The sequence below is a fragment of the Mytilus galloprovincialis genome, chromosome 7, assembly GCF_965363235.1.
Source record: "Mytilus galloprovincialis chromosome 7, xbMytGall1.hap1.1, whole genome shotgun sequence".
NCBI lineage: Eukaryota > Metazoa > Mollusca > Bivalvia > Mytilida > Mytilidae > Mytilus > Mytilus galloprovincialis.
Window position 1 is genome coordinate 12,199,702 of NC_134844.1, and position 144,179 is coordinate 12,343,880.

Here is a 144,179-nt window from a genome sequence, read left to right on the forward strand (position 1 = left end):
GTCGTTTGTTTATGTGTTACATATTTTTTGTTGTTGTTTTTTGTTCACAAGTATACAAATAAGGCCGTTTTCTCGTTTGAATTTTTTTACATTGTCATTTAGGGGCCTTTCATAGCTGACAACGCGATATGAGCTTGATCATTTTTGAAGACCATACGGTGACCTGAAGTAATTTTTGTGTCATTTTGGTCTTGTGGAGAATTGTCTCATTGGCAATCATACCGCGTCCTTTTTTATGTACATGTATTTGCTTACTACATTTACATGTATTTGTATAGTTCTATTATATAACTTTGTGGTGGATCATCAGTATCAATAATAAACATTTTGCTAAAATGTCGAATTGTTTCTCAGATCAGAACAAATTTATTGTTTTTTTTTTAGTAACGACTATGCCTGGCATGATGATAGGGGCTAGATGAATAGTGTTCTCTTTACCTGTATAGTAATTCTACTAGTATGAGTGCTCTGAATAATGTTCTCTTTACCGGTATAGTGTATTTTACTAGTATGAGTGCTCTGAATAATGTTCTCTTATCCATTGTTTACCTATATAGTGCATCAACTAGTAGGAATGCTCTAATTAATGTTCTCTTTAACGGTAGAATACACCTACTAGTATTAGTGCTCATAATAATTTTCACTTTACCATTGTTTACCGGTAGTGAATCTACTAGTATGAGTGCTCTGAATAATATTTTTGTATCCATTGTTTACCGGTGAAGTGCATCTAGTAGTATGCATGCTTTGAATATTGTTTTCTTTACCTGTATAGTAATTCTACTAGTATGAGTGCTCTGAATATTGTTCACTTTACCATTGTTTACCAATATAGTGGATATACTAGTACGTGTGCTCTGAATAATGTTCTCCTTACCGTTATAGTGTATTTTACTAGTATGAGTGCTCTGAATAATGTTCTCTTTACCGGTATACTGTATTTTACTAGTATTGGTGCTCTGAATATTGTTCACTTTACCATTGTTTACCAATATAGTGGATATACTAGTATGAGTGCTCTGAATAATATTTTCATATCCATTGTTTACCGGTGAAGTGCATCTAGTAGTATGAGTGCTCTGAATATTGTTTTCTTTGTAATTATAGTACACCTACTAGTATGAGTGTTCTGAATGATGTTCTCTTTACCGGTATAGTACATCTGCTAGTATGAGTTCTCTGAAAAATGATTTCTTTGCAGGTTAAATGAGAGCTTTGATAAATGTACTCTGCAGATATAGTACATCTACTAATATGAATGCTCCGAATAACGTTCCCTTTACCGGTATAGTGTATCTTCTAGTATGAGTGCTCTGAATAATATTCTCTTTACCGGTATAGTACATCTACAAGTATGAGTGAAATTATGTTCTCTTTACTGGTATTGTACGTCTACTAGTATGAGTGCTCTGAATAATGTTCTCTTTACCTGTATAGAATATCTACTAGTAAGAGTAAGATTGATTTTGTTTTGGTTTTTTTTCCCAGAATGAAACTTGTATGGAAAGAGATCTAGAGACAAATATGACAAATATTGAAATATTCTTCTAAAAGGGGTGCAATGTAGATATATTTCGAACTATTGTGAGGTAAAATGAGCGAGAAATTAAAGTTTCAAGCAGAAACCGCATAAATCCACCCTGACAACAATCTACAATATCAGGTAATAAATATCTCAACCAATCCTTGCAAGACATGGTGCTGGTAGTTGTGACAAAAATACAGAAACATCACAAAAATATATAACCCTTGTTTGCAGATATTCAATGTGTCTAAGCCAGTTGTACATGGTTTCGATAATGTGAAATGAAACCGGTTCACTTAAGAATTACTTTAACACTCCATAACACCAGCCCCGACAAACTTGGTTAAGACGATGGAAAAGTGAAGAGTTGACAGATAGACGGGCGGACCGATGGAAGCAAAGTGAGAAGAGACAGATCACAACAGCTCACCTGACCAATACTAGTATTAGATTTTGCAAACGAAAATTTCTACTTTTCGCCGTGATTTTTAATTGTTCTTTCATAATATCTGTTTTTACTGGTCGTGCCAGACTTTATATATACTGTGTTCGCCACAAACCACCAAAATTAGAATGAGATGCATTTACGAAGTTGTGTTTGTTTTCTGGGGATCCCATGTATGTAATGTGGTACATAATTCTGCAAAATTTTCAGGTTGCAAGTAAGAAATATATAAAGACACAGAGATACGAATTATAAACTAACCTTTCGCTTGAAACAGTATTTCTATCTTTCATTAAGGACATTAAGAAAATATCAGTCACCTGGTCTGAGCCTGGACTCTTTTTTGGCCGTGCCATGATGAAATTGTGAAAGTGAGTAAGGGTTAGTGATGTATTGGAACTTCGATTATCAAAGAAATTGATTATAAAAACCGCAAATACAATGCAACAATTGTTTGTACTTTAACTGCTTAAAACCTATTTTATTTTTCACCAAACGCAGCTCCGCGTTTGACACCTTCCTTTGAAGTATATAATATATATAGAATTAAATAAATCGTAGCCAGTCAGTTGATTAGTAATCATAATGATTCTGTTGAACTGACTGTTTTATATACTTTGAATGTTAAAAAAGATGGAATGGTCTCTTCTAATACTAAAATTAGTTAAGACAACCCATGCTTTGCAAATTTTAGGGGGGCGCACGCCCGCCACGCCCCCGCCTAAATCCGCCCCTGAGTCAAGTGCCCTGCATAATGTTCTGATTGTTGGTAAAGTACATCTATGGGAATGACAAGTGCCCTGTATTATGTTGTGACGGCTGGTAAAGTACATATATGAGTATGACAGTGTGCTGTATAATGTCGTGTTTAACTGTTTTAGTGTTTTCCCTGGGGCCTTAAAGCACTGTGGTACCCTATTACTATATTTGATACCATGGTGCTATCTTGGCTGATTTTATGATGAAATGTACAGAGGCCATGGTGCTATAATTTTTGGCAGACCAGTGCTATGTTAATTTCCATTGTGCTATTTGAAATTCTAGGGAAAACTCTGGGTAATATACATCTATAAGAATGACAGTGCTATGTATAATATTCTGATTACCCGTATAGTACATGTACAAGTAAGGCTGTGTAGATCTACAAGTTTGACTATACAATTTAGATCTTCGACTAGCAATTTCACAAATCAGTTTACAATTTGTAAGCACATTCATTTCTAGTGTGTTAAACAGAGAAATACAAGACAAGCAAAGAGACCTCAATATCCCACACAATTTTAATAAATAATGATAAACAAAAAATCATACACATACATTTACATTTACATAATCTAATAAATACCGCTACATTGACAACAACACTTAAGTAAACTGCATCTTTTATTGTCGACATGTTTCGCCGATTAGATCGGCTTCATCAGGACAAAGTATACAAAATTAGAACCCCTGAAGTACAAAAAAACGGTATCATGTATGTGACGTCATAATTGTCCATTGTTGACGTTGCTATGGGATACTCTATATCATTATGTAATGTTGAACAGAAAATGAATCCAACATAGTACAATGCAAATGAAGTTACTAAATTTAGAGTTAATCTATAATTTTTCGAATTGTCTTTAACTTTAAAATGGTTGTAAACTATTATAATGGTAAGTGTATAAATAAAATGTGTTTTTAAATAGAAATTAAATTTGTGTAACATGTATGTAAGTACAATGTAAGTGTACAGTTTTATAAAGTTTCTTCCTAATTTGGACAACACTAATAGGGCACACCCCTACCACTTCGACTGGGTTCCCTTTGGCCGGAGGTACTACTTCCAATCGCGTCGGGAATGCCGTAAAGTGGTTTACTGTCGCAGAATTTCTTGGCAATGTTGGTTGAACTGGAAATGGTGGTGGGAAGGATTTATGTTCTTTGTATCTTACTTCTTTTAACTTTAATTTGCTGCAGGTTTAAAATAGTACTGGAAATCTATCTTGGCTGTTTTGTGTCATCTCCATTGACTTTTGAAAGATCCTTTTTAAGGTTTCACACTAAAATAATTTTACATTTAATTTTCTGATGGCACAGAATGATGGTACATATAAATCTTGATATATTGGCCGTCCTGTTGTAGGAATGTAGTCCTCTGTTTGTTCTTCATATAGTTTCCTTTTGTTTGGTGGTTTCTTGGCAGTAATTGATGGTATCAGTTGTTTGTTGGCTTCTTGGAATTCTTCGTTCTTGCTCGGTATAGAGATGGCCGTGGGGTCGGCGCTGTGTGGTATAGGCGGATCCGGGGATGCAGGGGTTCAGATGGAATATCAAAAGATAAATAAAGAGCTGCTGAACCAACGCCTCTTATGTTTTGTGCTGGTAGAGTTCCCTTAAGTGGATACCAGATGGTATGCAGGGTTGTCAAATAAAAAAATCAAATACCGCTACATTGACAACAACACTTAAGTAAACTGCATCTTTTATTGTCGACATGTTTCGCCGATTAGATCGGCTTCATCAGGACAAAGTATACAAAATTAGAACCCCTGAAGTACAAAAAAACGGTATCATGTATGTGACGTCATAATTGTCCATTGTTGACGTTGCTATGGGATACTCTATATCATTATGTAATGTTGAACAGAAAATGAATCCAACATAGTACAATGCAAATGAAGTTACTAAATTTAGAGTTAATCTATAATTTTTCGAATTGTCTTTAACTTTAAAATGGTTGTAAACTATTATAATGGTAAGTGTATAAATAAAATGTGTTTTTAAATAGAAATTAAATTTGTGTAACATGTATGTAAGTACAATGTAAGTGTACAGTTTTATAAAGTTTCTTCCTAATTTGGACAACACTAATAGGGCACACCCCTACCACTTCGACTGGGTTCCCTTTGGCCGGAGGTACTACTTCCAATCGCGTCGGGAATGCCGTAAAGTGGTTTACTGTCGCAGAATTTCTTGGCAATGTTGGTTGAACTGGAAATGGTGGTGGGAAGGATTTATGTTCTTTGTATCTTACTTCTTTTAACTTTAATTTGCTGCAGGTTTAAAATAGTACTGGAAATCTATCTTGGCTGTTTTGTGTCATCTCCATTGACTTTTGAAAGATCCTTTTTAAGGTTTCACACTAAAATAATTTTACATTTAATTTTCTGATGGCACAGAATGATGGTACATATAAATCTTGATATATTGGCCGTCCTGTTGTAGGAATGTAGTCCTCTGTTTGTTCTTCATATAGTTTCCTTTTGTTTGGTGGTTTCTTGGCAGTAATTGATGGTATCAGTTGTTTGTTGGCTTCTTGGAATTCTTCGTTCTTGCTCGGTATAGAGATGGCCGTGGGGTCGGCGCTGTGTGGTATAGGCGGATCCGGGGATGCAGGGGTTCAGATGGAATATCAAAAGATAAATAAAGAGCTGCTGAACCAACGCCTCTTATGTTTTGTGCTGGTAGAGTTCCCTTAAGTGGATACCAGATGGTATGCAGGGTTGTCAAATAAAAAAATCAAATACCGCTACATTGACAACAACACTTAAGTAAACTGCATCTTTTATTGTCGACATGTTTCGCCGATTAGATCGGCTTCATCAGGACAAAGTATACAAAATTAGAACCCCTGAAGTACAAAAAAACGGTATCATGTATGTGACGTCATAATTGTCCATTGTTGACGTTGCTATGGGATACTCTATATCATTATGTAATGTTGAACAGAAAATGAATCCAACATAGTACAATGCAAATGAAGTTACTAAATTTAGAGTTAATCTATAATTTTTCGAATTGTCTTTAACTTTAAAATGGTTGTAAACTATTATAATGGTAAGTGTATAAATAAAATGTGTTTTTAAATAGAAATTAAATTTGTGTAACATGTATGTAAGTACAATGTAAGTGTACAGTTTTATAAAGTTTCTTCCTAATTTGGACAACACTAATAGGGCACACCCCTACCACTTCGACTGGGTTCCCTTTGGCCGGAGGTACTACTTCCAATCGCGTCGGGAATGCCGTAAAGTGGTTTACTGTCGCAGAATTTCTTGGCAATGTTGGTTGAACTGGAAATGGTGGTGGGAAGGATTTATGTTCTTTGTATCTTACTTCTTTTAACTTTAATTTGCTGCAGGTTTAAAATAGTACTGGAAATCTATCTTGGCTGTTTTGTGTCATCTCCATTGACTTTTGAAAGATCCTTTTTAAGGTTTCACACTAAAATAATTTTACATTTAATTTCCTGATGGCACAGAATGATGGTACATATAAATCTTGATATATTGGCCGTCCTGTTGTAGGAATGTAGTCCTCTGTTTGTTCTTCATATAGTTTCCTTTTGTTTGGTGGTTTCTTGGCAGTAATTGATGGTATCAGTTGTTTGTTGGCTTCTTGGAATTCTTCGTTCTTGCTCGGTATAGAGATGGCCGTGGGGTCGGCGCTGTGTGGTATAGGCGGATCCGGGGATGCAGGGGTTCAGATGGAATATCAAAAGATAAATAAAGAGCTGCTGAACCAACGCCTCTTATGTTTTGTGCAGGGTTGTCAAATAAAAAAATCAAATACCGCTACATTGACAACAACACTTAAGTAAACTGCATCTTTTTTGTATACTTTGTCCTGATGAAGCCGATCTAATCGGCGAAACATGTCGACAATAAAAGATGCAGTTTACTTAAGTGTTGTTGTCAATGTAGCGGTATTTGATTTTTTTATTTGACAACCCTGCATACCATCTGGTATCCACTTAAGGGAACTCTACCAGCACAAAACATAAGAGGCGTTGGTTCAGCAGCTCTTTATTTATCTTTTGATATTCCATCTGAACCCCTGCATCCCCGGATCCGCCTATACCACACAGCGCCGACCCCACGGCCATCTCTATACCGAGCAAGAACGAAGAATTCCAAGAAGCCAACAAACAACTGATACCATCAATTACTGCCAAGAAACCACCAAACAAAAGGAAACTATATGAAGAACAAACAGAGGACTACATTCCTACAACAGGACGGCCAATATATCAAGATTTATATGTACCATCATTCTGTGCCATCAGAAAATTAAATGTAAAATTATTTTAGTGTGAAACCTTAAAAAGGATCTTTCAAAAGTCAATGGAGATGACACAAAACAGCCAAGATAGATTTCCAGTACTATTTTAAACCTGCAGCAAATTAAAGTTAAAAGAAGTAAGATACAAAGAACATAAATCCTTCCCACCACCATTTCCAGTTCAACCAACATTGCCAAGAAATTCTGCGACAGTAAACCACTTTACGGCATTCCCGACGCGATTGGAAGTAGTACCTCCGGCCAAAGGGAACCCAGTCGAAGTGGTAGGGGTGTGCCCTATTAGTGTTGTCCAAATTAGGAAGAAACTTTATAAAACTGTACACTTACATTGTACTTACATACATGTTACACAAATTTAATTTCTATTTAAAAACACATTTTATTTATACACTTACCATTATAATAGTTTACAACCATTTTAAAGTTAAAGACAATTCGAAAAATTATAGATTAACTCTAAATTTAGTAACTTCATTTGCATTGTACTATGTTGGATTCATTTTCTGTTCAACATTACATAATGATATAGAGTATCCCATAGCAACGTCAACAATGGACAATTATGACGTCACATACATGATACCGTTTTTTTGTACTTCAGGGGTTCTAATTTTGTATACTTTGTCCTGATGAAGCCGATCTAATCGGCGAAACATGTCGACAATAAAAGATGCAGTTTACTTAAGTGTTATTGTCAATGTAGCGGTATTTGATTTTTTTATTTGACAACCCTGCATACCATCTGGTATCCACTTAAGGGAACTCTACCAGCACAAAACATAAGAGGCGTTGGTTCAGCAGCTCTTTAATAATCTAATAAAGTGATTGAATAGTCAATAACAAATGATTAAAATAGAATAGAAATATTGTTAGGTGATGAGATGTACATACATGTAAATAAATAAACATTAAAAGAAGTAACCTTTGAAAATTCATAATTTATAATTAATATAAAAAATTGAATAAAATTTAAATATAAATTCATTATGATTCATTAGTAAAATGAGGAAGTATAAACATGTATAAATGTAACAACAGTCAACAAACTATAATGTCTGCATTACTGGTCAAATGATCCACCTCCCTAATCGTTTAGAAATTTGAGAGAGATCCATACACTTGCACACAAGTTAATGTCTGGAAACTACAAAAATGCTTTTTTTGGCCCCCAATTAATAAACTGTTGGTACCATAGCCCCCAAATTCAATCCCAACCTTCCCTATGTGGTATTTAACCTTCTTTTAAAATTTTATAAAGACTCATTCACTTTAACTTAAGTTGTTGTCTGGAAACCAAATGTGTCTTCGGACGCTGACGAAAACATCATAGCATTATACAAAATCCTAAAAAATTCTGTGCGGTCTTATAAAAATTTGGAAGTACCTTTTGGGGTAAACATGTTTAATTTTGTTAGTTTGTAGATCATATAGATGTTATGAATCAATTATATCAAAGAACTCAGGCTTCAATCACAGTAAAAGTATACATTTCAAAGTATCTTATTTTCAATTTCATATATATATATTCAAAGTGAAGCAAGCTTAAAATAGAACTTAGGAGGGTACTGTTCTCAACCAATATCAGGTTTCTATCCTTGTTTCCCTATGCATTGTAAATAAGTACATGAATTAAACAACAACAACAAATAAATGTACAAATTGTTAAATAAGAAAAATTATAAAAAAATAATTAAATTATATGTATATAAATAATGGTAGTCATATATAGTGCCCTAAATGTTTGATTCAAGATTAAGTAAATAGTAATGATAACATTTAAAAAGTGGCTTCTACAGGTTCTAAGGAGCCTATATAGTTCACCTGGTATTTTTGTTTTTCAATATGTATTAATCAGTGCTTTGCTTTTGCGTCAATTGGCATTTCATTTGCGCCAAAAAAATCTTTCATTTGCGCCACAAACCATATTTCATTTGCGCCATTTTACTGGTAAACACAGGTATATAGTTAATTAATGTTGTTTTCTTCCATTCGCCCCAAAAAATGATGATTACAGGGTATTTACAAAGAGGATAAATGAAGAATTGTACCTGTTTGCTCTAAAAAAAAAAAAAAAAAACTAAATTTATTAAAATTGATTTAAAAATATGTAATATGATTGCCAAAAAAAATGAAACAACTCTCTACAAGAAACAAAATGACATAGAAATTAACAACTATAGATCATCGTATGGCCTTTGACAATGAAAGCCCTTACCGTATAGTCGATATTAAAGGCCCCAAACTGACAAATGTAAAACAATAAGAATGAGAAAACTAACATACTATGGTAATATAAATATTTAAAGTCATAAGAAACCTCAAAATTAAAAAAAATATGCATATGTCTTTTATGACTATATGGAAAGTTTCATTATCACATATTTGTTATGAATACCTTAGGTTTTTACCATGGCATTTAATGAGAAGCCATATTTGTTAAATCATAACAGGCAGAGAGAAAAAATTGACGATTATACAATATATTTGCATAAAAAATGATAAAATCGTGCACAAAGGACTAAGTTTATGATATATACATACATTGGATCAAGAATAGGATAAACATTATTTTTCACCACTCACTCATTTCATATGACTAATTTATTCTCTGTTTGATTTGAAAATAATATTTCGACAAGCATGTTCATTCTAAGTTTTAATAATTGTTTTTTTTTTTGTCTTCTGGCTTTCCAAATTTTTCAGAACATATGATAACATATATGTGTGTCCATCCTAAAATACAGACTATTTTGTTTGTTTGTCTCTAAATTGACAATATTAATGTCCATCTTGACACCTCAAACTATATAATTCCAAACCTTAGTGACTCTCAGTTTTGTATTAGAAATGTGTATGAACTCCTTCAGTTCTCCAGGGGGAATATTGTAAACACAAATGTTATTCACGGATATTGAACTTTTCCTCTATACAATACATGTAAAATGGCGTAAATGAAGTTTTTATTTTTGGCGCAAATGAAATATAACCTTGTGGCGCAAATGAAAGATTGGATTTTTGAAAAAATTGGTGCAAATGCAATGCGCCCATATTAATGAGTTGCTTAAAAATGCCATTTAAATGATCATTGTATCGGTCATATTTTCTTCAAAAGCATATAAATGCATTTTACCCATATGTTCCATTTTAGCCAGTGTCTATGTTTCTTGACATACAACATGTACAAAGAAATAAAATACAAAATTTATACTAGATTCATTTGAGAAGATTTTAAAAGTTAGAAACTTAAAAATTGTCCTTAAAGGCCATTAACTCCTTAAGGGGTCAATTGATAGTTTTGGTCGTTAAACTTTTTTGTAGATCTTACTTTGCTGAACATTTTTGCTGTTTACATTTACCTGGGACCTGTGTTATATAAGGTGCACTACACCCTCCTATTACATTCAACAGGGACCTGTGTTATATAAGGTGCACTACACCCTCCTGTTACATTCAACAGGGACCTGTGTTATACAAGGTGCACTACAGCCTCCTATGTTATGTACACCAGGGACCTGTGTTATATAAGGTCAATCACTATGACCTTATTTTCTACAATGTTCTACAGATCTTGTTTTGCTGATTATTAATTCCTATGGCAGTTTCTTACGATATAATATAAGTTTTAAGTATACAGGTAAAAACATGGAAACTAGCAAACAATCTTCATTTTAATGGGGTTACACTTTAATAAGTCATCTGATATTTTTGGTACAAACACTAAATGTACATATACCTCAACATAGCATTTCTGTGCACCCCAAGTGAGTTAAAAATGAGAAAGTTCAACATCCTTTCATTTGTGGAAAATATAAGGAACATGCAAATCCTGATAATGTGCACACCTTTAGAATATGTACTAACACCCTACATAATATAAATGTTCTAGCTAGAACACTGTAAGAGTTAGCTAGACAAACCAACTACCCTATGTGGACAGTGGGATATGTTAGACAGTGGTCAAACAAAATTCCACACGAAGTAACATAATTATGTAAGTATTCAGGAATTGAAATAAAACCCATAGATCTTTAGCCAAAAAACCTTCAACATTTAACTTAATTTGCAAAGTAGAAGAAAAAACTAATTTTCATTGACGATTGTGCTTTGTCACATCTCTTTTTGAGTCCAAAATTTAAAGAACTAAAATGAAGACTGGTGTACCTGTATCTAGATTTCAACATCAAAACGAGTATTTTTTGTAGTAAATCAAAAACACTCCTCATATAACCACCACTTACAAATTTATTTTCTCATATAACCACCACTTACAAATTTATTTTAAGATAATGATTAACTACAAATTATACACATATATTCATTTAATATATACAAATAGTGAATGAACATTTAACAATAAATGATTCAAATATGATAGTGATGTTGCAAGGTGAGACATACATATATGTAGATGAATAAATGCAAAATGTAGCAACATCAGATAGTTCACATAATTATGATCGTTAAATAATGTATACAAAAATGAAATGAAATTTTATATTGATTAAAATTAATTTTGCAATAATGTTATGAATGTTATAAGTGTATATACATATATATATTTATAAATGTAAATGATTCAAAGTAAAGAGTAATAACTTTAAAATTTCACACCAATTTACAAATTCAGATAAGTTATATATAAATAAAGTATTTGTACTTGATTTCAACTAATCATTCAAATTGATTACATGTTTAGCAAGTACAATTTTTGCAATTGAAAACTCTCTTTAAAAATTTAGTTAATATATAGAATATTTCACCCGTAATATACTGATTAAAATAAAAAAAACACTATTTATTAAATAAATTATTTGAATGTGTAGTTACTCATAAATATAGCATTTTATAGGCGAGTCTGAAGTTTTGTTGTGGCTCAGGTAAAAATAAAATCTGGTCAAGAAAGTTCAATGCATTATATTGTTACTATTTATATATATGTTCCTGCACAATTCATCATCTTAAACAGAAACAAAGTAAGAATTGATTTTATTGTCCATAATAATAGTAAGCAAACTTATATTCAAAGTAAAACACAATCAAGTAGATTATTTTTTGTTTTAATATCACATATTTCTTTTACAAGTTATCTATTAATGTGTATAAATAACTGCCATCATTTTTGCATATGCACAAATAAGAATAACAATATAGATATAAGAACAAAGTCGAATACATTCAGTTAAAATTTAACACCTGTCTTTTAATGCTTTTGTCAATAAACAAAACTCTTAAAGAGCCTGTGTTGCTCACCTGCATCTTTCAGAATGGCCACTTTTAAGTAAAAATCATCATAAAAGGAGAATAACTTTATTAGTTAACTTGCAATTTAAGTCATTTTAACGCATTTGTAGATTCTATTCAGCTGAATATTTTTTTGTTTTTAAAGTTTCTATATATCTATTATAGTTTTCAAGATAAAAGGCAAGAAGGAAAAAAAATAGTAATAATTATCATTAAATGGTAAATAACTCAAAAAATTTAAACAAATCAACTAAAGATTTCAGCCATTATGGCTTATTTGTAGATGTTGTCTTAGTGATCATTTTTCTATTACAATTTTTTATCTATCTATATAGTTTTCAAGGAAATAGACAAAACTGCAAAATATTGACTTATTTGTTGATCTTGTCTTGCCAATAATTTTTGCATTTTAAAGTTTTATTTATCTATCATAGTTTTCAAGAAATTGGCAATCCTGGAAAAAATAGGGAAACATCGTCATTAAAGGGCAACAACTTCAATAAGGGGTTGACTGGCGATTTCAATAATGTTGACTTATTTATTAATTTTCTTGTCTTGTTGATCATTTTTGCTATTTAAAGTTTCTGTCTATCTATCATAATTCGAAATAATAGGCAAACATAACTTTTTACTAAACTCAATTAAGGGCAATAACTCGTATAAGAAGTGATCTGACAGTTTTGATGTCAAATGATATTATGTAGATCTCATCATTCTGAAATATTTGTTCCTGCCCAATTTTCTTTATCTATAGCGCTTTCAAGTTAATAGACAAAAATTGCTCTTATGTTTTTAGCCATGTGAACCATGTTTGTCGGCAGGCAGGTTGAGATGACACACTTTTTAAAATAGATATCCCGTTGATAATTTTTGCCATGTTTGGTTAAATTTGGTTCAGTAGTTGCAGAGGAGATGATCTATGTATAATTTAACAGAAGACGACAGTTGACAATAAGTGATGTCAAAAGCTCACAATGGACCTCGTGCCAGGTGAACTAAAAAGGCAAATAGTAATAAAATCTGTATGTATGGTTAAGAGAAAACAGGTTTACAAATAAATAAGATGTTTACTGTAAATATACTTTTATATGTCAGGGCTGGGCTGATAGATGTTACATGATGGTAATTTTTATACAAGAACGGTAAAAGTGACGCCACAAAAATTGAAACATGATCTGTGTTTTGTGGTAATTGGCATTGTGCATATAAGAGGGGCGAAAGATACCAGAGGGACATTCAAACTCCTAGACCAAAAATAAACTGACAACGCCATGGCTACAAAAGGGAAAGACAAACAGACAACAAATAGTACACAAAACACAACATAAGATTCATAACATTTGGTTGAGGCAAACTAAAGTAAGAGAAGGGATACCAAAAAGTCAACAATTTTTCCATTTGTAGAAGGGCATAACTTTAGAACAGTAAAAGTGACGCCACCAAAATTCAAACTTGATCTGTGTTTTGTGGTAATAAGCATTGTGTATAAATTTCATAACATTTGGTTGAGGCAAACTAAAGTTAGAGAAGGGAAACCAATTTTGGGACGGACGTACAGACGGACAAGGGTAAATCGTAATACCCCCTCCGCTATGGTGGGGGCATAAAAATTGATCTGCACTGATTTTTCAAACTTGTTCTAGACATTGCTGACCTTCGATATAAATTCTATAAATATCTTGCAAGAATAGTACACAGGAGAGCACTTACAAGACTGGATGGATGCAGAGTATTTCTATGTCCCTTGCAATGTGTCAAACAGGGGATGATAAGTAATGGATAATAGATGAATTTCACCATTCTTGCATTTTCTAGTACATTTCCTATGTCACAATAATGTTAATATATATACATATCTATATATCTAGCTCTGAAAATAACTCTGATGCTGTATAAATAAACTTTTTGTTGCTTTGTTCTTGAATTACAAAATGTTGTGACAACAATTTCACTAAGATTTTGTACTAAAAAATAAATGTATTTTAAGAGATTCCACCTCCAGGTGTAATACCACCATTGATTTTCCCCTATTAGTCTTTGTTAAATTTGCACTTTTCAAAAAATTGTGCAGAATTTATCTTTGTTTCAAATAAAGAAATACTTGGCATGAGTAAAGTTTTATCCTGTCCAGTTCTATAGAAAAAGTTTCACATAACATTTCATTGCATATAAGAAAATAACAATCATTGGAAGTTAACCAATCAAATTTCTCCCCTTATTCTATCTGTGTACAAGGTTTAGTAACCATGTAACCTCAAGATTACAAAATTTTCTATAGAAATCACAAATAAAAAATAATGGTGTTTTGAAATACCCAAGACATATATTTATGACACAGAAATAGTTTTACTGCAATAAAATGTAGAATTAATTACCTACAACGGTCAAATTCAAGGGAATATTTTTTAAGACCTACTTTCGTATGCAACCGGATGTGACGTACCATGATTTGGTGGTATTACACCTCTATATTCATTACTATGAATCAACTTTGGTATTCACTTTAGCTTTGATAGGGTGAGCAGATTCTAGTAACACAAAAGGCAGATTATACTTTTGGTATTCCTAATCTTTGTCCTAATCTTTGTCGGTTTCCTAAACGTAGAAAAGCTTTTATCAGCTGGCTCCTCTCCCTTGCCTTTAATATATCATAAGGTCCAATGAAATGCAGAGTAGCTTTGTCTTCTGGACCTAATTTATCTTTGATATGAGTACAATACCTGGGTGATGTAGACAGGCATGTTATCAGTATCTGAAAAGAAAAATCAGTTATACTTAATTAGTATACCACTAGAAAGTTACTTGTTACCTGCCCAAGAGATGGTATAAAAGACACTTTAAAGTTCTGATATTTGTGAATATAGCACACTGGAAAAAAAGTAGAAGTACCCAGTGATCTTGCTCCACAAAATGATACCCCTCCCCCTTGCAAAGTCCATGATTTGCTAAGGGGAAACCCTAAAAATAATTTTAATAAAAAAATTAAAGAACCTCACATACCCCACACCCCCACATTGTCACTTGACAAACAAAATCTCACCAGATTCCTAAGTTCAAAGACTCATAACTCTACAAAAGTCAACTGAAAAAAATTTTCTTGTGGATATGCACAATTAACATATTATGTCCTCATAAACTACAAAGTTTCAACTGTTGCAGTAGTATAATTGGGCCAAAATTCTAAGTTCTAAGGGGCATAACTCCTAGAAAAAAAATTGAATCGTAATTTCCTGCAATAAGCTCATCTACATATTAGTATGTCCTTATTATCTACAAAGTGTCATGAAGTTTTGTTGTGTGGTTTCAGAGAAGTTGCGATGACAAACTGTTGCAGTAGTATATTTTGGCCAAAATTCTAGGTAAAAGGGGCATAACTTCTAGAAAAAAATTGAATCGTAATTTCTTGTCGATATGCACATCTACATAGTATGTCCTTATTATCTACAAAGTTTCATGAAATTCTGTTGTGTGGTTTCAGAGTAGTTGCGATGACAAACTGTTGCAGTAGTATATTTTGGCCAAAATTCTAAGTTAAAGGGGCATAACTCCTACAATAAAAATTGAATCATAATTTCCTGCCGATATGCACATCTACATAGTAAGTCCTTATTATCTACAAAGTTTCATGAAATTCTGTTGTGTGGTTTCAGAGAAGTTGGGATGACAAACTGTTGCAGTAGTATATTTTGGCCAAAATTCTAAGTTAAAGGGGCATAACTCCTACAAAAAAAATAAATCGTAATTTCCTGTCGATATGCACATCTACATAGTAAGTCCTTATTATCTACAAAGTTTCATGAAATTCTGTTGTGTGGTTTCAGAGAAGTTGGGATGACAAACTGTTGCAGTAGTATATTTTGGCCAAAATTCTAAATTAAAGGGGCATAACTCCTACAAAAAAAAAATAATTGTAATTTCCTGTCGATATGCACATCTACATAGTAAGTCCTTATTATCTACAAAGTTTCATGAAATTCTGTTGTGTGGTTTCAGAGTAGTTGCGATGACAAACTGTTGCAGTAGTATATTTTGGCCAAAATTCTAAGTTAAAGGGGCATAACTCCTACAATAAAAATTGAATCATAATTTCCTGCCGATATGCACATCTACATAGTAAGTCCTTATTATCTACAAAGTTTCATGAAATTCTGTTGTGTGGTTTCAGAGAAGTTGGGATGACAAACTGTTGCAGTAGTATATTTTGGCCAAAATTCTAAGTAAAAGGGGCATAACTCCTACAAAAAAAAAATCGTAATTTCCTGTCGATATGCACATGTACATAGTAAGTCCTTATTATCTACAAAGTTTCATGAAATTCTGTTGTGTGGTTTCAGAGAAGTGGGGATGACAAACTGTTGCAGTAGTATATTTTGGCCAAAATTCTAAGTTAAAGGGGCATAACTCCTACAAAAAAAAAAATCGTAATTTGCTGTCGATATGCACATCTACATAGTAAGTCCTTATTTGTTGTGTGGGGTATAATAAACTGCTGACACAGAGAAATGTCTTGCTGTCAGCAGAAAATTCTGAAAAAGACAATTTGAGGGACAGCAGCATTGACAATTAATACAAAGTCGCTAGACCATGACATCGGGGCAGGGCATCCAAATAACTAAACTGATTTGTACTGATAGTAATGCAATTTTATAGAAAATATCATTTATCTATCAAAAGGGATCATTAATTTTACTGGACTGCAAGTATTGATCATTTAAGAGTTGATTGAAACATTTTAATCAATTAGCTATATATTAACATTACCTTTGTCTCATGGAGCAAAAGGCCAAGACATTCTTTTTTGAAGCAAGAATTGCCTAGTCCAATGATCAGCTGTCCAACATGTTGGCTAAATCCTCTTATCTTTGATGGATCCATAGTTTGAAGTGTCTCCTTATCAATAGCCTCTGGTTTTTGTCTAGTAACATGAATCTTTTGATCAATTGGTTGAAACTTTAACCTAAGAACAAGGAAAACCATATAGGACCCACTAATTCATAATTAATAACTACTGTACATTCAGAAATTATTGCAAGGTTTCTTTATACAAATAATTTGACTGGTTTAATATTGCAATAATAACTAGAGGCTCTTAAGAGCCGGTGTTGCTCACCTTGGTCTATGTGTTGCAGTGCATATTAAACAAAGGACACTCTACATTATTTAAGACAAGAATAGAATTCATGACAAAACTCTCTGTTTTTGTGTCAGTGACTTGTTTGTAGAACTTACTTTACTAAACATTCTTGCTTACAGTTATCTCTATCTATAATGAGCTTGGCCCAGTAGTTTCAGAGCAGAAAATTTTTGTAGAAGATTAACTCCTGAAGTGGTCAATTGACAATTTTGATCATGGTGACTTATTTATAGAGCTTACTTTGCTGTTTACAGTTTATCTCTTTCTATTATAATATTCAAGGTTATAACCAATAAACTGCTTCGCTGAGCGCAGCTGGATACGCCCCCAGAGGTCCAACCCTGAACAGTTTGGGCAAAAATGGACACAATATTCAAGCTTGATACAGGTCTGAATTTGGATTGTAATTAAATATTTGACATATTATAGGTTTCTGAATAAATGTAGCCAAAGAACTTGGAATTGGTTATATGAATAAAACCCCAAAACTCGGAAACGGTAATTCTGAAATTTATAAAAAATGAAAGGGAGCTCACGTCAATAGATATAAACAATTCACCAAAGTTTAATGCATATTGATTAAAGCTTTTTTGAGTTAATGTCCGACATGTTGACGAAGGACAGACGGACAGACGGTCAACAGTATACCATAATACGACCCGTAAACGGGCATATAAAAACTGCAAAATTTCCTTAAAATTAACAATTCAGGGACAGCAACCCAACAACAGGTTGTCTGATGCATTTGAAAATTTCAGGGCAGAAAGATTTGTACCTGATGAACAATTTTACTCCTTCTCAGATTTGCTCTAAATGCTTTAGTTTCAGATATATAAGCCAAAAACTGCATTTTACCACCAGGTTCTATTTTTAGCCATGGCAGCCATCTTGGTCAATGGGTGTGGTCATCAGATACATTTTTTAAAGAAGATACCCTAAGCATAATTTAGGCCAAGTTTGGTTTAATTTGGCACAGTAGTTTCAGAGGAGATTTTTGTAAAAGACTACAATAAAATGCTCCGCTGGGCGCAGCTTGATACGACCGCAGAGGTCGAACCCTGAACAGTTGGGGCAAGTATGGACACAACATTCAAGCTTGATACAGCACTGAATTTGGATTGTGATTAAATATTTGACATAGCATAGGTTTCTGACACAGAATGAATGTGCTCTAAGAACTAAACAAGAGGCTCTCAAGAGCCTGAATCGCTCACCTGAATTTTTTTGGTTTAATCTCATATCAATGATTATTTTGGCTTTTCAATTTATTTAAATGTTCTTTGAATCGTCCTATTTTCTTCAAAAGCAAAAAAAAAATCATTTTCTCCTATGTTCTATTTTAGCCATAGGAGCTATGTTTCTTGACATACAAGGAAATGAAATATAAAATTTATACTAGATACTCTGAAACTCTAAAACTCATTTAGCCTAAGTTTGGCTGAAATTGATACAGCAGTTTCAAAGGAGAAGATTTTTTAAAGTAAGTCAACATGATGAACAAATTGTGAAAAAAAGTCTTTAAAGGGCAATAACTCCTTAAGAGGTCAATTGACAATATTGGTCAAATTGACTTATTTGTAGATCTTACTTTGCCTAACATTTTTGCTCTTAACAGTTTATCTGTATCTATAATAATATTCAAGATAATGACCAAAAACTGCAAAATTTCCTTAAAATTACCAATTAAGTGGCAGCAACCCAACAATGGTTTGTTTGATTCATCTGAAAATTTCAGGGCTGATAGATCTTGACCTAATGAACATTTTTATCTCATGTCAGATTTGCTCTAAATGCTTTCGTTTTTGAGATATAAGCCAAAAACTGCATTTGACCCCTATGTTCTATTTTAAGTAACGGCGTCCATGTTTTTTGACGGATCAAAAATCGAAGCACACACTTTGTGCAGGATAATCTAAGGAACAATCATGCTAAGTTTCATCCAAATCCATTCAACAGTTTCAGAGGAGAAGATTTTTTAAAGTTAGCAAATATGATGAACAAATTGTGAAAAATTGTCATTAAAGGACAATAACCCCTTAAGGGGTCAATTGACAATTTTGGTCATATTAACTTATTTGTAGATCTTACTTTGCTGATCATTTTTGCTGTTTACAGTTTATCTTTATCTATAATAATATTCAAGATAATGACCAAAAACTGCAAAATTTCCTTAAAATTACCAATTAAGTGGCAGCAACCCAACAATGGTTTGTTTGATTCGTCTGAAAATTTCAGGGCTGATAGATCTTGACCTAATGAACATTTTTACCCCATGTCAGATTTGCTCTAAATGCTTTCGTTTTTGAGATATAAGCCAAAAACTGCATTTGACCCCTATGTTCTATTTTAAGTAACGGCGGCCATGTTTTTTGACGGATCAAAAATCGAAGCACACACTTTGTGCAGGATACTCTAAGAAACAATCATGCTAAGTTTCATTCAAATCCATTCAGTGGTTTCAGAGGAGAAGATGTTTGAAAAATTGTTAACGACGACGACGACGGACGCCAAGTGATGAGAAAAGCTCACATGGCCTTTTAGGCCAGGTGAGCTAAAAAAAATTTAATTTACCTATTCAAACCATATCATTATCATTTGCTTTTATATATAAATCAGAAATAACCAATTTAAAATGGAAAATTTTAAAGTAAAAAAAAGGAAAAAAAAATCCCCCCCCCTTATTTTGTGAACCCCATTATGATTCATCACCCCCAAACTCAATCCCAGCCTTCCCTTTGTGGTATGGTACCTTGCAGTACAATTTCATAGAGATCTATACACCTGAACACAAGTTATTGTCTGGAAACTAGAAAAATGCTTGTTTTTTTGGCCCCTTTTTGGCCCCATATTCCTAAACATTTAAAGCAATTACCCCCAAACTCAAACCCAGCTTTCCCTTTGTGATATGAAACCTTGTAGTACTATTTCATAAAGATCCATACACTTACACACAAGTTATTGTCCTGACTCTAGAAAAATGCTTGTTTTTTTACCCTTTTTGGCCCCTAATTTCTAAAATTTTGAAGCAATTACCCCCAAAATCAATCCCAGCCTTCTCTTTGTGGTATGGTACCTTGCAGTATTATTTCAGAGAGATCCATAACTTGAACACAAGTTATTGTCTGGAAACTAGGAAAATGCTTATTTTTGGCCCCCTTTTCGCCCCTTATTCTTAAACATTTGGGCAATTACCCCCAAACTCAATTCCAGCTTTCCCTTTGTGATATGGAACCTTGTAGTACAATTTCAGAAAGATCCAAAGACTTACACACAAGTTATTGTCATGAAACTAGAAAAATGCTTGTTTTTTGCCCCTTTTTTGGCCCCTAATTCCTAAAATTTTGAGGCAATTACCCCCAAAATCAATCCAAACATTCCCTTTGTGATATGGAACCTTGCAGTACAATTTCAGAGAGATACATACACTTGCACAAGTTATTGTCTGGAAACTAGAAAAATGCTTATTTTTGGCCCATTTTTGGCCCCTTATTCCTAAACGTTTTGGGCAATTACCCCCAAACTCAATTCCAGCTTTCCCTTTGTATTATGGACCCTTGTAGTACAATTTCAGAAAGATCCATACACTTACACACAAGTTATTGTCATGAAACTAGAAAAATGCTTGTTTTTTGCCCCTTTTTTAGCCCCTAATTCCTAAAATTTTAAGGCAATTACCCCCAAAATCAATCCAAACATTCCCTTTGTGATATGGAACCTTTTGGTACAATTTCAAGAGAGATCCATACACTAACACACAAGTTATGTCAGGGAGTTACAAAAATGCTTATTTTTGGCCCCTAATTCCTTAACTGTTGGTACCATAATCCCCAAAATCAATCCCAACCTTCCTTTTGTGGTATTGAACCTTATGGTAAAATTTCATAGAGATCCATTCACTTAAACTAAAGTTAGAGTGCGAAAACCAATCGGTCTTCGGACGACGACGACGTCATACCAATATATATATATATATATATATACGACCACAAAATTTTTTTGCTGTCGTATAAAAATTTACGAAAAATTGTGAAAAAATGACTTTAAAGGGCAATAACTCTTTTTGGGGTGAATTGACAATTTTTGTCATGTTTGACTTATTTGTAGAGCTTACTTTCATGACTTTGCTGAACAATTTTGCTGTTTACAGTTTATCTCTATCTATCAGTCAGGGGCGTTACTTAAACAAGTTATTTTTTTTAATTACTTAATATATAAGTAATTTTTTATTTTAAAAATAATAAAATTACTTAATAGAGTTATTTTAATTTTCAATAGAAACATAGACTAAATGTAGTTTTCATGATTTCAAACACCATTTTATATGATAAAATAAAGAATTTATCAGATCTGAGAGGAGTATAGAGATAAAGGGTTACTTTGAAAATAATGACAAAAATATTATTTGAATAAGTTATTTTTAACATTTTTGAAAAAAAATAGCAATTACACTTACCTATTAAAGGCACATAATTGAATTAGGTTACAAATTATAAATAACTTCAGGTCTTAATTAATTCACAAGTATCAATCTATTTATATCAGTCTACCTTCAAGATTTTAGAGGAAAATGATAATTTAATAGTCCCAAGAGACCAATCTTTGACCCAGAAGCGTCGTTATGAAAGATAAGTGCGTTGGAAAGTTAATTAGTGTTTTTGAAGAATTAGTTTTTATATATCAATGGAAAAATAACCAGATAACTGTGAAAATTATTTAAAGCTAGTAAAATCTGTATTCTTAAACACCTATAAAAATAATATTTAGAAAAATAACTTATATAAGTTATATTTAAATTAGCCTCGTTTTCAACATTACTTGTATAGGTAATTTTAATTGTTACTTGTTTAAGTAATGCCCCTGACTGATCTATTATAATATTCAAGATAATAACCAAAAACTGCAAAATTTCCTTAAAATTACAAATTCAGAGGCAGCAACCCAACAACGGATTGTCTGATGCATCTGAAAATTTCAGGGCAGATAGATCTTGGCCTGATGAACATATTCACCCCATGTCAGATTTGCTCTAAATGCTTTAGTTTCAGAGATATAAGCCAAAAACTGCATTTTACACCCATGTTCTATTTTTAGCTATGGTGGCCATCTTGGTTGATGAGCGGGGTCATCGGATAGTTTTTTTATAACTAGATACCCTAAGGATGATTTAGGCAAAGTTTGTTTTAATTTGGACCAGTAGTTTCAGAGGAGATGATTTTTGTAAAAGTTAAGGGACGACGATGACGATGGACGCCAAGTGATGAGAAAAGCTCACTTGGCCCTTTGGGCCAGTTGAGCTAAAAATTGCATTCTGATATCTGATACATAGTTCTGTATGCAGATTTCTTAAGTCTAGTCTTGTAAGTGCTCTCCTGTGTACTATTCTTGCCAAATATTTAAAGAATTTATATCGAAGGTTTATATCAGATGGCTTAAAATTTCTCCACTGATTTTTTTCAAAAAACTAAAATCCATGAACATGTATTGTAGCTTTTGCTCATACCACATGTACCATGAAAATATAAGTACTTTCACAGTTTTTGAGTTATATGTTTTACAATTGGAAATGAAAATTAATTGTTGACACACAAGCCTGAAATTTTTTTACTTTATTTATATATGAAGAAGTACCTCTGCAACTGTCATTATCTGTATTACATCAGGCATTTCATTTGATGAAATTCTGAAAGTTAAGTCTGGAACTGCCACAACACGTACATCCTTGATCATGGTTTCCTCGACCAATCCTATACTACAAAAAGAACCATTTTCAAAATTAACCTTTCATCATTTTCATATACAGGGTACCAGGATTTGATAATTTAGGTCGAGTCAATCGATTGCGATCTTGTTTTAATCAGTTATTTAAGGTGGTTACAATATTTCATGGATTTTAAATATGTCAAGGGCTAAATATTTTTGTGAGGTTTTTTGTTCATGCTTTTCTTGTCACTGATTTTGATCTTCCTTAATGTTTATAGGACAAGGTACAATTTGGGGTAAAATTTTCCTTAACATAAACTGTAATCCAATGAAATATTTGGCTTCTATTCTTGTATGAAATATTTGCCTTTCATTGGTTACACAACCATAAATAGAGGCTCTAAAGAGCCTGTGTCCCTCACCATGGTCTATGTGCATATTAAACACAGGACACAGATGGATTCATGACAAAATTGTGTTTTGGTGATGGTGATGTGTTTGTAGATCTTACTTTACTGAACATTCTTGCTGCTTACAATTATCTCTATCTATAATGAACTTGGCCCAGTAGTTACAGTGGAAAATATTTTGTAAAAAATTACAAAAATTTACAAAATTTATGAAAATTGTAAAAAAATGACTATAAAGGGCAATAACTCCTTTAGGGGTCAATTGACAATTTTGGTCATGTTGACTTATTTGTAGATCTTACTTTGCAGTACATTATTGCTGTAATAATATTCACGATAATAACCAAAAGCTGCAAAATTTTCTTAAAATTACCAATTCAGGGGCAGCAACCCAACAACGTGTTGCCTGATTGGTCTGAAAATTTCAGGGCAGATAGATCTTGACCTAATGAACAATTTTATCCTGCAAGATTTGCTCTAAATGCTTTGGTTTCAGAGATATGAGCCAAAAACTGCATTTTACCCTATGTACTATTTTTTAGCCATGTCAGCCATCTTGGTTCGCGGGTGGGGTCATCAAACACATTTTTGAAACGAGATACCCTTATGATGATTGTGGACAAGTTTGGTTAAATTTGTCTAAGTAGTTTCAGAGGAGAAGATTTTTGTAAAAGATTACAAAAATTTACGAAAAATGGTTAAAAATTGACTATAAAGGGCAATAACTCCTTAAGGGGTCAACTGACCATTTTGGTCAAGTTGACTTATTTGTAGATCTGTCTTTGTTGAACATTATTGCTGTTTACAGTTTATCTCTATCTATAATAATATTCAAGATAATAACCAAAAACAGCAAAATTTCCTTAAAATTACCAATTCAGGGGCAGCAACCCAACAACGGATTGTCCGATTCATCTGAAAATTTCAGGGCAGATAGATCTTGACCTGATAAACAATTTTACCCCTGTCAGATTTGCTCTAAATGCTTTGGTTTCAGAGATATAAGCCAAAATCTACATTTTACCCCTATGTTCTATTTTTAGCCATGGTGGCCATCTTGGATGGTTGGCCAGGTCACCGGACACATTTTCTAAACTAGATACCCCAATGATGATTGTGGCCAAGTTTGGTTAAACTTGGCCAAGTAGTTTCAGAGGAGAAGATTTTTGTAAAAGACGACAGATGCCAAGTGATGGGCCAGGTGAGCTAAAAAGACAGTGTCTTAATACAATCATACAATTGATAAGACCTAGGTACGACCTATAAAATGGTGAACTGCAAGATATTGTGTTTTGTGGTAATAAGCATTGTGTATAAGCTTCAACACATTTGGTTGAAACTAACTAAAGTAAGAGAACGGAAACCAACTTTGGCAGACGTACAGACGGACAAGGGTAAAACTTAATGCCCCCTCTGCTACAGCAAGGGCATAAAAACTTGTTAAGAGTATTCCAAATGGGTCCATATGGGGACACTGAACTGCAACAGATTTTAAATTTGTTACTAAAGAGCCCTTTTGTGAATGCCCAATTTTGTCCACTTAAAAAACACACCAAAATGTGTCTATATGAAGTGAAAACATCCATTGTTTATGAATGCTTATCGTGTCAATATTTTTAAATCACTTAAACCTGTCGAGCATTATCAAATATTGATTCGTATTCACATATATGTTGTTTACAAATCCAATCAATATTAATAAAGGAACGGTAGTTTTGTTTTGTTGTTGTTAAAATGGGACAGTAACTATATAATCATGATAATAGCCCAGATACCATTTATGTAGGAAGCAGGCCATGCGATATCCTCCTATATTATTAAGATATTTAACATTTGGCATCACTGGGGTATATTTGTGCAAAAAAAGTTCACTTATAATTAATAAACGATAAATTTAACTGTACAAAACTAATCAATTACAATTTTTATGTTCATTCTAAGTATGCATGACATATTTGCCACTGGACATTAAGCAACCAAGAGTTAAATTATGCGTTGCAAATTAACAAACCGCGTTGCACAAACTTATGCTAATCAAAGCATTGTCAATGTTGTGATCCAGCCATATTCATAGCTAGTCTGATATTCTTCTAACCATACTTTTTTTAATATTTTTTCTCTTTTCATTTCCAATCTTACTATAAAATTTCTGTGTTATTGTCCAAATGTAGGGAATTTCACAATATTGATGCAAATATTGATATATTTATATATTGATATTTCAATTTTAGACTCTGTCAGATTTTTTTTTAATAAATGGTGGTACAACAGGTCATGAGATATTAACTGTGGTGAATTAAGACTGGGGTTGTTTCCAATTAATACTTACACCTTTGAGTGTAATTATTTGAAAATCATGACATTTGATAATCATACTGACTCTTACTTGCCAATTGAAAGAATTGGAGTTATACCATTTCAAAAAAGTGTGGGAATCAACTTAGATCTATTAATACACATGTTGACCCAAATTTCGTTGAATAACAACTTACACAAGCATATGATACTTATATAAAACAAAATTCTTATCAACTGATTCAATTGATGTACAAATACTTTTTCAAAATAATTCATAAATAGTAAATCATTACAAATTTTGATTTACAAAGGAACTATATGCAAGTGTATATCTAAAATAAAAGGGTTGTTCGTCCAATCTTTTCTAAATTCAAGGGCAAATAAAATGTCAAAAGTTGGCAGTTGATGATTAACATGATTAAAATGGTGTAGAAAGATTCCACAAATCATAAAAACACATTATAAGTTTCATGATATGTCTTCAACTTAGCATGGCTGAATCAATAAAACCACTGCAAGCAAAACGCATTTTTATTGTGCCATTCTTATTCTTATCTGGTGTCTATTTGAAAGCAGAAGTCATTGATATCATCTTTCACTGTGGATAGACAGGATAATGTTCCATGTCTTGGGCATTCGTCTTTACCAAACAGAATACCTTTATTTCCTCCAGATGTCGTTTGATCTGTTTTAGAATCCTGCAACCAAAACCAGACGTCTTTAATCATGTTTTCAAAAATTAAATTGCCATAAAAGTTATTGCCTTTACTGAGGACATATTATTGCTAAAAGTTTTGAGATGTTCTGGTGTTTTAAAGCGGACACGCTTTGCAAATAATAATAATTGAACACGTTTGGATCATTTAGGATTTTGAGGACACGTTTGGGCATTGTTGGGGAGATTGACACTTTTGGAAGTGTTACATATACATTGTATCATGTCTGTCTGAATTTCAAAATTATAAAGAAATAACATTTTCATTCCACTAATTAAGCTTGCTCATGTTGTTTCATTTCTTGTTGTAGCAAGATGTTGGTAAGGAATCTTACTGCTATTCTCAATTTAAAAAAAACAATATCTTACTGGTTTTACATGTATGTACATGTATTGTAACACAATAGTCCAGCAATGTGAAAAAAAAACCCTGAAAAGTCAGTCCTCATTCTGCAGTATGTTAAGGTTAAGCACAAAGTGGTTAAAGAAACAGTCTTGTCAATAGTCATGATAGTAATGGTCAAAATTTATTTTCACCATATTTTTTAAAGAATTTACCTTCCCTTTAGGTTACACATTCTGCAAAACTTCTCCAGCATTGTTGTGAACCTCATTTCTTCCACTGTTCTACAAGTCAACAACAAATCATAAAGTATTTCTTTTAGGTCATTTTGAAAGTCATGTCTTCCAGCTTCAATATGATATATCAAAACTCTGAAAAAAAAATCCTAATTATTTATATAAGAACTGGACACTGATTAGAGGTGCATAGAATCTGCTGTCGATTTGGAAACTTGTTCTATAATCTATTATTAAGTCAGACTTGGTGTCTATTTGAGTCGTACCTGTACATATATATATGCAAAATCAAATAAATGGGGAATATGTCTATGGGACACAGATGATGCCCCCGCTAGCATATCATATAAAGTTATAAAGGGCAGGGTTTCCCCGAGTCAATTATTTTTTTCGCCAACTTACATAAATATATTTTTCGTTTAAAATGTTCCTTCTTTCTAACCCCCCCCCATTTACTTTTTAAAAGATACTATAAAAATAGCAATATAGACATCATAATTTTGACTTCTGGGACACAAGATTCATCTTCAAAAGTTTATCGGATATACATTTCCCTTCCAGTTGAAGGATAAAGACTAAAGGCAGAGACTTTTCTTACTTTTCAACAGGTTTGGAACAACCCTCCAAATGTGGGATATCCCTTAAATAAGGGACTGTCCCTCAGACAAGGGATCATTTTGCTGTTGTAGAAAAGTAAAAAGAAAAATTTAGCTTTTTTTTAACTTAAGCGGGGAAAAATTCATTATATTTGGAACAACTTTTCTTAAAGAGGGGTCCACTTATTTTTTAAAATAAAGAAGATACATGTACATGATGTATAAGTCCAGGAATATTACAAAATTCTTGGACATGTTTTGACCATATAATACCAGATAGTTGTATAGTTCTTTGGGAAAAGTTTCTTCAAATGATATGAATATGTGCCCTTTTGTACTAAAAAGTGGTTTTTACAACAAAACATTTTTTTTTTTATCACTTGAAATTGATCCCTGATTTAAGGGATAGTCATTACATTGAAGGGTTACTTATTTGAGGAGTTGTTTCCAACCTGTTGAATATATTTCTTCATAACGACAGTTTTCTTTTCCGGACCATCGTAAATGAAAAAGTTGAGACGTAAAAATATGCTTGAAACATGTGCGTCGCCAAAACGAAAAATAAATAAAATGGATGAAATCAAATCATTATATATATTTCTTTCGCCAAATTCTTTCGCAAATGATGAATTTTAATCGCCACAATTTTTATTTTTTTGCAAAATGCGAAAATGGTGAACGCCAGCGGTAACCTTGAAAGGGACATAACTGAAGAACAGTAAAAGTGACGCTACTCAAATTTGTACTTGATCTGAGTTTTGTGGTTATATGTATTGTTTATAAGTTTTATAACATTTCGTTGAGGCAAACTGAAGGTAGAGAACGGAAACAAAAAATTCAGCAATTATTCCATTTGTAAAGGGGCATAACTTTAGAACAGTAAAAGTGACACCACCAAAATTCAAACTTGATCTGTATTTTGTGGTATTAAGCATTGTGTATAAGTTTCATAACATTTGGTTGAGGCTAACTTTAGTTAGGGAATGGAAATGAAAACTAGTATTTTTTCCATTTGTAAAGGGGCATAACTCTAGAACAGTAAAAGTGACACTACCAAAACTCAAACTTGATCTGTGTTTTGTGGTAATAAGCATTGTGAATAAGTTTCATAACATTTGGTTGAGGCAACCTAAACTAGATTTGATTTGATTTTTGGTGTTTTAACGCCACTTTTAAGCACTGCTTTTGGGCCAATTTTTATTGGTGGAGGGAGCCGGAGTGCCAGGAGAAAACCACCGACCTGTGATAGGAAAACTGACAATGCTAGTCAATTTAGATTGGAGTCGAGTGCACCCGCACAAGCGGGGTTCGAACTCACAACCTCAGTGTTGACTGGCTAGTGATTACAGTAGTAACTACTTAGACCACTCGGCCACTGAGGCCCCTCCTAAACTAGAGAACGGGAATGAAAAATTCAGCAATTTTTCCATTTGAAAACAGGACCAAAAATAAAGAATCTGAATATACGGTTAGATTTAGCATATCAGAGAACCCCAAATAATTCATTTTTTGATGAAATCAAACAACGTTTAATTTTGGACCCTTTTGGCCCCGAATTGATAAGGACCAAAACTCCCAAAATCAATTCAAATCTTCCTTTTGTGGTCATAAACCTTGTGTTAAAATTTCATAGATTTCCATTTAATTATACTAAAGTTATTGAGCAAAAAACAAGAAAAATGCTTATTTTGGCCTCTAATTCCTAAACTGTAGGGACTAAAACTCTCAAAATCAATCTCGACCTTCCTTTTGTGGTCAAAAACGCTGAGGCCAACATGATACCTATATACAACCAAAAAATTCACAATTTTTGCAGTTGTATGAAAACTGCAAAAATTCCGTGGCAGCAGCCCAACAATGGGTTATTAAAAATTGTCTGAAAATTTCAGGGCTGATAAATCTTGACGAATTGAACAATTTTACGCCATGTCAGATTTGCTAAGTAAAAGCTTTAGTTTTTGAGAAATATGCCAGAATAGGCATTTGACACCTTTTATAAACTAGATACCTTAAGAAACATTTATATAAAGATTGAAGATATATTGGCCTAGTAGTTTCAGAGGATAAGATTTTTGAAATATGAATCTAGACAGAAGACCACAGACGCCAAGTGATGGCATAAGCTCACATGGGGCCAAAAGCTGGTGAGCTATAAAAATGGCAGCAACTAAATTTTCCAAAAGCAGTACTTATAATGTGGCATTTAAACACCAAAAAACAAATTTTTTGTTCTTTGTTAATGTTTTTAAAACAATCAACTTTACATTGGAGGATCCAGAGGGGGGTTTCGGGGGTTGAAACCCCCCTTTTTTTGGCAGATCAATGCATTTGAATGGGGACAAATAGTTGGAACACCCCCTTTGTCCTGGGTTGGGAACCCCCATTTTTAAATTGGCTGGATCCGCCCCTGACTTTATATCTTTCTGAAGATAACATTTAACATGTAGAAGTGAAAACAACAACTTGAATAATTAACTTACACATCACTCTTGGAAGTATATTTTCTGTCAAATAATGCCTCTGGAGCCATCCATTTCACAGGTAGTCGACCCTGCAATATAAACATTATCCATTAATACTTATTGCATGATGGCTGCTTAAAATCCAATGGCCAAAGTATATATGCATGTTTAGGTTTTATATACCTATATGGAGTTATTTTCTTTCAGAACGACAGGTCATTCTTTTTCAGAATCAACCCTGACGATACCATGTTTCAATGAAATATGCTCAAAGGCATAAAATAATAACCTGTGTGAGGTCATTATTTTCCTCGATAAAAATGCAATCTATAATTTACTTCAAAATTATATTTTACTTCAAAATTATATTCGTCTGATAGTTTTTTGTTGCTGATTTGGAAATTTATATTTTAAAGTTCAATTGATGATAGATGAAAAAGAAACCTTCATTGCCCGCATTTTAATTTTAGAAACAAATAACGTGAAGCTTTGTTAATTTATCCCTACAATAAAGAAACATTATCATATACATGAGATGAATTTTAATACAGACTTTCATAAATAAAAAGAGGCTCTCAAGAGCTTGAATCGCTCACCTTAATTTTTTTGGTTAAATCTCTCATCAATGATTATTTTGGCTTTTCAATTTATTTAAATGTTCTTTGAATCGTCCTATTTTCTTCAAAAGCAAAAAAAAACAGGTGCTCCGCAGGGCGCAGCTTTATACGACCGCAGAGGTCGAACCCTGAACAGTTGGGGCAAGTATGGACAAAACATTCAAGCGTGATACAGCTCTGAATTTGGATTGTGATCAAAGTTTTGACATTACATGGTTTTTTTCACACAAAACAAATGTCAAGATTTTACAAATCAATTAAAGATTTCTTCTTCAAACTTTTTAAATCTAAAATTAAATAGTTGACACAGCATAGGTTTCTGACACAGAATGAATGTGGTCTAATGAACTTTTTTTTTTTTGCCTTTGAGCAATTCACTATGCTGTTGAATATTAATCCTCTCAAAAAAATGTTTGAAGAAATTTTCTTTTTATTTATGAAATCTGAAATGAGAAAAATTTACCCCCTCCTTTTTTTTCCCCATCCCTGTTTCCCTTTTTCCAAAACTGATATCAATTCATATTTCTAATGGAGTTTGCAACAATAACTACTCTTTTAAATACATCATAAAATATTAAAATGTAAAATAAAGTGCTTGTTATCACTGAATGGTAAAGATTGGTTGGTAGTAAAAGTGAATATACATTGTTTATTGTATAAAACAATAAAAAAAACTTCATCAGCAACATTTTATATTGGCAAATTTCCAATGAAGTTATTTACATAAAGTTATTGGCAAATAAAAATAGAAAATGACATCATAGTTATGTCTGGCAAATGTCCAACATACATTATCTAAAAACATTTTAGATAAGATAAGGAAAAAAAGCTTCATCAGCAACATTTTATATTGGCAAATTTCCAATTAAGTTATTTACATAAAGTTATTGGCAAATAAAAATAGAAAATGACATCATAGTCATGTCTGGCAAATTTCCAACATATATTATCAACTACTATTCTATACAAAGAAAGATAACTCCAATTGAAAATTAATTGCTATTGCACAATATTGTGCAATTAGATATTTCTTGCTATTGTGCAATACTGTGCAATTGAAAATTTCTTGCTATTGCACAATACTTGATATGGAATACTGATTTGGACCAACTTGAAAACTGGGCCCATAATCAAAAATCAAAGTACATATTTAGATAAAGCATATCAAATAAGCCCAAGAATTTAGTTTTTGTTAAAATCAAACTTAGTTTAATTTTGGACGCTTTGGACCTTAATGTAGACCAAATTGAAAACTGGACCAAAAATTAAGAATCTACATATACAGTTAGATTTGGCATATCAAAGAACCCATTTATTCAATTTTTGATGAAATCAAACAAAGTTTAATTTTGGACCCCCATTTGGACCAACTTGAAAACTAGGCCAATAATTAAAAATCTAAGTACATTTTTAAATTCAGCATATCAAAGAACCCCAAGGATTCAATTTTTGTTAAAATCAAACTAAGTTTAATTTTGGACCCTTTGGACCTTAATGTAGACCAATTTGAAAACGGGACCAAAAATTAAGAATCTACATACATAGTTAGATTCGGCATATCAAAGAACCCCAATTATTCAATTTTTGAAGAAATCACACAAAAAAAAAAGTTCAATTTTGGACCCTTTGGGCCCCTTATTCCTAAACTGTTAGGACCAAAACTCCCAAAATCAAACCCAACCTTCCTTTTATGGTCATAAACCTTGTGTTTAAATTTCATAGATTTCTATTTACTTATACCATGGAAGTATTATATTGACAGGAACTACTACGACCCGACTTCAAACGTTTCATCTGCGATGCCGCGCCGAATTTAATGACATGTTAATTAGCTTGAAACATGGCACGTTATTTACATAGCAGCATGTGGTGCCCTACAATATTGTCATTCTCGGTTGATTTCGGGATTACGGAAATAAACGAAGAAATCGAAAGTTGTGATAAATTCTTAGGAAACAGCAAAAGTTGTGATTGAAAGTTGTTTGTCTTACGTCCAGTGGCATGTATTTCATTCATATTCGGGACTGTACATATTGAAAATTGAGCCGATTTAATAAAGATTTAAAAAAAGACAATTTGATTATAGAGCAATTATAAGACTTACTCCAAATCCAGGGTTGGTATAACACCATGTTAAATAAGGCTTTACGTATATAATTATGAAATATCCTGACTGCCAAATATACATCACTGAATTCTGATTTCATGGACATGTATATGTTAAGTGCACTGTAAACCAGTTTCAGTTTACGTTTTTGATATAGACATTAAACCTTGTTTTTTAAGTGCATACATAAAGTATTAGATTTACAGTAGAAGTTGATAACTTTAAGATTTGTCCTTGTGAGAAAACAATACTCGGGTCATAAGACTTTTTTTAAATCTTGGCTAGTATATATATTGGCATAGTCATACATGTTCAAATGATAAAATACTGACCATGGCTTTATATGATCGGAAAAGTCTTTCAATTGCGGGTAGACATGAAGTTTTTATATTCACAATTAAAAAGATATTAACCAACATTATATAAATAGCTACACAACGAAGTGAGATCTCTGTTTTCTTCTGCTGTATTTTGTTGATGTTGGTACTTGTTCGATTATTTTCGTATTTTAAACTGGAAATTTCGACTTTCCAGGATTATCCAGTACCTTAACTATATAGATTACTCGAAACTTCACTGTTTTTTTTATTATCAAATATATTTATTTTTAACCGGCGGTAACCGGAACACACCTTAATTACGATTTAAACTTAACCCACAAACTAATGAAATATTGTCACTCACCACTTCAAAACGATGTAGTATTCAAAGTTCTCGTCCGATTTTCTTGTTTTGTACATCAGTCGATTTGTTTTGAAAAATTGAATAATTCTGAAAGACCACAGACGAGATTGAAATAAACAAAGGGGTTTTCCACCAGGTATTAGAGATAACCTTTCGCAATAAAAACCACGTGATGATAAGAAGTATGTCTGGTCAGTTTAGGACGGCGGCATCGCACATGGTCACAAAGGGCTATTAACGATAACATACTAATTAGTCAGTTTCCATATCTTTTCTACAGACCTCCCCGGGTTATAAATAAGTGCTAATAAATCGTTGTAGTTCCTGTCAATATAATACTTCCATGCTTATACTAAAGTTATGGTGCAAAAACCAAAAATAATGGCCACAGACCACAATTAATTCCTCTATCAGTTCTTTATAACCTTTTGCATCATTAAAAAAATTGCACCATGCACTTTTGTCCAATTTTTTGTGTGTGTAATGTATAGTCCTAGTCCAAATATATATCCAAAATTCAGAAAGATTGTAGCAATCACTTTTACAAATTTAGCCAATACACATCCATACCCCTATTGACAAGTCAAGAGATGTTCCGAAAACTGTAAATATTACCTTTTTGCACTTGGCCTAATCACTCATTCCAAATCAAAATAAGTTAAAATACAACATCCAAAAATTTATTTCATCTCTCTTCTTTCATTTCCACCAAAAAAAATCGAAGAAATGAGTGAGGAAGGGAAAGAAAAAAAATTAAAGAAAAATACACTCTAATTAAAAGGAACTATATTCGTGGACAACGAAAAGCGGGGTCATTAATTGTGGTCTTGGGCCTAATGCTTATTTGGGCCCCTTTTTGGCCCTTAATTCCTAAACTGTTGTGACCTCAACTCCAAAAATCAATCCCAACCTTCCTTTTGTGGTCATAAACCTTGTGTTAAAATTTCATTGATTTCTATTTACTTATACTTAAGTTATTGTGCGAAAACCAAGAATAATGCTTATTTGGGCCCTTTTTTGGCCCTTAATTCCTAAACTGTTGGAACCAAAACTCCCAAAATCAATCCCAACCTTCCTTTTGTGGTCATAAACCTTGTGTCAAAATTTCATAGATTTCTATTCACTTAAACTAAAGTTATAGTGTGAAAACCAAGAAAATGCTTATTTGGGCCCTTTTTGGCCCCTAATTCCTAAAATGTTGGGACCAAAACTCCCAAAATCAATCCCAACCTTCCTTTTGTGGTCATAAACCTTGTGTTAAAATTTCACTGATTTCTATTCACTGTTACTAAAGTTAGAGTGCGAAAACTAGAAGTATTCGGACGACGACGACGACGACGACGACGCAGACGACGACGCCAACGTGATAGCAATATACGACCAAAAAATTAAAATTTTTGCGGTCGTATAAAAATCATTTTCTCCTATGTTCTATTTTAGCCATAGGAGCTATGTTTCTTGACATACAAGGAAATAAAATATAAAATTTATACTAGATACTCTGAAACTCATTTAGCCTAAGTTTGGCTGAAATTGATACAGCAGTTTCAAAGGAGAAGATTTTTTAAAGTAAGTCAACATGATGAACAAATTGTGAAAAAAGTCTTTAAAGGGCAATAACTCCTTAAGGGGTCAATTGACAATTTTGGTCAAATTGACTTATTTGTAGATCTTACTTTGCTTAACATTTTTGCTATTAACAGTTTATCTGTATCTATAATAATATTCAAGATAATAACCAAAAACTGCAAAATTTCTTTAAAATCATCAATTCAGGGGCATTATACCTGAAAAACCAGTTACCCAATTCGGCTAGAAATTTCAGGACAGGTAGACCTTGACCTAATAAATACTTTAACTTCTTGTCTTATTTGCTCTAAATGCTGGAGTTTTTGAGATACGAGCCAAAAACTGCATTTTACCCTGTGTTCTATTTTTAGCCATGACGGCCATGTTTTTTGACGAAATAGAAAATAAAACACAAACTTAATTTTATACACCCTACTGATTATTCAGTTGAAGTTTGGTTGAATTTGGTGGAGTAGTTTTAGAGGAGAAGATTTTTTAAAGTTAGCAAATATGATGAACAAATTATGAAAATTTGTCATTAAAGGAGTCAATTGACAATTTTGGTCATATTAACTTATTTGTAGATCTTACTTTGCTGATCATTTTTGCTGTTTACAGTTTGTCTTTATCTATAATAATATTCAAGATAATGACCAAAAATTGCAAAATTTCCTTAAAATTACCAATTACAGACCTTCTAAAATTCAAACTGACCATTATTCCGTGCGTTCATCGTGTATCGTGCGTGTTGCGTGCGTGCATCGTGCGTGTATCGTGCGTGTACCAATCGTGCATTCATCATTCATCATTCCGTGTATTTTCCGTGTAACGTGCGTGCATCGTGTATTCTTAATCGTGTATCGTGCGTGTATCGTGCGTGTATCGTGCGCTCATCAATCATTCATTCTTAACCGTGTATCGTGCGTGTATCGTGCGTGTATCAATCATTCATTCTTAACCGTGTATCGTGCGTTCGTCAATCGTGTATAATTGTGTATATCAGATAACGTGCATTTGTCAAACGTTCATCTCTAATTGTGTAACGTTCATACATTGCGGTTTTTATATGATAGTCGGTTATGGTACCAGTCTTGTATTACAATTTTTTTCTGTTTGATTATAGGTTTATGCTGAATTGAAACATATATATAGATTTTAAAAAAAATCTTGCGTCTTATTGGGGATATCAATCCAGGAAAGTGGAAGGATATCATGTTTACTGGAAGTGGTGCGGCCCAGTAAAAACAGCAAACAGAAAGTGAAAAAAAAATGTTTTGACTTCAGGGTTACGTAACTTTTTATTCTTCGTGGCAAGACCCACTTTTTTTTCGATTAAATCACAATTTCACATAAGTACATACAAGATATGAACATGAAAAAAAATTTCTATGTAGCATTTTAAATTTTTTTTATTTTCAAAGATCAGCTGTTTAGCATGTAAGCCTATGGAGCAGTCAATTACAAGACTACAACCTTATAGAGCTCACCAAAGCTTATATTTTTTCTCACGGTTAAAGTATATGTATATATATATATATATATATATGTATGTTCCGACTTTAGATAAAATTTACAGTCATACTTACTTTCTTGTGAACACTTAATTAACTTCACCGTACATAACATTCATACAGATTCATGACTTTTTGTGTAAATATTTTATCATCTGTAAATATTTCGTGGTTATTCAGTGAATCTTGACTGGGACTGACACATTTTGATATAATGATACATGTTGTACGTACAAACAATAACATGATATTGACATTTCTACGACAGAAGAGTTAAAATTGGAACTTCTATTCAGCTGAGTAAAAGTGGACTAAAAAATATACTGTTGGCCAACTGTTATTTACGGAAGCGTTTAAGCGCCACACATTTTTTTTTTTTATTTTCTTCCTATGTTTGCGTTAAACGCAAACCTTTGCGTTTAACGCAAACCTTTTGCGTTTAACGCAAACCTTTGCGATATAACGCAAACCTTTGCGTTATAACGCAAATATCTTTATTTCAATTATTCATTAAGTTTTGTATATATGTCCGTCTGTCATTCATTTCGGATGTGATTTACTAGTAGATAAAAAAAAAGAAACATACATACAAGGCCAAATCATTATAATAAATATGCATAGGAATAATGGAATAATTGAAGTGCAATTATACATTAATTAAGACTGATTTGTGCATCAGAAGTATATAATTTAACAAGAAAATAGATAAAGTTTAGGGTATAGTCATATTAAAATTGAAAGATCAAAAATAATGTCATACAATTGTGAAACCTCCAAGTCAAATAGACATGTTTAATGATCTTTCTGTTTTAAAATGAATTATTAATAAGGAAACAATTTTTTTAAATCTCAGAATTTGATCAAGATTCTTTGATAGAAAGTCATTGAATTTTCATTTCAATATAATGAAGTATTTTTAAGATGCTTGGGTAGCAATTTGAATAGAGAGAACATAATTTTATTAATAAAACAGCTTCATTCTATACATTTATTGCCAAAGGGTTGCTTGTTTGAATGTAACTTACTTTACACAGTTCTCAAACGAGAGCTTACTTTGGAAGTATATTTATATTTGGTTATAGCTATATTAGCAGGGTTGATTTTTTTCTTAGGTATAACCTCAATTTACTCAATTTTCTTTGTAATATATATACTAGTAGTAACTTGGATATCGTTTTTGGGGTCCTTTATAGTTTGTTGTTTAGCGTGAGCCAATGCTCCGTGTTGAAGACCGTAATTCGGCCTATGATGGTTTACTTTTACGAATAGTGACTTAGATGGAGAGTTTTCTTATTGTCACACATACCACATCTTCTTATATTATTCTGCTCATTATTAGTCATTGATATGATCTAATTATTCAAGCAGTTTACTTTGCAATTACTACAAAGGTGATAAATTTTATTATATACAGCCTCCTCCATTAATAACTACTGTTTCCTTTGAATCTTGAATAAGAAATAAGATAAAACAAATGTTTGCGTTAAACGCAAAGGTTTGCGTTTAACGCAAACATAGGAAGAAAAAGAAAAAAAAATGTGTGGCGCTAATACGCTTCCGTAGTTATTTGTTAAAAATATTATGTCAATTAAAAACAAATGTGCTTTTGCAAAATTTAAATGTGGGGTAGCTCCACTAAAAAAAATAGAAACTGGAAAGTATGAAAGAAAAGAAGTCCACGAGATGACATGTGTTGTAGCTCTACTATTGAAGATGAACTTCATGTCATTCTATGTAGTTTTAAGACAAATATTATACATTTTAATGAGCATTTTAACCTATAATTATCAGATAGCGAAAATTTTATATTTTTATTTAATAACGGCAATGTTGCTGCTATAGTCGCCAAAAACACCAACAATATTTTATCGAAAAGAAACTATACAAATCCTTGGTTTTAAATCCTAGGTTAGATGATAATTCTTCGCTTATTTGGCAAATTCATATGCTACTAAGATATTTTCAAATATTTAAGTTTTGATAAATACCATTATAAATATCATTTTTGTCTTAGTTTCTGATGGTCACATGCACGTTATGTTATTCCGTTGAGAAAATACAATATACAAGATTGTCGGGTAAATGTGGATTGCGGATTAAAATGTTAAATGTCAAACTTGAATTAACAAATTAAACTGAGGCGAATTAACATGAATATGTATATTCTCTTCAACAGTGTTTGAATTCTCTGTTCTGAATTTCATTTAAACAAAGCTAAAATGTTTTGTGGAAAATTGAATAAAAATAAACATTATATGTATTTGAAGGCATTATTTTAATAAAACAAATATAAGATCACGCAAATATATCATGTATTATTTTAAATTAAGGACTTTTAAAACTTGACATTGGATTTACAAGTTTAAGATATAATCTTGTTTTTTTTTGTTTTTTTTTGTTTTTTTTTTTTTTTATAAAATCGTTAAATATATGGTATTATCATAACAAGTCTTTATTTGAATGGAATAAACATGGAACACTTTCACGGATTAATTTTTCATTGTGTTCATGGTTGCCTATCAATGACACCGTTTTTAATGTATGCCTAAAAGATTATCATCCGGAAAAATAATTCACAATAGTACGTTGTTACTGACTAGGTTGGTCCCCTCCGTAAAACATTCAGTATGCCTTCGGAATATACAAATATTAAGGTATGGTCAAGAATTTCAATAACGGCCGGGAAACAGACTATAGTTGTTAACCTTCTATGATTATCAAAGAATGACGGATGTTTTTTTTTCGGTACGTCTAAACACTGCTAAGGAGTCCTTAGTGCACGAAGGCTTTGACTATACAATGCCACTAAGGACTAGAAGGTTTGCTGTTTATGTATTATTTTTATATATCATGTTAGAGATTGATATTTAATGCATAAATTTCAAATTTTACAGAAAAATAATCATAAATAAACGAGATATTCAACATTATTTAGACACGTGCCGGTTTTTCTTTGATATGCCGAAAATCAATGTTCAAACCGTTTGACACGTGCCAAATAACATATATATATATAGCAACTGATTAAACAATGACGATCTTTTTTATTTTAAGTGATTTAAAACAATTGTATCGAAAAGATTTATGCTTCAAATATTTAATTAATGTGTTGTTCTTATTTAAAATGATGAAAAGGACAAATAATTTTGCTGTTGTTTCATTTCGTTTGCAACAAAATTGTTTGCCATAGGAGCACGACTTTGATGTGCGCCAACTTATAAATAAGAGTGTGGTCAGCTTGTTAAAATGTTTATGTAAGATATACAGAGACAAAAGGAATCTATATATTTATAAGTGTTTTGTTTTTATTTTAATTCCGACAAAGATGCGTGTAAATACAAATGGTTTCACTAAAAATATGAGTAAATTCCGAAAACCATCATAAGAAACAACAAAGAAGTTTCATGAAATGGATAAGCGGTTCTCAAGTTACAGTGCGACATGCGGACGGACGGACGCCGGACATTTGTATACCATAAAACGTCCCGTCAAAATGTTGACGGGCGTATAAAAAAGCGTAGTGCGCCCGTATGTCAGAAAGAAATCTGATTTGTATGTTTTTTGTCGAGTCTTCGACTTTAGTCGAAAAATCGAGACTTAGCGATCCTACATTCCGTCGGCGTCTCTGAAATTTAATGACTGTTTCTTAAACTATCCTGGATTTCTATTAAACTTGGACAGAAGCTTGTTAATAATCATAAGATAGTATCAAGAAGTTTTAAAACACTTATTAGATTGATAAACTGTCCTGGGTTTTTATCAAACTTGGACAGAAGCTTTTTTCAATCAAAAGATAGTATCAACAGGAATATTTTATTGATTTATTTCCTCATTTTTTTTTAACAAATTGTCTGTTTAACATATTGTATGAGATAATTTATGAAATAATTACTGTGGTGTGTTCATTACTCACTGTTGAAGGCCGTGGGGTGACTTATGGTGAAAACTTCTGTGTCATTTTATTTCTTGCGATGAGTTGTCTCATCCCCAATCATACCACATCTTTTTCTTGTTATCAAAACTTCAACACGTATTTTCAAAAACTTTAAGAACGATTGTACGAATATGTATTGAAACCTCGTAACCAGCTTCAACATGTTCATGTGTGGACAAGTATCATTTAAATATATAAATATTTAAAACACGTATTCAAAATGGCGATTAACTGGAAACAACAAAGTATTAATACCAGAATTTGTGAAAACGCTCCACGAACAACTCAAACGACGACTTTGACGCAATGGAGTGTGATGGTTTATAAAACGCGGGATATCTTAATTAAAGTCTACATATGTGCAATTATTATGAGCAGTATATTTGTTTCAATGTCAGTATATAAAGCATTTGTTTTTTAGGAATGCACCTTTTCATTTAAGATATATTTCCGTGAAGTAACCTCGAAAGATTAGTCACATCACTAAAAACAATAAGGGAAATGAAACTTCTTCTCGCATGTTGCACTTTGGGTAATAGTTCTCTTCGACAAAATACTGCCTTGAACTCAATTTTGGTATAAATATAAAGAAGCCAAAATTTGGTTCTGAAATGTATATTTTTGTAAACTCTAAAAGCTAGGTAGCATATCCCTTCATTGATATAGCCTCTTAAATTCGACAATGTTTAGAGACAGTGCTAGGGCTGTTAGCAAGTCAAGGTCGCTAAACTTTCATTACCCGTTTAGAGATTTTCTGAAAATACAATGGCTTTTGCCTTATTCGAAACAAAAACATTAGCAAATATAACTGCTGGCCTTCGGCTGTCAATTGTTCTTTTCGGGTTGTTGTCTCTTTGACACATTCCCGATTTTCATTCTTAGTTTTAAAATAACTAAAAATACTATTTACAATTGTCAGTTCAAAATACATATAAGAAGTCAGTGCGTTGATACATGTTATATTCTACTGAATTTACTATATCCGTTATTATTACGTAATATATATAATATATAAGTCCTGTGTCCAGGTGGAAATAACGGGCCGTAATAAAGGGCAGAATCAATTTGCGCCAATTGCAGTTTTGAAAAGGTATTAATTGCGCCACTGTCTTTTATTTTGATGGTATTAATTGCGCCAATAAATGAAATGAAATTGCGCCAGATTTACCTGTAAATATTTTTTACCTATATCATACATGTACATGTTTTACCAATATCATACATGTATTATAATTAACCTTTCCACTTTAAAAGATTTAACTGAAAACTTATCAAATTTAAGAAAACTCACCAAAAAATAAATTGTTTAGTAAAAGAATATTTTTTCACGAGTCAAGATGTCTAATATACCATTCAAAAACTAGAGTCTGATAGAGGAAAACCGGTCATCATTGTTGAAGAACACAAATTCCGTCAGGCATTTGTAAAGAACTAATGAGTAGAGAAGTAAGCAGAAAGGAATATGTGTCTTTTCTCAACTACAAAAACCAGCCTTTAATTCAATGATGAACAGAGACATTTTATATTGTTTTAACTGTATATATATACGAGTGAACGTTTTAATTCAGCATACATTTCGTTATTAAAATGACTTTAACTCCGCCAGTCGGTAAACTGCCGGACCCAAGCCCAAAAATAGGAGGATGGAAGTCAATCATTTAGTTGTTATATATAAATAAAAATAAATAAAATTGGCGCAATTAGATGATTATTTCATTGGCGCAAATGATACCTATAATTTTGAAAATTATGTGGCGCAAAAGAAGTATTGGCGCAATTAAGTTGTGGCGCAAATGAGTTACTTTTTGGCGCAAAAAGATATCGCCCGTAATAACAATATGTGATTTGTATGTCAGGTGAAAGTGACAACGGGTGGTATGTATACTAAAATGTTTATCGTCTTCCATTATACATGAGGGTGTGAATGGGGGTTTATAGAAGGAAATTATAGACAAAAAAATAAAGAATACAAAAAAATAACCAGACAAATAGAAAAGAAAATGATGAGGTACTAGAATATATGGAATAAAGAATGATCGGCAAAAGGTAAAACGAATTATAAAACAAATTGCCTAAAAATACAGAAATACTGAATCCCCATTCAGACCCTCATGATCTGACATTTAAAGCTTTAGGACATTTATGGGCATGCGATACAGTTTTAGACCGACAGTGATTTTTTTAGAAAATCAATTTGTACATGTGTATATGTGCTAAAAATTATATCTTCATGTGCTAAATTTAAAAGACAAATGGGTTTGAATTATTCGACATTTCCTTAATATTTCGGTTTGTTGGACATTTCTGTCCTTTGAGCTGTTTGTTTTTCAGGAAGGAAAATAATGTTTGCATCGAGAAAAATAGCCCCTCCCCTATAAATGATCATTAATTTACCTAAGTGGGAGCTTAAATTTTGGAATCAATCGCGAGGCCTGACTGATTACGAACAGCAAACAGTGGATACACCAATTCATTGATATGTATGAAAGACAACGACGGACACAAAATGATTGCACTGAATAATTTCAACTACCATTGAGATAGATTTTTCAAATCTCCTTATCAAATTAGACAAGCATTTCAAAAAACCCTTGGGATATCTATTACCGTTAGGTTTCAAATTGGAATTAAAAATTGCATTTTCCCAAAGAGTTTTAGGTAAAACCCCCTGAATCTCACCTCCTAGAAATTTGAAGTGTCAGCTAAGATGTTTGAAAATATGTATGAATTTTCTTACATACTTGAAATTGGAAAGGAATATAAACACATTCAGTATGTTTACTGTACAAACAAACAACAGACACCAATTGTGTCTTATATTGTTGAAGTCATTTTTACTGAGAGCAAAATTTGATTAATTGATTATTCAGTGGTTGTTTAAACGTCCAGTGGCAAACATTTCATGCATATTCAGGACGAAAAGTCGTTTCAGAAGTATATAATGAAGTATTTGGTATTACAAATGTTAATTTCTAATTATTTAGTAAATGTCATTTTCTTAGGTAGTTCTAATTAATTTGTACGAATCAAATTTTTCTGACAAAATAATATCTTTTGCTCTCAATTAAAACATACGATTCTGATAACAATGGATAATATAAGGAACTTTGTAACTTAAAAAAAGAAATCATGATTGTTTAATCAGGTGTTATGTCAGTTCGCTTGTGTCAGTCGGATCACTGATTTTCGGCAATATCAAGGCAAAAATCGACACGTTCTAAAGATTGTTTAACTACTCATTTGTTGGTGAAATTATAACCTAATATGTCCTGTTGATAAGTATATATGTACAGAACTACAAAAATTTGCAGTGAATGTTAACATAAAAGAATCAAATAATTTAAGCTATGCTTGTAGTGAAAACGAAAACAGCTTACAATATTTTTTAGATATATATATACATATAAAGGGAGCGTCTAAACACCTCCTAGGCCGCCTTGGTGCACTAAGCTGATGAAACTGCACTAAGCCCATGATTGGATGATGCTATGATTGAAATAAACATACCATCGGACGTAGTTTTTCATGAAGATAATGTATCTGAAATTTTTAGTCATTAAAAATTGTAGTTAAGTCGTAATTTGATTTTTTTCTGTCATCAAAGTGTTTTCCGACGGCACGTGCCAGCTGAGCGTGCCAGTAATTAACCAGGTAATAAAATCACTGATCCATGAAGAAATAAAGAAACATAACAATTACACAGCATATATATAATTACACCTTCTTGTTTGTCGTGTTTTATATTTTGCTTATGCGTGTATTTTGTTTTTGTAGGATTTAAAACAAAACTTTGAATTTCTTTCTTTTTTGTGTGTATTTTTTATAGGTTATTTTGAATTTATGATACTTTTATTTGTTTTTAATCAATACTTCATTGTTATTCGAAAGTGCACAATAAACGACTATTATCATAAATTCATTAAATAAGAGGCTTCCCAGTGCAGAAATAATCAAATCAAATCAAATCAAATTAAATAATTTTATTGCCATATAAATCTGTGAGATGTGGGGTTTAGTATTATTTTAAGTTTAAGTATGTCATCTTTAGCAGTATCTTTCCACACTGAATTGATTTCTATGAAGTCAAAATATTTGTTTCTATAAAATTTATATTTAGGGTAGTTGAGAAAGAAGTGTTTTATGTCCTCTATCTCATTACAAAATTTGCAATATCTCTGATCATTTACTGATCATTGACCTTAATATACATATACAAAAAGTATCTAGAGCATTTTATGACAATATCTCTCTAAAAAGGGTTAGCTTCAGATTCAATATTTTATTAAAGTCTGTACACTTGTAATATAATCATTATAATATAAACATTGAATAAAACAGCAATTTTGTATATTAAAATACAAGTGCCATCCTATAAAGAGTTATGAGAGACTGTAGAAATTAATCTAAATTATCACCATATAATTATCATTTAAGGTTGTATTGCGCGACCTTTATTTGCTTTTATTTTCGTCATTCCATCTCTGGACATTGGTGGATAGTTGTCTTATTGGCAATCATAACTATCTATTTATATGAAATATAAATTTAATAATTACCTCTTGCAGAATTTCAAGCGGTCTGTCATACTTGTTCAAAATGGTTTGCAGTGAACCCCAAGGACGCCACATTTTAACTCTTATATTTGAAATAAGTTTGTCTATTTTTTTTGTGTCTATTCGTGCAAATATTGAAACACTAAATGGGGAAGAATAAAAGAAAGAAATAGAGCACAATATACTCCGCTTGTTTTTACTATATTTACGCAAATCTTTTATTTCGAAAAGCGCAAACAAACACTTTTTCCAAAAATAAATAACTTAAAAAGCATCACAGACCTTTTATCATTACTAATTTATTAGGAACAAAGAACATTATTTACTAGTTAAAAGATAATCCCTCAGAATTGATGGGATCAATTAACAAGGTGATCAGACATGCATTACATAAGTAGAGCGCGTGTCGCGTTAAAAATGTTAATTACTGTTAAATCTCTTTATATCATCGAACCAACTTTTAACATATGTTTTTAATATAATGATTTATCTTAATTAATGGTCTTGGTGCATATTTAACCTTTGCTTCATATCCTTAGTGCAGTATTTATAAATTCGTCAAGCTTCATTGGATTCAATCAACAGTATGACAACTGGACACATTACACAAAATCGGCGCGTGCCATATAAAATGTTAATAACTCTTATATTTCTGAAATGTTTACACCAAAATTTAAATATATGCTCTTTATTCAAATCTGTAACGTACTGAATGACCTTGGTGCTTATTTGACTGGTCCATCATGGGCTTAGTGCACTTCCTGGAGCTTAGTGCACCAAGGCGGCCTAGGTGGTGTTTAGACGTACCGCATATATAATCGTTTATAAAATGTATCCGTCAAAGTGAAAAAATATATAACATGTAAAAATACATAGATCATTCATTAATTTATTGCAATCAATTAGGGAGCTACCATTTGATTTTTATGGGGGGGCTAGGATGAAATTTGAAAAAAATAGGCAGGACAGGAGTTTTGATTAAAAAAAAAGGCAGGATGAGCAACTTGGTAAAAAAAAAGGCAGGATGAGAATTTTTGTAAAAAAAAGTCAGGATAAACTAGTAAAAAAAAAAGGCAGGACCGAATAGAGTAAAAAATAAAAAGGCAGGACAGAGATTACAACTAAAAAAAAAAAGCAAGACAAATTTTTTCATCCTAGCCCCCCCCCCCCCCCATAAAAATCAAATGGTAGCTCCCTTATATCAAACATGTTAGTTAAACTAATTTCTAGAACCAGTCACTCTCTGTAGATAAAATGCGTCGGACATTGTATGCATAAAAATAAAATCTCGATTTTTAACTGTATGAAATAAAATTAGTAAGAGTTTCGCGGAACACAATGTCTCGCCTTCGTTTGCCGTAAACTTGAACTCTCAGGGTGAGGCTGAACAAAATCAAGACATGATTGTTATGAGCTTCTGTCCAAGTTCACAAATATTTCCGGTGCCTATAATATAGCCGACTTTAATTAAGTTATTTGAATCTGAGCTGGCAAAATAGCATATTATCTATTATGGTGGTATCGGCAAAACAGCTACAAGTATTGCCTTTAATGAAAATGCATATCAATTTTAAATACTATTCTAAATAAAATAGCTTTGAGAATCGTGTAAAAAGCGTTCGTTGTTCAGTCGTCAATGAATCATTCAACGTGCGTGTATCGTGCGTGCGTGTATCGTGTATTTATCATTCATCGTGCATCGTGCGTGTATCGTGCGTTCATCATTCATCATTCATTTTGCGTTAATCCTCCGTGTAACGCTCATCGCTCATCGTGCGTGTATCGTGTATCGTGCGTGTACCGTGCGTGTATCGTGCATTCACCGTGCGTGTATCGTGCGTGCGTGTATCGTGCGTGTGGTCAGTTTGAATTTTAGAAGGTCTGTAAGTGGCAGCAACCCAACAATGGGTTGTTTGATTCATCTGAAAATTTCAGGGCTGATAGATGTTGACCTAATGAACATTTTTACCCCCATGTCAGATTTGCTCTAAATGCTTTCGTTTTTGAGATATAAGCCAAAAACTGCATTTGACCCCTATGTTCTATTTTTAGCAATGGCAACCATGTTTGTTGATAGATCAAAACTTCGGATACAATTTATAAACTAGATACCCTAAGGAACATTCAGTTAAAGTTTGGAAGTATTTGGCTTAGTAGTTTCAGAGGAGAAGATTCTTGAAATAGTTTACGACGACAGACGATGGATGACGACGGACGCCAAGTGATGGCATAAGCTCACATGGCCCTTTAGGCCAGGTGAGCTAAAAAGCCAGATTTAACATAATTTCGTGTGTTAGATTTTGAAAATCTTATTGAGTCACACTGAATAGGTTGGTTGATTGTTGGTTGCTTGCTGAACGTCCAGTGGCAAATATTTCATGCATGTTCAGGACGATAAACGCTGAATAGGAAATCAAACTGTGACCTACATGTATTTATATTCGTCTTTGTGTCAGTTCTTAACTGTTTTAAATTTATGTATTCTTTTACTCTATCAAATGATCAACTAATAAGATAATCTTATATTCTATTGAATAACATAAATGTAACTCAGAAAAGGGTCGGGTGCGCAGGGTATACAATTATATCCTGATTATCTGTTAATAAAATGTATTGCTATTCAAAAGACAATCTTTCTGAATTTTTCATTCGATTCAATTAAAATTGTTAAAAAAATAACCACTTTTCCGCGATAGAAATGACATTACAAATAGAAAAAAAAAACATACCCCTCCCCCTTTTCCATAAACTAAGTGGTACAATAAATTACTTACAGTGTGTCTTGTATTTGTCATACACCGTTATCGGATGGTAACAATACATTTGTGTCTTACTTCATGCAGTTACAGTAATATTCTTATTGTGTATGGATAATATTTTTTAAAAGGTTTATATCTAGATTAATTAGTGAGTTTTATTTCACATTCTAACTGAGTCGTAGGGTGTATTAAAACCTGAACGCATTAGAAAGGAATATCCCACTTTAGTGTTGTCGGTAAAATAGGATACTAAATTTTGCAAATCTTTATAAAAACTAATTTTTTTTTGACGGTATATAAGTCAGATAATGCATATTTTAAGGTTTTTCTTGTCGTAGAACACCTCTCGGGTTGTCAGGATTGCTCAGAGAAAGACCTCCCTACGGTCGGTCTTTCATTTGATCAATCCTGACACCCCTCAGGGTGTTCTAGGACAAGAAAAACCTTAAAATAAGCATTATCTATAACATAATGTTAACAATATGAATTTATAATACTTTGTGTTGAATTCTTAACTGAACTGAAATCTTATTTTTATACCTTACATTATATAGTAATTAGTTGATTGGCTAATACCGAATCATGTGTCATAGTTTAATTTCAATGTATTTTCTAACAAAAAATATGTCCAGAGTACACAGATGCCCCACTTGCACTATCATTTTCTATGTTCAATGGACCATGAAATTGGGTAAAAATCTAATTTGGCATTAAAATTAGAAAGATCATACCATAGGGAAAGTGTGTTTTAAGTTTCAAGTTGATTGGACTTCAAAATCTTAAACCTGGAGCAGAACAGATGGAAGAACAGACAGACAGATGCCCAGACTGGAAAACTGGGGCATAAAGTATGTTCCCTTGAATTTGACAGTTGCAGGTAATTAATCCTATATTTTATTACAGTACATTAAACATTTATGGGTGGTTAACATTTTTCTTTGGTATTTCAAAAAACCATTACTTTTTATTTTGGGTTTCAGTAGAATTTTTTGGAAACTTGAGGTTACTAAAGCGTATAACACATATTAAATTAAAGAACCTTAGTGAGCACGCTCACATACCCCACTTCCCCACATTGTCATTGGAGAAATTAAATAAGTATAAGAAAAAAAAATTGTATAAGAAAAAATATTGAATAATAATTTCCTGTCAATATACACATCTACATAGTATGTCCTTATTATCTATAAAATTTCATGAAATTCTGTTGTGTGTTTTCAGAGGAGTTGAGATGACAAACTGTTGCAGACGTACATTGAAGCAAATAAGTTCAAAGGGGCATAACTCCTAGAAAAAATATTGAATCGTAATTTCCTGTTGATATGCACATCTACGTAGTATGTCCTTATTATCTACAAAGTTTCATGAAATTCTTTCGTGTGGTTTGAGAGGAGTTGAGATGACAAACTGTTGAAGTAGTACATTGAAGCAAATAAGTTCAAAGGGGCGTAATTCCTAGAAAAAAATTTGAATCGCAATTTCCCGTCGATATGCACAACTACATAGTATGTCCTTATTATCTGAAAAGGTTTCGTGAAATTCTGTTGTGTGGTTTGAGAGGAGTTGCGATGACAAACTGTTGCAGTAGTACATTAAAGTAAATAAGTTCAAAGGGGCGTAACTCCTAGAAAAAAAATTCAATCGTAATTTCCCGTCGATATGCACAACTACATAGTATGACCTTATTATCTGAAAAGGTTTCGTGAAATTCTGTTGTGTGATTTAAGAGGAGTTGCGATGACAAGAAACAGGACTGACGGACGGACTGACGGACGGACGGACTGACGGGTCAAAAACATTATACCCTGCGCAACTTTGTTGCGTGGGGTATAATAAGGGGGTATTTGATTGGTTAACTTCAAGTGATGGTTATTTTCTTATATGCAATGAAATGTCATGTCAAATTTTTTATGAAAAGTGCAAATTTAACAGACTGATTGGGGGAAATCAATGGTCGTATTACACCTTTAGTTTTTGTTCAAAAATTTCAGGGCAGATAGATCAAAGCCTGATGAACATTTCAACTCATTTCAGATTTACTGTAGATGTTTTAGTTCCAGAGATATAAGCCAAAAACTACATTTTACCCCTTTGTTCTATTTTTAGCCATGACAGCCATTTTTGATAGTCAGGGTCTTAAATTTAAGACACAATTTTCTGAACTATATATACCAATAGTGATTAAGTCCAAGTTTGGTAACATTTGGTTTATTAGTTTTAGAGAAAAAGATTTTTGTAAAAAGTAATGGACAATGACAACGACAGACAACTGACACAAAGTATTGAGAAAAGCTATCTTGACCCATAGGGCCAGGTGAGCTTTAAATGTCTTACATCTCCAGTCTTTCTGTAATAATCCACATTGGTAAGATTTCTGGTCAAACCAAAATCTGCTATTTTTAGTACATCTTCAGCAACTAACACATTTCTTGCAGCTAAATCTCTGTGAATACACTGTAATAGAAAAACAAAAACTATTAAATCATATTTAAACTTGACCTCTTTGTCCATACAAGAAGGAGTGCTCTAGTGTTACTTATCTATTCTCTATATGAGCAATCACAAAGAAATTATTTTTTACCACTACAAGCTGACAAAATATGCATTTTTCAGTTTAGCTGTTTACCAAGTATGAAGCTAACAAAAAAAATTCAGACTAGAGGCTCTTAAGAGCCTGTGTCACTCACCTTGGTCTATATTCATATTAAACAAAGGACATAGATGGATTCATGACAAAATTGTGTTTTGGTGATGGTGATGTGTTTGTAAATCTTACTTTACTGAACATTCTTGCTACTTACAATTTTCTATATAAACTTGGCCCATTTGTTAGAGAGGAAAATATTTTGTAAAATTAAACAAAATTTACCAAAGTTTAATGAAAATTGCTAAAAAAAATTGACTATAAAGGGCAATAACTCCTTAAGGGTTCAACTGACCATTTAAACAAAATTTCCTTTAAGATATTAGCTTTTGATCATAAACAAGCTTAAATATAGTCTCTGATGCATGATTTTTTTATTATTAATTGTTTTTGGCTTTTAACTAGCTGTCAGTACTCTCAAATCGTATTTTCTTGTTAATATAACCTGTTGATACTTTTCATAATGTTTTTTTGTTATTTTATATGGATCTTGTCTTGATTTGATTTTTTAAACCAGCTTTGATTATTTGGAATATCTACTAATTTTCACTTCTTTTTTTTTCTTCAAAAAAGTGATTATTTTCGAAGGGTTAAATATTTCGTGGTGGTGTCTTGCCATGGCTTTGTTTGGACTTGTTTGTTTGCTTTTTGGCCTTGAATGTTTGTCCCTAATATTTTATTAACTGTACATTTGCATTCAGGTATCGCAGTTCAAATTTATTCGTTCATAGTGTGCTAATTTATGTTTTTTGATTGAGTTATAAGCCATCCAATTGATATTTTATCGTGTGGTTTTCTATGTTGTGATGTTATGCTATTGTTTCAGAAAAAGGGAGAAGGTTTGGTACCATTAACACATTTAATCCCACTACAAATGTTTGCACCTGTCCTAAGTCAGGAATCTGATGTTGTCGTTTGTTTATGTGATTTATACATGTATCTCGTTTCTTGTTTTTTTTATATATATTAGACCGTTGGTTTTCCTGATTGAATGGTTTTACACTAGTAATTTTGAAGCCCTTTATAGCTTTTTGTTCGGTGTGAGCCAAGGCTCCGGGTTGAAAGCTGTACATTGACCTATAATGCATATGGTTTACTTTCATAAATTGTTATTTTGATGGAGAGTTGTCGCATTGGCACTCACACCACATCTTCCTATATCTATTTTGTGCAAATTAGAAATAGTATAAGAAAGTTATTAAAATTTCAAAAACTTAAACCACAGAGTGAATGTGTTGTTTTCTAGCGGAAGATCTAATATAAAAAAGAAGATGTTATATGATTGCCAATGAGACAACTATCCACAAAAGACCAAAATGACACAGACATTAACAACTATAGGTCATCGTACGGCCTTCAACAATGAGCAAAGCCCATACAGCATAGTCAGCTATATAAGGCCCCGATAAGACAATGTAAAACAATTCAAACGAGGAAAACTTACGGCCTTATCTATGTAAAAAAATGAACGAAAAACAAATACGTAACACATAAACAAACGACAACCACTGCATTACAGGCTCCTGACTTTGGACAGGCACATACATAAATAATGTGGCGGGGTTAAACATGTTAGCGGGATCCCAACCCTCCCCCTAATGTGGGACAGTGGTATAACAGTACAACATAAGAACGAACTATAAAAATCAGTTGAAAAAGGCTTAACTCATCAGATGGACAAAAAATACAAGTGGACGTGGCCGGGTAATAAGTCCATTTAAAAGTAAAATACAGAAAAACATGGATTTATTTTTTTACAAAATTTACTTCTGGCTACTGTTTTATGATCATAAACAAGCTAATGTCAAAGTTTGGTACAAACCCAGGATATTTTAAGAAAGTTATTGAAATTCTAAAAACTTTAACTACAGAGTGAATATAATGTTTCACTGAAGAAAATTTAAGTCCATTTATACGTAAAATATGGAAAAAATGGAACTTTATTTTTACAAAATTTACTTCTGGATACTATCTTCTGACCATAAACGAGCTTCTGTTCAAGTTTGGTACAAACCCAGTATAGTTTAAGAAAGTTGTAAAAATTTTAAAAAGTTAAACCACAGAGTGAATGTGTTGTTTTCTAGCGGAAGATCTAATATAAAAAAGAAGATGTTATATGATTGCCAATGAGACAACTATCCACAAAAGACCAAAATGACACAGACATTAACAACTATAGGTCATCGTACGGCCTTCAACAATGAGCAAAGCCCATACAGCATAGTCAGCTATATAAGGCCCCGATAAGACAATGTAAAACAATTCAAACGAGGAAAACTTACGGCCTTATCTATGTAAAAAAATGAACGAAAAACAAATACGTAACACATAAACAAACGACAACCACTGCATTACAGGCTCCTGACTTTGAACAGGCACATACATAAATAATGTGGCGGGGTTAAACATGTTAGCGGGATCCCAACCCTCCCCCTAATGTGGGACAGTGGTATAACAGTACAACATAAGAACGAACTATAAAAATCAGTTGAAAAAGGCTTAACTCATCAGATGGACAAAAAATACAAGTGGACGTGGCCGGGTAATAAGTCCATTTAAAAGTAAAATACAGAAAAACATGGATTTATTTTTTTACAAAATTTACTTCTGGCTACTGTTTTATGATCATAAACAAGCTAATGTCAAAGTTTGGTACAAACCCAGGATATTTTAAGAAAGTTATTGAAATTCTAAAAACTTTAACTACAGAGTGAATATAATGTTTCACTGAAGAAAATTTAAGTCCATTTATACGTAAAATATGGAAAAAATGGAACTTTATTTTTACAAAATTTACTTCTGGATACTATCTTCTGACCATAAACGAGCTTCTGTTCAAGTTTGGTACAAACCCAGTATAGTTTAAGAAAGTTGTAAAAATTTTAAAAAGTTAAACCACAGAGTGAATGTGTTGTTTTCTAGCGGAAGATCTAATATAAAAAAGAAGATGTTATATGATTGCCAATGAGACAACTATCCACAAAAGACCAAAATGACACAGACATTAACAACTATAGGTCATCGTACGGCCTTCAACAATGAGCAAAGCCCATACAGCATAGTCAGCTATATAAGGCCCCGATAAGACAATGTAAAACAATTCAAACGAGGAAAACTTACGGCCTTATCTATGTAAAAAAATGAACGAAAAACAAATACGTAACACATAAACAAACGACAACCACTGCATTACAGGCTCCTGACTTTGGACAGGCACATACATAAATAATGTGGCGGGGTTAAACATGTTAGCGGGATCCCAACCCTCCCCCTAATGTGGGACAGTGGTATAACAGTACAACATAAGAACGAACTATAAAAATCAGTTGAAAAAGGCTTAACTCATCAGATGGACAAAAAATACAAGTGGACGTGGCCGGGTAATAAGTCCATTTAAAAGTAAAATACAGAAAAACATGGATTTATTTTTTTACAAAATTTACTTCTGGCTACTGTTTTATGATCATAAACAAGCTAATGTCAAAGTTTGGTACAAACCCAGGATATTTTAAGAAAGTTATTGAAATTCTAAAAACTTTAACTACAGAGTGAATATAATGTTTCACTGAAGAAAATTTAAGTCCATTTATACGTAAAATATGGAAAAAATGGAACTTTATTTTTACAAAATTTACTTCTGGATACTATCTTCTGACCATAAACGAGCTTCTGTTCAAGTTTGGTACAAACCCAGTATAGTTTAAGAAAGTTGTAAAAATTTTAAAAAGTTAAACCACAGAGTGAATGTGTTGTTTTCTAGCGGAAGATCTAATATAAAAAAGAAGATGTTATATGATTGCCAATGAGACAACTATCCACAAAAGACCAAAATGACACAGACATTAACAACTATAGGTCATCGTACGGCCTTCAACAATGAGCAAAGCCCACACAGCATAGTCAGCTATATAAGGCCCCGATAAGACAATGTAAAACAATTCAAACGAGGAAAACTTACGGCCTTATCTATGTAAAAAAATGAACGAAAAACAAATACGTAACACATAAACAAACGACAACCACTGCATTACAGGCTCCTGACTTTGGACAGGCACATACATAAATAATGTGGCGGGGTTAAACATGTTAGCGGGATCCCAACCCTCCCCCTAATGTGGGACAGTGGTATAACAGTACAACATAAGAACGAACTATAAAAATCAGTTGAAAAAGGCTTAACTCATCAGATGGACAAAAAATACAAGTGGACGTGGCCGGGTAATAAGTCCATTTAAAAGTAAAATACAGAAAAACATGGATTTATTTTTTTACAAAATTTACTTCTGGCTACTGTTTTATGATCATAAACAAGCTAATGTCAAAGTTTGGTACAAACCCAGGATATTTTAAGAAAGTTATTGAAATTCTAAAAACTTTAACTACAGAGTGAATATAATGTTTCACTGAAGAAAATTTAAGTCCATTTATACGTAAAATATGGAAAAAATGGAACTTTATTTTTACAAAATTTACTTCTGGATACTATCTTCTGACCATAAACGAGCTTCTGTTCAAGTTTGGTACAAACCCAGTATAGTTTAAGAAAGTTGTAAAAATTTTAAAAAGTTAAACCACAGAGTGATTGTAATATTTCACCGCAGAAAATTTAAGTCCATTTGTATGTAAAATACGGAAAAAATGGACTTTTTTTTTGTACAAAATTTACTTCTTGATTTATGATCATAAACAATCTTCTGTCCCAGTTTGGTAGAAGTTCAGTATAGTTTAAGAAAGTTATTAAAATTTTCAAAACTTTAAACCACAGAGTGAATATTTGAGGACACAGCTGCCGCTGACGTGGACGGAAATGTAGGATTGCTATGTCTCACTTTTTCAACTAAAGTCGAAGGCTAGACAAAAAGCACAATATCATGAAGCTATGAAGATTCTCTTTATGTTCTAATAACATAATAATAACTCTCATCTTTTTAATCAAAGAATAAATTAGCATTAAAGGTCTATAAACTAAAATTATTCACAAAAAAGTTTAAATCTAAATCTAACCTTTCTATATGCCAGGTATTCCATTCCTCTGCCTATCTGGTAGGCATATGATATCAAGTCTTTTTCTGTTAATGGTTTGAATGAGCCTTTTTCTAAATCTTGCTTTTTGTATCCTGCAGAATTATGTGGTCTTCTTGATCTCAAGTAGTCTCGCATGTTACCATGTGGAGCAAGTTCAACCAATACATATAATGGCCCTGAAATTATACAATTTTCTGACAATTTCTTATACTGTTTCTTCATAGTTTTCAAGAGAACATGGTTAACCTAAGATTGACAATTGTGAATACACATGTACACATATATGTCTACTTTTTATCATGTCTTTATTATCATCAGATTACATATTTGATATCCTTGTATAAATAACTTTAAAGTCATGAAACCTCAAATTAAAAAAAAACATGCAAATGTTTTTTTATAACAAAATGGATAGTTTTCATTATTAAACCTATGTACATATATTTTTTTCTGAAGAAAATTCTTTAATTTGTCCACATTTAGAAAAAGTTTACATTTTTTAATTGATTGCTTCCAGGAAGCAATTTGCCAACGTATTTTCCGCATGGAAAGTGACCTTAGCGTGAACCATTGTGTAAAAATCCTGTGATGGCAATATGCATGATTCTGTCACTGAAATAAACTATTATCTGATTGTACATGTAAAACATGTGCTCAATATCCATGCTTTTTTGTTGATTGTTTACTATAAGGTGACAAGGTAAAATTCGGAGTCAAAACATGACATTTAATGAGCTGCCATATTTGTTAAATCATAACAGACAGAAAGAAAAAAAATTGATAATTATATGATATATTTCCATAAAAAATGTGCACAGAGGACTAAGTTTATGATATATGCATGCATTGGTTCAAGAATTGGATAAACTTTATTTTTCACCAGTCACTCGTTTCATGTGACTTTAAAAAAAAACATATTAGGCCAATTAAAATTAATTGATAGATTTTCATCCCCGCCCGCCCCGATTTTTTTTATTTTATGAAAAATAACGATTCCCGGATTTTGTTCATTTCCGTTACCGGTAACCGTCGTAATTTCGTTTCATGTAAAACTTCCTGTTTCCAATTTCGGTTTTCGTATTTCTTAGAGAGAGTATTCTTATCATTTACTGAGAATAGAGATTGATTACGAGAAGGGCATGAAATATTCGGGTAACGAGTAAAACGCTGTGTCCAAGAACGCAAATCGCCGTATGTCACAACTTAATGACACAAATGTTTGTGAGTAAAACACCTTGGATTTATTTTATTTATACAATGACTGACATGACTTTGTGTCAAGAAATTTGGACTGTGAATGAAACCCAAAAGCGTAAGAATCGTGGAACACATTTGACTGGAATAAAGAAATTGACACAAGCATGATCTTTTTAGAATGGTGACCGTATATTGAGTTTAGAAAATGGACAAACATAAGCATTTTTAATTTATTAATTTATAGCAAGCTCTTAGATTTAGATTTAGCCATGGCGCCTTTAGTTTTTTGTAGAAAAAAAACAGCAAACATCCTCTGTCCCAATACCCACGATAGAGTCACTAAACAACTTTATGTTCTACATTCAATTTGTAATTATATTTGCATCTTGCATAATTATATTAAGGACCAACTTTATATTTCAACACTGTTTGAGTTTTTTCATTTTATTCTGTACTCATCGTACTCGTGTTGCATATCATTGCATTTGCTTCATTTTATTAGGATAACAAAACATTGCCCGGATTCAAAAGCAAAATACATTTGATGTAGGTTGTCCAACTGAAAAGAGCATTTGTTCACATTTCTGCTGTTTACTATAAGATAGGTTTCTACAGCGGCAATTACATGTAGAACAGTGGTTGCCAATCAGATATATATTTATGAATTTGAAAAAGCGGCATCAGCATATGGAGTATATATGTGTGTGTCTCAATTGATACGTTACTCTAGAGCTAGCTCAAAGTATGTTGATTTTGTTGAACGAGGTATACTTCTTTCTCAAAAATTTCAAAGACAGGGCTATGAATCAATCAAATTAAAGTGATCACTCAAACAATTTTATGGCCACCATCATAAGCTGATATGCCATAATGACAAAAGTGTGTTAGAAATCATATCTCAGTGATATTCTTCCTCAGTCATAACAAATTTCCATCATTACCGAACTGAACAAAAATATAACATGACGGGTACCGTATACGGTGCAGGAAATGCTTACCCTTCCGGAGCACCTGATTTCACTCCTGGTTTTAGTAGAGTTCGTGATGTTTCCTACTTATTATTTGTAGCTGTTGATGTAAATGTCTTTTGGTTTTATGAGTCTTTGGTTACTCCTTGGTTTTGATTGTTATTGTCTTATACACTATACCTTATGGATGTATTTACATGATAAAGGCTTGTTATTACACTTGCATATATGAAAAACACGTGACAAGAAGGTTTCATATGAAATAAAATTTAAAAAATAAAATCCTCCCACCCGCCCCATTTTTTTCAAAAATTTGGATGAAAATCTACTTATTAATTTTAGTTGGCCTTAATCAATCTACTAATTTCTGTTCTTCTGATGTTGCAAAAATACAAAGTTTCTATTACTGTTAGCTGCTATATGAAGGACCAACTTTTCCATTGTAATATATATGTAGTACTTGAAGGTGTGATGGGGACGCTGAAGTGGGATGGTCAAGCTGAAGTTTGATGGCCACACTGAAGTGGGATGGTCTGCGCTGAAGTATGATGGTCCTTTCGCTGAAGTGCCATGGTTTGGCTTGACGTTTGAGTATTGTGACGTTTTCTAATACAACGTTATATCAAATACAATAGAATACAAAATAAAACAGGGATTCGTAGGCAGGAGAATAAGATTGTGTTGATAAAAGTTTCATGCAAGTAGATAAAAAATGCATGCGATCAAGTAAAGGATAATTAAAGTAACTAACGATTCTAGTCTCGAACAGTGTTTTGCAATGCAGGTGGATATTTAACCCCGCCACATTATTTATGTTTGTGCCTGTCCCAAGTCAGGAGCCTGTAATTCAGTGGTTGTCGTTTGTTTATGTGTTACATATTTGTTTTTCGTTCATTTTTTTAAATAAATAAGGCCGTTAGTTTTCTCCTTTGAATTGTTTTACATTGTCTTATCGGGGCCTTTTATAGCTGACTATATGCGGTATGGGCTTTGCTCATTGCATGTTGAAGGCCGTACGGTGACCTATAATTGTTAATGTTTGTGTCATTTTGGTCTTTTGTGGATAGTGGATAGTTCTCACATTGGCAATCATACCACATCTTCTTTTTTAAACTACCTTGACCAAAAACTTAAACCTGAACGTACGAAGGAAGGAACGAACGAACGGACGGATGGACAGACGGAAGGACAGACGGACGCACAGACCAGAAAACATCATGCCCCTCTACTATCGTAGGTGGGGCATAAAAATATGGTAGCCTAGGTGTACTGAATATAGTAAAGTGCTTTTTTTACAGATTTAGTGAAATATTTGTGATAGACTACAGATTTGATGTACAAAGCTCTTCACATTTTACATACATCAATTAGGCCGTTTAACCAGAGCCATGAATACAAGATATGCTGCACTTTTTTATGTGATAATCTACATTTCTCTATATTCAGAGTTCACAAATGGTTTATTAAATTTGATTAAGCACAGAAACACAAATATCAGGAATAATAAAGCTGTCAGATAGAAAGTCAGCATGCCACTTAGAAATAAAATGTAAACTGCTTTAAAATGCTTATTATAGCCGTAGAATGCCAAAATGACATTTTAAAAGAATTTCTGTAAACTAAAGATGTAAATCCTTTACTTTGATTGAGTTTGACAAATTGAAGCCAGCAAATCATTCAGGAAAGTTGCTAAAGTACAGAATCTAGATTTCAGGAATCCATTTCTTAGGCCCAAGAACACAGTTATTTCGTAGTGCATTTCTTTTAGACAATGAATTCAAATTGAAAAAAATTGCACCAGCTCATTCTCAAAAAGATTTTTACAGTGAAGTGTACAACCAGTGAGACAAATAATATCAAAATTAATTAGAAATTTCTACCAGCTCTAAATCAAAATATTGACAATTCTGTGTTAAGGGGGTGGAATAAGTGGAGAAAGGAGTAGGGGCATTAAGGCCTGGTTTCGGCCCAAGAAAATAAAATGTTTAATAACTTTTTCAAATTGGCACATAATGTTTAGAAATGCATAGGATCAAGAAATATCAATGAAAAACATTAAGATTTTTATGTGATGACGTCAAAATTACGTCATAATATGTACTTTTTTGACAAAAACGATGAAAAAGACAGAATTTATGCAGTTTTCTATCTTTATTTGTGTTGTGGAAACATCGTGCGCAGCCAAGAAACAACAAAATAATTTAACATATGCTTTATTATAACTATTAATAAAATATCACCAAATTTAAAGTTGTTTCTTGGGTGCGCACATACTTTTCCAATCGAAAATATACTTAAAAATTTGACGAAAAACAAAGAAAATCACGAAATTTTACAAATTATGCAAATTAAGTCATGATTTGTTGCCATGGTAACTTGTTCGACGTCCAAAATTGTTTTATTTTTCTGAATACCTTGCATCTTAGATATTGTACAGTAATTTAAAAATATGTATGATAACTTTTTAATTTACAGTAATTTTTGGGCCAAATAAGGGCCTTATTGCTCCTACTCCTTTGATTGGTTAAGTTCCAGTGATGGTTATTTTCTTGTATGCAATCAAATGTTATGTTAAATTTTTTCTATAGTACTGGACAGGATAAAACTTTACTCATGCCAAGTATATCTTTATTTGTAACAAAGATAAATTCTGCACATTTTTTCTAAAAGTGCAAATTTAACAAAGACTATGGTCGAGTTGTTGTCGCTTTGACACATTCCCCATTTCCTTTTTCAATTTTAATAGGGAAAAATCAATGGTGGTATTACACCTAGAGCAAATCTGACATGTGTGGGTAATCTTCTTTCTATGAAACTATTGAGACACATTTAACCATACTTGACCATAATAATTAATATGTTTTTTCTTTAAAAAATGTATCAGATGACCCCACCTTCCAACCCTCATGGCCCACATGAATAAAAATGGAACATAGGGGTAAAATGCAGATTTTTGTATATATCTCTGAAACTAAACCATTTGGAGCAAATCAGACAGGGGGCAGTTGATGGTTTTCTCAGAGCATGGGTCCTGTGTAATTTCGAGGAGAAGATTTTTTAAAAAAGTTAACAGACATTTAATATGGACGACAGACAACAAGTGCTGCCCATTCGACCAAGATCGTTTTTAACCCTTAAAGTACACCACTTACCATTTTGTGTACAACATCCCAGGAAATTAATGATATTTTCATGGCATCCTATTAATTTCATCACTTCCATTTCTTGCATTAAATCTGTCAATTCTCTATCGGTTGCATCCTCTAAAATATTTAAATAATATTGACAATTATTAATGGATAAAACCATTGGTCACATTCAAAGAATACTGTGGATTCATTCATTTTCATGGATTGCTTAAAACTTGCATTATCGTGGATATTTGATTTTGTAATTTTTCAAATCTCTGTATTCAAAGCCTATTCAAAATATGTTATTCAATGAACATTTGAATTCAATGTTCACCTGTACCCACGAAAATTGGTATCAAACTAATGTTAATGAATCAAAAGTAATTTGTCCCAACCCAGGACTATATGTCCCCATTCAAAAACATTGATCAGGAACCCTCCCCTTGCAGTGGCATAGCTTGCATGTATGCTCAGATGCTCAAGCATCCACATCATTTTGACAAAACAAAAATAAAAAAAACAGCAGTTTAACTCGGAAGTATCAAAATGTAACAAGGCTGAGGATATGAGGATAACGTCCAGTCATTTTCGAAGCAGTATGCCTGGTCTTTCATTTAGGATAATTTAGTTTGATACATGAATCGCAGAATAGTGTTTCAAGTTAACTTTTCTTCGTATAAATAGTCTATGTCATCAGCTAAGGCAAGCGGAGAGGACTGATACGCAGACCCGTGGACATTGAAATTGAACCTAGTGGAGGGATGGCTTCTCATTTGACTATAGTAACTAACAACTAAAACACCATATCCTGATATCGTTTCTTGCGACATTGTAAACGACGTGATAAAACAAATCAATTTGTAATAGATCGTGATAAGTCCTAGGCTTATGAATTCCCGTTTCTATTTAGGTTCAAATACTAATTTTATTTTTATTCAGTAAAGAACAAAGATCCAATATTCCCCGCCATGCACATTACATGTCATATTTTATCTATCAAAGGCCAAGGAACAAGGGAATAACTAAAAAAAACTTTTATTTCTTTTTCTTTTTTATTTTTAATATCTAAAAAGAAATAAAAGCTTCACAGCAAATGAAATGGGATTTCCATTACAATTTATATTTCAAAGGGACATTACTAGTTAAAAATATTTGATTACGAATTATTTTCAAAATTGTCAAAGACATTGTTTATGATATGAGTTTCACTTAATCTGACATGAATTGTACACATGAGAGTGCTAACAAGACCGGACGATCGGACGCCCGGTATTTTTATGTCTCCTGCATGCGTTTAGCTCAGTAATAAAAAATCCAAGGTTGTAGACTCAAATTCCTGGAAAGAGAAGTCACTTCAGTTCCTATACTCAGAAGTTCCTAAATTATACAGAAGTGCCGCTGTAATGGAGTCCGTTTAAACGGTTTTTGATATGTCAAATAGAAGATTGGGGGGGAAACTTTACATCAAATATTTATGAATTGAATGATGGTAGTTTCAAGAAAACAATAAAATTTGGTTAAAAATATAAATATATGAATTGGTGGGTATTTTGAATTTAAACAAAAATCTAACTAGTGTCGGATTCTGGGGGAGTACATGTGCTTAAATAAAAAATATTTTCTGCACAAAAAGGTCCAAACATTTTTTGCTGTTTACAGTTTATCTTTATCTTTAATTAATTTCATACAAAAACTAAAAAAAATCCTTAAAATAACCAATTTAGTGGCAGGAACCCAACAATGGCAGCCATGTTTGTCGATGGATCAAAACTTTGGATACAATTTATAAGCAAGATACCAGATAATTAAGGAAATTTTTTTTTGTTAAAGTTTGAAATCTTTGGCCCAGTAGTTTCAGAGAAGGTTTTTTGAAATAGTTAACAACAGATGATGATGGACGCCAAGTCATTAGTGATAACATAAGCTCAAATGGTTATAGCTAACAATAATGTGTCCCCAGTACATGAATAGCCCATCCACACTATCATTTTCTATGTTCAGTGGACCTTGAAAATGGGGGAAAATTTCTAGTTTGGCATAAAAATTACAAAGATTATAAAATAGAAAACATGAGCCCTAAGTTTCAAGTTGATTGGACTTCAACTTCATCAAAAACTACCTCTACCAAAAACTTTAACCAATCCTTTAACCTGAAGTGGGACAGACAGACGGAAGGACAAACGGACGGAAGAACGAACCAATGGATGGACAGATGAACAAATAGACAGACAAAAGAACGAATGAATGGACGCACAGAACAGAAAACATAATGCACCAAAATGGGGCATAATAAATGGGACATTAAAATGGGTTTTAATCGATCCTACAAACTATCCATGTTTATGTAATAAGGAGTACTGTCTTTTGGTATGTATAACGAACACATTTACATTTATACCCTGTGTGTTATACATGACTACAAATATTTTCTTAGTTTTTTTTCAGGTCCAAAATTGGACCAAGAAATTTCCAATTGAAGTGAAAAGTAAGGATTTTTTTTGCTCAAACCTTGATTGTTTTTTATGTGTTATAATATTAATATTCTTGATTTGTCATGTTTTATTCAAATAAAATACATTTTATATCTTTGTTGTTACGTTTTTCGTGTAAATTTGTCAATATGTTTTGCAATCCGGAAATTTGCCAATTGTCTTAATATTGAAGACACAATAAAGCTTTTGTTATTGGTTAAATCAGCCTAGAGTTGTGTTCCTTGTTGTCATGACTTATTGTTTTGTATGTGTTCATCATAAAGAGTTGAAGAAAAGTGTATGAAAATTGAATAAACAACACTCATTTTGAAAAGATAAACCATATAATATATCAGGTGATCACAAGTCATGTTGGTCAGTCATGTGACATAATATTGTAAAGTGATGATTTATTCTATGAGAAGTTTATTTTTATAAATACGTTTTTACTTTGTAACTTTTCAACTTTTAAACAACTGTTTAAAACCTTTCAAGAAATTATGATTGAAAACATGATTATCACATAATTGTAACCTGAACAAATTTAATTAGGAACAAGGTCAACCTGTCACTGATTTGTTTTGACATTCATTAGACCTGGGGTTGAAGTCATAAAACTTTGCTCAGTGCTCGGAGCACAAAAATCTTGCTCAAAACATAAAATCCAGCATTTTGATTGGTTTTTATTTGTATAAGTACAAAAAACTGACTCAAATATTTATTACTTCAAGGCCTGTTGATTGAGGTGGGATAATCCAGATTAACAGCTAGAATCATCAAACAAAAAATAAAAGTATTGAGATTTTAACAATTCATTACAGCACTAATGACATTAATTGACTTGTAATTATTTTATTGTTTGAATCAGAACATTAATTGGATATTTATAATCTTGTCCTTTATACTCAAACAATTCATCCTTTTAACTGTGATTTTCAAAAAATTATCAAAGTTCAAAGCCCATAATTATAGCAAAAATGAGCCAAGCGGAACAAAACTGAAACTTAACAATTCCTAGTTGTGAAATTAGGGAATGACAGAATGATGGAATGACGGAATGACAGAATTACGGAATGACCGAATTACGGACATGGCACCGACATCTTTGTTGCGGGCCATATTCGTTGCAGGGCCATAACAAAGCAAATTTTTCAATAAAGATAAAAAAGATGGAAAAAATTCAATTCTTATTTCCCAAAATTTTATGCTTGTCTAATAAAAAAAGAAAACCTAAGCATAAATCCAGTTTTCATTAATACTATTTGATTTTTGATCTAAAATATATAAGTAAATTTTACCCTTCAACATCTTGACTGCTATGGCAGTTGTTGGAGCTTTATTTAAACCAACAGCTTCTGCTTTAAAAACTTTACCAAATGCTCCTTCCCCAAGAGGTTCACCAAGTGATGCCCTATAACAATAAATAAATTATTTCATCTCATATTCATTTAGATATTGAGATACTGATTGATGTAACCATATATATATAACTAAATAAAATTCTAATAGTTGTACACATTTTCTTAGATATAAGAAGATATGGTTTGAGTGCCAATGAGACAACTCTCCATCCAAATGACAATTTATAAAAGTAAACCATTATATGTCAATGTACGGCCTTAACACAGAGCCTTGGCTCACACTGAACAACAAGCTATAAAGGGCCCCAAAATTACTAGAGTAAAACCATTCAAACGGGAAAACCAACGTTCTAATCTATATAAAACCAGAGGCTCTAAAGAGCCTGTGTCGCTCACTTTTGTCTATGTGAATATTCAAGGACATGACAAAATTGTGTTTTGGTGATAACTAAAATTTATGAAAAATGGTTAAATATTGACTATAAAGAGCAATAACTCCTAAAGGGGTCAACTGACCATTTCGGTTATGTTGACTTATTTGTAAATCTTACTTTGCTGAACATTATTGCTGTTTAGTTTATCTCTATCTATTATAATCATGATAATATTCAAGATAATAACCAAAAACAGCAAAATTCAGGGGTAGCAACCCAACAAAAGGTTGTCCGATTCATCTAAAATTTTTAGGGCAGATAGATCTTGACCTGATAAACAATTTCACTCTATGTCAGATTTGTTCTAAATGCTTTGGTTTTTGAGTTATAAGCCAAAAGCTGCATTTTACCCCTATGTTCTATATTTAGCCCTGGCGGCCATCTTGGTTGGTTGGCCGGGTCACTGGACACAATTTTTAAACTAGATACCCTAATAATGTTTTGGCCATGTTTGGTTAAATTTGGCCCAGTAGTTTCAGAGGAGAAGATTTTTATAAAAGTTAACGACGATGGATGGCGGACGCCAAGTGATGAGAAAAGCTCACTTGGACCTTCGGGCCAGGTGAGCTAAAAACAAGAAACGAGAAACACATATATATTATATAAACAAACTACAACTACTGTACATCAGATTCCTGACTTAGGACAGGTGCAAACATTTGCAGTGATGGATTAAATGTTTTAATGGGTTAAACCATTTATTACTAATGATTTACAATTTTCAGTGTTTTTGAACAATTTTGTACCGAGACACATGTTTTTTTTTATCTAGGTAATGTGAGAATGTTATATTTGCTCTTTTAAAAAATTACCAGAAAATCAAGTTTCTCACATTGTATTGCATGATCAGGCCTCTACAATAACATTTTTTTCAACTTGTCCAGGAGGACTTTGCATTATAAGTTGATTCAAGGAACAAAAGAAATTTAAAACAATAGAACAGAAGTTAGTTTTATATCTTTTGAAATATTTTTCAAAAATTATGAGTCAAGAAAAACTGAAACTAGTCATGTCACAGAACTTAGGATCTACTAATAATGCCAAGTCAAATCAGACTTGCATATGAGGCACCGTCTGATAGGCATGTCAATGTAAATTCATTGGATTTGTATCTTGTTTTTATTTTAAAGTCGAATTTTTTGTCAGCTTTTTCCAGTTTTATCCATTTCATACAGTAAGTACAGAGTGAGTCATGGATGATATTACGACACTCATTCCAATTTATAATTGACTGGGGAAGATAATTAGGTCCTTTACTGAGGAATGATTTTAACTCTCCGTCTTGAAATATGTTAAGATCTCCTGTTATAACATGGGAAATTGGTCCATAAATGTATTTGGAATTACTGCAATTACATGAAGTAGGTGTATTTTCACTGAAATTAAAATCTTTACACAATTGGCTATAATTTAACACAAATTTCCAGGTAGATTTCTTGTAAATATAACAAATAAGAGGGAGCTCAGTATTATCAAAATATCCAGGAATTTGTTCATTAACAGAATGGTTGTTAAAAATACCAGCAATATTTACAAAATCAAAACCTTTATTGACATACTTTATTTTAATAAAATGTTTTTTATGATCTTCAGGACGATCAATTTTAGGAAACAGTTTAGAATAACAATATGCCATTATAATTTGAACAATTTCGTACTTAGGACTGCTATATGAAATTGTGTTGCAATCCTCTAAAATTTTATTTAACTTATTAATCGGTAATGAACAGAGCTTTGTTAACAGATAATGTCTGCCGTTGTTTTTTGAAATAGAAATTAGGTCCGAAATATTGGTGTGATTGGTCCGAAATTTTCTTTGATTGTGATTTTTTCTACGACCATGAGAATGTTTTTTTTCGAACAGTTTTAGAAACAATATCCAAAATGTTAACAGTATCGGTTCTTGATATTTTTTAATCTAATTTAATTCAATTATTTTCCGTGATTGTACAAACTTTGAATGAGATTCACCAGGCTGCTTATTTACTTCTTCCAAAGGTTGAACTGCTAAATATTTGATAAGATGACTGTGCTTCTTAAGGTGTTGATAAATGATACTTTTGAATTTATTGGGTTATTTTCTTGAGTGCGTTTAGATAAATATCGACCAGTTTAACCTACGTACTGAATACCGCATTCTGGTTTGTTGCATGTGAGTAAATAAATAAGACTGTTTGTTTTTCAAGTTATATCAGTTTCAAATTTTAAAGAAAATGAGCGACCATTAAGTGTGGACCTTACCGTATTGTTGGTGGAAAGACAGGGACATGTTACTCATTTTTTGGCATGACACTTATCGATAGAAGGGTAACCACGATTTTTATTTTTAATCAAAGCACCAAAGGGTGCTATAGGCAGTTAATCAAAAACCCAAAGGCAAACTTGGCAAATTTCAGATGAATAGTGTAACGAATTAGTCAAAATATTTATCTCAGGCATTGTTCTCAGCTATTTCTAAAGTATCAAATAATGCTTGTACAGTAATGTTTATGTCCTACCACTTTCAAAAGTTATTTCCAATTTATATTTATAAAGATTCAATGTTTAAGATTATACACATACACTGTCCTATGTTAGGGGACAGTTTTGTGCCAGTTAAGATGTTTAAGCCGCCACATTATGTATGCACCTGTCCATAGGACCCACTAATGTGGTGATTGTTGCTGTATATCATATTTATTCTTCATAATTGTTTTGTACATTTTTATAAATTTTAATTTCTTGTGTATACTTATGATTTTAGTGTACATGTATGTCCAAGTTATGGTAAATGCTCTTTTGTTTCGACGTTGGAAAGTTCCGGGCGGAAAGAACTCACTAGCTGAAAAGTTCCTGAGGAACTTATTAACTAGTTACTTTGTTCTTCCTCTGATTTAAAAGTTCCACCGGAACAAAGTGACTAGTTCAAATAGTATACATTTTTGTTATTATGTTAAGGGGCCACCAAAAGGAATCCTTTGGGTGTAGGAGTTTCTCCCTGCATTAAAGATCCATTGGTAACCTTCAACTGTTGTCTGCTCTTAGATCAGGTTATTGTCTATATGACACATTCCCCATTTTCATTCTCAATTTTATTAGGCACTGGCTACGGTTACATGGAAATGTAACAACAATAAAAATATTATTGTTACACTGGAGACTAATTGCCGGAATGCAAAGTTGGGCGAGGAACCGATTTGATACGAATATAACAATAATTACTGAGGCAACGGTTACATTACGCTGAGATTAATAGTATTCTCATTGTATAATACTCATTGGCGGATCCGGGGGGGGTGGGTTCCGGGGTTGGCTGATCAATGCATTTGAATGGGAGCATATAGTTGGAACCCCCCACCCTTATCAAATCCCTGATACTGATAAAAAATAAATATTATTATTCAACAAATGGTGTATAACTTGAATAGTTTTACGTATTAATGTTTTTGATGTTCTTAAAGATACTACTCAAGATTAGGAGTGCCAAAGGCGAAAAATATAGTTCAATGGTTTCACTTTATTAAAGTATTTAACTGCACACCCTCTCTTATTACTGTCATTATACTTTGAACCAATTTTGTTTAGGGTGAAAAACATTAAAACTTCGGATGCGTTTTAAACTTAACTAAATCAGTATCAAGACATAAATTTCATACAGCTATACAATTTGACACAAATTGATACATCAAAAGCAAAGTTTGCTTACTATCACTTAAATACTAAGAACTTCTGTATGTACACGTATCCGTGGAGGACGTAATTTCGTTCACCAAAAATGTGTCGGCCTTTAAAACACTTACTGGATTTGCAGAAATTGTCATTGTAAATAAAAAATTACAGTAAATAAATTGTATGTAATAAATGTATGTATTGTAAATATATTATAAAATTAATGTCTTCAACTTTTATTATTCAAGTTTCAAGTTTTTATTAAATCAGGAAAATCAATACAAGTATAATGATGTCTTCCCCCGCATTAACATGATATTACATCACATAAATAAATATATATTATGTATGACAAAATATCAAATCAAGGTTAAATGAATAAAATTACAAAGATTCAAAGCATAATTGTATGTAATGGCATATATTTTTTGTATCATCAATATTTTGTGGGTTAAGTAAACTAATAATGGTTTTCATAACTTTTTCAGGGCACAGATCTTGTGAATTAAAATTTAGTTTATTAAATAGTTGTTTTCTATAATTTTCAAATTTTTTGCAATAAATAAGGAAATGTTTTTCATCCTCTATTTGATTGCAGCTCAAGCATATTCTGTTTTCTCTCTTAATTTTTGGTCTGAAATATCTACCTTTTTCAATCAAAAGAGGGTGGGAACTAATTCTTAATTTTGTAAGATTTCTTGTTATATTAGGAGAACATTTATAAGATAGATAATTTTGCAATTTAAATTCTTCTGAATAAATATTGGCATAGAAATGTAGTTTATTGTCTTGTTCAATAGAACGTAATTTTTCTAGATTATGCAAAGTGTTATTAGAATGTTGGTTATTAATAGTTTCCTTTAAGTTCTTTAAATTGAGATTATTGTCTGTTAAATTATATTTTTCAATAGAGTTCGAGATAAAGTTGTGCCAAGATCTGTGTCCATCAGTATATAATGAATGATCTAATTTATATGTTTCACTAAGCAATCTGTCAGATGGAAGCTGTTTAAGTCGATCATAATATTTAAGGGCTAGTATTAGTATATGATTCAAAGTAGGTTGTCTTCCTAATTCACACTTCACTGCCATATTTGAACTTCTCTTGTGAACTCCTAAAATATTTTTACAAAATTTATTATGAATTTTTTCAAAAGGTAATTTATCAATATTTGAGTCTTTTATATTGTAGTCACTAATCCATATTTCAGATCCATAAGTACTTATGGGTTTTATAAGAGTATCAAATAGTTTTAATTTTAGTTTATGATCTATAGTATTGAATCCAAATGTCTTAGAATGCAGAGAAAAAAGTGCATTTAGGCTTTGTTTGTATAAGTGTTCTGCAGCATGTTTAAAATTTCCATTAAAGTAAATGATAATACCCAGATATTTATATTTCTCAACAATTTCAATTTCTTTGTTATTATAAAAAAAAAATAATTTTGAAATCTTTTTTTACCTTTACTGAAGATCATAATTTTTGTTTTATTTAAATTGACATTCAGCTTCCATCTATCACAGTATGTTTTTAGAGAATTTAAACAGGATTGAAGACCTTCTTTGTTTTCAGATAGTAATAGTAAATCATCAGCATATAATAATCAATTCATTCTAGTGTCTATAAGCTGCACCGGAAAACATGATTCTTGGGGGAAAACTGAATCAATGTCATTTACATATATATTAAATAAGAGGGGGCTTAAGCCATCGCCTTGTACATATTTCTAGTCCCATCGTACATTACTGTTTTTCATCTAACAATAATGCAATGTAACCGTAGCCTCAGTAATTATTGTTAGATTCGTAATTAAACAGGTCCTTACCCAACCATGCATTCTGGCATTTAGTCTCCAATGTAACAATAATATTTTTATTGTACTAATGAACTCAAAATCGTTCAATTTTTTTGATGTCATGTTTTGAATTCCCGCATCTACGGGTGCAATCAACAGTTTTTTTCTATGACGTCACATTTTGAGGGACCATGCATAAGTGACCCTTACTGGTGGACTGATTAATAAAGATACTTGTATAAAACTAGATATCACTGGAATCAGAATTTTCTCTAGTTTATAATGAAATAAAAATAATGTGTACTTTTAATATATTAAAAATATTCCATCCAATGAACATGGGGGAAAAAAGGTCTAATTTGAACATAAAAAACTTGAAACCAGGTCATGTGCACACCTATGAAGACATGATCCATGCACATTTTACATAATCAAAACTGAATGAAATTTGTAGGTTTTTACCTGGCCTTTCAAAAAAATCTTGTTTCAGGGTACGGTTTCCTGCTCCGAAAAGAGCTACAGTGGCTGCAAATAAGTTTTCAATTTTCACTGCCAAAAAAACAGGATGTTTACAGTGTTGTCTCCCCTCAAAACATGTAAAGTTAATATAATTTTTAAAATTATTTCAATCATTCAACCTGTTTTAATTGAAAGCTAATTAACTAATTTTTACAATCAAATACAAAAAACATGATACTTTTTCACCAATTGAGTAAATAAACAGGGGTTTCCCTCCATGGTTATTTTTAGTCGGGGAATAACCCCTAGTTTTTTTTATACGAAACTGTTTATAGCACCCTACGCAGAAATCTACAATGTACTTCCTTTTTCCGGTCTCGTTTGTATGAAACTTTGAGTAAAATATATATTTATCAGTATTCAGGAAGGAACGCAATACCAATTTCATTTTTAATAATTTCTAAATATGAAAAAACGTTACCTGATGATAGCGTTTCTTTGTTTACATTGCATATGACGTCATAACTTAAATGACGTCACAACTAAAATCCCTAACAACAGAACCAAAATCGGAAACGTTACGGCATTTCCGTTTCTTTTTAACAAATATTTAAGTTACGAAAAAAAAATTCATACAGACTTCGTCCCCATTTACAGGTTATGCCCGCCTCATATTATTTTTATTATTGTTACAGCCAGTGCAATTTTATTAACGTCTCAAATTATAACTGAATTAAAATATCTTGATTACGGTTTAACTGTCTTCCATTACTAATAGCATAATAAAAATAAACATTTATTTAAACTTTAAATATATGTAATAGTAGGAATTAAGAAAAACATGTTTGTAACTTCAGTCTTCAACTATTACTTGTTGAAAACATAAACGTTTCTCGGGCCTCGTTAGGCAGCAACCATTTGATTTTCTGGGGGGGGGGGGGGGGGGGGGCTATTGGTTTTTTTTCTGTACAAACTTTTTTTTTTCACCTGCGGCGAAAAACAGTCTATTTTTTTCGCGTCAAGTGGAAAACAATTTTTTTATTTCAATTTTAGCATTACATATAGTGGCAGCTGAGGGTGAAACAAACACATTTTTTTTCTCAGAATCAAAAACAAATAATTTTTTTCTCCAAAAACTGGAAACAAACTTTTTTTTCAAAAAAAACCATAGCCCCCCCCCCCCCCCCCCCCCCCCCCGAAAATCAAATGGTTGCTGCCTTAGTCGTTACCTTTTTATCGTATCATGCGATTTCTTTTCTTATTATTTTCATGGGGAAATCGTTTACCAGCATAAAGTTGCTGAAGTAACGAGTGTTTAAATGTGAAAAATTATAAAAAGAAACATGTAACAAAAAAGTCGTATTTTTCTGTACCGGAAATCGAAAAGCCCTTGTAAATCAAAAACAATTACGGTGTGATACGCGTCACAGATTCGGACTTAATATTTTACAGAATATGCGACTTTGGAAGTTAAATAATGCCGTCCTTTAGAAAACAGTTGTTAAAGTTTTAATCTCAATATTTATTGAAGCACATTGAGCTAAATCAAAGCACGTGTAGCATTATGTTACATTGTAACCCCAAAGAGAAACAATCTTAAAATGACCTTGACATCGACCAATCAAAAAACAACAATAACAACAACTTTATTTGACAAGCATGAAGGAGGTCATTTGCGAGATAACGGAATAATATTAACAAGAATACAAATGAGCATACATTTAAGATTACTGAATTAAGATGATTTAAATAATCTCAATCATTTCAGACAAAAAACGAATAGAATAATTAATAATAAAGTACCTATGTATCATCAGAATCCTCTCAATTTAAAAGGTACGTAAATTTCGTCTTCTATGTAATTTGAAATTGCCGCCAACTTATTAATAGACTACTGACGTATGTAATACGTATTGATGACAAACAATATTCCTACGACTTTTGCCATTTGGGAAATGTAAACGACTCATCTTTATAGATTTTCGGCGGTCAAATATTTCATACAATTGTTCTTTGGCATCTTAGCCAACAGCACAGGGGATAATAAACTATAGAAGGATTTCTATCGGGCACTACTTCCTATGTGCAACTTCAAAACTTTTGGGAAAATCGACGACCATTTAACGTTTTTATGATAATATTTTTTATATTCCAGAATAAAAAGTATGAAAAAAGTGTCCAATTAGTTATAAATAACATGATAGCCAGCCAGATAATAAAAGTGGCACATATTTCAGCATTTATTGGGTAGAACATAAATCTAGGGTGCTCGCATAAAGCAGCTTAACTGCTTAAAAATGTTAGCGATGGTAGTATTTTTAGATAGGCGATTTTGAAGATTGAGACGTGTAATTACCCTTTGAACGAGTTAAGTATTTAATATTTTTCCATTTCTAAGCTTCCTATTTGTTTTTTGTTTGTGAATTATATTAGAAAGGAGCAAAGACTGGTGTCCAGAATATGAACCAGCATACAATGAATTAAGTTATGAAAAAATGATAAATCTGTTCAGCTAAAGATGTCAAACGCTATCTGTATTAATTACCCAAAAAAGATAGGGTATATCAGGGTAGCGACTGACGTCTGACTAAATATTCTCGCTCGGACACACACTCCATAATCTTGTATATTATAAGAGCATATAAACCTGTTAAATTAAATTAATATTGATATAGCTTTTACTTGTATGACCTTTTTATCCTCTAGTACAAGACAATCAGACAAGTGTTATTGTTGAGCCCTACTGATTCCAGTATATATATGAGAAAATGTTAAACCTTGGAAAAAAAGAGTTTTTGGAAAAACTTCTTGTTATATTTCATACTACAGTGGTTACAATATCTATTGAATTCATCTGAAAATTGATACAACCAATCAAATATCAGGTCATTATACAGCTTTTAACCAAAGAAACAATCTGGATGTCAGAAACAGTGAGCAATGCTATTTGTGGGTCGACAGATATAAGTTAAAATGTTGTCATGAGTCAATATATATGTCTTTACAGTATGATAACTTTCATGGAATGGTCAATGTTATGCTTTAACTTACTGTTCCCGTCTAAATTCCCAGTGTTTGTCCAGAGGGAGATCATACTCTGACATCATGGTCAAATCAGATGACAAGCGTCTTCTTGGACCAGGTTCAATTCTGATTGTGGGTAAAACAAATGGTTGTGTACCATCATAAGATTTGTATGGATGGTAATTCTCATTCTGGAATTGATGCAAAACATTCTGATATGAAATTAAAATGTATACCTGTTTCAAATTTGTGTGCAGATCCATGTCATTTTTTTAATTATCATGATTTTGTAATAGAAATAAACATCATAAAAGTTTGAAGAGCACACAGACTATCGCTAATAATAAATGAAGCAAGTCCAGATGCAAAGCTGTTATAAATATTCAAATCTAAAATTGACAAAAACTTCCTTAAAACTAAATTAGATTCTGTCTAGATTGAATATCTCTATTTTCATAATCTAAACATTACTGATGAACATTTAATGAATCTCAATAATCTTCCTTTCTTAAGACTTACTTTGTAACTTTTACACCATATAAAGACAACTTCCTCATAAAACTTCATTTCCTAATTATAACCGAATAAGTCAAACATATTCTTTTTTGTGCACTTGTATTTGAACTTATCAGTAATAAAATATGTTTGAATATTGAAACTAGCCTGTGTCATGACAATTGCTCTCTTGACATTTCTATATTTGCTGGACTGTACCCTCTTGTAACGTCTATAACATATAAATATCAGGAGTAACAGGAAGAGAACAACTACTGATGCGACACCACCGATAAAGTAGATTACTATTTGCTCTTTATCGTTTGTTCCTCCTGACCTGATGTCTACTGCTTCTGCTTGTTCATCTGCAATTAAAGTATTTGTAATTAAAAAGTTTTCAAAAGATGAAATAATATGTTTGAAAGGAAATGGTAAATATGTGTCAGCTCAATAGCTGGCTTATCTACAATATTTATAACCAATTCAATCCTTTTTTCCTCCTCATCAAACTTTTAATTGTTAAAAGTCTTTATTTTAGGAATGATTGTAATATTTTTTTCTGTCTATGAAGGAATAATATCATTAAAAAAAATGTGGTGCACACTGAATAACCCACTACATAAGTTACTCTAAAGTGTGTATCAAATTCAACATTTTTAACGATGAACGCCATGATTATTTTTGGTGTTAAAACTGCTTATTCTCCTTTTTTGTAAGTGTTCTATACTTTAAGCACCTGCATAGCCATTTTTACTTGATAGAAATATAAGATAAGGGGGTTTCAAATATTTATTTATTACATATATAAAGTTAAGATAAAGTAATCAGCCATCATATATAGTTGGTAAAAAGTATCTCTGCTTAAGCTACATAATGTCAACTTTGGTAACACTATTGAGCAGTGGCTTTCTGGTAGGTAGCTGTCTCAATATGTTTAATAAAGTCATTAGGGTCACCATAGTCAGCTTGGCAAGAAGTGTAGTAAGCATGATCTTGACCCAATGGCACTGGACTTGTACAATTTAAAATCAGATCTCCAGGCAGAGAAAATATGGCTAGATAATTGGTTGTTTTTAATTTGCTGCTAGGGTATTTGGTAATAACAGAGACATACATGTATAATACATTATATGTCTATGGGATAACATAGTTTGCATTTCATCAAATTATAAAAATTTAGAATTTTCAAAGACAAACATACTTATACTTAGGTATTCCATTGGTTTAGATAGAAAACAAGCCATAAATATCGTATTTGATTTCATTAAGACATTTGTCTTTGAGGCTCAGTACTATAACTGTTCAATGTTTTCAACAGCAACAGCATCAAATTAAAGTCTTTTTTTTTACATCTTAATCCATTGTCAGTATTTCACTTTTAATCATCCAGACGTGTGTCTTAAACTAGCTAGTTGATGACCAGGTAATTGCCAATAATTTGTTATTGCTGTATATATAGTCTAATAATAAACACCTTCATTGATTACTCGAAGCTATTTACCTTACGACACAAAAACAAGAAAAAGAAATGGTGACCTTCTGTTTTTACAGACTTTTCCGATATCAATTTCAAGATTCTCAAGAGTTTTACCCTGTCAGTTTTAATTCTGTAAACAAAAATGTTTACTGAAACTTTTTCGATGTTGACATTTTCAAAAGTTGTAGATTTCAAATTTTAATGGGAGGGATGGAAGAGGGTCTGAAAAACAAGAGATTTCGACTCCCATCGGAAGAATCACATGTATGACATACAAAATTTAATTATTACACAATACAAACTAGACTAAGTGAAATCCCTGGCCACACTTCACTCTGAAACTGTTTTATAGCAAAGTCAATGTTGGATTTCTTTGACAGACACAAATGATGCCCCTGCAGATGCAAAGTCTTATTTAAAAATAACTGTCTAAAACTTTACCTTAAATATGACAAAGGTAAATTATATTATCACCCAAAAGAGCAAATATAAATCAGAATCAAAATCCTGACCCCATGCACAAAAAATGGAAAAACCACCAACTAAGTGAACACTTCCTAGCATAAAACTGTAGGACAATTATCTGTATGCGAGCTCCCCTTATGCAAGTAACTACTACAAAAAATGATTAAGAGCAAATATTAAACAAAATCAAAACCCTGACCACATGCACACCTTCAATACATGTACAAAGACTACAAACAGACATCAGAGTGAAAACTTCCTAGAATTCAAACTGTAGGAGGAGTTAAGTGGAATAACTGTACACCCATAATGGGAAGGACATACAGAGAGACACTGACAGGGGTAAAATAATATGACGTTTCAGTTGTGGCGGCATTAAAAGAATTAATTTTTTTAGAAAAAACTGTACATTTCCAATTTTCATGATGCCAAACCTCTTATTTTTATGACAGTCTATAAAAAATTTATTGATAATGATGTAATCGAAAATTGATAATTAAATTCTCCAAAATATTAAATCATTTTTATGTGAATATTTTGCTCTAAGACGCATTATTTCTTGGTGAAAAACAAACATTTCTCATTCTTATCTAAGCCTTTACCTAAAACTGTTAGCCAGGCAGTCTGGTAATATCTACCAAGTGGATTAGAAATCAAGCAACCATACCATCCAGCGTTATCTTTTGTTACATTCTTTATTGTCAGTATTTCTGGGTGACTTAAATTCACCATGGATTGCTAAAATATCAAATAAAACAGCATTAGAGGATGAGTATATAAAACATTGAAAAGCAAAATTTTCAAAAAAGTGAACTAAGACAATAAATTATCAAAAAAGTGAAAAAAGAAGAAAATATTTCAATAAACTAGACAATTAGAATCACATTATTTTCTTAAGTCACTTGAGATTTGTCATGCAGTCAGTTTTTTAAATATACACATGTATATATACTATTGTATAACACTTTTTAACAGCAAGATAAACTTATCAACAGACAATAAGAAATTAAATTTAAAGAAACATTCACATCAAGATCATTCATCAGACACACCATATCTGTAAACATTTCATGACTCAGTGAGACATTTTTCAAGCGACATACATTTTGGTGTGAAAATCCCAATGCAACCTTCTACTTGATGTATTAATAAGTTGAAGTTATGAAATAACTGTTTCACAAATGATATCGGATATGTTCCTTATGTTGTTACTACAATCCCCTTCCCTTTCATGAATGTGACCTACCAAATTAGACTATTTACCGGACTTGTTATTACATAAGCAACATGACGGGTGCCACATGTGGAGCAGAATCTGCTTACCATTCTGGAGCACCTGAGATGACCCCCAATTTTTGATGGGATTCGTGTTGCTTATTCTTTATTTTCCTATGTTGTGTCATGTGTTCTATTGTTTGTCTTTTTTATTTTTAGCCAGGTGCATGTTGTCAATTTATTTTAGTTGATTTATAAGTTTGACTGTTCCTCTGGTATCTTTCGTCACTCTTTTTTTGAAGTCTAGATTGACTTTATAGATATAGATAGAAAAATACTGGTCTTGGCCCGTAATTCCTAAACAGTTTGGACCATCACCACCAAAAAAAAATCTGAATCTTCCTTTTGTGGTTTTAATATAACTAAAAAGTGTGTGAAGATTTATGGAATAATCATAAATAGTTTCTGAGATACGGCACAACATGTAAAACTCCTCCTTTTTTTTTTTTAATAAACATGATCACTCTAAAATAAGATAAAGAATCATCACAAAAAAGTAAACAGATCTTCAGATTAATATAACTTACCACTGAACCATGAAAATGAGGTCAAGTTCAGATGACACCTGCCAGTTGGACATGTACACCTTACAGTCCTTCCATACACCAATATACAAGACCTATTGCTTATAGTATCTGAGATATGGACTTGACCAACAAAACTTAACCTTGTTCACTGATCAATGAAATGAGGTCGAGGTCAAGTGAAAACTGTCTGACAGGCATGATGACCTTGCAAGGTATGCACATACCAAATATAGTTATCCTATTACTTATAATAAGATTGAATTTAACATTAAAATAAATCTGAACTTTTTTTTAAGTAGTCACTGAACCATGAAAATGAGGTCAAGGACATTGGACATGTGACTGACAGAAACTTCGTAACATGAGGCATCTATATACAAAGTATGAGGTATCCAGGTCTTCCATCTTATAAAATACAAAGCTTTTAAGAAGTTAGCTAATGCCGCCGCCGCTGCTGCCGGATCACTATCACTATGTCTAGCTTTCTGTGAGAAAAGTTGCAGGCTCGACAAAAATTGTCATAATGAAAATAATTCTTTTAGTAGAAAATCATTTTACCTGTATGATGTTGACATATGGCTGGTTTTCATCGTCTCTATAGGAACCATTGACTGTGTATTGTTGTAACCATTGTGTATGGTGCTGTAGGTCATTTCTCAACACTTTACACTCAAACCTAGCATCACTCCCGGCTTGAACTGTCTGGTTATTTGGTCCCAAACCAATTGGTTTTGTCATTATTGTCACTTTTAATATATATGATTAATTAATTATTTACAGTTTTTGCCGTTTCCATGAATAAATACACTATTAAATTGATGTAAAAGAACGGAGAAAACTTAATTAGTGACATGCTTAAACTTAATTGACAATAAAGTATTTTATATATGTTTCTCACACAAAATTAATTTGGGAAATGATCTAACAATTTGAAATTGGTTAAAAAATTTATATAAAATTTCAATTGAAGATTTCTTGGTATTGTGTAATTGCGTTATACTGTGCTTGTGCGCAATACTGTGCAAAAGAAGATTTCTTTCTATTGCGCAAACTGTGTAATTAGATTTTTCTTGTTTTTTGTTATTTGGCAATATTGTGCAAGATATAGATTTCTTGCTATTGTGCAATTGCAAATTTCTAGCTATAAAGATATCAGAAATAAACAATGGAAATTTGAAAATGTTACTTAAGGTGGTACCTAACACTACAGGGAGATAACTCTGTAAAGTCAGCTAAACGTTTTAATTACGTTGTGTTGTAAAGGGAATATTAAGCTTCTCAATGATCAAAATTGATGTTTGTCAAACTGCTATATAACTAGTGTAATTTTTCTGACAAAACAGTTGCTTTTGTTAAAGGGTCAAAGTAAATGCATTGGCAAAGTTTTATGAAAATTAAACAAGCCAAATTAATTTTAGTGAAAGTGTTGGGTACCACCTTAAGACAAAAAAAAAATTAAAACTAGTATCTCAATTGTTTGTAAAACAATTGAAAGGTCTTTCCTGTAAAAGTGATGTTTTTGTAATGTACCTTGTACGACCTTTCGTTTGATATACGACAAGCATACCTTCTGAAACTTTCCACTTTTAACACTTAATGACCTCATCCGCCTACATTTTTGAGATCGGAATTATGATATAAATAACATAGAGTAGATGAGCTTTCATTTGATATGCAACAACTCTATGTTCTAGAAAGTTTGATTTTTGCACTTAATAACCCTATCCAACTAATTTTTGGAGGTCGGGATTTGATATTTCCAATGTACACATCATGACCTTTCATTTAATATACAACAACCCTATCTTAAAAGAAAATTTATTTTTTGCACTCAATGACCCCATCCAACCCATTTTTGGGAGACGTCAATTTTAAATTTGAAATGTACGCTTTATGTTCTTTCATTTGATATGCGACAACCTTACCATCTGAGAAATTTGAATGTTTGCACTAAATGAACCCACTCGTCCTCCTGGGATGAAAAGGGGGTTTAAAATTTTCATTTTTAAGTAGAGTTTATTTAGACCTTCAATTTGATATATCAGATGACCCCATTTGATAAAGTGCAAAAAATGATGCAATATCAACTATATAAATAGAAGTTATGAAACTTACAAAGTCAATGCAAAACTTGAAAATTTCAAATTGAATTTTTGGCGTTTTTTCCATGGAATGTTTTTGGTATTTGGTCAAACATAGAACTATGTTAACCTCTTCAATTTCTAAAACATTTTAAGAGGTACGCTCTTGTTGATTCAGAAATACATGCCTCCGCTGGCAAAACTTCAAACTGCATTATCTCTACAGCAACAATAGATATCTCAAATCTGTTAAATGATAAATGATCTACAGTTGAAGGACAACATTATAGAAAAAGAATTGGGACAATTTCAAAGTTCACCAAGGTCACAATTAATCATCAAATATATGATGCAATACCAAACTTAAGAACCGGAAGTCGTAGAGACACGGGACTAGCACCACTTGTGCTCAACCTGTTCAGACAGTATCAAGAAGGAAATTTTTATTGATGTTTTTCCTCATTTTGTTGAGTCTGCGATTAACAGCAAAAGTAGGCGAGACACTGGGTTCCGTGGAACCCTTACGAATTTTTTTTACTATTAGCATTTGATTAAAAGCTGACGTTAATAGAGTTAACTCCCTTTAGTGTTATATACCCTTTAATACTTTGAGTAATATGCCATAAAGGGATTTTAGTCAACATACCTCAATTATTTCCACTAATATGCCATAAAGGGATTTTAGTCAACATACCACAATTATTTCCTCTATCAGTTTTTTATAAATTTTTGTCTCATAAAAAAAAATTGCACAGAGCAGATAGTTTAAAAAACATTTTTTACGCCTACCTTTTCCATGATCAATCGCCATTTCATATCTTCTGCTACTTAAATATCAAGTCCTGAAGCCACACATGTTTTAATTTTTGTTCACAAATGGGCAAATGGGCAATCTTAGCATTGCAATATGACTTCCCAATTTAAGGTCCAAAATAACAGTAGTTTAAAATCTGAATTCCTGAAAAGGATAAGATGACAATTTACAATTTGTATTTCCTATCATCATATTTTATTTACTGAAGCATTTTTAAATGTGTTGTGTACCTGCTGATATAGTCCAGGCAATTACTGAAAACAGTAATATTACTTTTTTATATAATATTACAAGTAAAAGTAATATTACAAAAAATAGTACTATAGTAGCATTTTCCATCTCCATATTTGGTTGCTCTGGCGTCTCTATCTGATTTTGCAGAAGTGATGAAACTGATTTTGATCCATCTTTTATTTACCATGTAATTTGATACTAAAACTATGTCATGATGTCTCCAGCCTCGAGTTAAAGGCAGCATTAGTGATTTTTAGCCTTATGTTACAGTTCTATGTAATATAGGCATTTTCTAGTAATATTACTGTTTTATTTAGTTAGAGACTATATTTCACATTTCAGTAATATAACAATATTACAGTTTTTAGTAATATAAGAATTATATTACTATTTTTTGTAATATTACTTTTACTTGTAATATTATATAAAAAAGTAATATTACAGTTTTCAGTAATTGCCTGGACTGTGATAACAGCAAAATAAAATTTCATGTAGACAGGAAAAGATACCAAAGAAGACATCATAAGTCTTAACTTGTGTCTCATTCCCTTTGATGATTACAAATAAAATATGTTTATATTAAGGGGGCTCTCCAGTATAAATCTTTTTTTTCTTTCTAATATATGATTTCTTTATATTTTTCTATAAACATGATAAATGAACTTTATCATATACTTAATAGAACAAGAGGCTCTCAAGAGCCTGAATCGCTCACCTGGTAAACAATGCCTTATTGAACATATTGAACCATGCCAGGCAAACATGTACAGCTAACAATTCTACAATATTAGAAATACAAGTTCTACCATGTTTACAAGTTTCCTTCTAATATAATATGCATACAAGAAGAGCGGCAGGACGTTATTTTTATTACATTATAGTTACAATAAAAGAATTTTAACAATAAAATTGTTATTGTTACATTATTAAATTGTTATTCTTTCGAATTTCTTCATTCATGATTTGGATTTATTCCACTGCTGAGAAGGGGCAAGGGGCTCCAATATTAAACAGCAAAACAGTTAAATGATTTCATTAATAACAGTTAGGCATGGACCATTTAACTTGTAGGGGGACATGGTTTTTTTTCTGGTCAGAATATTTTCTATCTTTTGGAAGTAGCACAACAAATTATTTTTTTTGCAAATTGCAAATTGAAAATTTCAGGACAGGTAGACCTTGACCTAATAAATATTTTAACTTCTAGTCTTATTTGCTCTAAATGCTGGAGTTTTTTAGATATAAGCCAAAAACTGCATTTTACCCTGTGTTCTATTTTTAGCCATGACGGCCATGTTTTTAGACAAAATAGAAAATAACACAAAAACTTTATTTTATACACCCTACTGATCATTCAGTTGAAGTTTGGTTGAATTTGGTTGAGTAGTTTTAGAGGAGAAGATTTTTTAAAGTTAGCAAATATGATGAACAAATTGTGAAAAAATTGTCATTAAAGGACAATAACCCCTTAAGGGGTCAATTGACAATTTTGGTCATATTTAACTTATTTGTAGATCATACTTTGCTGATCATTTTTGCTGTTTACAGTTTATCTTTATCTATAATGATATTCAAGATAATGACCAAAAACTGCAAAATTTCCTTAAAATTACCAATTAAGTGGCAGCAACCCAACAATGGTTTGTTTGATTCGTCTGAAAATTTCAGGGCTGATAGATCTTGACCTAATGAACATTTTTACCCCATGTCAGATTTGCTCTAAATGCTTTCGTTTTTGAGATATAAGCCAAAAACTGCATTTGACCCCTATGTTCTATTTAAAGTAAGGGCGGCCATGTTTTTTGACGGATCAAAAATCGAAGTACACACTTTGTGCAGGATAATCTAAGGAACTATCATGCTAAGTTTCATCCAAATCCATTCAGTAGTTTCAGAGGAGAAGATGTTTGAAAAATTGTTAACGACAACAGACGACGACGACGGACGCCAAGTGATGATAAAAGCTCACATGGCCTTTTAGGCCAGGTGAGCTAAAAATGAAATAAAAAAATTGGGTCACCGTTCATTTACGCTAACAATCTGCCTCTGAAAGAAGCATAATTTTTTGTTAATGTCCTTATTTACTGTTGAACTAATAGGAGAAAAAGAGGTAATATCAAAATAAAAAAAGAACTAAATTACAGAAATCGCTTAAATTTTACAAGTATTTAGTTTATGTACAGCTTTTTGAAAACAATAATAAAAAATATAGGTCATCGATGATTTAAAAAAGATATTTCAACTTTAAAGCCAAAAAAATGTATTTTTGCATCAAAGGGAGATAATTTGGAGCTTTTTCAATGCTATAAACATATTAAAAGTCACCTGGGGGCAAACAAAATTGATTTTTTCAGTTGATTTTTGTACCATATCATAAAGCAATAACTAATAGTGTGATGAATAAAATTTGTAATGAAAAAATTCGTAAGGGTTCCGCGGAACCCAGTGTCTCACCTACTTTTGCTGTAAATCGCAGGCTGAACAAAAAAAAAGGAAAACAAGAGGCTGTCACAACGACAGCAAACCGGATTTATTAACATTTATTTGTGTCCTAGCAATATCACAAGAACCATTACTGATGAATAGTGAAAGGGAAAATCGTCAATATCAAATTTGACCTCCATTTTGTCATCAGTATCAACATATTAAAATTAGAAAAGCTTAGATTGAATGGTTCATGAGTAAATGCAATAAAGTGAATGGAAACGCCACTTTACGATCTTTCAAGAACCATAACTCCTGAACGGTAAAAGTCAAAATCGTCATTATTGAACATGTTGAACTTGACCTCTATTTTGTCATCAGTAACAACATATAAAAATTTCAAAAGCTTTGGTTGAATGGTTCATGAGAAAATGCACGGACATGACTGGAAACACCATTTTTCAATCTTTCAAGAACCATAACTCCTGAACGGTAAAAGTCAAAACCGTCATTATTGAACTTGACCTCCATTTTGTCATCAGTAACAACATATTAAAATTTGGGAAGCTTTGGTAGAACAGTTCATGTGTAAATACACGGACACGACTGGAAACTCCATTTTTCAGTCTTTCAAGAACCATAACTCCTGAACGGTAAAAGTCAAAATCGTCATTATTGAACTTGACCTTCATTTAGTTGTCAGTAACAACATATTAAAATTTTAAAAGCTTTGGTTGAACGGTTCATGAGTTAATGCACGGACAACATTTGATTGACGCCCGAAAAATACTGAAAAAATGAATTTAATTTTTTACAAAATTAAGTTCTGGATACTATCTTATGATCATAAACAAGCTTCTGTCCAAGTTTGGTACAAACCCAGGATAGTTTAAGAAAGTTAAAGTTAAAAAACTACCTTGATCAAAAATTTAACCTGAACTTTGCTCTATCATTTTCTATGTTCAGTGGACCATGAAACTTGGGTCAAAACTATAATTTGGCATTAAAATTAGAAAGATCATATCATGGGGAACATGTGTACTAAGCTGAATGGACTTCAAATTCTTCAAAAACTACCTTGACCAAAAACTTAAACCTGAAGCGAACGGACACACAGATGGACGAACTAACGAACGAACGAACGGAGGCACAGACCAGAAAACATAATGCCTCTCTACTATCGTAGGTGGGGCAATCGTAGGTGGGGCATAAAAATGAAATCACATTTAAACTTTTTTTTTACACCAGAAATCAGGGACGTTCTCTGAAAGCAGGAAATATATTACCTGACTTGTGCTCAACCTGTTCAGACGTCTCAAGACTATTTTTACTCAAAAGATTTTATCCTTTAAACAGGAACAGAGGTTAAAGACAAATCCAATCAAGGTGCACTCAGTGGGTTGAAAGATGCTTCAGATTTAAGATCACCCTTGCACACAACACAAATCATGTGGCAAGGCATTATGTTTGTTTTCCTTGATTCCAAATCATATAGAAGCTTCAAAGCAAAAAAGCTTTGATTTAAAACGTTTGATGACTGCAGCATCAGAAAGGTATAAAAAAAAAAAAACCAACGCATCGGAAAGATATCACTAAAAACCAACATAGAAAAAAAAAATTTGGACAAGAATGGCCAATAAAAATTTTCGTGTTGCAGTGATTTTACAGGGTTAGTCGTGGAAAGGGAAACAAACAATAATTAATTTTTGGCCTACATAGCTAGTTGACACACAATGAATGTTGTGTTAGAACTTAAAAAAATTAAATTGGACATTTACCTGCTATGGTCCAATATATAAAATCTAAATACATGATTTGATTCAGCATATTTTAAAAAGAACCCCAACAATTCAATTTTTGGTGAAATCAAAGAAAGTTTAATTTTGGAACCTCTAGAACTCAATGTGGACCAATTTGATAAAGGGGCCCAGACATCACAAATCTAAATAAACGATTAGAATCGGCATATCAAAGAACCCCAATAATTCAATTTTTGATGAAATCAAACAAAGTTTAATTTTGGACCCTTTTGGCCCCTCATTCCTAAACTGTTGGAACCAAAACTCTAAAAATCAATCCCAATCTTCCTTTTGTGGTCATAGATTTCTATTTACTTATACATACTAAAGTTATTATCCCGAAATCATTGGTCTTGGATGACGCTCAACAAGGCAGATGACAACAACGTATAACAAATATCAACTAAATTTTTTTTAATTATTTTTGCGGTTGTATCAAACGGACATATAAACCCATAACGTTAAAAGTGAATGTACCCAAATTCATGCTTCATTAAAAATTTGTGTGAATAAGCATTGTGTATACATTTTTTATATTATTTGGTTGATGCAAACTTCAGTTAGAGAATGGAAACAGAAAATTCAGCATTGTTTCCATAATTGTAAAGAAATATTTAACTTAAATGGAAATTAAGACCTCATTTAACACAAAATTAAAAATAAAAGGTTGAAAAATAAAAGGCAAAGCTACAATATTTACAAACCTTTCGGCTCACTAATGCCATTAATTGATAGCCATACCACAGTGGTAACATCCTGTGTTATCTGATCTAGAAAAGAAAAAAAATACAAAAATAAATATGTAGTAAATATATAAACTGTCGTAAGTGTTGAGGTACAATATCCAATAAAGAAAAATAAATCTAACATTAAGACGAAGTTGCAAGTGTTGAATTAATATTTCTGAATGCAGTTGTTTGCCAGCCCAGAATTCCATCAATTGAGGGCAGTATGTTTATTATACTAAGTGCTTGCAGAAATTAATCCTAACTACATAAGCCAAGGTTGTTTATAATTATTAGGATTTTAAATAGCATGAAACATAACCAGTGCTTAACAATTGTAAAGTATTGTGTAACTTATATTCAGAACTGTTAACGTTGGATTATGTTGCTTGATGAATTTGGTGATTAGATTTTGTCAGTTGTCATGGTTGTTGTAGGATTTTTCTTGGATTTCAGTATTTCTGTTATTCTACTTTTTTTGTTATGTATAACAGCACTTACAAAAAGATTTTAATCATTTTAATTAGCCAAACATCATGTAGTCGCCAGAAATATGGTCATTGTATCGAAGCACATGTGAATTGTTCCAGTATGAAAAGAAGATAATTACACTTTTGCGAGATATGAACAAAGAAATGTTTAGCAACATTTTGAAGGCATATATTTCATGCTATTTTCATTGCATGAAGTTTTAGAAGAACAATAATGTATACAAAATCATACATGTACATGTATTATTGGGGAAAAAAACTAAAAGCAAAGGAAGGGTGCTTTGGCTGTTGTCTTTCATCCTAAGGTCATGGTCAAATGGTGAGTACCCTGATTTAACATAAGTGAATTTCTTTGTTAGTGTGAGTAACCCTGCAAAGACGCCATTGGCATTGCAACAATTAATAAAAGTATATTTCAGGTGTTAGTAGGATGACAAAAGTATCTGCAAAAGTATAAACATGGCGGACAGTGGTCAGTAGTGAAATAGTAATGAGAATGAAATTTCTAGTTTACGTGTTGAAATATGCCTAGAAGGGGAGTAAGAAGAAGGTCAAACAGAAGCAATAGTAGTGACAATAGTATTGTAAATGACTTAAAAGAAAAAAAGCCATCCAGAAAGAAAAGTAAAAAGAAAGACATACTCAGTTCGACAAATGTAAACAAAGGTGAGCTGTACACAGGTGACATAACGAATGTAAACAATCACACATGTCCTTCATTTGACAACCCAAGTTTAATGAACAATATGAACCAGCAACGTTTTACTCAAGATACAAACTTCATGTACTCGCCTAGTCCTAACCCGATGTTTCAACTTCAAAATCAACAGCTATGCTCTACTCCGAACTCCGGTACAATATATCCTATGCAACAGGTACAACATTCATCGCCAGTCATGCAATACACATCCCAACAACGTCCAGTCTGGGTTGATGAGTTATTTCAGAGAATGGATACATTTGAAAATAAACTTGATAAACTTGAAAAAGTAGGCTCCTTAGTTACTTCTTTAAATGCCAAGGTTGTAAAACTAGAAGTTAATGCCAAAGAAATGGATGGCCGTTTGGAGCAAGTTGAAAAATCGACGCAGCTTATTAGTAACAATTTTGATAAAGTTGGATCTTTTAAGACCGAACTTGATAAAGTATCGAAGCAAATGAAATCTGTAAGTGGGAAAAAAAATTCTGTAGACGAAATAAGTGCGTCCGTCGACAACATGAAGAAGGAAAATAGCAAACTTAAAGACGAATTGATTGATATCCAAATGAAGTCGATGCAAAATAACTTAGTCTTTTATAATATTAAAGAAACTGAGGAGGAAATTTGTTCTGAAATTATTGACAGGTTTTGGAAGTTAACATGAAAATAGACGGTGCTGCTACGAAAGTGGTTATTTCAGATGCCCACCGATTAGGCAAAAAGGGTGAAAAAACACGTCCAATTTTAGTAAAATTCTCAACATTTGAAAGTAGAGATTTGGTTAAGAAAAACGCAAAAAATCTGAAAAATTCGAAATTTGGCGTCTCGGAACAATTGCCTAAAGAAATCCAGATACGGAGGAAGGAAAAACTACCCTTACTTAAGGAGTTGCGCGAACAAGAGATAAAGGCGTATTTTGTTAAAGACCGCATATTTGTTGGTGGTAAAGAATATAAACCATAGGACATTTCCAGGGAACTTTCTGAGACATTAAAATGTTTATGTTGGAATATCAATGGCCTTACATCAGTTTATAATGATAATAACTTTTTAAATCTAATAGACAAGTATAACATCTTATTATTTAGTGAAACATGGTTACAAGAAAATAACTTTATAAACATTGAAGGGTTTGAAAAAATTACTTGTCTTTGTAGAAATAAAAATATTGGTACCAGAAATGAAGGTGGTTTAGCTGTATATTGTAAACAACACTTATGTAAAGGTATTTCTGTTGAAAAATAAATCAACCATGGTATTTTGCTTTTAAAATTTGAGAACACATTTTTCAATACAACTAAAGATGTCTTTGTTTGTTTTTCTTACATTCCACACGAGAAATCGAAATATTATAATATTTGTGATATTGATTTTCATGAGATTATTGAAAGTATTGTTTTAGATTATAGTGAAAAGGGCATTGTATTAATATGCGGAGATTTTAATAGTCGCATTGGTGAAGTGAGTGACGTTTTGTATAATGATCAATTAGATAAATTTGTAACGAGTGTAAATCATTTTGAAAACCCCATTATTTCTGATCGATGCTCAATGGATAAAGTTGTAAACACCTTTGGACGTAAATTATTACAGGTGTGCTATAACACGGGATTAACTGTAGCTAACGGTAGACTCGGAAGCGATACGAATGGTAAATTCACGTTTTGTAACAGTAAAGGGACGAGTGTCAACGATTATCTTCTAGTGTCTCCGAACGATTTTGGTATTATTAGTGACTTTGAAGTTCTAGAAATGAATGAGTTCTCAGATCATATGCCTTTATTATTTGAACTTAACTTTTCCACTATATGTCAAAAGAGAACAAATACTACAACACGCAATTACATTAAATGGGAAACAAATAAAAATGATGAATATGCACAAATGTTACAACCTCATAGAGAAAAACTATTGTCAGTTGTGAATAATATTATTTCAGATGTCGATATACATAACGCCGTAAGAGAGATAACTCAAATTATTTACGACAGCGCTTTCAAAGTGTTTGGACACTCAGTTTCTACCCATAAAAACATAGATCGTAAAAATCGTCCTAATAATGAATGGTTCGATGACAATTGCAAAAACGCCCGAAAAAGATTTCATGTCACGAGAAACTTTTTTCAACGTCACCAAACGGATTCGAACAGGAGTGAATTCGTGATTGCTAGAAATGATTTTAATAAAGTGAAGCGAAAAGACCAATACAACTATAAGAGGAAAAAAGGTCTGGAACTTTGCAGTATTGCAAAAACCAATCCGAAGAAATTTTGGTCAACCTTAAAGCCAAAAAACAAATCAAAGTGTGTAGTGGACAACGATGAAATGTTACATTATTTTGAAAATGTTCTTGGTATGAACCCACCCGAGCTATCTGATGCAGTGTTAGATCTTTTAAATAACAGTTATTTTGATGGTGTAAATATAGAATTACTAGATACAGACATTTCGGAAGACGAAATTATTAAAGCACTAAAGAGACTCAAATCTGGTAAAAGTGCTGGTAACGATGAAATTGTAGGTGAGATGTTTTCGTCATGTCCTTCTTTTTTCGCACCTATTTTAAAAAGTTTGTTCAACTCGATCTTTGCTATCGGAATATATCCAGAAAATTGGACTGAATGCCTTGTTATTCCTGTTCCTAAAAGTGGTGATCTTACAAATCCGATAAACTATAGACCTATAATATTAGTGAGCATCCTTTCGAAGTTGTTTACTAGTATTCTAACTGACCGTTTGTTATCGTGGTCCCAGGATGAAAATAATATTATAGACAACCAATTTGGATTCCAACCAGGACGTTCGACTGTTGACGCTATATTTACTCTGCATGGAATTATTTCACATACTCTTCAACATAAATTAAAATTATATTGTGGTTTCGTAGACTTCCGAAGGGCGTTTGATAAGGTGGACAGAAGAATTTTGATATACAAACTACTCAAATCTGGAGTTAGCAGTAAATTCGTATCAATGGTTAATTCTATTTATTCATCTGTGCGTTTACGTGTGCGGTCTGGTGGGGTACTATCAGAGGCTTTTGACAATCATATTGGTGTAAAACAAGGCGAGCCCTTATCTCCGTTACTTTTCTTATTTTTTATAAATGACATTATTCAAGATATCTCTACTGATGTAAACGAAGATGTCATATCTTTGAATGGAATCCTTATATATCTAATACTTTTTGCTGAAGACACCGTTTTATTTGGAAAAACACCGACTGTTCTGCAACACTTATTTGATAAACTTTTACTTTACTGCAATAAATGGAATATCGAAATAAACGCTGATAAAACCAAAGTAGTGGTATTTAGAAATGGATTTAGACCAGTAGACACTCATTTTTTCTATGATAATAAGGAACTGCAAGTTGTTAATTCATATGTGTACCTTGGTGTATTATTACATTACAACGGAAAGTTTTTACATACTCAGAAACGTTTAGCACAACAAGGATCTAGAGCCATGTCATCTTTAATGAACTCTCTCAAACAATTCTTCATCACTCCAGAAGAACAGATGTTTCTTTTCGACAGTATGGTCGGATCCATTTTAGGCTATGCATCAGAAATATGGGGTTTCCATCGTGCTAAAGATATCGAACTTATCCATAATCGTTTTTGTAGATTTGTGTTAAAATTGGGTCGAAATGTACCAACATGCTTTTTATATGGCGAACTTGGCCATTTACCTCTTTTTATTGTTAGAAAACAAAATATATTGAAATATTGGTTACATATTATTACAAATAAACCAAAAGTTGTATACGATGTGTATAAACTCTTGTATGAAGATGCTATCAATGGTTATGTAAACTGGGCCTCAAATATTCGTGATATGTTATATGATCTTGGTTTAAATTATTTGTGGCTAAACCAAGATGCTAGCACAATTTGTATAAATAACATTAAAACTCGTATTAAAGATCAATACTTGCAGAATTGGTCAACTACTATTCAGGAATGTAGGAAACTGTCTTTTTATAGTTCATTTAAATTAACTTTTTATATCGAAAAATATCTGTCTTTTAGCAATAATGTTAATCTGTTAACAAAGTTACGTAGTGGAACATTAAAGTTAAATATTGAAGTTGGCCGTTATAATAATATTCCCAGAGAAAATCGTTTATGTGAATGTTGTAAAATGTGTGTTATTGAAGATGAATACCATTTTGTTCTTGTTTGTCCATCTTATAGATCTGTACGAACACAATTTTTACCAAAGTACTATTGTCATTGGCCTAATAATATCAAACTATTAAATTTATTACAAGCTTCTAGTAAGTCTCTCACGATCAAATTATGTAATTCTGTAAAAGCTGCATGGAATATTCGATCTCATATAGTCTCATAACTTAATTTATATGTCATTGTATTTTACTATTGTTCTCTGTTGTCTATTCATGTTTTATATTATGTAATATATGTTGTTAATTTTGCCATAGCATGTCTATGCTTTGCAATAAAGATTCATTCATTCATTCATCTCTTATATTTGGAACTTGTAGCTTAACAGTGGAAAAGGTGTTTTCTAGAATTGATGCCACAGTAAACCAATCTTATTACTCGGATTTAAACAAATGAGTAAAGGTTCTGTGCTACAAGAAAAAAAAGTATCATAAGTATAATGTGTACATACATTTTGAAGTTATTTTGCATTTTTTACAAAAAATATTTACATGGTAATAATGAGAAGTTCTGTTAATATTCACATGCAAATTTCAAAAACGCACACATGACATAGAGGGAATAAAAAGCCATATCTAGTTGTTACAATGGTCAACAAATATGGTCATAATTTAACTTAGGACTCAATAAAAACCAACGCATCCCAGCTGGAGAAAACTCTGCAAATTTTGTTTGTTTTTGGATTTGCAAATTTTAAATTCTTCTTCTTGTCTTTATCATGTTTATGTGTTTACAGATTTTTTTACATCATTTATTAATCTCCCACATTCATGACATTTGAATCAAATGATTGATGATTTGAAACAATCACATGGTCACAGTGTGCCCACATATAACGCATCCAAAGACGATTGTGTAAGATTTATTTTAATTCATTCAGAAGTTATATTATAACTTGCTTATTTATAAAAATCTGACATTTTTTTTTTTTAATATTGCAATGTATTGTAATGAAAGAAAAAACAGTGTATCGTAATTTTCTGTCGATAAACACATCTACATATTTTGTTCTTGTTATCTACAGAGTTTTATAAAATTCTGTTGAGTGGTTTCAGAGGAGTTGGGATGACTAGAACAGGACTGATGGACAAAGTCAAAAACATTATACCCTACAGAACTTTGATCCATGGGTTATAATTAATGTACATGAAATAAAAATCTCAGACATAAGAGATTTTATTTTACTTACACACAATTTTCCATTAGGATCCCCCATGATGCAAACTGTCACATGTCAGTTCTTACCATGCTGACCAAACCAATCACTCTGTTTTTCTCGATACTGTAACAAAAAAGAAAGATACATGTATAAGTTATAACAAAGGTATATGTTCCATACTCCAAGGTATATCTAAAAGTAAATGTCCATAAAAACTGTCAATACAAAATCCCACTATCATATCACTATTAGGTAAAAATACCATTTTTTTTTTAATCATTGTTAATGTTCCATTTTCTGTTCATCGTTCCAGAGTTTTATTTTTTTTACACTATCTACATGTATAGTATATAAATACAAATGGTGTTGTGATGTAAACAAATGACACCATAATGACATTTATGTGGTGAAAACAGATACTTTTGCAGTATAAGCTATTCATTTGTCTAGCAAATATGAATAATTGCATACAATTCACATTTTGTATCATAATCCTTCATGCTTAACAAATAAATTATATACATGTACATGTAATCTGGCATATTTGACTGTTAACACTGAATTTGACTGAGAATGTGTATGTATGCATTGAAAGAAGTGAGCTCCTTCTTCATGTGTTCATCAGAAAAACCAGATGCTCCGCAGGGCGTAGCTTTATACGACCGCAGAGGTTGAACCCTGAACGGTTGGGGCAAGTATGGACACAACATTCAAGCTGGATTCAGCTCTAAATTTGGATTGTGATTAAATAGTTGACACATCATAGGTTTCTGACACAGAATGAATGTGTTCTAATGAACTTAAAATTTTTGTTTTCTCTTAGAGCAATTCACTATGCTGTTGAATATTAAACCTCTCAAAAAAATGTTTGAAGAAATTTTTGTTTTTTATTTATGAAATTTCAAATGAGAAAAATTGAACCCAATTTTTTTAATCACATCCCCCTTTCCCTTATTCCAAAACTAATCTCAATTAAAATTTCTAATGGAGTTTGCAACAATAACTACTCATTTAAATACATCATAAAATATTAAGATGTAAAAAAACTGCTTGTTATCACTGAATGGTAAAGATTATTTTAATTTATCAGTTGGTAGTAAAAAGTGAATATACATTGTATATTGTATATAACAATGATTTAAGTTGATTCTGGACAAAGAAAGATAACTCCAATTAAAAAAAAATCTTGCTATTGCACAATATTTTGCAATTAGATATTTCTTGCTTTCTATTCTGGACAAAGAAAGAAAACTCTAATTAAAAAAAAATTTGCTATTTCACAATATTGTGCAATTAGATATTTCTTGCCATTGCGCAATACTGTGCAATTGAAAAGACTTGCTATTGCACAATACTTAATATAATAATTTTAGATCCTGATTTGGACCAACTTGAAAACTGGGCCCATAATAAAAAATCTAAGTACATTTTTGAATTCAGCATATCAAAGAACTTCAAGATTTCAATTTTTGTTAAAATCAGACTAAGTTTAATTTTGGACCCTTTGGACTTTAGTGTAGACCAATTTGAAAACAGGACCAAAAATGAAGAATCTACATACACAGTTAGATTTGGTATATCAAAGAACCCCATTTATTCAATTTTTGATGAAATCAAACAAAGTTTAATTTTGGACCCCGATTTGGACCAACTTGAAAACTGGGCCAATAATCAAGAATCTAAGTACATTTTTAGATTCAGCATATCAAAGAACCTAACTGATTCATTTTTTGTCAAAATCAAACTAAGTTTAATTTTGGACCCTTTGGATCTTAATGTAGACCAATTTGAAAACGGGACCAAAAGTTAAGAATCTACATACACAGTCATGACAGTTAGATTCGGCATATCAAAGAACCCCAATTATTCAATTTTGATGAAATCAAACAAAGTTTAATTTTGGACCCTTTGGGCCCCTTATTCTGTTGGGACCAAAACTCCCAAAATAATACCAACTTCCTTTTATGGTCATAAACCTTGTGTTTAAATTTCATAGATTTCTATTTACTTATACTAACGTTATGGTGCGAAAACCAAGAAAAATGCTTATTTGGGTCCCTTTTTGGCCCCTAATTCCTTCTGTTGGGACCTAAACTCCCAAAATCAATACCAACCTTCCTTTTGTAGTCATTAACATTGTGTTTAAATTTCATTGATTTCTATTTACTTAAACTAAAGTTATTGTGCGAAAACCAAGAATAATGCTTATTTGGGCCCTTTTTTGGCCCCTAATTCCTAAACTGTTGAAACCAAAACTCCCAAAATCAATCCCAAATGTTTTTTTGTGGTCATAAATCTTGTGTCAAAATTTCATAGATTTCTATTAACTTAAACTAAAGTTATAGTGCGAAAACCAAGAAAATGCTTATTTGGACCCTTTTTGGCCCCTAATTCCTAAAATGTTGGGACCAAAACTCCCAAAATCAATACCAACCTTCCTTTTGTGGTCATAAACCTTGTGTTAAAATTAAATTTCATAGATTTCCATTCACTTTTACTAAAGTTAGAGTGCGAAAACTAAAAGTATTCGGACGACGACGACGCAGACGACGACGCCAACGTGATAGCAATATACGACGAAAAATTTTTCAAATTTTGCGGTCGTATAAAAATCTAAATTTTATGCATTTGAATAGTTATATACCTTTTATGGCAGGAATTTCATTGCAAACTCCATGATTATTAAAATCTGCTGAGGCTTGAGGTCCTTTAGGATATCCAGTTGTGATTGGTCTTAGTTCATTGTTCAGACTATATGTCTCTTCCAGACATGCATCTGATCCATGGTTTGATACAGTTAATTTTCTCTCCTGAATCTTCACAGAACTGAGCACACTGTAACATTTTCAACATCTCGAATCAGCTGACACTGCTCATGATCACATGCTGAGTATAATTCTAGCCTTTTTGGGTAACTGAGAAGTCAAGTAATGCAATGGTCTGCACGTCTACTCTGAGATGCACAATGTACATGACGTAGTTTAAAATCAATTTTAAGGCACTGCTTTGCTGCAGAAAGCTTATTCTTACAAAACTTGGGCTGTTCATTTGACATACATGTCGATCCCTTATTATGAAGCTCTTCAATCATCTCTTCAAGTCGTGTAAATGTGTCATTTTCATCTGCTGCAATATTGTCTAGACCTTGTAAACTTGTTCTTTTTGAAGCTGCATATGTTTGTAAGAAACTATACAAGGATGATTTTCTTAATGGAGTAAAGTCAGTATTTTCACAATAAGAAAGATATATATCATATATATATTAACCATCTGTGAAAGACATACTGTTCTGACTACATCTGGAATACTTAGACTTTTGCCACAGAGTCCAATTTCATATCTGGTGTTTCATACATTTAACTAACTGATTGAACAAAACAGGAGTCAGTTAAGAATGCCATAGAATGTTTTAATTTGACAGTGTTCATCCTTTGTCTGGGGTATTTTTCTTTGACCATGTCAACTAATCCTGTGGTTTCAATATCTAATATTTAGACTGATAATACATGTAGCTTGAAATGTTAGGTATGTATCTGTTTATATCTGACTTTAAGTATTTTTTTGACAGAACAGCCAGCAGTTGCTACTTTAATACATTGTTTTCAGTCTGTATGTTCATCTTAAATAATGTTAATATAAATCCTTCAGGTAATGAAGTTGTAATTCCAGAAGATAGTTTTGCTTTCTTTTAAATTCATCAGACTGGCCAGGTGCAATTCAAATATGTGTGATACTACTTCCTCAGTTTTTCGTGTATAGTATCTTTTGGTGCAGTCTGATGTACTATTCCAAGTTGTTTTAGTTGCAATTTTAAGGAACTCAAAGTATTATTTGAGATCAGTGTCAAACAGTTATTAACATTACCAAGTTGATGATCAGTACATGTACTTCCCTGTGCCACAAAAATTCTGACGTCTGACTCCAATTTGATATCTGTGAATCTGTAATAGATCCCTGAAATAAAAGAATACAATTAACAGGTATCTATGAACATGATACATTAATAATTCTTATAATAATATGATTTGCATATATCAATAAATACTTGAACGGGATTGGTCAATTTCATTATTCCCCCTTGGTTTACACTTCAATAAATATAAAAAAGAAGATGTGGTATGAATGCCAATGAGACAACTATCCACAAAAGACCAAAATGATACAGACATTAACAACTATAGGTCACTGTACGGCCTTCAACAATGATCAAATCCCATACCGCATAGTCAGCTATAATAGGCCCCGATAAGACAATGTAAAACAATTCAAACGAGAAAATGATACATTAATAATTCTTATAATAATATGATTTGCATATATCAATAAATACTTGAACAGGATTGGTCAATTTCATTATTCCCCCTTGGTTTACACTCCAATAAATATAAAAAAGAAGATGTGGTATGATTGCCAATGAGACAACTATCCACAAAAGACCAAAATGACACAGACATTAACAACTATAGGTCACTGTACGGCCTTCAACAATGATCAAAGCCCATACCCCATAGTCAGCTATAATAGGCCCTGATAAGACAATTTAAAACAATTCAAACGAGAAAACTAACGGTCTACTTATGCAAAACAAGAGGCTGTCACAACAACAGCAAACCAAATTTATTAACATTTATTTGTATCGTGCCAATATCAAAAGAACCATAACTGATGAACGGTGAAAATGAAAATCGTCAATATCAAATTTGACCTCCATTTTGTCTTCAGTATCAACATATTAAAAATTGAAAAGCTTAGGTTGAATGGTTCATGAGTAAATGCACGGACACAACTGGAAAAGCCATTTTTCAATCTTTCAAGAACCATAACTCCTGAACGGTAAAATTCAAAATCGTCATTATTGAACTTGACCTCCATTTTGTCATCAGTAACAACATATTAAAATTTGAGAAGCTTTGATTGAACAGTTCATGTGTAAATGCACCGACACAACTGGAAATGCCATTTTTCAGTCTTTCAAGAACCATAACTCCTGAAAGGCAAAAGTCAAAATCGTCATTATTGAACTTGACCTCCATTTTGTCATCAGTAACAACATATTAAAATTTGGGAAGCTTTGGTTGATAAGTTCATGCGTAAATGCACAGACACTACTGGAAAAGCCATTTTTCAATCTTTCAAGAACCATAACTCCTGAACGGTAAAAGTCAAAATCATCATTATTGGACTTGACCTTCATTTTGTTGTCTGTAACAACATATTAAAATTTGAAAAGCTTTGGTTGAACGGTTTATGAGTAAATGCACAGACAATATTTAGTTGCTGCCCGGCCGCCCGCCCGACCGGTTGCCCGCTGTACATCCCAAAATCAATAACCCACATTTTTGTCACAAAAATCCGGTTAAAAATGAACGAACAACAAATATGTAACACATAAACAAACGTAAAACCACTGAATTACAGGCTCCTGATTTCATGTTTCTGAAACCACTTTCATAAACTTCAGTGATCTATTCATGCGCAATACACATGCATAAAAGGATCCCAGGATTTTCATCAAATTGAGATTGAAAAACAAATAAACATAACAGTAGACTTTTTTCTATTTAATGCACATATAACAGAAAAAAACAAGAATGTGTCCATATATAGTACACGGATGCCCCACTCGCACTATCATTTTACATGTTCACTGGACCGTGAAATTGGGGTCAATACTTTAATTTGGCATTAAAATTGGAAAGATCATATCATAGTTAATATGTGTACTAAGTTTCAAGTTGATTGGACTTCAACTTCATCAAAAACTACCTTGACCAAAAACTTTAACCTGAGCTTCACACTATCTTCTTCTTTGTTCAGTGGACCATGCAATTGGGGTCAATACTTTAATTTGACATTAAAATTAGAAAGATCATATCATAGGGAACATGTGTACTAAGTTACAAATTGATTGGACTTCAACTTCATCAAAAACTACCTCAACCAAAAACATTAACCTTAAGTCTTTCCACTTTTCTGTGGAAAGACTTATTGTTTTTGTTCTGATTATTATTATTATTAGGTCTTTCCACTTTTCTGTGGAAAGAACTATTGTATTTGTTCTGATTATTATTATTATTATTATATTTTTTTTTCAGCTAAATTTTGTTCTTGCGATAAATGTTTGTTTCGCAATATGTCGCTTAAATATTTCTCATAATGTATCGTATAGTTTATGCGCTTTTAAATTTCACCCTGCTAAGCCGAACCATTTTCTTTGTAAAAGTTATCTCCCTATTCACTGTTTTTCATCTGTGTGCATCTCCTTCGTAACAAAAAAAGATATCGACAAAATTCTTTTTCTTAATTGTTCGTTACATACTTAGGAATTTGAGGAATTTTTGGCTTATTTGGATCAAAGCGATTTGATGAAATTTTATAGGAGTTATCTATCTACCTTTAAACAATAAATTTGTCGGCATGTATTTTTAACTTATAAACCATTAACCGTACAACCCTGGAATGTTTTTATATGAGTCCCCTAGGTACTAACTTAGAAAATGAGGTCAAGGTCAAAGGTCAAGGTCAAGTTCTCATTTGTGACTTTTGCTTGTTTTTGCATTTTATCTGACACTTTGAAAGATACATATAAAAGAACAAGTGCAAAATGTCTGCTTTATTGTAATGAAGATATGCTACATTTAGACTTATACAATTGAATGGCATCTTATAGGAGTTGGTGCCCCTGAAATGTCTTGATATGACGTTATTTCATTATAACTTCAACTAAGTTCATTATAAAGGCATTTGACCTTGTACAAAAGGTTAAATGACAAATGACCTTGAAAAATGACTACCGGAAGTGACCTTGGGAAAACCGGAAGTAGCTTTTTTTGCAATTTTTACATATAAAAGTACTCAGAATCCATATATTTCGTCATATAGATACATAAACTGATTACTGACAACTAAAAATGACTTCCAACAAACCGGAAGTGGCTAATTATCTCCCATTCTACATACAATAGTATATAGAAACTATATATTTTTGGAATCAGTGTGAAAAAAGCTCTCATATGAGACCGGAAGTGACATTCATTTCACCGGAAGTAGCATATTATCTCCCTTATATCTCTCAAAAATATAATTAAACCATTATTAATTGCATCAGTATGAAGAAACTATCTTCTTATCAAAATTTCTTTGTTGTGGAAAGACTTTCAATTGTTTTAATTTTCTTTGGTTTTTCTTCTGACATCAGACTCAGACTTCTCTTGAACTGAATTTTAATGTGTGTATTGTTATGCGTTTACTTTTCTATATTGGCTAGAGGTATAGGGGGTGGGTTGAGAAAATTAAAATAATACAAGACTAACAAAAGCCAGAGGCTCCTGACTTGGGACAGGCGCAAAAACGCCTGCATTTTTGCGCCTGTCCCAAGTCAGGAGCCTCTGGCCTTTGTTAGTCTTGTATTATTTTAATTTTAGTTTCTTGTGTACAATTTGGAAATTAGTATGGCGTTCATTATCACTGCACTAGTATATATTTGTTTAGGGGCACTCTGAACGACGCCTCAGGGTGCGGGAATTTCTCGCTACATTGAAGACCTGTTGGTGACCTTCTGCTGTTGTTTTTACTTGTTGTTGTCTCTTTGACACATATCCCATTTCCATTCTCAATTTTATTTAAAAATGTATAACTGTATAAAATTAAGATTCATACACAATTCCGGGAAATTTCATGAATGATTTGGTGAATTTACGTCATGGCAATTTAGGCAAAACACAATGTCATACGATAAAAAACTTTCAAAGGGAAGATTATTTCGTTACTTGTACACTTTAAATTCAGTTTATATCTAGTTAAAATGAAGTTTTTGAGGTAAGTGCTATTTCTTTTTAAATCCTGTTGCATTTATCGGACATTTATGGTTTTTAGAAAGTAAAGATGGTGGCATACTCCTTAGTTACAATATTCCATTGTGCTTTTGGTGGTAAATATAGTAGTCATCAATTAAATGATGTTAATTAATAATCGCTTATGATTGCCTGAAGAATTATAAGGATTAAACACATTTTTTCTAGAGGTTATTGATGTGTAAACTGGGTCTCTTACTCACAAACAGGGTTTACGCTGGCAGTTGCCATTTTCGTATTTTGAAAAAATAATAATTGAGGTGAATAAATTCCATCATTTGCAAAAGAATTTAATCTTGTTTATTTGGTTTGTTTTGAGTTTCTCAGACTTTACCTGATCAGACAATACTCTGAATTGACCTTAAGCTTGTTAAAATTTTGACAAAAAATCAATAATCAGGTGATTGCATTTAAGATGGTACCTACCACAACAGGGAGATAACTCTGTAAAGTCATCTAAATGTTTTAATTACGTTGTGTTGTAAAAGGAATATTTAGCTTCTCAATGATCAAAATTGGTGTTTGTCAAACTGCTATATAACCAGTGTAATTCTTCTGACAAAACAGTTGGTTCAAAATTTTTGAAATTTTTATATTTTTGTTAAAGGGTCAAAGTACATACTTGACAAAATTTTATGAAAATTAAACGAGCCAAATTAATTTTAGTGAAAGTGTTGGGTACCACCTTTTAAAATAGATATAAGCAACAAAGAACTAATCGATGAAGGTGTTAATTGTATTGTTTGACAAAATGATATGATTAAATGACATATATGTCACATGTCACATAAAGGATTTTACCACTTTGCGTCGCACATGTTTAAAGCCAACTTTTGGCTTTGATATAGATAATTGATTTGAAATGGTCTTTTTTCATTAAAGTCGTTTTGGCGATGCATGTGTTTCAAGGATAGTTTTTACGTCTCAACTTTTTCATATTTTTACGTCAACTTTTTCATATCATTGGTTTGGAATAGAAAACTGTCCGGATGAAGGAATATATTCAACAGGTTGAGATCAACAACTCAAATGCATGTTAACCCTTCAATGTATTTTTTTTTTTACTACAAATGTAATGAGGGATCCATTTAAAGTGATACAAAATTTGTTTTGTTTTAAAAAAATAAGAAACCTTTCCTAAAGAGCTTTACATCTATCTGCAATTATAAGGTCAGACATGTCCAGGAATTTATTTTCTTCCTGGACTTGTATCTCTTCTTTAAAAGTGAAAGTAAGTGGACCCCTCTTTAAAAAATTGAGGTCAAAGGTCAGACCTAAAAATATCAACATTTCAACCACAAGGACAAAAAGGAGAAATATTCTGATATTTATTCAATAGAATGCTACAAAAACGATTCAATCATAAGCATATGGTATAAACGATGTTAAAACGACAAATTTGACTACTTATATGAAAAGCTGCCATTAAAAAATGGCGTTGATTTGGAACCTTCTGATTTTTTTCCATTTAAGACATAGCAAAAGAAGAAGTGGCCTTGACCTTTTCACACCCATAAACTGTCATATTGTGTATAGTATTTCACTATAGTATATTACAGAATTATTTTCTAAAGTATAAAACACCAGTTTATCAAATTATTTCAATATTTTTTCTATCTTTGAAATAAACAAAATTCAAGCGCTGAAACAGTGTTTTTAATTTTGCATCTTAAAGGTTGTGTATTTTGTGAAAATTAGTATCTAGTTATACATTTTGTAGATAAACACATATTGTGTATTTGCAAAGTCTAGACAGGGCAGTTATAACACAAAATATACTATAGTCACACGAGGCGAATGCAAGGTTTAAAAAAAATGAGTGTAAAACAAAGTCAGTTTGATGCATGAACATTTTTTTAGTGGGATAATCCTGGTAAAAAAGTTAACTCATTAATTTTTTAAGGGAAGGATGAAAAATTATACAATGCAATGCCAATTTTCTAATGTTGTAATTCAAAATCAGTCATGGTCCTTATATAACTTTTAAAAGTGACACACAATAGCTCAAGTATTCATAAAATAGGGACATGAATCAATCTCTTAGTCATCATATGCGGATTCAGTACGCGTATTAGCATTACAAGACACTTCCCTTTTTTATAAGAACAAGTTCGGCGTAGGACAGAGTTTGTTCACAGCAAACACAGTTTTTGAGTACAAATGCTATCTGGGGCGTAAATACCGTCATGATTCGGTCAAACTCGTCAGATATAGTCTTACCTTTGCATAGGAAACACAAAAGAAATGTGAGAACAAAGTTTCGATCAATGTTAGTGACCCATATTCCCATATGCATATGCATGTTGTATCTGCACTGCCAATCCAAAATGTAATGGGGCGAATGTTGCTACAGAAACGATTGATTTTGTAATAGCCATTCATTTACGAATTTGTGTTATCTTTAGGGACAATATACGGTTCAGAAGCGCCTTTGTGTTATTTTTATCAACTAACTAACAAATGAACTTTTGAGCCTAGGCTCCGTGTTAAAGACCGGACCGTGACCTATAATGGTTTATGGTTTACTTTTATAAATTGTGACTTGGATGGTGTGTTGTATCATTGCCACTCATACCACATCTTCCGATATCTATTAACAAGCTATGCATTTCCATAGAAATACCAAAACGAGGACATAGCTCATAAGAGCACTGGTGGCAGGGTGAAGTAGTTGTTCTTCTTTTAATGTATCCTTAATATTTTCAGACACACCTTTGTGTAATTCTGAAAGTCTTAACATAGACTTCAATTTTCCTGCAGCAGATATGGCATCCCCTAAATTGAGTTCAGAGCTAAACTCTTTATTTCATATCCCTTGGCCCCACTGTGTCTGAATTGTATGGTGTCACAATATCTAATTACATGTAGTTCTGAAGTTTGGCAGTTTGGTAAGCATCAGAGACAATCTTGGGTAAAATTGATCGGTATATATAGAGGATGTGCTACATGAGAAAGGCTTTTTTTTTTTTTTATGGAAGAACAAATCACATCACTAACAATCGTTATTTTAATAATGAACTGACAGCAAGTTCAAATTATAATTTTTCAGTAACTGTTTTACTTAATTGCACAGGTGTTGACTTCAATAAGTACTTGGTTATGCATGGATAAATGATTACTCACATTAATAAGCACAACTTAAAAGACTGTCAACACGTTTAGAGGACTCAGTTTTGCGAAGTTTTCTGGGTTTTTTTTAAAGGTTTGTCTTTTACACAAAAACCCTGTTTTCATATCCAAACTACAAGGAAGAAACTGAGCGCGAGATCGTATAAAAGTGTCAGGTTGTGAGGATACATGTCGATCAGTTTGATCACATGTATGGATTTCTGTTGTTTCTAATTTAAAGTTCCCCTAGGGTGACTGGGGAAACGAAATGTGGTCACTTGGTCTTCTCCCGACCGGCAGTAAAACGAAGTGGGGCGTCCGTTTGGCTGTGCGAGATGTATCAAGTTCGCAGTCACATCCGGTCAGAATGTGGACGTTAAGTCCGATGCCTCGTGTAAAGGGAGTGTCACGTTCTTTGCATGTTAAAACCCTTGCATCAACTCTTTGAGGAGTCCGAAGGTGGCCTGTTGCAATGGAAAATTTCTGTCCCAATCCAATATACCATCATTTTCCAGTGGCAGTCTAAATTTTCCCGATCATCATCCCGAATGGCCTCTATTATGACAAAACCTACCTATTGTTTTTATTGTTAACTTGTTCTCGTCCTGAACATGCATGACATATTTGTCACTGGACGTTAAGCAACCAACAATCAATCAATCAATCTAATTTAAAGACGCACCAATTTTGCCTTCTGGTGCAAGTCTAATAACATCACTGATGATTCGCCCACGGAAAGCAGAATATTAAGAGAAGTTGGTTTTAGCATCACCTTGTCACACACCAAATCTCTGCGAATCTTCAATAGTACTTTTCCCCCGACCACTTGCATGCATATTAATTGCTCTGAGGTTAAACATTGACATACAATGTATTTTCACACAATGTCAACTATAGTCATAATCCGGAAAAACCTCTTATCCGAAGGATTTGGTTAACTTTTATATAAAGTCAAAATTTTATTAACAAAAATATAACTTATTTACCGAAAATACACGAAAGAACTACTATATATATTCAAATCAATCAAAAATAAATTAACTTCTCCTACAAAATCTACATAATCACATCGAAACTATCAAATTGATGGTGAAGGAAAAAATAAATGGTGGAGCTGATTGACGGATAGGAAATTTCCGTAATTAAAAAAGGTACAAATGATGTTTTTATTTTTGAGTTTTTGACAAAATTGTTTGGAATTTGCCCAACAAAATTTGCATGCAGTATCGCAATAATATGTTTTGTCCTCTCAAATGTCAAATACTATTTTTGAATCACATGTTTTCTCGTTTTCAAAGAAAAACGCGTTAAATTTCTACCTAAAAAACAGCTTACTTTAAGTTTAAAAGTTTTACTTGGGAGATGGTATTATATTTATGTCTTCATCATTCCGATGATCCTTGATGATATGTGCATAGAAAATATTTACGAAAATAGCGGGAAATTTAACCAAAAAATGTATTTTTGGATTTTAAGGTAACTACCCAAAACTGTAAATTGTGGGGTACCCCAATTAAAGGGATAAAATACAAAAATGTGACCATAGAAACTTTTTACGACCCGACGGAAATTAAAATATAGATATTTTTCTATCATTTAAAACAATTTGCAGCCGTGTGTTATTCCGGACCATTAAACTCGTTAACTAAGCGTCTTTTTCGATGTCAGTTGCAGTACTACATTGGAAATCATACCACATCTTCTTTTTTTTATAATATTGGACTTTTTGGACTTTAATATGGATTAATTTAAATTGGTTCAAAAATAAAAAATCTTAATGCAGTTAGTATAAGCATATCGTAGTACCAGAATAATTAGTTTGTGGTGTAATCACACAGATTAATTTGGGATCCTTTGGACCTCAACATGCTCAATGTGGACCAATTTAAAAGTAAGGCCAAATTTTCAAAATTCAAATACATTACAGGAATCCAAATGGTCACCTCATGTACATTAGTTTTCAAAGAGGATCATCTATGGACCATTTCACAAGTGTTGTCCTGATTGGCTCAGAAATTCAGAGGATAAAGTTTTAAAGATTTTTTTTATCATGAATTACTTGTACTTCAATATATATGTACTTCTTATTGGCTATTCAGTTTGAGAGGAGAAGATTGAAAGATGTAATTTGAAGAACAGCAGATGTAAAAATGCCAGCTGCCACTCATCCAACAAGAGCTCACAAAGCAGTTGAAGTTATTATCCATCATTGTCCATAATTACCTTATCACTGGTTTGAGATGCATAAACATATTTTCTTTTCCTAGTATTGTAATGACTCTCTGGATCAAATTGATTTTCCTGCAAAAATTATGAAATTTTAACAAGAAGGCATGCAATGTCATATTACAAATACCAATTATCCCCCTTGTAGTTCCAATTTTCTGCTTACAGGCAGTACATGTACATTGTGTAGGTGTTTGATAGATCTGAAAAGTGCTCAAGTATTACAAGTTATCACTGTGAAGCTCATACATAAAATAGTCAGTATAAGAAGTAGTTTCAGAGAAACATGTGACTGAAATTGAGTCACTGAATTTTTTAGGACCAACTGGCCAAGGACAAATGGAGTGACACAATATAGCTCCTACTTTTAGAGTTAACACAGTTCTATTTACAGATCATTACATAAAAAAAAAATTTAAAAATCATTTGAAGTCCTTTTCATGCTTTTCGGGCAGATCATTACATATTTTGTTTTTTTCAATTTCATTTTAAGTCCTTTTCGGCCAAGTTTTCATTTATGCCAATCAAGGTTACTTTTTTTTTTTTAATTTTTGATCATTTCCAGATCATTGACAAATTAAAACATGAATATTTAATCAAAGCATGCAAAGTATTAACAAGAATGTGTCCATAGTACACGGATGCCCCACTCGCATTATCATTTTCTATGTTCAGTAGACCATGAAATTGGGGTCAAAACTCTAATTTGGCAATTAAATTAGAAAGATCATATCATAGGGAACATGTGTACTAAGTTTGAAGTTGATTGGACTTCAACTTCATCAAAAACTACCTTGACCAAAAACTTTAACCTGAACGAACAGACAGACAGACGGAAGGACGGACGGTCGTAAGGACGGACAGACGCACAGACCAGAAAACATTATGCCCCTCTACTATCGTAGGTAGTAGACCATAAAAATGTAAGAACTTTACATTTTTGATATATTAGATTTTTTTCATGACTTACATATGCATGTACTGGACTAGACAATCATAATGAACTACATGTACATGTATAAAGTATACATTACATGTACATGTTTATAGCTACATGAACTAAGAACATTTTTTTTAAAAGTTTTGTTTGTACATGTACATACATCTATTAATGGCTCCGGTGGTACTTGTAGCTGAGCTGGTAATTCTCTTCCTCAGTCATACATGTAGCATTCTTTTGACTGCATCTCTTGTATATGTTGTAGCAGACTATACATAATCCTGTGCAAATTGAAGAAAAAAATCATATGTCATAAGCTGTCCATGTTATGCAAACATTTGAAAATCATAATAAACAATGATAAACTGCAGCTAATATTTTCCACCTGAAGTAGAAATTAAAAAAAAATATATCTATCATGTTCAGTTCATCAAAAAATGTTTTACCCATGTGCATATATACTACATACATGAACATGTACAATGTATGTATACATGGTATATGTGTATACATGTATATTGTCATGATTGTGTTCAATACTATAAAATTGTGATAGGAGTAAATCAATAAAAAGATTGTGAACAGCTGGATTCATATTTATGATTAACAACATTAATAATAGGTTTTTTTTCACTATTATATTATGAAGAAATAGCTACATTTGTAGTAGCATTATTTATGGATCTCAGAAAGGCTGATCCTGAAGTCCCTTTCTTACAAGTGCAGTGTTATCCCCAGAAGATAGCATCCCATTTGGCGTAAAAAAAAATTAACTGTGTCATTTGTCGCGTCTCAGCGATGCTCTATTTCCATTGATTTCCTTTATGTTATACATGTATATGTTTATATTGTTCAATTCATTACTGAGAATACAATTAGACTAATCACTAATACCATGAATACAGTTGTTTCAGTTTGTTTTATTTATTCATTTATAGTTAGAATTATTTTTTGCCTCTTGTGCCAAATAAAAATATATATATGTGGTTTCAGTTACTATAAGTCATGAACATGATGAAAGTAAAATGAATGAATGATTTATCATAGTGCAACTTGTATATATATACAATGATAAACATATAAATATCTAGTACAAAAAAGGAACCTTTTTTTTTATATCAAAAGAGTAAAGAAAGTGTTATAAATAGCAAAAAAATCTCAATTTAAAAACTTTTTTCTTCATCATGTCTATGAAATTCATTGTTTCAAGGTACCCAATTGGGCCAATGATTTAGTTCCAGTTGTTTCTAATCTTTACATCAAAATGATATATATATTTTTGACAAAGTTTTCAGAAAAATAGTCTTTTTATGCGTAGTTCTCTATCGTGAAAATGCAGATTTTTGTCATATCTGGTCCGGTTCCGAACCGTAGCGTGCAATGGCAGCCAAATTTTTTTTTAACAAAAATGAGTCCAACAATAAACAATGTTTGACAAGAGATTGGGAATGAATGACGCTTTTAATGGATTAAATGGATTAAACGTAAACTAAAGCCAATTATGATCACTTTATGAAGAAGCATAAAATGTATTAAGCTCAAAATCAAATTGTTCGCTCTCAATAGAAAAGTAGTACCAGAAGAGACAGAAAGTATATTTTGGAAAGTTGTAAAAATAAACCAACAAACCTTTTTTTAAGAGAAAAATGGTTTCAATCTAAGATTTTTGTAATACAAAACGTAGATTTCAATAAATGCGACGAACATATTCATGGGACTGACGGAAGGACAGACAGAGGTAAAACAGTATACCCCCCTTTTTTAAAGCGGGGGTATAATAAGGAATGGGTTGTCCAGAAATTTTTCAGTATTTACGCAAGAAGAGTTAATTAAGGAAGAGGTTGTCTAGAGATATTCACTTAATTTTATTCACAATTTTTTGGGGGTTGATGTCAATATTTTTTTCTCTCATATAAACTAAATGTGTACTTTTAATTATGTATAAGAGGTAATGGATATTTTTTATACATTTTTTAACCAGTTGAACATTTTGCAGGATTGTTGGTTTAAAGGGAAACTTCGCAAAAAAATCAAAAATTGATATTATGTCCATTCTGTATAAAAATGCTCAAATTTATAGATATTAAAGTTTTATTCCGCTAGATAAGAGATCACCATTGATTTTAAATTTTGAGTATCAATTGTCTGCATTCCGCTATTTTGTCATCTTCTCCGATAAAAAATCATGATATGTCTATAAACCACAAAGATTTGAAGAAAGTAGAAATCTATTTACATATTTTTTCCAAGGGTTTATTTGGAAAAATGTAATATATACTCGTTGTCAATAGTAAAGGACAGATTGGAACATACCAGATATTGATTTAAAAAATGTACGCACTTGTTGTCGATTCGTTTATACGCCTGGATAGAAAGTTACGGAACTATAGCGTAATTTAAAATATATACATGTATACATTGAACATAAGAAAGGAACATACATTTTGTGTAAATTTGGGTAAAAGTTTTGTAAATAGACTAGTCAACGTATGCCAACGGTATGTAATCAACGAATTCGATAGACTTTTGTATACCAAAAGAAGAAGAAGAAGAAGAGAACCAATTTGATTTAAATACAGGTCGATATATAACTTGCTTTGGTTCATCAAAGTTATGAACATAGTAAAATCACAGATTTATATATCAAATAGATTGTTCTCGAATAAAGGAAGAAATTCGTCATCATCACAATTGTTCCGACATTCATGTAATATATATGCAACTGGAGGTACACTGATAATCCCCAAGGGATGTGAATATTTTCTAGGAAAACTATTAAGTAATACGTACAGTTTCAAATCAATTTCGGGATTTATTTTCTTTCTTGATATTCAATGACAGCAACTTAAAGAATAAACTGCTTGTCCGCTTTAGGGGTATTCTTGCCAGTTGAACAGACTTATAATTACATTCAAAAATAGGGAAAGATGACATTAAATTCGTTGTCTGTTGTTTTTAAGTAAAAGTTAATTGAATCATCAAAGTTAATATCCTTTGGTCTTGAATGTATGTTAACTAATTAATGTGTTTTTATAGGCTAGCTCAAATCCTCATCCAAATAATATAATCTATATGTAATAATCCCTTCCTTCCACACAGAGATTTAATGCCAAGCAGTAGACATATAGGTACTAATTAAGTAATTAAATGAACAATACATAACAATAATTAATCATAAATGTGAAAAGATGTGAAAACAAAAGTATTCGTACATATTATATTCCGCTTCGGTAGAGTTATCAGGTTATCTTCAGATAGTTTCAGATATTAATTAATACATGGCTTTTAAAGTCTAACTCGTACATTTTTTTGCCTAATTAAGACAATCAAAATGCTTTGGTTAAGCTATTTCTAATTTCTAAGTTCCCCTTTTTTATGAGACATAAATCAAGGACAAGCGGTGTATATCATTTCATTCTGACACATGAATTAGGTTTCCCGTCTTTAACCAAAAATTGTTTATTTCTTAGTAAATTAACTTATTTGAATTCAAATAAATAATCATGATAATAGCACCAAATATAATTAAATAATTCCACGGCAATCTATTTTTATTCGTCACCAACTTGAGTATGTACTTTAAATGTGTGTATTAAATGCTCCCTTGTTTTATAGGGAGAGATCCGTTTGCGCCAAAAATGCGTACTTTTGCGCCACAACTTTTTTCTCCACTGCTACGTTTGCGCCACCTGTTTTAAAATTACATGGTATCATTTGCGCCAAAAATAAATCATACGATTGCGCCAATTAGAAGAAAAATGACTTCCCTCCACCTTTATTCGGACTTGAAAACGGCAGTTTACACGGCAAATGTTTCCTTTTCTGAAACATACTTTCTTCTTACTGCTGCTGCATGGGAACTTCCTAATTTAATGTAGGTAGTAGCTTGTAACTTCACTTCATTGTCCAAAAAGACAAACATTGAAGGATGAAATACATAAAACAGTTCATAATAATTCCCAGTGGAATGCTTCTGCTCCATTACTAGTACGTCTTGCGGTAGATAGAGTTTCCGCCCATATGGATGGTGGGAGCAAAGCAAAACATAATGAGCAAAAGCTTATATTTTCTTCTCTTTTGACATATCTTATATTAAATATTCAGCAAAGCAATACGTTTTCTTCTCTTTCTGTACATGGACTGTCTACTGCATTTCAAGTCATTTCTCTCCAGATGCTCATCTTCATGGTGAAATATCTCCGATCATATGATAATTTTTAAGCCAAAAATAAGAACAATTATTAATCATTAATATGTTTATGATTGATATGTGTACAGGTAAATTGGCGCAAATGAGTTCCGATTATTGGCGCAAATGATACATTTTGAAAATAGAATTTGGCGCAATTGATACCCCTGAAAAACAGTAATTGGCGCAAAAGAACTGCTGCCGTTTTATAATCCACTGATCCGAATAGACAGTCACACCTGGCAAGGTGTGCCCTAGAGGCGTGGTTAAATACTGAAGTGCAAATAACAATTTACCTTTCAACAAGCCATCTACGAGTATTGCCACAGAACCGTGAATACACACACAGTCATAGCAGAGGTAGTAAAAGGTCAACCAATAAGAGTACACCAACATATTGTCTTAACAGATTATTGTACGTTAATTTATTCACTTAATTAGTCCGAAAATGCATTAATTAAAAATAAATTTATAACTTTTTGTGATGTCTACAAAAATAATTCAAATATATACGTTTTACATAGAAAATTTATCTCATGAATGTGTACAATTGCACGTCTGTGTGTTTTATCTTCTTATTATCAGATGGTTATTAGATAAAGCATAAGTCATTGACGTCGTAGGAAGGCGTCCCAGAAAAAAATTAAAATAGCCTTGCCAGACGTCATAATTATTTAGACTAGCTAAAATCCAACCCCCATAATAGATCATGAACAAGGTGCCGATTTGAACAGGTGCCGATTTGACTTGAAGTTGTACCCATTATAAATTGCCTTCCGACAGAATTTCGGCTGTAAAATCTCGTCTCTGTCCACATTTCAGTCCTAACCTTTTGAAATGTGATGTAACATCCCCCTGGCAATCAAACAACTTTACTAAATGTTTGCCATGAAGATGTAAACATAAAACATAAATTGATAATGTTACAGACAGCATCCATGTTGTATACAGCGCCATCTATAAATAGTTCTAAAGGGAGATAAGGTAAACTTCTTCTTCTTCTTCCAAATTTTCACATCCTTTGTAGAACAACCACACCGTTACAGCGTGTAGAACAAAACCCACCACCATGAATGTAGGAATATAATATGTACACTATATATTGAATAATGATATCCTCCACTAATATATACAGGATCACTTTCTAGTTGCACAGAACGGGCAGATTTAATACTGCTGTTCCTCAATCCCAATCTTAACCAGCGCATACCAAATTTAAAGCACAGAGAACTTGAGAAAATACGTCGAGGAAAACGCACCAGAGAGGAAAACTGCACATTGGGACAATTCGTGCCAACAGGCCATAAGATTGAGGATTGCGGACGTATAGAAGAGGGACGAAAGATACCAAAGGGACAGTCTAACTCATAAATCTAAAACAAACTGACAACGCCATGGCTAAAAATGAAAAATACTAACAGACAAACAAAAGTATACATGACACAACATAGAAAACTAAAGAAAAACAACACGAACACCACCAAAAACTAGGGGTGATCTCAGGTGCTCCGGAAGGGTAAGCAGATCCTGCTCCACATTTGGCACCCGTCGTGTTGCGTATGAGATAACAAATCCAGTAAATAGTCTAATTCGGTAGGTCACATAGCTTGTAGTATGCATTCTTAGTTGCGTTAAAAATTGTTAGGCTAGTTACCGGACATATATACAGGGGGGGGATTACAGTGGCGGATCCAGAACTTTTCATAAGGGGGCCCGTTGACTGACCTAAGGGGGGCTCCAGTCATGCGTCAGTGATTCCTTATATAAGCAACCAATTTTTCCCACACAAAAGGCAGGCGGACCCCCAGGCCCCCCTGGATCCGCCTATGGGTTATATATGTTTACGTAGTAAAATAGTAAAAGATAAATGTTGTAAAATAAATTACTTCACTCACATTCACACGGGTAAAAAGAATAACAAGCTTGCAGCATTTAAATCTAAAAATAGTTCGCTTTTCACAATATAGACTAAGGATCTAAAAGATAAAACACTTTGTCTTCTTTTCATCAGAGACTCTGTTTTCATTAACTAAAATCGAATAAAACGTTCATAGTGTCTACATACTTAATCCACGCATAGAATTTGTCGTTTTACATCATAACATCTAATAAAAAGGTTTTTAAGATTTCATCGTATCTATATATTAGCACTTTGTGTGACGTTTACGATCTAGGCACGCACTGTATATGTAAAGCCAATTGTCATGTTTTTATTTACTTAGATCTAAAACTTAAAAACTTGTCTTCGTCTCAACTCGGCCGATTCCGTACCCTCATCTAGGAAGGAGCTAGAGTATCGGATTCTACCGAGGATTGTCGAATGCAAACCACCCTTCAGCTAATCAGAAAATGTTTCACGACTATTTTTCTGACTTACAGTGTTTTTTTTTTTTGTTTTTTTTTTTATAACCTTCTTCAGTTCAAATAATGATAACCTAGAATTTATTGTCGTTCTTTGCAAATCAAAGAACTGTGTTTTGTTTTTTTACAATTTTGGTATGGATACATACAGGATCATAAAGGAGGGGGAATAGGACCTTTATCTGGACTCCGGGATCGGGTGTTTTTAAACTCGGGATTTCGGGATTGACCCTTTCGGGATCCGGGAATCCTTTTTTTCGGATTTCGGGATGTCGGGATTTGCTTTATTTAAATTCGGGACCTCGGGATTTTTTTCAAGTCCGGGATTTCGGGATCAAGACCCCTCCTATCCCCCCTCATAAAGGGAAACTGATAATTTTTTGTATGATATGTGCTCATGTTTTTCAGCGATGATCCTTTTGTGCTGGGTTTTATACTGAATAAAATTAGTTAGTTAGTTTCTATACTTTTTTTTATTAAATGGCTATCCGCAATATGTTTAATAAGATCATTTAGTCTGAGTTGTTTGATTGAGTATCGAGAAAGAAAAAAAAAATCTGATGTATGCAGCATAAACACGAAAATTTTGATAACTACATGGCAGAGGGAGGGGCAGGACTTTTTCGGGACGTCGGGATCGGGTGTTTTTAAGCTCGGGCCTGATTTCGGGATTGACCCTTTCGGGATCCAAGATTTATTTTTTCTAATTTCGGGATGTCGGGAATTAAATTTCTTTAAATTCGGGACCTCGATTATTTAGATATAGAGGTTGTTTTTTTTTTTTTTTTTATTATTAAAGACAGTTTTTGTACTAGTGTAAATTGATATCATTTACCTGAATGGTCTCAAATATTAGATAGTATCAGATAGTAGAGAAACAACAGTCATATCACATCCCATATATATGATAATAAGAGATGTTTCTGGAATTACGTATATCAAAATATTTAAGTTTAGTGCTTTTCGGTAAAATCCTATTTATTACAGAAATGCAATCTAAAACAAAGACCAAAGGCATCTTTTTAAATAACAAGATACCCAAGTCGGAAGAATTAATATTTTAATTAATGATTAAAAAAAGGAAGCTGAAAGTATCTATTTAAGGTCTTTCATAACAGCGGTATTTGTTAAAGGGACTGAAACGATTAGACGCGTGCTCAAAATCAGCATGCATGATGAGTTGGTTACCGTTATGTGGTTAAAATCTTGATAAGTGAAATGACAACTTTATTGCACCTACGCCTACGCAGGTCAATTCAGTTCAATGATGCACCGTCTAATAGTTCTCGCACTTATATCATTAGCAACGCCAAAGTAAATACATCAATTGAGTGAAACATTTATATGCAACAGTTTTATCAAACGGTGCGAAAAGATGCAATTTAGTATTATGATTTGTATTTTTATATGTTGAATTTATATGTAGTAGTTTTAGACAAAACCGATTAATAATCTGATTGAAAAAAATACCATTTACCTGAATGGTCTCAAATATTAGATAGTATCAGATAGTAGAGAAACAACAGTCATATCACATCCCATATATATGATAATAAGAGATGTTTCTGGAATTACGTATATCAAAATATTTAAGTTTAGTGCTTTTCGGTAAAATCCTATTTATTACAGAAATGCAATCTAAAACAAAGACCAAAGGCATCTTTTTAAATAACAAGATACCCAAGTCGGAAGAATTAATATTTTAATTAATGATTAAAAAAAGGAAGCTGAAAGTATCTATTTAAGGTCTTTCATAACAGCGGTATTTGTTAAAGGGACTGAAACGATTAGACGCGTGCTCAAAATCAGCATGCATGATGAGTTGGTTACCGTTATGTGGTTAAAATCTTGATAAGTGAAATGACAACTTTATTGCACCTACGCCTACGCAGGTCAATTCAGTTCAATGATGCACCGTCTAATAGTTCTCGCACTTATATCATTAGCAACGCCAAAGTAAATACATCAATTGAGTGAAACATTTATATGCAACAGTTTTATCAAAAGGCGCGAAAAGATGTAATTTAGTATTATGATTTGTATTTTTTTAAAACTTTACATCAGTAGGATACAGTCCTGCATGATCTAAGCCGTGGAGATTTTTTTCTCAGTTATAAAAAGGCAAAATAAAGCTATTAATCTGTTATGGCATGCAGATAATAACATGCTAAAACAAAAAATTCTAAGGTTTTGGGATTTTCTAATAACCACTCAAAGATAGAAAAATATAGTACATGTTCTAGAAATGGGACAACTTTGACAGATTATCTATACACATACATTTAATGCATTAAAAAGAATGAAGGAAATTGAAAAGAAACTTCAGTTTTACATATAATATTAGGTTTACATGCATTTAATAATCTAACCATACTCATATTTTTCTAATAACCTATAATGAGACTTAATTAATTAATTAACTTAATTAATTTTTGTTGTTTTGTTTTTTTCAATGTAATAATGTCAAACTGTAACCAACACAAGAATGACGTTAAGATTTATACCGAAAACATGAATTTGGATGGTTTCGTTTTCCTGCGTTATGATATAATAGACCAAACATCAAAACCAATGTATGGATATAAGTTGTTTGCTTCACGTCCAATGGACAATATTTCATGATATTCAGGACGATACTAATTAACAAAAACACTCAGTTGTATTAGCATTAGCAAAACTCATATCCGTGATTCAAGATTCAAGATTCAAAGTTTTATTTAGAGTCGATATTCAATAAACTACATAACACAAGCTCTAGACTTAATAACAAAATACAATACACACATACACAATACAATACACACATACAAAAGTCATGAAAAACAACACAATTTTAAACATATAATGCATAGTAAGATACCATAAATGACATATATAAGTTAAAAGCATATAGTACACTTAAAACATAGCACAAGTTAATAATAAGATTGCACAAATCATATAGTCACACAAAAAATAAAAGCAAAATAAAACAGGCATAAACACTATATGCATGCACTCCACTGGCATGAGCTATATTATGAATATTATATAAATGCATGGTCGACTTTGAAACTTTTGCTTATATATTATATATACTTTCTATGTTGAAGTTTGTGATGGAATGTCTGTCAATCAAAGATGGACCCATATAAAGCTGCTCAGTCTTAATATTTGGTATGCAGGTGTAATAATATTAGAACATCTCATTTCTTTGCCGCATAGTACATGGCCCAGCAGGGGCGGATCCAACCATTTTAAAAAAGGGGGGGGGTTCCTAACCCAGGACAAAGGGGGGGGGGTCCTAACCCAGGACAAAAGGGGGGGGGGTTCCAATTACATGTCCCCATTCAAATGCATTGATCGTCCAAAAAGAGGGGGGGTTCCAACCCCCGGAACCCCCCTCTGGATCCGCGCCTGCCCAGTCGCCACAGTCCGCATAATGGACTGTTCACCGACTGGAACTTTTCTTCTATGGTACTGGCACGATTTAATTTATGATTATCATGATTATAGGTCCCTTATATTAATGATATATATGCTGCCTCAAGAACTCCCTGATAACCTGGGACAGTGCATGGTGAACTAGTACATAGAACATAAGAACAAACTATAAAAAAAATCATTGAAAAGGGCTTAACTCATCAGATTGATCGAAAGCACAAAACAACTAACAGAACACATCCTGGACGTGCCAGGGATTTATTCAACCCCACAACAACAACAGACACATAACGTTACTCGCAGTTACTAACAGTTAGTTCAAAGTCAATAACAAATAATTAAAAAAATATCTAATACAGATCTTATCAAAACGGGAAGCTCCCTTTCTGAATTGTATTGAAAATAGGTTACAGGTTCCCCATATTAAGTTTTTTCTGGTGCAGTTGAATACCTATAAACTGGTATCAATATAAAAATGAATACATGGTATGATTGCCAATGAGACAACTCTCTACAAGAGACCAAATGACACAGAAATTTACAGATATACATTAGGTCGCCACGTGCGCACGGGCTTCAAGAATGAGTAAAACCCATACCGTATAGTCAACCATAAAAGGCTTCAAAATGACAAATGAAAAAAATGAAATATGTACTAAAACAATGAACGGAAAACAAATATGATATACAGCAACAAATGACAACCTCTGGTTTACAGGCTCCTAAGTAGGAACAGGCATATATATTTATATATATATACATAATGTGACAGGGTTAAATCATGTTAAAGGCGCCAAGCATTCATGACCTTGGAAAATGGTGTAACGATTGGAATATTCGATTAAAAAAAATAGAATAATTAAAAATGAGCTTTCCAAAATTTTCTGTACTTGTAAAACGAAGATGTGGTACGATTACCGATGAGACAACTCTCCACAAGAGACAAAATGACACAGAAATTAACAGAACAGTATAATCAATGATCGAGATCTTCATTTGTACTTGTGAGAGAACGAAACGGATGCAATCAACTGAAAACCAAGATATCTTATCCTAATCAATTAATAAATCAATATGTCTACGACATCTTTAGAATTTCACTCATTTCAAGTGTTTATTTCATCGCATGTTATTTAAAGCAAATGTCTAAACTTCTTGAGATAGCGGATAACTGCAAGCTATTTTCTTCTAACTAGAGTATTAATATAGAAAAACATGTATGAGAAATCTGACAAGGACAGAACAGCCCATCTCCGAACCGTAACCATTAACAGAAGTTTCATCTTTAAAGACATTTATGAAGCAACATAATAATGAGAAAATGTAGTAAAATTGCCAATGAAACAATTAGTACAGACGAGAGTCAGATTTTGAACTTTTGTTTAATTTTGTAGACTGGGTATCTCAAATCTTTTTATCTAAAAAAAAACGAAATGCCTTTAGTGGGAACTCTCGAGCTGAAACCTACACTATTCAGGCTAGCTGGGACAATATACTTTGTTATTTAGTTTTGTCATTTTTGTGCATGGGATCGTTAAAGAGACTGTCAGTGGTTTAAAGCATTGCTTGTCAAAGACATAAAATTGAGAATGGAAATGGAGAATGTGTCAAAGCGACAACAACCCGACCATAGAGCGGACAACAGTCGAAGGCCACCAATGGGTCTTCAATGTAGCGAGAAACTTCCACACACGGAGGTGTCATTTAGCCGGTCCCTTAACAAGATGTATACTAGTTCAGTGATAATGGACGTCATACTAAAATCCGAATTATACACAAGAAACTAATACTAAAAATCATAAAAGACTAACAGAGGCCAGAGGTCCCTGACTTGGGACAGGGGCAAATTGCGGCGGGATTAAACATGTTTTTAGAGATCTCAACCCTCCAAACATGCTCCTTTTGAATAGCGACTGCTCTCTTTATTCTCAGAATTACTCTTTTCTATTGGAAATAGATATTCTACATTATTAGGTGTCGACTTTAAGTAAGGAATGTAACCTTATCCTTGGAAATGTTATATATCTTCTCATTACTTATTGTTTTCCCTTAAGGTAGCTGACACAATATTAAGATAGTTTTGCTTTAAAATTATCTATTCCACTAGTTGTTCAAAATTAATAGAGTTTGAGCTTTTTCATATCCAGCGGCACATATTACAGTGTAATCCGGATTCACTATTAAACGATTCGGGGAAATTTCTATTGTCAAATTCAATTTCAAATAATAATATTTATGTTTAACAAAACTATGATCTGTTTTTGAAACGTGAAGGATATATAATGATTGGTGTGTTCATTGTTGGTCTTTAACGCCACTGTTATCATTATTCGCTATTTCATGGCATGTAGAGAAAAACTGGGAAGCCTGGAGAGAGACACTGACCTTCGACATGGAATCTGTCCATCCTTGTCATCTACGAATGAAGTGAAACTAAGCACCAAGTGTTCAAACTCTGAAATAAGTAATGAAGCAGTATTTTTCGAATTCACTAATGAAAGAAAATTCAGTTTTCGTTTTATTTGAATTTTTCAAATTGGAGAAACAAAGAGGTTTTAAAAACGAACTGAAGAATAAAAAGGTAGCAAAATGCTAAGTTCTTTCAAAAATATTCTTTTATCGCTAAGAGGCTGGCTTGTCATGCCAAGAAATTGCCTCCGTTGAAATTTCAAACATTCAATAGAGCAAATTACATCGATGATTAATATGACCTTATGGTATGGGCACAGGACGTTTGCGCTTTTTTACCTGTAAAACGATAGGACATTTGCGCTTCAAATACTATGGACATTTGCGCTTTATGTTTTGATTCACCTGTATTAAATTGATTGGACATTTGCGCTTTTTACCTTTGTATAAGTGAACTTGGATGTTCCAAATTTGCAGACTATCTGCAAAAATTATGTGACAATTGAATCACGATTTACTTGACTCATCCTGCTATGTTTATCTTGTTGAAGAGTATCATTGAACAACACTCAGTGAATTACATTTAGATTCATTATATAGAGAGCAGGCATTCCAGTCAAGAACTGAGAAAGAAAAACTTGATTTTTGTATTTGAAATGTGGACAAAATACCAGTCAGAATAGATAACAAGAGCTACTTATTTTGACTCTTTAGTCTTCAGATATTAAGCGAAACATGAACTGTGATGACTGTTCGTGTTTTATGTGTTTTAAAATGTTAACTTTTAGCTGTATATAAACTTTTAAACATTTAAAAAAATATGACTTGTCGGTCCCAAGCCAGTATAAGAGAGGAAGGAAGTCATAAAAACAAATATTGCAAAAGCGCAAATGTCCTATGTAAAAAGCACAAATGTACAGTTTTAAAAAGCGCAAATGTCCTATGATTTGAAGCGCAAGTGTCCAAAATTAAAAGCGCAAATGTCCTATGAAAAAGCGCAAACGTCCCGCGCCGTATGGTATATGGCCGTTTTCTAAGCGATACGTACATGCAGGTCATACATTAAATTAATTTGTTTAGTAAAAACAAATCTTTAACTACTAATAGGTGCCGTAGGAGGTCCACAGAATTTTTAGCAAGGATTTCTTGGCTAGATCAGACAATTTAAGAACAGAAAGCATTGCACTGATGTATGTCCATTATTAATTTTTCAGTAGTCAAAATTCAATGTTAAGTGATGTATATTGAATAATGATATATAGTTTGTATTTCTGTTTTCAAGATAAAAAGTGAAGGTTCAATGTATGGACAACCTGAAAACCAAGACATATATATGATTCGGCGCGGGACGTTTGCGCTTTTTCATAGGACATTTGCGCTTATTTTTTTGGACACTTGCGCTTCAAATCATAGGACATTTGCGCTTTTTAAAAAAGGACATTTGCGCTGTTAACATAGGACATTTTCCCTTTTGCAATATTTGATTTTTATGACTATCATATCTTCCTCTTTAATACTGGCAGAATACTATTTTTTCTTTATGGTTAAAGGTTTAAAAAAATCATTTAATAGCACATTTCATAGCACATTCATTTCATAGCACATTGATATGTGTTTAAAAGTCTATATACACTGAGCTAAAGGTAAACATTCTAAAGACCTAAAAACACGTACAGTCATCACAGGTCAGTTTTCGCTTGATATATGAAGACCAAGGATTGGAAAAATTTAGCTCTGTTTATCTGTCCAGACTGGCATTTCGCACACATTTCAAATATATATTCAATATTCTCTTTCCCAATTCTTGACAGGGGTGCCTGTTCATCAATATAACGAATCTAATTAGATTCACATACTGTTGTTCAATGATGCTCTTTAAAAAGATAAAAATATCAGGATGAGTCGAGTAGAACTGTTCATTATAATGTACAGGGAATGATTCTGGACCATATGTCGTACTAATGCCAAATATAAGTTAAATTTATTTACGCAATAATTACTTCTCTTTAAAATTACAGATAGACGACAATAGGTGCAAAAGTGCAAATGTCCGGTCAATTTAATACTGGTGAATCAAAATTTAAAGCGCAAATGTCCATAGTATTTGAAGCGCAAATGTGGTATCGTTTTACAGGTGAAAAAGCGCAAACGTCCTGTGCCCATATGATTAAGGTTATTTTTATTTATGTATTTGCTGTTATTTATCCCCTGATTATAAAACATGTCGATTGAGCCACAATGATTACTACATTGGTTACGGAGGACCTAAATACCAAAAACACGCAAGACAAGGAAGAAATGCCCAATTTTGATTATAATGGAATGGATATTTTAAGTAATGGAATGGATATTTCAAGTAATGGAATGGATATCTTAAGTAATGGAATGGACTACAACGACCCTTCAGTCACTAATTACAGATATACTTTATACCTTATTCGAAAGTTTATTTATTGAGGAACAAAAGGTACATAGTTAATGTGTTCCACAACGCATATTAGAGGAGTAACAATACCTACATATCGAAATACGCGTGAACATTAAGAAATAGCTTATTTTAAATGATGAAATGAACTGCTGCGACATTTCATCCCTTATTTCAGGAAAACTTTATGTACCATTTGAGAGTTCATTGCTGTCGCAATGACCATTAGAAGGATTACGGAGGATCTAAATGACAAAAATACGCGTGAAAAGAAAGAATTTTGAATGATAGCATGGATATTTTGAATAATGACATGATCTGTTGTGACCCTTCATCCCCTAATTTCAGAAATACCTTTAACCTCATTCGAAAGCTTATTTATAGAGGAACTAAAAGTATATAACTAAAATGTAATGCGGGGAGTAACGAAAGACAAAAAATCGAAATACATGTGAGCATTAAGAAATACAATTGTAGCTTATTTTAAATAATGAAATGGATGAATGCGCCCCATCAGCCCATAATTAAGGAAAACGTTGTAACCATTTGAAAGTTCATTGATAGAGAAACAAAAATGGTTTATATTATAAATAATATGTGCAGCAACGACCATTAAAGAGGTTGAGGACATAAATGCCAAGATAACAGTGAAGATTTAAAAATAGCCAATTTTGAATGATGGAATGGATTGCTTTGACCCTTCAACCCCTAATTACAGATATACATAATACCTCATTAGAAAGCCTATTAATAGCAGAACAAAATGTATGTAGTTAATATGTTCCGCAACGCATATTATAGGAGTAACGAAGGATCTTAATGTCAAAATATGCATAAACATTATGAAATATAGCTTTTTTAATAATATAATGGACTGCTGCGACTCGTCAGTAACAATATCGTTATTTAGAGGCAGTAACTCAGGCCCTAATTAGCGAAAACTTTATAGACAAAGTGAAAGCTTATTGATAGAGAAACCACAATGACGTTTAATATGGTTACAGGGGACCAAAATGCCAAAATACGCGTGAAAATAAAATAAAAATAGCCAATTTTAGATAATGGAATTGATTGCTTCGATAATTCAGATCCTAATTACAAATAAACATTTTACCTCATTCGAAAGCCTATTAAAAGAGGAACAAAAGGTATATAGTTAATATGTTCCACAACGCATATTGGAGGAGAAATGAAGTACCAAAAAAATCGAAATACGGGTGAACATTATAAAATAGCTTATTTTGAATCATGAAATGAACTTCTGCAACCCATAAGCCCTATAATTAAGGAAAACTTTATACACCATTTGCAAGGTTATGAATAGAGGAACAAAATTTTTATTGATAATATGTGCCCCAATGACAATTAGAAGGGTTACGGAGGACCTAAATACCAAAATACGCGTGAAAATTAAGAAATAGACAATTTTGAAAATTGGAATGGATATTTTGAATAATGCAATGGCCTGCTGTGAACCTTCAGCCCCTAATTACATATGAACCTTATATCTCATTCGAAAGCCTATCAATAGAGGAACAAAAGATATATAGTCAATATGTTCTGCAATGCAAATCTGAGGAGTAACGAAGGACTTAAAAATCGAAATGGGGGTGGACATTATGGAAAAGCTTACTTTGAATAATGGAATGGACTGATGCGACCTGTCAGCCCCTTATGAAGGACAACTTTATACACCACGTGAAAGCTCATTGATAGAGAAACAAAATGTATCAATAATACGTCCCTCAATGACCATAAAAGAGGTAACGGAGGACTTAAATGCGTGAAAAGAAAGAAATTGCCAATTTTGAATAATTGAATGAATATTTTGAAATAATGACATGAACTACTGTGACCCTTCAGCCCTATAATTACAGAAATAACTTCAAGCTCATTCGAAAGCTTAATCATAGAGGAACAAAAGGTATATAATATGTATATTGCTAATATGTTCCGCAACGCGGATGAGTAACGAAGTACCTAAAAATCGAAATACATGTGAACATTAAGAAGTACAAATGTAGCTTTTTTTAAATAATGAAATGGACTGCTGAGACTGTCGGCCCCTAATTAAGGAAAACGTTATAACCATTTTAAAGTTCATTGATCGAGAAACAAAATGGTTTAGGTTATAAATAATATGTGCCGCAATGACCATTAGAGAGCTCGAGATTACGGTGGACATAAATGCCAAAATAACCGTGAAGATTAAGAAATAGCCAATTTTGAATGATGCAAGGGATTGCTGCGACCCTTCAACCCATACTTACATATTTACATGATACCTCATTCGAAAGCCTATCAATAGAAGAACAAAATATATGTAGTTAGTATGTTCCGTAACGCATATTAGAGGAGAAACGGAGGATCTAACATGTCGAAAAATACATAATGCATATTATGTGTCATTTAAAACTCTTATGGACCGTTGTCTCATTAGAAATCATACCACATCTTCTTTTTTATATAAAAATTAAGACATAGTTCTTTTTAAGAAAAGAATGAATTGCTGTGACTCGTCAGTAATAAAACTTTATTTAGAGGCAGTAACTCAGTCCCTAAATAAGAAAAACTTTACATACACCATGTGAAAGCTATTGATAGAAAACCCACAATTACGTTCAAGACGGTTACATAGGACCAAAATGCCAAAATACGCGTAAAAATTAAGAAATAGCCAATTTTGAACAATGGAATGGATATTTTGAATAATGGATTAGATTGCTGCAACACTTCAGCCCCCAAATACAAATATACCTTTTACCTCATTCGAAAGCCTATTAAAAGATGATCAATAAATATGTTCCGCAACGCATATTAGAGGAGTAATGAAGTACCTAAAAATCGAAATACGGGTAAAAATTATAAAATAGCTTATTTTGAATCATGAAATGAACTTCATAATTATTTTTTTTTTCTAAATGAAAACCAAATATTTGTTTAGCCCCAACATTCATTTTTTCAAGGGGGTATAGTTATATTTCCTCGGAACAAACATTTGTTTTCCAAATCGAAGGATAAAACGCCCTGGAACAAACTAACATATTCCCTTTTTTCAATATACATGGTTCCTTTTATAAATGAAAAGATGGTCGATGTTTAAAAATAGTTAAAAAAAGACTGTTGCAATTTAAAGTATCATATTAATAATTTTTTGATTCTTTTTATTTATCTAATCCTTTATCGGTGAAGCAAAATACTTTAGAATGATGTCGAGCACTGTCAGATTAATTATAAATTGCAGCGGAAACTAGAGGATGGAATGTGTACTTGTGGTAGAGATGATAAAACAACGACCTTCCCTGTATCAAATATCCGTGAGAAATGCGTAATCAGCATGTTATGTATAATAGCTTACAGTTATATTTCCCGCTTCATTCGCCCTATCATCATTTAACAATTTTGGACACTATCTAAATAAACATGTTAGTTGGGTTAACACATGCTGATTTATAATGTATAGCTTACAGTTACATTTCCCGCTCCTTCTTAGTCTCAAAACAAACCAAAGTGTTTGTACATGTATCTGAGTATTAATTTGGAGAACAATTTCGTTTTGGTGTTAAATATATGGTTTTAATAAAAGACTTTGAACTGGGAAATATCATTATATAGAAAGATCTTCTGATCTGCACAATTATAATATAATTAAAACAAATAGATGCATGCATTTCTTGTTTCTTTTAATATTTAGACATTTGTTTTAAGGTGACTTCTAACACACATGACCTTTTAGCATATTTATATCTCTTAGAGATCTGAATAATAGGTGGTGTGAGTATACATCGACGAGACAGCAATCTAACAACACAAAACTTTTGGGTTTTAACTATTTGTTTATTAACACATGGTGTGATGAGTGAAAATGGTTTAAACTTGGACTATGGATTTTATATAACTACTTACTGTAGATTCAGAAATCATTGCGTGCATTTATTATTGCGATTTTGTCATTTTAGACTTAAATGCGATTTTTAACTTTTACGAATCTTATTATTGCGTTTACAACTCTGTCGCAATTTTCGCAATAATTAAAAACCTCGCAATAATTTAAGAATTTACAGTAATATACCTGGCAGTCTTTAAAGAAATAAAGTAAAATACCACATATATAAGATCTTTAAACTTCATTATTTGCATTTTAAAAACTCAACTCTGTGTGTGTTTACGGCGCTTCACTATATATATATATCTCGATAAGAGTGGGGGCCCGGGCCTGAAAAACCCTTCAAATCCGTGAAAATTAAGAAATAGCCAATTTTGAATAATGAAATGGATATTTTGAATAATAAAATGGAATGCTGTGACCCTTTAGTCTCTAATTATTAATATACCTTATACCTCATTCGAAAGCTTATTAAGAAAGGAACTAAAGTTATCAAGTCAATTTGATCCGCAACGCATATTAAGGGATGACATAGGAACTAAACATCGAAATACGCTTGAACATTAAGAAATAGTTATTTTGAATAAAGGAATGGACTGCTGCAAGCCTTTAGTCCCTAATCAAGGCAAAATTAATACACGACGTTAAAGCTTATTGATAGAGGAATAAATTCATAAAATTTAGAAAGGAAATGGGGAATGTGTCAAAGCGACAACAACCCGACCATAGAGCAGACAACAGCCGAAGTCCACCAATGAATCTTCAATGTAGCGAGAAACTTCCGTACCCGTAGGCGTCCTTCAGCTGGCCCCTTAAAAATATGTATACTAGTACAGTGATAATGGACGTCAAACTAAACTCCGAATTATACACAAGAAACTAAAATTAAAAAGCATATACAAGACTAATAAAGGCCAGAGACTCCTGACTTGAGACAGGCGCAAAATTGATGCGGGATTAAACATGTTTGTGAGATCTCAACCCTCCCCCTATACCTCTAGCCAATGTAAAAAAGTTAACGCATAACAATACGCACATTAAAATTCAGTTCAAGAGAAGTCCGAGTCCAATGTCAGAACATGAAACATGATACATAAATAACAGCAGACTACTAGCAGTTAACTGACATGCCAGCTCCGGACCTCAATCAAACTGATTAAAAGATTATGTTTTCATCATATGAATATCAGGCATTAATGATATGTGCCGTAATGACCATTAGAGGGGTTACGGAAGACCTAATGTCCAAAATACGCGTGAAAATTAAGAAATAGCCAATCTTGAATAATGAAATGGATATTTTGAATAATGGAATGGACTGGTGCGACCATTTAGTCCCTTCTTATAGATATACATTATACTTCATTCGAAAGCTTATTAAGAGATGAACAAAAGGTATATAGTCGATATTTTCAGCAACGCATATTAGAGGAGTAACGAAGGAACTAAACATCGGAATACGCTTGAACATTAAGAAATAGCTTATTTTGAATAACGGTATGGACTGCCGAAAGCCGTTAGCCCCTAATCTTGGCAAAATTAATACACGGAATTAAAGCTTATTGATAGAGGAATTAATTTAGTTTAAAGATAGATAGATAGATAGTTTATTCTCATAAAACCATGCAAGTACAAAGGTTACAGAGAGGTTAAAAAAATAGTATACATAAAAATAAAAAATGCATTAAAAATGCATAAAATTCAAAATTTCGGATGAGATAACATATAAAAGAATATATATAGAGACTTGTATATATATATAACGATATGTGCCGTACTGACCATTAGAGTGGTTACGGAGTACCTAAATGCCAAAATACGCGTGAAAATGTAGAAATCGCCAATTTTGAATAATGAAATGGATATTTTGAATAATGGAATGGACTGTTGCGAGACTTTAGCCCTTTATTATAGAAATACCTTCAACCACAATCGAAAGCTTATTAAGAGAGAAACAAAACATATATAGTTGATAAGTTCCGCAACGCATATTAGAAGAGTAACGAAGGACCTAAACATCGAAATACGCTTGAACATAAAAAAATAGTTTATTTTGAATAATGGAAAGGACTGCTGCAAGTCATTAGCCCTTAATCAAGGCAAAATTAATACACGAAATTAAAGCTTATTGATAGAGGAATCAATTGATAAAATTTAGAAGGGAAATGGGAAATGTGTCAAAGCGACAACAACCCGACCATAGAGCAAACAACAGCCGAAATCCACCAATGGGTCTTCATTGGAGCGAGAAACTCCCTTACCCGTAGGCGTCCTCCAGCTAGACCCTTTAAACATATGTATACTAGTACAGTGATAATGGACGTCATACAAAACTCCGAATTATACACAAGAAACTAAAATAAAAAATCATACAAGACTAACAAAGGCCAGAGGCTCCTGACTTGAGACAGGAGCAAAATTGCGGCGGGGTTAAACATGTTTATGAGATCTCAACCCTCCCCTATACCTCTAGCCAATGTAGAAAAGTTAACGCATAAAAATACGCACATTAAAATTCAGTTCAAGAGAAGTCCGAGTCCGATGTCAGAAGATGAAACAAAAGAAAATAAATAAAATGACAATAATACATAAATAACAGCAGACTACTAGCAGTTAACTGACATGCCAGCTCCGCACCTCAATTAAACTGATAAAAAGATTATGTTTTCATCATATAAATATCAGGCATTAATGATATGTGTCGTAATGACCATTAGAGGGGTTACGGAGGACCTAATGTCCAAAATACGCGTGAAAATTAAGAAATAGCCAATCTTGAATAATGAAATGGATATTTTGAATAATGGAATGGACTGGTGCGACCATTTAGTCCCTTCTTATAGATATACATTATACTTCATTCGAAAGCTTATTAAGAGATGAACAAAAGGTATATAGTCGATATTTTCAGCAACGCATATTAGAGGAGTAACGAAGGAACTAAACATCGAAATACGCTTGAACATGAAGAAATAGCTTATTTTGAATAACGGTATGGACTGCTGAAAACCGTTAGCCCCTAATCTTGGCAAAATTAATACACGGAATTAAAACTTATTGATAGAGGAATTAATTTAGTTTAAACGATTTGTGCCGTACTGACCATTAGAGTGGTTACGGAGTACCTAAATGCCAAAATACGCGTGAAAATGTAGAAATCGCCAATTTTGAATAATGAAATGGATATTTTGAATAATGGAATGAATGAACTGTTGCAAGACTTTAGCCCTAATTATAGAAATACCTTCAACCACAATCGAAAGCTTATTAAGAGAGAAACAAAATATATATAGTTGATAAGTTCCGCAACGCATATTAGAAGAGTAACGAAGGACCTAAACATCGAAATACGCTTGAACATAAAAAAATAGTTTATTTTGAATAATGGAAAGGACTGCTGCAAGTCATTAGCCCTTAATCAAGGCAAAATTAATACACGAAATTAAAGCTTATTGATAGAGGAATCAATTGATAAAATTTAGAAGGGAAATGGGAAATGTGTCAAAGCGACAACAACCCGACCATAGAGCAGACAACAGCCGAAATCCACCAATGGGTCTTCATTGGAGCGAGAAACTCCCGTACCCGTAGGCGTCCTCCAGCTGGCCCTTTTAAACATATGTATACTAGTACAGTGATAATGGACGTCATACAAAACTCCGAATTATACACAAGAAACTAAAATAAAAAATCATACAAGACTAACAAAGGCCAGAGGCTCCTGACTTGAGACAGGCGCAAAATTGCGGCGGGGTTAAACATGTTTATGAGATCTCAACCCTCCCCCTATACCTCTAGCCAATGTAGAAAAGTTAACTCATAAAAATACGCACATTAAAATTCAGTTCAAGAGAAGTCCGAGTCCGATGCCAGAAGATGAAACAAAAGAAAATAAATAAAATGACAATAATACATAAATAACAGCAGACTACTAGCAGTTAACTGACATGCCAGCTCCGCACCTCAATTAAACTGATAAAAAGATTATGTTTTCATCATATAAATATCAGGCATTAATGATATGTGTCGTAATGACCATTAGAGGGGTTACGGAGGACCTAATGTCCAAAATACGCGTGAAAATTAAGAAATAGCCAATCTTGAATAATGAAATGGATATTTTGAATAATGGAATGGACTGGTGCGACCATTTAGTCCCTACTTATAGATATACATTATACTTCATTCGAAAGCTTATTAAGAGATGAACAAAAGGTATATAGTCGATATTTTCAGCAACGCATATTAGAGGAGTAACGAAGGAACTAAACATCGGAATACGCTTGAAAATGAAGAAATAGCTTATTTTGAATAACGGTATGGACTGCTGAAAACCGTTAGCCCCTAATCTTGGCAAAATTAATACACGGAATTAAAACTTATTGATAGAGGAATTAATTTAGTTTAAACTATATGTTTCGTACTGACAATTAGAGTGGTTTCGGAGTACCTAAATGCCAAAATACGCGTGAAAATGTAGAAATCGCCAATTTTGAAAAATGAAATGGATTTTTTTAATAATGAAATGGACTGTTGCGAGACTTTAGCCCCTAATAATAGAAATACCTTCAACCACAATCGAAAGCGTATTAAGAGAGAAACAAAATATATATAGTTGATAAGTTCCGCAACGCATATTAGAAGAGTAACGAAGGACCTAAACATCGAAATACGCTTGAACATGAAAAATAGTTTATTTTGAAAAATGGAAAGGACTGGTACAAGCCATTAGCCCTTAATCAAGTCAAAATTTATACACCAAATTAAAGCTTATTGGTAGAGGAATAAGCGGAGTATAAACGATATGTGTGACGATGGCCATAAAAAAATCAAGAAATAGCCAATTTTGAATACGAAATGGATATTGATTTATGCAATGGACTGCTGCCACCCTTTAGCCCTTAATTATAGATATACCTTATACCTCATTCGAAAGCTTATTAAGAGAGGAAAGAAAAATATATTGTCGATATGTTTTGCAACACATATTAGAGGAGTAACGAAGGATCTCAACATCGAAATACGCTTGAACATTAAGAAATAGCTTATTTTGAATAATGAAATGGATTGCTGCAAGCCCTTAGTCTGTAATCAATGCAACAAGTATACACCAAATCAAAGCTTATTGATAGAATAATTAACTGAGTATAAACGATATGTTCTGCAACGCATATTAGAGGAGTAACGAAGGAACTAAACATCGAAATACGTTTGAACATTAAGAAATAGCTTATTTTAGATAAAGGAATTGACTGCTGCAAGCCTTTAGCCCCTTATCAAGGCAAAATTAATACACGAAATTAAAGCTTATTGATAGAGGAATCAATTGATAAAATTAAGAAAGGAAATGGGGAATGTGTCAAAGCGACAACAACCCGACCATAGAGCAGACAACAGCCGAAATCCACCAATGGGTCTTCATTGGAGCGAGAATAATGGGCGTCATACTAAACTCCGAATTATACACAAGAAACTAAAATAAAAAATCATACAAGACTAACAAAGGCAAGAGGCTCCTGACTTGAGACAGGCGCAAAATTGCGGCGGGGTTAAACATGTTTATGAGATCTCAACCCTCCCCCTATACCTCTAGCCAATGTAGAAAAGAAAACGCATAAAAATGCGCACATTAAAATTCAGTTCAAGAGAAGTCCGAGTCCGATGTCAGAAGATGAAACAAAAGAAAATAAATAAAATGACAATAATACATAAATAACAGCAGACTACTAGCAGTTAATTGACATGCCAGCTCCGCACCTCAATTAAACTGATAAAAAGATTATGTTTTCATCATATGAATATCAGGCATTAATGATATGTGTTGTAATGACAATTAGAGGGGTTACGGAGGACCTAATGTCCAAAATACGCGTGAAAATTAAGAAATAGCTAATCTTGAATAAGGAAATGGATATTTTGAATAATGGAATGGACTGGTGCGACCGTTTAGTCCCTACTTATAGATATACATTATACTTCATTCGAAAGCTTATTAAGAGATGAACAAAAGGTATATAGTCGATGTTTTCAGCAACGCATATTAGAGGAGTAACGAAGGAACTAAACATCGGAATACGCTTGAACATTAAGAAATAGCTTATTTTGAATAACGGAATGGAATGTTGCAAGCCGTTAGCCCCTTATCAAGGAATAATTAATACAACAAATTAAAGCTTATTGATAGAGGAATAAAATGAGTATTAATGATATGTGCCGTAATGACCATTAGAGGAGTTACGGAGGACCTACTGTCAAAAATACGCGTGCAAATTAGGAAATTGCCAATCTTGAATTATGAAATGGATATTTTGAATAATGGAATGGACTTTGCGAGACTTTAGTCCCTAATCATAAATATACATTATAATATATTCGAAAGCTTATTTAGAGATGAACAAAAGGTATATAGTCGATATGTTCAGCAACGCATATTACAGGAGAAACGAAGGAATTAAACATCAAAATACGTTTGAACATTAAGAAATAGCTTATTTTGAATAACGGAATGGACTGCTGTAAGCCGTTAGCCCCTTATTTTGGCAAAATTAATACACGGAATTGAAGCCTATTGATAGAGGAATAAATTTAGTTTAAATAATATGTGCCGTACTGACCATTAGAGTGGTTACGGAGTACCTAAATGCCAAAATAGTCGTGAAAATGTAGAAATCGCCAATTGTGAATAATGAAATGGATATTTTGAATAATGGAATGGACTGTTGCGAGACTTTAGCCCCTAATTATAGAAATACCTTCAACCACAATCGAAAGCTTATTAAGAGAGAAACAAAATATATATAGTTGATAAGTTCCGCAACGCATATTAGAAGAGTAACGAAGGACCTAAACATCGAAATACGCTTGAACATAAAAAAATAGTTTATTTTGATATAATGGAAAGGACTGCTGCAAGTCATTAGCCCTTAATCAAGGCAAAATTTATACACCAAATTAAAGCTTATTGGTAGAGGAATAAGCGGAGTATAAACGATATGTGCGACAATGGCCATAAGAAAATCAAGAAATAGCCAATCTTGAATATGAAATGGATATTGATTTATGGGATGGACTGCTGCCACCAATTAGCCTGAAGTATAGATATACCTTATACCTCATTCGAAAGCTTATTAAGAGAGGAAAGAAAGATATATAGTCGATATGTTCTGCAACACATATTAGAGGTGTAACGAAGGATCTCAACATCGAAATACGCTTGAACATTAAGAAATAGATTATTTTGAATAATGAAATGGATTGCTGCAAGCCCTCAGACTGTAATCAATGCAGCAAGTATACACCAAATTAAAGCTTATTGATAAAACAATTAACTGATTATAAACGATATGTTCTGCAACGCATATTAGAGGAGTAACGAAGGAACTAAACATCGGAATACGCTTGAACATGAAGAAATAGCTTATTTTGAATAACGGAATGGACTGCTGCAAGCCGTTAGCCCCTTATCAAGGAAAAATTAATGCAACAAATTAAAGCTTTTTGATAGAGGAATAACATGAGTATCAATGATATGTGCCGTACTGACCATTAGAGGGGTTACGGAGGACCTAATGTCCAAAATACGCGTGAAAATTAAGAAATAGCCAATCTTGAATTATGAAATGGATATTTTGAATAATGGAATGGACTGTTGCGAGACTTTGGTCTCTAATCATAGATATACATTATACTCCATTCGAAAACCTATTAAGAGATGAACAAAAGGTATATAGTCGATATTTTCAGCAACGCATATTAGAGGAGTAACGAAGGAATTAAACAGCGAAATACGCTTGAACATTAAAAAATAGCTTATTTTGAATAACGGAATGGACTGCTGAAAGCCGTTTGCCCCTAATTTCGGCAAAATTGATACACGGAATTAAAGCTTATTGATAGAGGAATTAATTTAGTTTAAACTGTATGTGCCGTACTGACAATTAGAGTGGTTACGGAGTACCTAAATGACAAAATACGCGTGAAAATGTAAAAATCGCCAATTTGAATAATGAAATGGATATTTTGAATTATGGAATGGACTGTTGCAAGACTTTAGTCCCTAATTATAGAAATACCTTCAACCACATTCGAAAGCTTATAAAGAGAGAAACAAAATATATAGAGTTGATGAGTTCCGCAACGCATATTAGAAGAGTAACGAAGGACCTAAACATCGAAATACGCTTGAACATAAAAATAATTAGCTTTTTTGAATGACGGAATGGACTGTTGCAAGCCGTTAGCCTATAATCAAGGCAAAATAAATACACCAAATGAGAACTTATTGGTAATGGAATAAACTGAGTATAAACTATATGTGCAGCATTGACTATTAAAGGGGTTGTGGGGGACCTAAATGCTAAAATACGCCTGAAAATTAAGACAAATAAGAAATTTTAAATAACAAAATGAATGATTGCAATAATGGAACGGACTGGTGCGATCTTTTAGCTCTAATTATAGATATACATTATATCTCATTCGAAAGCTTTTTAGCAGAGGAACAAAAGGTATACAGTCGATATATTCCGTATCGCATATTCGAGGAATAAAGAAGGAACTTTACCTCGTAATACGCTTGAACATTGAGAAATAGCTTATTTAGAATAACGGAATAGATTGCTATAAGCCGTCAGAGCCTATTCAAGGCAAAAAAAAAAAATACCACAAATTAAAGATAATTGATAATTGAATAAACTGAGGATAAACGATATGTGCAGCAATGACCATTACAGGGGTTATGGAGGACCTAAATGCCAAAATATGATTGAAAACTAAGAATTAGCGAATTTTGTATAATGAATGGATATTTTAAATAATGAAATACACTGCTGCGACCATTTAGTACCTTATGATAGATATACCTTATTTCTCTTTCGAAAGCTTATTAAGAGAGGGAAAAAAAATATATAGTGGATATGTTCTGCAACGTATATAAGAGGAATAACGAAGAACCTTAAAACGGCAAAATGCGTTTGAACATTAAGAAATAGCTTATTTTGAATAATGGAATGGACTGCTGCAAGCCGTTAGCCCCTTATCAAGGCAAAGTTAATACACCAAATTAAAGCTTATTGATAGAGGAATAAATTTAGTTTAAACAATATGTGCTGTAATGACCATTAGAGAGGTTACGGAGGACCTAATTTCAAAAATACGCGTGAAAATTAAGAAATAGCCAATCTTGATTAACGAAATGGATATTTTGAATAATGGAATGGACTGGTGCAACCCTTTAGTCCCTTATTATAGATATACATTATACTTCATTCAAAAGCTTATGAAGAGATGAAAAAAAATATATAGTAGATATGTTCAGTAACGCATATTAGAGGAGTAACGAAGGAATTAAACATCGAAATACGCTTGAACATTAAGAAATAGCTTATTTTGAATAACGGAATGAACTGCTGCAAGCCGTTAGTCCCTAATGTAGGCAAAACTAATACACTAAATTAAAGCTTATTGATAGATGAATAATTTTAGTTGAAACGATATGTGCCGTATTGACCATAAGGGGTTACGGAGTACCTAAATGCCAAAATACGCGTGAAAATTTAGAAATAGCCAATTTTGAATAATAAAATGAATATTTTGAATAATGGAATGGACTGTTGCGAGACTTTAGCCCCTAATAATAGATATACCTTCAACCTCATTCGAAAGCTTATTAAGAGAGAAACAAAATATATATAGTTGATAAGTTCCGCAACGCATTTTAGAAGAGTAACGAAGGACCTAAACATCGAAATACACTTGATTTATGGAATGGACTGCTGCCACATTTTAGCCCCTAATTATTGATATACCTTATACCTCATTTGAAAGCTTATTAAGAGAGGAAAACAAGATAAATAGTCGATATGTTCAGCAACACATATTAGAGGAGTAATGAAGGATCTAAACATCGAAATACGCTCGAACATTAAGAAATAGCTTATTTTAAATAATGAAATGGACTGATGCAAGGCCTAGGCCTTTAATCAAGGCAAACTGTATACAAATTAAAGCTTATTGATAGAGGAATAAACTGAGGATAAACGATATGTTCTGCAACGCATATTAGAGGAGTACAGAAGGAACAAAACATCGAAATACGTTTGAACATTAAGAAATAGCTTATTTTGAATAACGGAATGGATTGTTGCAAGCCGTTTGCCCCTAATCAAGACAAAATTAATACACCAAATGAGAGCTTATTGGTAATGGAATAAACTGAGTATAAACGATATGTGCAGCATTGACTATTAGAGGGGTTACGGAGGACCTAAATGCCAAAATACGCGTGAAAATTAAGAAAAATAAGAAATTTTGAATAATGAAATGAATAATTTGAAAAATGGAATGTACTGCTGCGACTTTTTAGCTCTAATTATAGATATACCCTATATCTCATTCGAAAGCTTTTTAACAGAGGAACAAAAGGTATACAGTCGATATAGTCCGCAACGCATATAAGAGGAATCCTGAAATTACTCCCAACACTTGAAACTTTAGTTATAAAATCAAAATCATTGTCTCTAATTTCACAAAATCGACATCGTTGAAACACGGACCGCGAGGAGTACCCCAAAATGAACTGGTTTGGAAACAGAAATGTTCATATTACTGCTTGCTCAACGTGGAATTGGGGTAACAGGACAAGTACAAAAAAGCAAACATTTATTTGTATGTACCTGTTATTTATACAATAGTTGGCTAATTGCAGGATTCATTTTTATACCCCACGCAACGAAGTTGCGGAGGGTATAATGTTTTTGACCCGTCCGTCCGTCCGTCAGTCCTGTTTCTTGTCATCGCAACTCCTCTCAAACCAAACAACAGAATGTCATGAAACCTTTTTAGATGAAAAGGGCATATTATGTAGTTGTGCATATCGTCAGGAAATTACGATTCAACTTTTTTCTAGGAGTTACGCCCCTTTGAACTTATTTGCTTCAATGTACTACTGCAACAGTTTGTCATCGCAACTCCTCTAAAACTACACTACAGAATTTCATGAAACCTTTTTAGATAATAAGGACATACTATTAGATGTGCATATCGTCAGGAAATTACGATTCAATTTTTTTTCTAGGAGTTACGCCCCTTTGAACTTATTTACTTAAATGTACTACTGCAACAGTTTGTCATCGCAATTCCTCTGAAACTACAAAACAGAATTTCATGAAACCTTTTTAGATAATAAGTACATACTATGTAGATGTGCATATCGACAGGAAATTGTGATTCAATTTTTTTTATAGGAGTTAGGCCTCTTTGAATTTTTTTGCTTTAAGGTACTACTTCAACAATTTGTCATCTCAACTCCTCTGAAACCACACAACAAAATTTCATGAAACTTTGTAGATAATAAGGACATACTACGTAGATGTGCATATTGACAGGAAATTACGATTCATTTTTTTTCTAGGAGTTAGGCCCCTTTGAACTTATTTGTTTCAATGTACTTCTGCAACAGTTTGTCATCTCAACTCCTTTGAAACCTCACAACAGTATTTCATGAAATTTTGTAGATAATAAGGACATACTACATTGTGACACAACAGCCGACAGTTTATTTTTGTGTTGATTTAGATGTAAATGTGAAAATAAAAGAAGATAAAAGATAGACGTTTTGCTATATAATATTTTGATATGAGCGTCACTGATGAGTCTTATGTAGACGAAACGCGCGTCTGGCGTACAAAATTATAATCCTGGTACCTTTGATAACTATTGCTACATTTTTGTTGATAAACAAACGCCACTCCGTCAATCACGCTCGTCGTTGGGAGATGTCCGACGTGGAACGATTTTGCTTTTTATAATTATTTTCTCATCCGTTAATTCATTGACCAATTCAGATTCACAGTCACTGTCATATGACGATTCCGTAGTTGAATCGGGAATGTCATTGTACACACGAGTTATCGGACTAAACTGGTCACCCGCTGATTGATACTTCGGCACACGATAACAGTGAAACAACAGCAGGGGTCCAGTTTATTCTCTGACTTTATCGTTGCTAAATAACTAACGGAAGTCTTCGGGCCTCTAATGGGAATCCAGCAATCGAAATCCATTGACCTTGTTGTGTTGCACGACTTCTTAATCCGGTGAAAGGCTTTCAAACTATTATTTAATTAAACAGTTTAGCTACAGAATGGCAGTTTCGATTTTGTGGCCGTAATTATTTGAGTAAGGTTCATTTAATTGATCTGAGGGAAAGTTCCTTTCTTGTCATTATCGGCGATGGGGGTAACTGACCAGTTTAACGTTTCTTTACGAAAAAATCACTTTATACATGCACACAGACATGCTAATTAGTTTGTAATAACAACTCACAAGTTCATTAAACCTCAAATACCTTCGGGGATACTCTGCCACCCTGTGTTTGTTTAATTAAATCATGCAAATAATTAATTATATTTTATTGTTTTGATTGGTATTGATCGATTTTGACAGGTAATTTTTAGATACAAATTTACTAACGAGCCTTCAAAAAGCGTTCGGAATTCGGTGTTGTCAGGGTTCGTTTTTTTCAGGTTAGATTAACGTTAATTAATAGGGAAATTGTGTGGGACTTCGAAAATTGTTCGGTTTAAACTGAAATTCGGTTTTATCAGGGTTCGGTTTACCCAGGTTTCACTGTATGTAGATGTCCATATTGACAGGAAATTATTAGTCATTATTTTTTCTTATACAATTTTTTTTTCTTACACTTATTCAATTTCTCCAGTGACAATGTGGGGACGTGGGGTATGTGAGCGTGCTCACTAAGGTTTTTTAATTTGATATGCTAAGACTTCATAAAGTTATCCTTAAAGTGAAAATGTCCTTAAGACCTTAGTAGTACTCCTAAAGTTGGGACCACCATTAGGACATCTCTTAAAATAAGATCGTTTCAATAACATGGCTAAGAGCAAAAAAATCTCCTACGATGGTCTTGGGACATGTCTTAGTCCTAAGACACCTTCGATGACACAACCCCAGGTCACTACAATTTAATTTATTTATCTACAATGTACGCTTGCGTTAAACAATGGAAATTAACACTGTATATTATAATTATGTTGACTGGTAAAGAAGAATTTTACAAGCCTGTCGAAAGAAATTGTACAAGACAATTCGGCAGAAATTATTGTATAGCGTGAAGATTGTATGTTTTTCTTGTATATGTTTCGACATTTTACAGATCGTTTTCAAAACTCCATTTCATTACTCTGTAATATTTTCCACTGAACATACACAAAACACTTTTAAGGATAATTATATAAAAACCGCGCCCAATAGTCAATAGTGTCCTGGTTTTGATTCCAAAATATGTAGTCATACTTGAATGCAAATGTTTTAGCTCACCTGACACCAGGGCTAGGTGAATAATTCTCATCATTTGTCGTGCGTTAACTTTTACAAACATAAAAAAGAAAATGTGGTATGATTGCCATGCAATGAGACAACTCTCCACAAGAAACCAAAATGACACTGAAATTAACAACTTTAGGTCACCGTACGGCCTTCAACAATTAGCAAAGCCCATAACGCATAGTCAGCTAAGAAAGGCACCAAATTGACAATGTAAAAAAATGAAACACTTAAACAAAAGACACCGGTACGTCTAAACACCGCTCAGGACGTCCTGAGTGCACGCAGGACATACAAACTGCACTCAGGACATGAAATATATGTTTTAGTGTGTTGTGAAGGTATGCATTCGATAGATAATATAACTCTTCATCTAATAATTTTTGTTTTGATAAAATCATTTTAACATTTTAACATTTAAGGAGTTATCGAAGTTTACATCGGCCGTTTTTGTGAAATATGTCAGGCATGACCTAGGATTATATATATTGAATACCAATTATCAGGTTTATTTTGCCTAGCCAGTCAAGGTCGTTAAAAACTTCCATTTGTTGTTGTTTATTAGGTCATTTGGTCTTTAATAGTTAGGAGTTATTAGTGATGGTACTAACCGCATACAAGTAAGCTTGGCAAACAAACAAAATAAGATGTCTTTTGAAATATCAAAAAACAATGAAGATATATTGTTTTAGAAAAAACCCGCTAAATAAACATTTTTCTTTTTGTTTGTAATAATTGAAGACAGTCGAGAAATATGAGAAATCTATATATATAGTTTGGAAATTTTAATTCAATAGACCACTTTCGAGTTCATCCGTCACCGGAAAAAAACTCGTCAATTATACGCGCCTTTATGACGTCATTTACCAGATAGAGGGGATCGCCTGTATCCCTGCACTATTAACGTTCATCAAGCGTCTTAGTGATCGTCATTATGCAGGATAAACTAGAAATAATGCTTGTTATATAGGTACTTAATGACAATTCCGAATGACAGTAGTGCTGATTGTCAATTTTGAAAATTCAATTTGCCGAATAATTCGTACAATATAGAAGTATAGTTTTCCAACCACTCGTTCAATATTGGAATGGAAGTTACGACGCCCCTAAACGCACAAATGACGTTCACTAAAACTAGAGTTTTTGACGGAAATGCATCGAACTCGAAAGTTGTCTATTCATTTAATTTCATTAACTTAATAGAAACAAAACATATCGTTATTTAATATTTTATTTGTATGGATTTTCGTACACTATATTTTATTTCAATTTCGTGCGATGAAAATTTTAGTTTTATTCTTGCTTCAAAATTAGGAATTTTTATTATTAGATGTATTAACGACTAACTTCTTTCGATGACAGAAACCAACCCGCGTCAGCATACATTCCAAAATTCATTTTTGATGGGGGAGTGTTATGACGACAAACGCTCGAGAGCTGTAACCGAGGTGTTGAATAATGGACATTCATTTAACTGTCTCACGACTTTGGTACTGATTATGCTACCTGTCATCGTTATTACTACGTCAGAAACTCGTAGACTAGTACGCCATCATCGTTGTTAGCGGGCTATCAAGCTAACCAACCTGGGCCTGAAAGTAGCCGTTGTGAAGTACAAAAGAAACATCAAAAGAGTAAACAAACCAAAAATAACTCAGCATAACCAAGATGGCCGCGCACCAAAATAGCGGCCTTCAACCTGTTGCTGATTACCAAGGATTTGTATAGTAAGTCTTACTATACAAATCCTTGTGATACCAACTGCAGAAAATATCTAAAGCTCACCAATTGCCCGCGGGATGTATATCCAGTCAATGTCGTTAAACACTTCCATCATCATCATGTTAAAGCACGTACAACAAGATCAAGGCCACAAACATGATAAGCAGAAAAAAAGCATTATTATAGTCCATTTGCCAATTCCCGACCCTGTAATTAGATACCTTGTTTTAGTTGTCTCCATTATGAGGGACATTCATTTTTTTTTATTACAATGGAGAGCTAGCAGGAACAGCAAATTTACCTGTGCGTAATCTTAGATTTTGAAATCTTTTAATTACATTAATTTGTTGTTTAGATACATACTTACGACATCAGAAATTATTGTTAAAAACTTCCAAGTGCTCCACGAAACCTCTTTCTAAATTATTAACATCTATTTTATCAGCAATCAAAGATGGGCTTCAAAGTTATTGTGAAACTGCCTATTCTAGAGGTGGCGTGAATCAGATGTGGATACTTAAAAATTCCAAAGATCTTTTAGAGTACATACAATCTAACTCTCTTTCATCTTGTAACAGTGTTAAAACATTTGACTTTTCTACTCTTTACACAAGTATTCAACATTCCAAACTAAAAGACGAAAGAGTTGGTATTACTTTGCTTCATAAAAAAGAATGGCCAACGTAGATACAAGTATCTTGTCTTAGGGAGGGATAAATCATACTTTGTAAAGAATCACTCTGATTCAGACAAAAAATTCTCTGAAACCGATATTATCAAGATGCTTGATTTCTTGATTGACAACATATTTGTAACGTTTGGAGGACGTGTTTTTCAACAGACTGTCGGCATCCCAATGGGAACAAACTGTGTCCCTCTACTTGCCGACTTGTTTCTTTATTATTATGAAGCTGACTTCATGCAGGAACTTCTTAGGAAGAAAGATAAGAAGTTAGCAATATCCTTTAACTCTACTTTCCGCTATATAGATGACGTTCTTTCACTAAACAATTCAAAATTTGGTGACTATGTGGAACGCATCTATCCCATCGAATTGGAGATAAAGGATACTACAGATACAGTTAAGTCGGCTTCATATCTTGACTTACATCTAGAATTTGACAATGAGGGTCGGTTGAAAACAAAACTTTACGACAAAAGAGATGATTTCAGCTTTCCAATTGTGAACTTTCCATTTCTAAGTAGCAACATTCCAGCAGCACCTGCATACGGGGTATATATCTCCCAATCGAAACGATATTCCCGTGCTTGCATTTCCTATCATGATTTCCTATCTATGATGATAGAGGGTTACTGCTCACAAGGAAGCTATTAAACCAAGAGTTACAAATGGTGAAGTTGAAATCATCCCTTCGTAAATTTTACGGACGCCATCACGAGTTGGTTGACCGTTATGGAATAACCCTTTCATGAATGTGACCTACCGAATTAGACTATTTACCGGATTTGTAATCACATAAGCAACACAACGGGTGCCACATGTGGAGCAGGATCTGCTTACCCTTCCGGAGCACCTGAGATCACCCCTAGTTTTTGGTGGGGTTCGTGTTGTTTATTCTTTATTTTTGTATGTTGTGTCATGTGTACTATTGTTTTTCTGTTTGTCTTTTTCATTTTTAGCCATGGAGTTGTCAGTTTGTTTTAGATTTATGAGTTTGACTGTCCCTTTGGTATCTTTCGTCCCTCTTGTTGTATAGATAAATACTTACGACATCAGAAATTATTTTTCATACAACATTAGTTTAACCTCCGATACATCATTTTCAATCCATCATACTTTGCATTGGCAAAAGCCAAATTGTCCGGTATGGAACCAGTCTCAGATTAACAAAGGGAAGTAATTTGTTTAAAAAGTTTGTAATAACAGAATCAAATCGGACCAAACATTTTGCCTTATTTTGCATTAGAAATGCACAGAAGACTAAGTTGATAATATACATGCATTGGTTTAAGAATGGGATAAACATTACTTTTAACGAGTGACTCACTTTAAATATTGGTTTTATCGTGCAAAAAACCAAAAAAGAAGACAATTTTCATTCCAAATGTAATTAAGATTAATTGTATCGATGTATACCACCAGGACCAGTGCATCTATCCATTTTCAATGATTTTAATCTGAGGAATCTGCTCTAATTTCTGCATGATGACATTTTCAACCTTTCAAGCAACTGTGAAGTGCTGCAATATATTCTTAAGCAGCACATAAACAGTTATTAGAGAGGTACTTTCAGCTGAAACGAGAAAATATATTAGTTTTGAAAAAACACTTTATACACTAAATAAAACATTTCAGTATCTCTTTTTATAATTTTTTTTTAGTGTTATAATATTTTTTTTGAATTTTACATTTGTTAGAGATACATGAAGTACCGGTACCTTATCCCGGCCTCGTGTTTCTTGTTTGTACACCTGATTTCTCTCACAGTCTATTAAAAAATAAACAGGGACTAAATTTAAAGTCAGTCCGGAGATTTAAAAAAAAAATATGTGTTCCAGGGTTCACGTTCCCCTTTTCTTGCCCACTCTTCATGTTCTTTGTATGTACTTCATGTCCAGGTAAATGAAATGTGAGGTGAATATCAACTAAGGTGTGATCAAGTATAAAAAATCAAATGACACTCTCTCTAAAAGAACAGATATTATGAAACCATATAACATTTTAGTTCCAGGAAAATATCTTAAGAAGGTGGAAATAAAATTATGTTATGTTTGTTCCAAAGAACTTATTACCATTCAAAGACTTGTTCCAGGGGGAACAAGTATTATGGGAACAACAATCATGTTCACACCACTATGAGAATAAAAAGTTTTCTGGCTTTTGGCTTCAGTTGGAAAAGTTTTAAGATCTGTCATACACTAGATGTGTAAAAGTTAAATGCATTTTGTGTTTCAGAAAGATAATTTCTACAGAGGCGGATTCAGCCATATACATTATTAGATAAAGAACTTGTGTTATGATGAATCTTGAAAAATAAGTGATGAAAACTGCATTAATATGACCTCAATTGGAGATATAACCCAGAGCCCAGATGTGGATTTAAGGGGGAGCAGGGTGTTATTTCTGAACAATTGGTGGAATATAAAGGGAACACAGACGGATCAACCCATTTTAAAAAGGGGTTCCTAACCCGGGACAAAAAGGGGGGATTATATAGGGAACACAAAATCTTACCGCTTTTGAATCCGCCACTGTGGAATCACTGAAGAATGACTAGAGAGGGCCCCTACTTTATGAAAATTTCTAGATCCGCCAGGGTCTGTGATAAATTTAAATCTAAATAAGCTATTGTTATTTATTACATTAAGTAGGTCAACAGCTCATCTAGCTAATAAATATATTGTTGTGCCTTTT

The 144,179-nt window shown here is 32.6% G+C and overlaps 1 protein-coding gene and 1 long non-coding RNA gene across 4 annotated transcripts; both read right to left on the reverse strand.

Annotated features, from left to right (window-relative positions):
* Positions 1-14,279: 14,279 nt before the first annotated feature.
* On the reverse strand, positions 14,280-96,096 carry LOC143084128 (fibroblast growth factor receptor 2-like). The gene is made up of 17 exons (XM_076260536.1): positions 95,562-96,096; positions 92,948-93,040; positions 86,357-86,422; positions 81,171-81,339; positions 78,859-79,046; positions 77,101-77,236; positions 74,643-74,921; positions 74,089-74,332; positions 64,638-64,750; positions 60,890-61,000; positions 55,552-55,748; positions 50,238-50,357; positions 30,188-30,258; positions 27,091-27,246; positions 23,038-23,158; positions 17,037-17,232; positions 14,280-15,027 (listed from the first exon to the last, which is right to left on the reverse strand). The coding sequence occupies exons 4-16, from the start codon at positions 81,190-81,192 to the stop codon at positions 17,212-17,214; spliced, it is 1,779 nt and encodes a 592-aa protein (XP_076116651.1). The 5' UTR covers positions 81,193-81,339; positions 86,357-86,422; positions 92,948-93,040; positions 95,562-96,096; the 3' UTR covers positions 14,280-15,027; positions 17,037-17,211.
* Positions 96,097-96,179: 83 nt separating this feature from the next.
* On the reverse strand, positions 96,180-112,183 carry LOC143082325 (uncharacterized). 3 transcript variants are annotated; one of them, XR_012980344.1, is made up of 4 exons: positions 112,063-112,183; positions 107,208-107,325; positions 106,102-106,179; positions 96,180-96,871 (listed from the first exon to the last, which is right to left on the reverse strand). It is a non-coding gene; the product is annotated as an uncharacterized LOC143082325 (long non-coding RNA). The 3 variants fall into 3 exon arrangements; XR_012980345.1 differs by having other exon boundaries at positions 111,993-112,173; XR_012980346.1 differs by lacking the exon at positions 112,063-112,183 and adding an exon at positions 111,530-111,608.
* Between the last annotated feature and the right edge of the window lie 31,996 nt (positions 112,184-144,179).

Coding starts and splice junctions, on each gene's coding strand:
- LOC143084128 (XM_076260536.1), bottom strand. CDS start 81,192: ATGGCGATTGATCATGGAAAAG. Junction 55,749..60,889: donor GGGATGTTGTACACAAAATG/GTAAGTGGTGTA, acceptor GTATAATTTCAG/GGCCATTATATGTATTGGTT. Junction 23,159..27,090: donor ATGTGTAACCTAAAGGGAAG/GTAAATTCTTTA, acceptor TTCTTTTTGTAG/TATAGGATTGGTCGAGGAAA.